The sequence below is a fragment of the Bubalus kerabau genome, chromosome 4 (genome assembly GCF_029407905.1).
Source record: "Bubalus kerabau isolate K-KA32 ecotype Philippines breed swamp buffalo chromosome 4, PCC_UOA_SB_1v2, whole genome shotgun sequence".
NCBI lineage: Eukaryota > Metazoa > Chordata > Mammalia > Artiodactyla > Bovidae > Bubalus > Bubalus kerabau.
In genome coordinates, this window is record NC_073627.1 from 135716968 (window position 1) to 135832477 (window position 115510).

General features: G+C 55.3%; 8 protein-coding genes across 17 annotated transcripts; 3 read left to right on the plus strand and 5 right to left on the minus strand.

The window, feature by feature from the left end:
• Positions 1 to 3744: 3744 nt before the first annotated feature.
• On the plus strand, positions 3745 to 9105 carry FGF17 (fibroblast growth factor 17). The gene is made up of 5 exons (XM_055579726.1): positions 3745 to 3779; positions 3946 to 3982; positions 6920 to 7097; positions 7264 to 7370; positions 8423 to 9105. The coding sequence occupies exons 1-5, from the start codon at positions 3745 to 3747 to the stop codon at positions 8714 to 8716; spliced, it is 651 nt and encodes a 216-aa protein (XP_055435701.1). The 3' UTR covers positions 8717 to 9105.
• An 8698-nt stretch (positions 9106 to 17803) lies between these two features.
• Positions 17804 to 41994, plus strand: DMTN (dematin actin binding protein). Its single transcript, XM_055580258.1, has 15 exons — positions 17804 to 17914; positions 27403 to 27609; positions 27855 to 27929; positions 28667 to 28822; positions 29759 to 29803; positions 30143 to 30242; positions 30645 to 30701; positions 30952 to 31104; positions 31570 to 31694; positions 32782 to 32887; positions 39495 to 39559; positions 39719 to 39767; positions 39943 to 39950; positions 40474 to 40554; positions 40680 to 41994. The coding sequence occupies exons 2-15, from the start codon at positions 27592 to 27594 to the stop codon at positions 40791 to 40793; spliced, it is 1152 nt and encodes a 383-aa protein (XP_055436233.1). The 5' UTR covers positions 17804 to 17914; positions 27403 to 27591; the 3' UTR covers positions 40794 to 41994.
• A 5950-nt stretch (positions 41995 to 47944) lies between these two features.
• On the plus strand, positions 47945 to 65389 carry FHIP2B (FHF complex subunit HOOK interacting protein 2B). Of its 5 annotated transcripts, XR_008713724.1 has the most exons (18): positions 47947 to 48118; positions 54675 to 54753; positions 57430 to 57602; positions 58217 to 58321; positions 58635 to 58757; positions 58971 to 59195; positions 59299 to 59495; positions 60023 to 60131; positions 60356 to 60432; positions 60784 to 60973; positions 61561 to 61706; positions 61818 to 61946; positions 62109 to 62199; positions 62521 to 62664; positions 63002 to 63142; positions 63363 to 63463; positions 63698 to 64772; positions 64958 to 65389. XR_008713724.1 is itself a non-coding variant. In XM_055578689.1 (17 exons), exons 1-17 carry the CDS (start codon positions 48074 to 48076, stop codon positions 63834 to 63836), a joined length of 2214 nt encoding a protein of 737 aa, XP_055434664.1. In that variant the 5' UTR covers positions 47947 to 48073; the 3' UTR covers positions 63837 to 65389. The 5 variants fall into 5 exon arrangements, 4 of the variants coding, with proteins under 4 accessions (XP_055434666.1, XP_055434665.1, XP_055434664.1 ...); XM_055578689.1 differs by having other exon boundaries at positions 63698 to 65389; XM_055578692.1 differs by lacking the exon at positions 47947 to 48118 and adding an exon at positions 48586 to 48680 and having other exon boundaries at positions 63698 to 65389.
• Positions 65390 to 65584: 195 nt separating this feature from the next.
• Positions 65585 to 70199, minus strand: NUDT18 (nudix hydrolase 18). The gene is made up of 3 exons (XM_055578694.1): positions 69646 to 70199; positions 68544 to 68757; positions 65585 to 68174 (listed from the first exon to the last, which is right to left on the minus strand). Exons 1-3 carry the CDS (start codon positions 69805 to 69807, stop codon positions 67579 to 67581), a joined length of 972 nt encoding a protein of 323 aa, XP_055434669.1. The 5' UTR covers positions 69808 to 70199; the 3' UTR covers positions 65585 to 67578.
• A 5593-nt stretch (positions 70200 to 75792) lies between these two features.
• On the minus strand, positions 75793 to 91571 carry HR (HR lysine demethylase and nuclear receptor corepressor). The gene is made up of 19 exons (XM_055580260.1): positions 91398 to 91571; positions 89494 to 90144; positions 87935 to 88715; positions 86547 to 86697; positions 86280 to 86467; positions 84153 to 84317; positions 83211 to 83300; positions 82917 to 83032; positions 81769 to 81850; positions 81070 to 81233; positions 80711 to 80965; positions 80198 to 80363; positions 79921 to 79990; positions 79602 to 79732; positions 79360 to 79479; positions 79145 to 79260; positions 77160 to 77324; positions 76606 to 76734; positions 75793 to 76466 (listed from the first exon to the last, which is right to left on the minus strand). The coding sequence occupies exons 2-19, from the start codon at positions 90103 to 90105 to the stop codon at positions 76404 to 76406; spliced, it is 3564 nt and encodes a 1187-aa protein (XP_055436235.1). The 5' UTR covers positions 90106 to 90144; positions 91398 to 91571; the 3' UTR covers positions 75793 to 76403.
• Positions 91572 to 91695, minus strand: HRURF (HR upstream open reading frame). Its single transcript, XM_055580259.1, has one exon. The coding sequence runs from the start codon at positions 91674 to 91676 to the stop codon at positions 91572 to 91574; it is 105 nt and encodes a 34-aa protein (XP_055436234.1). The 5' UTR covers positions 91677 to 91695.
• Positions 91696 to 98604: 6909 nt separating this feature from the next.
• On the minus strand, positions 98605 to 102653 carry REEP4 (receptor accessory protein 4). Of its 6 annotated transcripts, XM_055580263.1 has the most exons (9): positions 102420 to 102650; positions 102118 to 102301; positions 101228 to 101300; positions 100773 to 100849; positions 100562 to 100682; positions 100031 to 100144; positions 99495 to 99630; positions 99188 to 99342; positions 98879 to 99093 (listed from the first exon to the last, which is right to left on the minus strand). In XM_055580263.1, the coding sequence occupies exons 2-9, from the start codon at positions 102147 to 102149 to the stop codon at positions 99028 to 99030; spliced, it is 774 nt and encodes a 257-aa protein (XP_055436238.1). In that variant the 5' UTR covers positions 102150 to 102301; positions 102420 to 102650; the 3' UTR covers positions 98879 to 99027. The 6 variants fall into 6 exon arrangements, with proteins under 6 accessions (XP_055436241.1, XP_055436238.1, XP_055436237.1 ...); XM_055580262.1 differs by having other exon boundaries at positions 102118 to 102650; XM_055580261.1 differs by lacking the exons at positions 102118 to 102301; positions 102420 to 102650 and adding an exon at positions 101405 to 101663.
• A 6232-nt stretch (positions 102654 to 108885) lies between these two features.
• Positions 108886 to 114683, minus strand: LGI3 (leucine rich repeat LGI family member 3). The gene is made up of 8 exons (XM_055580268.1): positions 114478 to 114683; positions 113548 to 113619; positions 112688 to 112759; positions 112299 to 112370; positions 112123 to 112194; positions 110928 to 111097; positions 110631 to 110795; positions 108886 to 109703 (listed from the first exon to the last, which is right to left on the minus strand). Exons 1-8 carry the CDS (start codon positions 114681 to 114683, stop codon positions 108886 to 108888), a joined length of 1647 nt encoding a protein of 548 aa, XP_055436243.1.
• Positions 114684 to 115510: the final 827 nt, after the last annotated feature.

The following is a 115510-nucleotide window of genomic DNA, read 5'->3' on the forward strand; positions in this document are numbered from 1 at the left end:
AGAGGGAGACATGAAACTTGGAGGGCATTGGGAAGTCTCAAACTGAGAGCAGGGGTTAGCGTTGAGTCCGTGCGTAACTGGAGCCCAGGACGGGCAGCTTCAGAGCTCAGTTATAGCCAAGCCCATGTTCCCCTCAGGGCCTTCTCCCCTGCTCCAGCCTCAGGCAAGCGCCCCTGTTGTTCTCCTTTCCTCTGACTCAGCCACAGGCAGTCAACAGCTAGACTGCTGATACTTGATTTCCACGTGCTGGCTGGTGGTGGGGATCAAATAGCAAAGATGGGGGGATCCGCATTGCTGCAGAGGCCTTTGCCCTTCACCCTTCCTCAGCCCAAGCTCTTCTGTTTGTCAACAGGAAAGGGGTGGGCTGAGGTCGAGCAGGTGGTGACGAGGGGCAGGCCTGCAGGTGGCCGCCTGTCTGCACGCCTGTCTGCACAAGCTGGGCTGCTAGTGGCAGGCGTGAGACGTCCCCGCTGGGGGGTGTTGAACTTGGCACTAGGGGATGGGATTAACCACCAGGGCCCAGGCTACTTCTCACTCCCCTTAGCACCTCCTGCCACCCCCCATAAATGTTAATGAACTCTACCCTTCTGGCCCCTCCCAGCTACCTCGAATCAGGGGAGAAAGTCAAAGTTTAGGTAGACTCAGGCTGGACTACATAAGAGGGTCTCTGCCTCTCTCTCCCTCATTCCTGTAGCCCTTGACCCTTTGCAGGAAGTGTCCTTCCTCTTAGCTGATGTGATGGATGGTAGTTTTGACATCATCGCTTGTGGCCATTTCCTTTTGAAAAATTAGGAAGCTGAGACCAGAGAGGTGAAGGAACTTGCCACAGGTCACACAGCCTGGAAGGACCTGGGCCAGGGAAGAGGGATAAAATTCAGAGGCCAGGCCTGAAAGATTCCTCACTTGGGGCCCATCACTAGGGTTCCCACGGGGTAAAGAAGCAAACAGAGTCAGAAACCAGGCCTGCAGGTGCAGAATAGGAAGGGATGAAGAGCGCAAACAGGCTACCCAGCAGTGCCCCAGAGTCCCTGGCACCAGCCCCCTGGCTGAGCCCCAAGGCCAAGCTTGACAGCGGGCATCTGTTACCATGGAGACCCAGGCTGGGCTGGGGGCTGGCCAGTTAGAGCAGGCCCTTCCCCCACTGACAGGAACCAGGCTCTCTGGCTCAGAGACCTTGGACCTGGATGGAACTCCTCACACCTGGCTCTCCTCACTACCTTCCATTCCCCGAGCTTACCCCACCACCCCAGACCCCAAGTTTAAGCCTCTCCGCTCTTACCTGTGAGTCCTAGGGATTGAGGTCAGAAGAAAGTAGCTCTTAATACTCTTCCAGGGAGTAAGAACAGGTGAGGATGAGGGCATGGCTTCCATAGAGGGAGCCGGCACCAATCACAGTGGAGAGTTAGAATCAGGATGTTGCCGTGGGAGAGACAGAGTTTAAATGGGGCCCCCAGTGATGGTGCCAATGTGGAAAATGGAAATAACCAGGGGGACTATTGGTACCTTGTCCCAACTGCTCTGCTAACTAGCTGGGAGACCCTCTCTGGACCTCGCGGGTGAATGAGGAGGTGGGACCAGATGAAGAATCTCTTAAGATCCCTTCCAGTTTTAACATTCTTTCTGATTGCTTCCGGGGCTTCCCAGGTGGCACAAGTGGTAAACAGCCCACCTCTCAACACAGGAGACTTAAGAGACATGGGTTCCATCCCTGGGTCGGGGGGAAGATCCCCTGGAGGAGGAAATGGCAACCCTCTCCAGTAACCCTCTCCAGCAACCCTCTCCAGCCTGGAGAATCTTACGGACCGAGGAGTTGGGTGGGCTACAGTCCATATGGTCACAAAGAGTTGGACACAACTGAGGTGACTGAGCACGCAAGCACGCATGCGGACTGCTTCCAACCCAGGGCACGTAGTTAGAGACATCAGGGCCGGGGACAACACTGCACCCCCCAGGCCAGCTCAGGCTCAACTCACCCTTGAGCCCCCAGCGGGGCGCCTGGGGTGGAGCTGGGAGTGAGCATGGAGTTGGACCCGAGGTGTCCCTGCTTGTTGGTGGGTGGGGAGGGGTGGCAGACAACTTTGTGGATTGTTCCAGCTCAGGAAGGTGAGAAGGAGGCCTGAAGGTGAGAGTTTCTCCCTCTGCCTCATCTCTTTAGGTAAATAAATCCCCAGCCAGCACTTCCCCTTCTCTTCCCAACCTGGGGGCACTGTGACTTCCAGGGAGCCTAGAGCTGAAGTGTGAGCTTCCCCCAGAGATGCCCCCTAAGCACTAGCCCCCTCCCACAGCCACCATCAGCCAACTTCTGCAGGGAAGGAACCCTGGTGTAGAGTCCCTGCTCATCAGCTTCCAGGACCGGGGATATTGGGTCATCTTGAATGGGTGCTGTGCTGGGCCGGGAGGGCATGGACACAGTAGAAAGAATGCATGTGGAAGAGAAAGAGCAGGGACTTTGGAAACCTGACCACATCATTTGCTAGATGGGTATGTGGACGTGTGTTAGTCGCTCAGTCATGTCTGACTCTGAGACCCCATGAACTGTAGCCCACTGAGCTCCTCTATCCATGGGATTTCCCAAGTAAGAATACTGGAGTGAGTTGCCATTTCCTTCTTCAGGGGATCTTCCCAACCCAGGGATTGAACATGGGTATCCTGCAGTGTAGACAGATTCTTCACCATCTGAGCCACCAGGGACTAGCTGGGTGATCCTGAACAAATGACCTATCCCTGTGCCTCAGTTTTCTCACCTGCAGAATGGGGTGATACTTGGCATGGTACTGGGCAGTGTGGGACCACTGGGAGGTTGCTGGGCACTTTATCCCAGACAGCTGCTGGGGGACGAGAGGAGGAGGCCCCAGGCTCCTCTCAGCTCCCAGAGGCACTAGAGATGGCTTCTGGCCTGGGGGGAATGCCAACTGGGGCCCAGGAAATATATCTCTGGCTTCTGCTTAAGCGTGACCATCCCACTGGGTCCTCTAACATCCCGAGGCATCACTGTGCCTATCTCTCAGAGGAAACTGCGGAGACCCAGAGGCAAGTGGCTGATGCCTGCTTTCCTCCAGGGGATCCACCCAGAGCCCCAGCTGTGCGGTCTCCCTGCCCCTGGCTCCCAAGTTGGAGCACCCCCTATTTGCTGCTAGTCTGGAGAGCCTTAACCCCTCCTTCCCGGTGACCAGACAGCAGATAGGGGGAGCAAGGGGTGACAGAGGCAGTGGAAGCGCCTAGCCAAGCCCACCTCCTGCCCCCTGGAGGGAGGTTCCTCCTTTTAAGGCTGCTCCTGGTAATTTCCACCCAGAGAGCCAGAATCAGCGACCCCAGGCCTGGACTGATTGATACCTGCGGCTCACCCTTGGGGAAGTGGGCCAGGAGGAGGAGAGAGGAGGAGGGGCCCTGCTGTTGAGGTCCTTGAGGGTCTGCAACAACGCAGGAGCCTGTCTTCCTGATCCAGGAGCCCCCATCAGCTCCATCCTCTGTGCTTGGGTAGCCCCCCCAGAGGCTGGCAGCGCCCCACCAGTGGCTGCTTTGCAGAGAAGGTGGATTCCTCACACCTCAGTCTCCCAATTATACCCTCCTCCCCCTCCCCCCTCCGCCCCTCTCTCCTCCTCCCCTCTCTCTCCTCTTCTCCACTGAAAACCTGTGGCTCGAAGAGACCTTGGCTTCTCTGGGACTCTGCCCCTGGGGACTGCCCACATCTGCTCCTGACTTTGGGGGCAGGAGGGCAAACGGCCCCAAGAAATCTCTCCGGCAATGGGAGCCGCCCGCTTGCTGCCCAACCTCACACTGTAAGTGCACTGCTCTCGGACCCCGCTGTCTTGTTGCCATTTCCAGCCTTGGGGGCAGACTTAATGGTCCCGGGACTGCCACGAGGACTGAGGGGTGGGCACCTGGTGTACCCTTGGGCTGGCTGTTTTGGCACCCACAACCAGGTCCACCTTGTCTCCCACACAGGTGCCTGCAGCTGCTGATTCTCTGCTGTCAAACTCAGGTAGGTGGGCATCCCCCCACTACCCCCACCTAGCTTTTTCCCATCTCTCTCACCCTACCAATGCGGGGGTGGGGGTGCAGTCTCCTTTCGGTGGACAGAGGCATATCCTAGCCTCTTCCCGGTGCAGGAGACTCTTGAGGTTTGGGGGGCTGGAATGGCATGGGGTAGGAGATTTGGGGATTGACAGATGTTTTCATTTCAGCCCAGTTCCCCTGGGGTCTCTTCCGCTCCCTGCATCCCTCCACACTGGGTTCCCCCCAAGGCTAAATGCACAGGGGCAGCCAAGCCTGAGGGATGGAGCCTGGGAGTGGTCGGAAGAGGGCAGAGGTGATGGCTCAGGTGAGGCTTGTATCAATACTTGCAAGTTCCCCAGAAAGGACAGGTTTCCATGCAAAACCACCTGTGTGCACCACGCACCCCACCCCACTCCCACCAACACATGTCCTGCCAGTCATAGTCCTGGGGGGCATCTCGTTGGCACTCAGAATGCCCAGCCAGGGCGGGCGACTCCTTACCTATAGGGCAATGAGGTCAAGCCCAGAGGTTTGTATGGCACAAGATTCAAGGGTTTGCTGCTCCACACCCCCAACCCCAAGTCAGCCTCCCCCCAGCCTCAGCCCCCGTGCGAGGCTCGGTCCCTTTTTGTGATCCTCCATAAAAGTGCAGCTATTAAAATGCACTGGTCCAGAACCGCTCTGGGGAGACATCTCTTGGCTTTCCCAGGCCAGAGGCCGGCTTCTCTTCATAGCCAGTGGGGACTTTTTTTGAAGGTAAATGCCTTTTCTCTGAGCGAGGGAAAGGGGCTGCCTTTGAAGCGGTGGGGGGGTGGGAGAGAGAGAGACACCCCCCCTTTTCCTTCCCCCTTTTGCTCTAGCCCCCGTTCCAGGCCTTTTGCTTCACACATCCAGGGAGAGCAAGAAGAAAGCCCCCAGCCCAGCCAGGAGGGGGCTGGGGGTGGGCCCAACCTGTTCAGGAGGGGGAATTAGCACAATGGTGCGGCTGGCCAAGGCGTTTATGGCCTGGCTGAGGCCCCATTCAGGACTCCAGGAAGGTGGCAAAGCTGTCCTTTCCCCCTTGAAGTGCCCCCTCGCCCCCCTTGGTGGGGGGGCCAGCAGGCCGGACCACAGCCATGCTTGAGGAGCCGTCTGACAAGCAGCTGTCTGCGGCAGGGGAAGGGGAGGTCCCCCACACCCCCACCCCGCAGCGGGAACATGAAAGGGACAGGCCAGGTCCCGCGGGGAGAGCGACTTGTGGGCTGTGGGCTGTTGGGGGGGCGTGGGGCTGCTTTTGTGCAGGGCTAGAAGGGGGATGGGGAGAGGAGGGGGTTTTGGGGAGGGGGCCCCCTCTCTGCTCCTGACCTGGAACAGACAGACAGGAGGAGGCTGCCCGCCAAGAGGGGCGGAAGGTCTGAACCTGGGCCAGGAGGCTGGGGCTGGGGACGGGCCGGACCCCCTCCCCCTGGCACGGAGGCAGGTCCCCCACCCCAAATGCTGGCCTCCGGTTTTCTCAGGGCCGTGGAGAAGTGGGATGGGCAGACCCTGCTCCCACGGGCTGGGGTCTTGGCAACACTCCCGGGCTGTGGGGAGCTGGGGTCTGCCCTGGGCAGTGACACACACACATGAAGGGTTAACCCTGCGCAGGTTCCCGAAGGTTCCGCTGTCAGCCTGGAGCTGCTACCTCACCTCCCGCTTCCTCCAAGCTGATACTTCCCACCCCTCCCTCCAGGAGATACAGGCCCCTTACAGATGCGGGGGCTGGGGGGTCTAGCTCTGTCCAGATGGTTGCGATTGAGCTGGGATCAAGGTGGACTCAGGAATCTGGGGCATGGAAAGGCGGTCCCAGCACAGGCCAGCAGGATCCATGTGGAGAAACATTTTAGAGCTAGAGCCAGAGCTGTCAGCTGAGAAATGTCATCCAGGTGTGCACCTTGCCGGAGAGTGAGCAGGCAGGAAGTGGTCTGCTTCTTTCCCATTCAGCGCTGCAGATGGATAAGGAGAGACTATGCTGGAGAAGGCACTTGTCCTGGCTTTGTATGGAGCACAATGCATGGTGGCAACAGCCCCTTTCCCCGCTGGGGAAGCAGTGGGAGGCAGTATCACCCCTGCCTGGCAGACAGCCTCCCAGAACAGCCCCTGGGCCCACACTGATAGTACCTCTCTGCCTTCTTCCACGAAGGAGGCCTCTCAACCCTAGAGCAGGGAGGAATGCTGGATGGGGCAATGGCTTCACCGAGAGCCCTGAGCACCTAGGGGGAGTGGCAGGGGAGATGGGCGTGAGCTCAGGAATTCTTGGTTAGCAGTGTAAAGAGGTGTGAAGAAATGCTTCCAGGGGACCAGCAGGAGCTACAGAGAAGAGTCTTAGTGTCCCCACAATGGTCCGTAGACCAGCTGCTGTGTGTGCACGTACATGTGTGGGAGCGTGCACACATCTATGTGTGTGCATGTGCTAGGCGTGGGCTGTGCAGAGGACTGGGGAGAAATCTGGTCACCCTGGCTAACAGAACCAAGCCCCTGGCATTTTGGAAAAGGGACAAGCTCCCATCCTAGAGCCAGGGCAGGGGTCTGTCACTAACCAGCTGTGTGGCCCCATGCACCTCCTCCCTAGATCATGGAGATCATATAGCACCATCTTGAAGCTTCCTTCCAGCTCCCAGGGTCACCATTCCAGACCTGAACTGTGTCCCCAAGTGTCCCTCGAGCCTGGGCAGCTACCAGTCCTCTGCTTCAGGGCAGATGAGGACCCATGAGGTCATGATGACTGGCTTACACACTGGCCTGGGAAGGTCACGGCCAAGTGCCCCCTTCCCCCACCCCCCCTACTTCACAGGGCAAATGACCTGCCCCCACCACACTCACCTCCGCACCCCTCCCCCGGATGGACCTGCGGTGGTGTCACCCAAAGCAAATTGACACTATTTTTCCCTTGGTAACCGCAAAGGGGGAGAATCACCCGTCTCCTAATTTTAACCAGTACGTGAGGGACCAGGGCGCCATGACTGACCAGCTGAGCCGGCGGCAGATCCGTGAGTACCAGCTCTACAGCCGGACCAGCGGCAAGCACGTGCAGGTTACCGGGCGTCGCATCTCCGCCACCGCCGAGGACGGCAACAAGTTCGGTGAGACCCAGCCCTCCTGGGAGGCCACCCACACCCCTGTCTGGCCTCGCCTGCTCCAAGGGCCTCCCCATGCCCCTCACCCCCACCCAAATTCAGAAGTCAGGCCCCCTGCTGCACCCCTGGGCTGGCAGCCCCAATGGACGGAGGTTTCTCCCCCTCCCCACAGCCAAGCTCATAGTGGAGACGGACACGTTTGGAAGCCGGGTGCGCATCAAGGGGGCTGAGAGTGAGAAATACATCTGTATGAATAAGAGGGGCAAGCTCATCGGAAAGGTGAGGCCTGGGGGACAGGGAGTAACAGATGAGTCTGTCTTCCTGGGGTGAGGGCAGGCCAGGTCCCGCAGCATCCCACCACCCTCTGCCAGGCCCCACCCAGGACTGTGACTTCTGCTCTCATCCCACCATTCAGCCTCTCTCTGATCCCTTTAGTCCCTGTGGGTCTAGAAGCCCTCTGAGAACACTGGCTGATCCATAAGGATCCTTGGCTCTGGTTTATGAGGTAATTTCTCAGTATAGTGAGGAAGAATTTTAGCACCTACATCACGTGCCAGCCCTCGTGTTGAGGGCTAAGGTCTGATCAGTGTTGAGAAGGCCAGAAGTTCCCGTCTTAACCCTCGCCCAAGGTAAGTGGAGTCCACAGGCTCCAAGTGGCAAAATTCATACTAACCACCTACTAGTGTAACCGCTAGTCACTCTCTCTGTAATGGTGGGTCCAGAGTTGTGCAGGGAGAATTCCATTTCCTTTTGCATCAGCCCATCCTGCATTCTGATTCTGGCTGTTCTCAAATATTTGCTTATTTTTGTCAAGTCCCAGTCTTCTCATCTGTAAAATGGGCATAGTGTCAAGATTATCTACAGAGCCAGATGGGTGGATGCCTGGTTCTTGACATAGTTGGTGTTCTACACACGTTTACCCCTTCTTTCCATCACACTGTTGCCTACCCTCCCTCCACCCACCAACACCATTCACCCAGATAGAGGACTGTTCTGCTTTAGGAGTGCCCATTGGGTATGCACTGAACTGCATAGTTACCTTGATCATTACACCCAGCTGGATAAACCAAGGCTCAGTCTGGCTACATACCTTGCTCAAGGTGTACAACTTAAAGGACAAGGTTGTATTTAAGTTCAGATCCGACATCAGCAAAGTTTGTTCCTCCCTCCACCTCTGCCTCTCCATCAAGGGTGCCCACCTCACCACGCAGACATTCTTGGGCTCCCAGTCTCTGTGGTTCCTTCCTTGGTCCTATAACACAGGCCCATAAGGCAGATGCCAGCGAGGGTGGGCAGACAAACTCCCCTTCTCTCCTTCCTACCCCCGGCAGCCCAGCGGGAAGAGTAAAGACTGCGTGTTCACCGAGATCGTGCTGGAGAACAATTACACGGCCTTCCAGAATGCCCGGCACGAGGGCTGGTTCATGGCCTTCACACGGCAGGGTCGGCCCCGTCAGGCCTCCCGCAGCCGCCAGAACCAACGAGAAGCTCACTTCATCAAGCGCCTCTACCAGGGCCAGCTGCCTTTCCCCAACCACGCCGAGAGGCAGAAGCAGTTCGAGTTCGTGGGCTCGGCCCCTACCCGCCGGACCAAGCGCAGGCGGAGGCCACAGCCCCTGACGTAGTGGGGACCCGGGCTACCGCCCCTCACTCTCGGGCTTTCCCATTCCCCTCCCTTCCTAATCCAAAGACTGGGCTGGGGGTGGGGGCCGGGGAGCCAGAGCCCCCAAGGGGGATGCTGAGGACCACCGAGCATCACAGCCACCCCCCCCCACCCCACCCCCGCTGGAAAGGAGCAGGACTGCCACTAACTAGGGCGGCTCCCCGGGGCCCACGCTGGAGTCTCCCCTGAGGGTGGAGCGGGCTCCCGGGAAGCAAAGTAGAAAAGTCAGGCTCCCTGAACCGAATGGGAAAGTCAGCGGATTCAAGGCTCCTCAAATTCTCCTCCCCGCGTCTCCCTCAGTCTGCCCCCAGCCTCCGAATTCCTCCTGGCCAGACGGTAGGAAGAAAAAAAAGAGGGAGAAAAAAAAAAAAAGAGGGCTGGCCATTCTTCACATTCCACTACCCAGGCCTGCACCCCCATCCCTCAACTCCCAGCCCCGGAATAAAACCATTTTCTTGCAAACAGGTTATCTGAAGGGGTGCGGGGGAACGGCAAAACTGAACTGGGGACAAACTGCGACAAACTTCTCTCCGAGAGGAGAGGAGCCGAGCGCACAGGCCCGGGCGTGGTGCGACAGGTGGAGGCCGGCTGGGCCCCACACGTCCCCGCAGGGGCAGGGGACAAGGACAGGGGCAGCCAAGAGGGAGGGATGGCCGGCAGGCCCCGCACCTCCGCCCCGCACCTCCACCCCGCGGGAGGCCGGCGGCCCACGGCGCGCCCCTCCTCCGCGGGCTCGAGTTTCCTGGCTGGCACCGCGCATCCTGTGCGACCTGCTGGGGCGCAGAAACCCCAATCCTGGGGCCGGCCGGAGCCACCGGGGCCTGAGTCCGCTGGCCGGGCAGCCGCGGGCGCTGCAGCCTCCTCGCCGGGCGCCAGATTGCTTTTTTCCGGTGAGGAGGTCAGGTGGGGGAGGAGCGCGGAGGGGCAGAAGGGGAGGGAGGGCGAGCCCGCGTCCCGAGCGCCCAGGTCCCCGTGGGGGGCGGGGCGGGGGCCACACCTAGGGGAAAACGCGATTAGAGGCTGAGGCTAGAGAGGGCGGGGTGTGCCGGGCGGCAGGGGCAATTCACCCCCGCCTTCCTCCCAGCCCGGAGCTCCTCTGGTGGGCTTTCCAGACGCCTCCAGGTGTGCATTTGGGGAGTGGAACTAAGAGGCCATAAAACCCGCCCCTTTCCTCTTTTGCCACGGCTTTTAATCTTGTCAAGGGGGGAGGCCCTTCCTAGCTATGGCCCCTTCTCTGCTCTTCTCTCGGAACACTTCCCTGAGCCTTCCCTTCTGCGTATGGACCCCCCCCCCCCCACCCAGCCTCAATTTCCCTTCCCTTTCTGCGAAAATGTTAAGGGGAGAGGGGGTGTGGATTTTGGAGAGAGAAGAAAGGATGAAAGACATCCCTTTTTCCCCTCTTCCAACAGTGGCCTAAAAATAAGGAAAGAATGGAAAGTGGGTGGGGGATGGGGGCTGGTTTAGTCAAAAGGGGAGGTGAGTGGAGTGTGGTGCAAGTGGATGGGGGTGGAGGGATCAGTCACCTCTCCCTGGGTGAGCACTGGAGCCCAGGCTGACACCCCCAACTCCTGGGGAATTTAGACTGCCATAGCCAAGAGGGAGGTCCCCAAGCCATTCTCCCTCCAGCTTGTCATAATTGCTTTTCACTAGGTTGCTTTTTCCTCTTCCCCCCCAATCACAAAGAGTCTTAATCCTGGCGGGGACTGCGGGAAACGTGTAGGGGTCGTTTTCTGCGGGGGAGAGTAGGGAGGGTGGTCTGGAACTACTGCACATAACAGGCGAGTTCAATGGGATTTTCAGGGAAGGGGCAACGCCCCGCAATTACCTGAGGACAAAGGGTTGGGGCCCCAGGTGTGGAAGACTGGATTTGGGGGGCTAAGGGAGGGGGCTGAGAAGGAGGTGTGCTGGGGAGGGGGAGTTCTTACAATCCCTCTGATTTCCGCAGGAATTTGAGACATTCTTTAAAACTCTGGACCATTTCCCCCCAGCCGGGCTCTCAGGCCCACCCCCACCACTCCCTGGCTGGGGTTAGAGAGAGCTTCAAAGGTGCACGGGGCCCTTTGTCTTGCCTCCCCTTTCTTCTCAGCCTTTCTCCGGCCCCTCCCTCCCTCTCTGTGACCTCCCCAGCTCAGACAGGCCTCTGGGGGCCGGCTCCAGAAAGCCCTCACTGTTTCCTTTCTTGCTTTTTGAGGTGGTGAGACCTGACGGGGAGGGACAGGGAACGGGGAAGGGTGAGAGAGGAAGGCAGCTGGGGAGGCCTGTGCCACCTCAGACAGTGCCCTAGCCCCACCCCCACCCCAAGCCTGGCAGGTCTCGCCCCCACTTGTGGTCATGGGTCCCCGGCTGGGCCCTTGGAGCCATCTCACCCCACCTTTTCGTGCCTCTGCAGAATGCAGGCTCTGTACCCGGCGGTGGAGGGGAGGGGAGGGGGGCTCTTCATGCTCTGTAGAGATACGGAGAGTGCGGAGAAAAAAAGAGTATGTTCAACTCATTCCCTCCTACTTGGCAGTGATTTTCAAGATGCTAAAAGGAAGAAAGCAAAGGAATGGGTCTCTAATAATGGGACCTGGTGTGGGGGCATGGGGAGGGGGTGCAGAGGTGAGATTGAAAGTATCTGTGACTGTGGCAGGAATTAGAAGGAGAATTCCTGTGGACCTCCGACGGCTGCAGGAGCTCTGGTTGCTTCTGGGCGCACTAAGTATTCCAAGCCAGTGTGAGGGTTGGGAATGGACATGGTGGGTTGGAAGACACTTAGGGTGAGTTGAACACATCCGCTTCAGGGAGGGTGTGGCAGGAGGCGGGTGGTGGCAGCTCGCCTCAAATCCTGTGCTCCGTTTAGGATGCCCAAGAACTCTGGCTAAGAATAGCCTACCTATTGATCTCACCTTTTCTGTCCTGTCCTCCAAACAGCCAGCTGAGGCAAGAGGGCAGCTGAGGCAGGAAGTCAGGGCAGAGATCCTCTCACGCTTTAGCCGTCCAAGCTGGTTTCTAACTAATGTCTGTCTGTTCAGTCCCTCTGACTCCCCTGGCTGTGACTTCCCAGTCACCCAGCCCCAGTCTCACTACCCTGGACACCTGGAAGGATCACCTGTCCTGGAAGCTCTTTCCTCCCCGGCCCCCCTAGACCATCCTTCCTTCCTTCTCTCCTTCTCAGACTGTTTCTTTCCTGGCCCTGCTTCATAGAAACGTGCCCTGAGATTTGCGCCACTCTCTTATTCCCCTGTCTCTTTCTGAGAAAACCAGCATGTCAGTCTTGTACCCAGCTGCTTTCTCCACCAAACTCTGCACCTTGGCTGGACTTCCCAAGGTGCAGAGACACTGAGCTCTGTCTCAATGACTGCAATGGCTTTCCACTGGTCTCTCTCCTACACACACATTCCTCAGGACATCACATAGTTTGTTCAACTCTCCTTGCTTTCTCTTACACCACAGCTCTGCCTCTATCACACCATCTCTAGCAGACTCAGCATGGCTTGCAAGCCCCTGCCCAGTCCTGCCCAGGCCCCCCCTTCAGCCCTATCCTTCCAGCTCCCCTTCAAGAATGCTGGCCAAACTACAACCCTTGCCATCCAACAAGCACACTGAGCCTGTCTTTTTTTTGGCCATGTCACGCAGCTTGTGGAATCTTAGTTCTCTGATCAGGGATCAAACCCTTTCCCTCTGCAGTAGAAGCACAGAGTCCCAACCACTGAATTGCCCAGGAATTCCCGCTGGACCCATCTTTGCTCATGAGTTTCCCATTGCCCAGGATACCCTTCACCAGCACGCTGGCGTGTCCAGACCACAGCCATCTCCTCAGCTCTACAGATGCCCTTCACTCCCCCAGGGACAGTGGCCATCTCTGCTGTCCCTGGTTCCTCTGACCATAAACTTGCCCTGGCTTTAGGGCACATATCACGGCTTTTCCAGAACTGTACTTACTATGCTCGTGTCATGGTTCTGCGGGACAACAAGGGACTCCGATGTAGATTTAGTCAGTCTTTGGCTCCCCCATAATACCCAGCACGGTATGTTACACAGAGTATTTATTGAAGAAATAAACCAACTGGAGACCCAGAAAGAAGTCCAGCACCTTGTGGTCCCTGAAGGTGGAGGTGGGATGAAAAGTCAGAATCCTGCCTCTAAGCTCCATCCTTAGGTGGACTTGAGCAGGAGGGGTCCTAAGCAGTTAATCCAAATATTTATGTATTTCCTACAACATACGCTGCCGTGTTAGCCCTTCAGTTACTAAAAAGATGGACAGGACACTGTGTCATCCTCTGTCAAACTCAAGATGCTGAAAATTTAATTGAGGCGGGGGTGGATAAACCTATGGGGCTTCCCAGGTGGCTGGAATGGTAAAGAACCCACCTGCCAATGCAGGAGATGTAAGAGATGTAGGTTCGATCCACGGGTTGGGAAGATCCCCTAGAGGAGGTCATGGCAACCCATTCCAGTATTCTTGCCTGAGAAGTCCCGTGGACAGAGGAGCCTGGCAGGCTACAGTCTACGAGGTCATAGAGTCGGACTCAACTGAAACAACTTAGCACATAGGCTATACCTATAAAAAGACAGTTCTTTTAAGGACTGTGGGAATGTCTCTTACCCCTAATGGATGTACCAAAGATTGCAAAGCGGCATTTGGTACATTCGTGGGAATTCCCTAATGGTTTAGTGATTAAGGATTCGGGCTTCCACTGCAGGGGCGTGGGTTTGATCCCTGGTCAGGGGACTAAGATCTCACATGCCACAGTGTGTTAAAAAAAAAAAAAAAAAAAAGGGTGGTACATCCCCAAAGAGTGAAAGGGGAGGAAGTAAAGACATTGATGGGTACTGAACTCCAGAGATGTGCCAGGCAGCACACAAGGCCAGCTCACATGGAACCGCTCATTTAGTGGGTGAGATTATTCCCATGTCATGTGTGGGTGGGCTCAGACTCCGAGATGTTAACTCACCTACGCCCACAGCCAGGGAGGAGGACAGTCCAGATTCTCTCCTGTCTGTGACGTCTATAGTGCGATGTCCTCCACTCCTTGGCCAGGCACAGTGGCTCCAGGGATGTATACAGGGGGGCGGTGCTGGGAAGGGCTGGGGTTTGCATGATCTTGAAGAATGAACAGGATCTCTGTTAGCAAAGAGGACCCGCAAGGGGGAAATATTGAGAGTGAAAACAGCAGGGGAAGAAGGGCTTCAAGACAGGGAAATGTTCAGATTTGTTACAGGGCAAGGAGGAGCTGTGAGCAGTGAATGGGTTTGTCTGGCACTGAAAGTTTGCATTCAGGAAGCAGCAGGAAAGGATTGAGCCACGTTATGGCGATTAGGTCTCTGCTGTGGCAGGAGGAGATGGTGAGGGGCTTTGAGAAGGGAGGTGACCAGGTGCAATTGTGGGGTAAGGGATTGGAGGAGAGGGGCTGGTCTGGGGCAGCCACTGGGACTAAGATTCTGGGGTCTGACAGTCAGTCCAGTGCTCGGAGATAGGGGATGTATCTTCCAAACTGATGAGAAAGGCTCACTCGGAGGCCCTTGTCTTTCTTTTTGTTCCCGCTGGTCCAGTTCTCTGGCACTGTCCCTTCTTAGCCGCCTAAGGGCCCAGCTAGCCTCTCCAGGAGTTAATGTTTAGACCTCCTCAGCAGGTCATGCAGGGGGCGGGGCAAGGGGTACTGGAGTGAGACCAGAGGAGGGCATAGGCCCCAGGGAAGGGGCAGGCTGCAGGGCCAGCATCCAGTCAGGACAGCTGGCACCAGTGACCTTGCTGGGGAAAGAACCAAGAACTAGGTATCTTGGGCCTGGGACCACCCTCCTGAGAGGGGCAGGAGCCCCCGCCCCCTCCTGTGGACTCCAGCACCCATCCTCAAGGCCTTGAGGCACTGCTGAGCTGAAAGGTAAGCTTGCTCCTCCTGTTAGCAGCCTCCTGGGTGCAGCCCAGCAGTGCCCAGGAATCCTGCCCGGGCCCAGCTCACAAGTAACCTGGTGTTCAGGGGTGCTTGCTTCTGGGATTGAAGCTTTTGCCTCTAGTCTCCTCCCAGCCTGATGGGGTGACCAGCAAGCAAGGGGGAAGACTGGACCATTCTGCTGGCCTTGAGGAGTCTGGGGCCTCCCCAAGAGGAGAGGGCTAGAGGCAGAGCAAGTCTCCCCATAGGGCAAGACCAGAGATGAAGGGAGGCAGGCGAGGGAAGGGTCTTCTGGCCTGGCTGTGCCCTCGCAACACACACACACATACACACACACATACACGCATCAGGATCCCACAGCAAGGAATGACCTTGACAGCTACCAAGCCTTGGGTCGACAGAGGGAGCCCTAACTCCGCAGTCCCCTCGGCTCCAGGGCTGGCCCTCGGGAGAGTTTCACCCATGGTATTGGCCTGCCCCTGGATGGACATTCCTAAGGACTGAGGGACAGTGGGGATGGGCCCTTTGGGAATGAAAGAGCTCTCTTTCTAGTGCCGACCTTCCTCTCAGTCGGGGGAATGAGAGGATCTATGGCTGGAAGGAGGTGCTCAGAGACAGTGGAGGGGTGGCACCGGGAGGCTTCTGAGCCCCGTGGCCTGCGTGCCCAGCCCCAGCCACACCCAGGGCCTCTCCTTCCTGCCAAAAGCCGCCCTCTGACCCTTCAACAGAAGCCATCCCTCCCTTGTTCCTACCGTTCTTCCCAACTCCACGCTGAGCTTTCTCCACTGGGGGATGTTGCCCAGTGCCGACTCCCTCCCCAAGATGGGCCTGTTATCTGGCCCTGAATTAAGGTTCTCCTGAGGCCGCCCCGGAGCCAATCCCAGAGCCTTATGGAAGGAGAGGGAAGGGGAGAGTGGTGGGGCTCCTGAAGCTCTCCCACCCCCACCCCAGCACTGAGGCCCCCTCCATCACCGAAGAGGAGGCAATAGGAGTCACAGCCGCCTCCTCCCCCCTCCCTGCCGCTGCTGCCTCCTCGGCTGAGCTGGCAGGTTGTCTTGGCAACGGGAGGCGGAGAGGAGATGCGCCGAGGGATGGAGGTGTATGTCACAGAGGAAGCCGCTGTGCTCCTGCCCCACGCCCCAGGCCCTTGAAGGTACCAGAGACCCCCCCATCCCTTCCCCCTCCCCCTGCCCTTTCCCCTTGGCACCCCCACTCTCTATCCAGTGTGCTTTTTTCCCTGGGGAATGCTCCACTCCTATCCATTCCTCCTGAGCCACCTCATTCCAGGCCCCTGACCCCAGCTGTCTTTCCTGGCAACAGCTCATTCCAGCCCTACCTCTGGGGACCCTGGTACCGGAAGGCGAATCTCCTGGAATGGGGTCTGGGGGAGGGGGTGGCACATGAAAACAGAGAAGGATCCAAAGTAGTGGGAAAAAATGAAGAATTCTAAAGGGCTATCTGGCGTTTGGTCTCCTGGAGTGGGAGACGGAGGCTGTGCAGGACTAGGGTGGGGCCAGGGCAGTAAGGGTGGGGCTGCAGGGTCAGAAAGCTGAGAGGCCAGGCTGGCTGTCTAGAAAGGCCTGTTCCCCTCTGCTGGGTGTGTGGCCTGCTCCTGCCACATCACGGGTGCACCTCTTCCTGCAGCATCTCCTGGTCTTTTTCTCAAGGTTCCATGGATCCTGTGTTTCTCCCTGTCTTCCCATTCCGGGGTACATCCAACAGCTAAGCCCAGATTCTTTCCACTCTTCCTCAGCCATTCAGTGACCTGTCGTCTTAATTTCTTTCTTTCTGGAGCCCATCCTTCAGGATTCTTTCTTCTCTGTCTCCCACTAACCCAGACACATCTCTCCCTTCCTGTCCCTACCTGTCCTCTCCTGCCCTACTCTCTTTGAGAAAGAAGTCCCAGAGCACACTCTCACCTGTCCCCTCAAGACCCTCCCCCTTGTGATTTTTCCATTCTGTTAACCCAGAGCCCCCTCCCCAGATTCTAGATTTCCCCAAGGACAGCTGATAGCATCAGCTGAACGGCTGTGGGCAGTGGTTACCAGGGCAACGGTAAGGACTGCCTAGGTAGGCAAGTGCACAGAGGTGGAGAGGGGGCAGGGCTGGGGCCAGGGTCAGCTGGCAGGTTTCCCTCACCTGCTCCCAGGGGTCACACGTGAACCAGACTCTGCGCTGAGCCCAGAGGGAACCAAAAGGCCAATGACAGGGTCCCGGAGTTGTGGGTGGTTTTCCCAGTGTCTCTGTTCCCACAGTTCTACACAGGGGCCTGGGCATGCCCTGGCAAGAACTTCTCTTTTGAAGACCCTGCCCTGGAGAGAGAATTGCTTACTTCCCACTAACCACCGCTGTGCTCTATCCCCCAGAGATTTGGGTTATGGAAGGGCCAACCTGGTCTCTTGTCCTGAGGACCTGGTCTCCTGAATCCTCCCATTCTGTCCTCCCCAGGAGAGGGTTAATCCTCGGGTAACCAATTCCGGCATCCAGCCCACACACCCATCCCCTTTGCCATCTATGGGCTTTCACACCCTGGGGGGTGGGGGCGGGGAGGGGGAGGCAGGGACCCCAGAGGCCACGCTGGTGGTGGGTGATGAGTGGGAGAGACAGGTACTTGGAGAAACCAAGTGTCGTCACCCCTTCTGTGATCAGTAAAGCCCCCTCCCCCCGTCCCCCACGCAAACACTGGCTGTTTAGGAGGCTCGAGGGGCTGTGTGTGTGAGCATGAGTGTTGCTGGGCAGGGGGTGGGTGTGGGAAAGGGAAAAAGGCCAGCGGCTGGCCGTGTCTGCTTCCGATTCTGCTTCGTCATGATGCCTGGTTAATGCTCCTCTTGTTTGAAATGGATTGAGCTGCAGCGAGCAAGCGAGGTGGAAGAGCCGACACAGAAACACACACCCGCAGGCCAGCGGCCACACGCTATCAGCTGAAGGTGGGGAGGGTGCAGGAGTGGGGAGCTGCGGCCCGCCCTGCCGCCGCCGTCTGCCTGGCCTGCCCACCCGCGCACACGCCCTCTCGCCTGGCCAGGGATCGAGATCCGGGATCAGCGGAGGAGTAGGGTGGGGGTGAGGGAGTGGGGGCCCAGAGGGTAGGTCCCCTCCTTCACCAGCTCCCCACCCACTCGCCCACCCCAAGCCGGCTTTTATCTGGTTATTTGTACTCCGGGAGAGCACGCTGGGTTCCTGGAAGAGTCTCCTATTACCTGGACTCGGAGCAAAAGCTGCAGCCCCGGATCTGCGTCTGCCCCTGCCGGCTTGGGGCCTCAGAGCATCTGGGCCTCAATGTCTGGGAAGAGGTAGGTGGCAGGAACCCCGACATCCCTCCCATTCCCCTCCCTGCCTCTCTTCTCCTCTGTGGGCATTTTGGCCACAGCACCTGCCTAGAAGTGAGGTTCTGAGTGGGGGTAGGAGTCCCTGGGGAGGGGTCAGCTGTGGCCCCTTGTTCAGTGGGAGAATGGGCTGGACCCCAAGGCTAGCCGGGTTTGGTCTGATCTACCTCCTTCTGATTTGAGGGGCTGGGGTGAGCCACGGTATCACCGAGTAGCCCCCTTCCCCTAGCTATGCTGGCCAGACGTCCCAATGATGGTGGGTTGTAGGGGGTGGGGTATCGCCTGGTTGGGTTGGAGAGCTTTCTGTCTTTGCTGAATGTTGGGAGGGGAGTGGGGGTTGCCGGTCTGCCAGTCTCCTGCCACCTTGCCACAGATGCTCTTGAGAGGGGAGTAGTTCACTCGGAGGCCTGAGTGCCATTGGTGTAGGGCCCGCTCCTTGGGGGAGGGGCCCAGGGAGCCCCCTTCCAGCCCTTAGCTGGCCAGACTAGGTGGCAGGGCGTGGCCACAGGCCTGACTACGGTGCTCTTTCGGTGTGGGCTGTAGAAATGCTTGAAGGGGAGGTGGGTGCGGGGGAGCTGAGCAGATGCAAAGGCACCCAAGGAGGATCAGAAGTACCCCCTTGCTAGCTCTGCCCCTCCCTCTGCCTGGCAGGCCAGGCTCCCTGCCCTTTAGGGGCAGAGTGTTTCCTTCCCAGGGGACTGGGTTGCCAGGATGCGCGAGTCAGGGGAGCAAGGACAGGTATGGGAAAAAGCAGGCAGTCTTGCTTTGGGAAGGAGGGGACATGGGGAGTGCCCACGGGATGGGTAAGTGGGGGCTCTGTGTGCCTTGCCATGCACATGCTTGGGGAGGGGGTGTCAACCCATGGGGCGGGTGACTGTGAGCGTGGAGAACAGCAGACAAGGTGGGGGGTGTGAGCGGGTGTCAGAGGTACCGCATGGCAGCGTGGGGGGGGCCTTGCTGGGAAAGTGGGGGCGTGATCTTGCAAGCAGCATGTGTTTGCTCTGCAACTGTGTTTCAGCGGGGGCTGCCTGTGTAGGTGAAGTGCCTGTGCCCCTAAGGGGGGGTCTGCGCTCCGTGCTGCCAGCCTTGCCATGGCCACATGTCCAACACCTGAGCCAAACTGTCCACCTGGGGGTGCAGGTCTGAGGAATTCCTCCTTTAGAGCTTATGCGTGTATGTAAAGACCAGAATAGGGATGCCCCCAGGATTCAGGAAACTGAATTTGGGAGCCCATCTCCCTTGCATCTCCCCCAGTCCTATCCATCCAGCTGGTTAAAGTGACACCACCACCTGCCAACAGGACCAGCTATAAATAGAGGCCAGAGCAGGAACAAGCTGAGGACCAAGCAAACCTGAAGGGCTGGGGAGCATAGCAAGAGGAGCCTCTTCAGAGCTGGGGGTGTAGATTGAGGATACAGAAACCCAAGAGAGAGCTAAAAGAAACCGGAAGATGAGATGCATATTTAAGGGAGGGGGAGGAAGGGGGAGCCTAGGGCCGGGCCCTGCTATCATCAGAAGTAAGGGGCAGCAGGACCTTGAGCAGATGGGTTCCCAACACGGGACCCAGATTTTGGGCCCTCCTGCCCCTGCGTGATGATGCTTCACCAGAGTGTGAGAGGGTGCTGTTGGGGGTTGGCATTAGTGGAAGCTCAACCCTACTCCTAGCAGATAGAGCAGGGCTTAAAAATAGGGTGGGGAAGAAGGATAAAATAAGAGGAGGGGAGTGGGGACTCCAACAGTCTTAAAAAGGTGCAGGCGCAGGCTTGGCCAGGATGTTTCCATGAACCACCAGCCCAGGGTAGGGGGATTTGAGGGGCGACTGTGGGTGTCCCCCGCTACCCAAACACAGACACAGACCCCAGCCTCAGGGCCTCCCCTGTAGGGCCAGGCTGCTCTGGCCCACCCTTCCCCTCTCCACCCTGGGATGCTGTTTTGGAAACTGGTGACCTAGCTGGATCCTGCCTTTATTTCTGGCATTGAGTTGTTGCCACAGTAACTGCGGGGGTGGGGCCGGGAGGGGGAGAGGGTGAAAGGGAAACAGAGCCAAGGGAAGAAAGATGAAGAAAAGAAAGAAAAAAGGGATGGAAAGCAGAAAGAGCGGGATGGGACTCAGAAATGGGGTGAAGCAGGCAGGGACACTGTAAATGAAATTGGTGAAAAAGGAGAGGAGTAGAATCGTGCCCACCTGACCCCTAACCTACGGGGACAGCCTGCCCATTGCGTAACCCGTTTAGCCGTTTACTGTCTGCACAGCCAGCCTCTAGCCTGGCTTCTCCCTGCCCCAGGGCACAGAGCCCGTAGGCCAACCCCCTCCCCCAACCCCCAGCCTCTCTGCTCCTTGTCCACAGGCCAGTTCAGCGAGCAGGATTTTGGTGGCTCCGCAGTATAAGGTTAGAGCACGGGACCCCAAATCCCAAGTCCATATTAAAGTGGGATCTTTGGGGACCCACGGAAAAGAGCATTCATCGGCTTTGACCCGAGATAGACCTGGGTAGGAATTCCAGCTTGATTTTTATGGGGAGGTGCGGGGGTAGGGGCGGGGGGAGTTGGCAAGTCAATCTCTCAGCCGTATTCTCATCGCCTAATGGGGAGACGTAAGCGTGTGTGAAGCTAGAGAGGATGGGTGCAAGTCCCTGGCCCAGAGCAAGTGGTGGTTGGTTTAGAATGTGGGCGGGGGAAAGCTGACTAGAGGATCCAGACCTCAGGTCGAGCCTCCGTTTCTCAAAGTCCAGGGAGCCGAGGCAGGTTCAGCTCCTACCTGGAACCGGCCCCCGCGAGGATGGGTGGGCGGGCCTTATCACCCAGGCCAAGCGGCTCTAGTTGCTATGGAGACGGGGCGGGCGGTGTGAGGTGGAGCCGGGCTGGGGGCTCAGATAAGGCGCAGTTGCACAGCTTGGGGAGGGTGGGGCAGAGATGGAAGGACTGGGAGCCGCGGACCAGCTGAGATGGCCCTTCCGCCACCTGGGCTGGCCTTCCTCCGCGGCGCTTTCCCTTTCCTCTCATTGCGCCCTCCCTTCCTGCTGCAGCCTGCCCTCTTGGTCTGTACACCGGAGGCAGCCCGGACCTGGGAGTGCACGTGCATAGACGAGGGCTGTGCACCGGTTGGAAGCAGGCGCGGATCGAGCAGGGGCAGCTGGTGCGGACGCGCGAGGAAACTGGCTTTGGGAGGGGCTACGCGTGGGTGGAGTAAGCGGTTCGCGGGCGTAAAACGTGATTTGAGAGAAGCTACGAAAATACTCCCTCCGTCCCTCCCTTCCCCCTCGCCCTTCTCTTCCCCCACGCCCCTACTCCACCCCGAAACATTTTCTCTGCTGGCTTAATATTTCACTAGTAAGACCTTCACTCCTTCAGGTTAGTCCCGAATTAACATGCCAGGTCCCCGAAAGGGTAAGATATTAACAATTGCCGCAGGGTGCTTTCCAACACACCAGGCGCTGTGGAGAAAGAAGGAGGCTCAGAGCAGAAAGCGAAGAGACCCAGCCCAAGGGATGAGGCGGGCGCTGTGCAGAAGGGGCTGGGGCCAGAGCGGGGACATCGTTATTCTGAATCATTTGAGTGGCTGCGCCTGTAGGACCATGTTCATGCAGGGGAGAGTGGGGCGTCTCAGTTCAAGACCTTGTAACCTGTGACCTGGTTCACGGTGGCCCCCTTCCGTCCCTCTTTGGGCAGTGACCACTCTGATGGGCAGTCACTGCCCCACGCTGTAGCCACCCGCAAATGGTGTTCAAGGGAAGGTTGCCTGGGCCACCCCCAGCTTCAGCCTGAGGCTCCAGGACACGTAGAAGGTCTGTTCTCCCAGATGCTCAGCTGTCCACAGGCCCCACCATGACCCTTACAGTCCTTTCTACTCTCTTCAGCCTCTGCCTAACCCACCTGGGCTTCCCTGGTGGCTCAGACGGTAAAGAATCCTCCTGCAGACCAGGGTTGCATCCCTGGGTGGCGAAGATCCCCTGGAGGAGGAATTGACAACCTACTCCAGTATTCTTGCCTGGAGAATCCCATGGACAGAGAAGCCTGCCGGGCTGCAGTCCATGGGGTCACAAAGAGTCTGACGCAACTGAGAGACTAACACAACTGAGAGACTAACCCTTTCACTTTTAACCCACGTGTTGGGTCTGCATATGCCCTTCTCTCGATTTTCTCGGGAAAATAGAAGCCTCCTAATTGGGATGTGCTACTGCTACTGCTAAGTCTCTTCAGTCGTGTCCGACTCTGTGCGACCCCACAGACGGCAGCCCACCAGGCTCCCCCGTCCCTAGGATTCTCCAGGCAAGAACACTGGAGTGGGTTGCCATTTCTTTCTCCAATGCATGAAAGTGAAAAGTGAAAGTGAAGTCACTCAGTCGTGTCTGACTCTTAGTGACCCCATGGACTGCAGCCTACCAGGCTCCTCTGTCCATGGGATTTTCCAGGCAAGAGTACTGGAGTGGGTTGCCATTGCCTTCTCCAATCAGCTCCCTCTAAATGCCCCTAGGTTGCAGTTACCAACTTCCCTTTCTTCTCCTTTCAGAGGAGCCATAATTTCTTTCTCTGTACTCTTCACTCTCCACTGAGAGCCTTTACTCCTCACTCCCCACTGCTTACAAACCTTTTCCTGAAAAACCTTCAACCAGGCTCACCTCCTCCATAGTTACTCTCCTGCCTCCTGCCTGCCTATCACACTTCTCAGAACTGCCCCTCCCTGGCCTATGCCTCCTGGCCACCTGCACCCCTCCACCCTGCACCCCATTACTAACAAGGAGGCTTCACGCTTCCTTTGCGGATGCTCTCAGAGGCTGCCAGGCCTTGACAGCCAAACTGGTGAGCTGTATCTCCTGTACACACATCTTCCCTTCTCTGGGCAATGGACTCTGGGCTTCTCGACATTCTCTCTCTCTCTTAAAAAAAAAAAAAAATATATATATATATATATATATACACACACACACACACACACACACACACTTGGCTGCACTAGGTTTTAGTTGGAGCATGCAGGATCTTTAGCTGTAGAATGTTCCCTGACCAGGAACCCAGCTTTGGGAATATAGAGTCTTAGCCACCAGACCACTTGGGAAGTTCCTTCATGACATTCTTTCTCAACCTCTCTTTCCCTCCCCAAATGCCTTTCTTTCCGGGTGGCACAGTGGTAAAGCATCAGCCTGCAATGCAGGCAACTTGCGAGTCAGGGCTTCCATCCCTGGGTCGGGAAGATCCCCTGGAAAAGGAAACGGCAACCCACTCCAGTATTCTTGTCTGGAAAATTCCATGGACAGAGGAGCCTGGTGGGCTACAGCCCATGGGGTTGCAAAGAGTCGGGCACGACTGAGCACAGCACACACCACCCTTTCTCTCATATTTATTGTACCTTCACTGTTTATTAGGTCCTTTACTGAAAATACAAAGAATCACTAGGTATACCCCCAGCCCTCGTCTTCGCCCTCCCTTTCAGGCCATCTCCAGCTCGTTTTTTCTTCTAGTCCTCTAGGTACTTCCCAGAATGCTATTTTTGATCTTCTTTCTCCATTGGCAACCTCAAGTGCAGACTACCACCTCTAGCTCAAATGGCTCCCAAATTTGTGTTTCCCGCTACTGCCCCCACCTCAATATCAACCTGGCAAGAAGTGAACTCATTGCCTCCCCTTCTCCTGTCACTACCTGCCCCTCCTTCTGTGGGGTTTCCAGATCCAGTTCTGTTTTGCACATTCTGCCTCTTCGGCCCCAGGCCCAAGTCTAGCACCTCACCATCCCCTGCCTGGACTACTGCCATAACTTCTCGGCTGGTCTCTCTGTGGACCTGTCTAATCCATCTCCCAGTCTGCAGCCAGACTCATTTCCCCAAAGCACTGCTTAGATCTATCACTTCTTCATTTTGAAAAAAGTTCCTAAGCCTTCCATAGCCCCAGTTGCCCACAGAATATATTCGGAATCCTCTAGTCTAAACTCAAGGAATCTACAGTCTGGTCCCCAGCCTCCTGCCCTAAAACTGTCTCAGCCTCTTGAGCTCCACAGTTCAGCCGTGTTTGCTGTCCCCAGACAGACATAGCGCTTCCCCGTGTCTCCAGTTTCCATCATGCTGCTATCTCTTCCAAGGATCCCTTTTTGGTTTTTCCAGGATCTCCAATTAGGCACCTTTCAAGGCCTGCCTTAAATACCTCCTCTTCAAAGAAAGGGTTTTCTTTGTGGCTCAGTCAGCAAAGAATCTGCCTGCAATGCATGAGATGCAGGTTCAATCCCTGGGGAGGGAAGATCCCCTGGAGAAGGAAATGGCAACTGACTCCAGTATTCTTGCTTGGAAAATCCCATAGACAGAGGAACCTGGTGGGCTACAGTCCATGGGGTACCAAGAGTCAGATGTGACTTAGCAACTAAAACCACCAACACTTCTAAGAAAATTTTTTTATTCCCCCCTCTTGATACTCCATTAGGAGTGATTCCTCTCTCCTGTGACCTCTCACAGCCCCTTATACCATCTTTTTTTGTTTTGGCTGCACTCCATAGTTTGTGGGATCCTAGTCCCTCAACCAGGGATTGAACCCTGGCCCTCAGCAGTGGGAGTACAGAGCTCTAACCACTGAATCACCCCTTATACTATCTTATCGGCATATGTAACTGTTTGTTTGCAGAGGTATTATCTACACACATGGTCTCATTTCTGGAGGGGCAGCTTAGCTTCTTTGACTCATCATTCTATTCTCCATAAGACCACAGTGGTCTGTGGTCATTGAAGAATAGGTAGATGGGTGGATGGATGGATGGGTAGGTGGGTGGATGGATGAGTGCTTGCCTCTAGGACTAAGTCAAGTGTATGGCTATTTTGATACTGTCTGTTAACAAGGTAAAGATGAAAGAGGAGTGAGAGGGAGCTAATAGCTCTTTGAATATATACTAGAGTTTATTCTGGTCCTCAGACACCTAGTTAAAAGCATTACAAAATAAGTGTTAAGAAAGCAAGAGAAAGATGAAGCTCTGGAATGGAGTCTTTCCATGGGCACCAAATACCTAGTGTAACCCTGATGGTCAGAGTCTCGTCTTAGAAATGCCTGACTCTAAAATTCCAAAAAGACTTACGAAATGTGGCAAATGCTAGCCTGTCCACACCGTGAACCTGACACAGTACTGGGAAGGCACTATGAATCATGCCAGTGCTGAAGACACAGTCATTTTCACCTCCACGATGCTGGAAAAGTTTTTAACCTCTTTGAACCTCTGTTTTCTCATCTGTAAAACAGGTCAACTTTATAGGGTTGTTAGGGGGATGAAACAAAATAATCCTTGTAAAGCGCTTGTCAAAATACCCAGCTTGAGTATTCAAAAAAATAATAGCTATTATTATTGTAGAAATTAGCAGCCATTCTAGTTGGCAAAAATACATGTCAGGCAACATATAATCAAGGACTGAGTTACATGGTCTCTTTTTAAGTTCCACTGGAATTCAGAGTAGAGTTTATCAGTGAGGACTAGAATAACTGGGAAGGTCTCCTAGAGGAGAAGTGTTAAGGATGACCCTTGAAGGATGGGTGGGATCTGAGAGAAGAGAATAGTTCAAGGGCATGCACAAAAGCAGGGGAGTGGGAGTGAGCTGCCTGTGCTCCAGGAGGCAGTTTGGTGGTGGAGAGACAGTGAGAAATAGAATGGCCTGATACAGAGTAACAGATAAGACTGGGAGCACTAATGACCTGTCTTTCATGACCTTCTGTGGCAGAATGGCTATGAAAAAGCCATCTAAATTCATCAGTCTTCAGGGAGATGGACATCATGCTGCTGCTGCTAAGTCGCTTCAGTCATGTCCGACTCTGTGCGACCCCATAGGCAGCAGCCCACCAGACTCCCCCATCCCTGGGATTCTCCAGGCAAGAACACTGGAGTGGGTTGCCATTTCCTTCTCCAATGCATGAAAGTGAAAAGTGAAAGTGAAGTCGCTCAGTTGTGTCCAACCCTCAGCGACCCCATGGACTGCAGCCTTCCAGGCTCCTCCATCCATGGGATTTTCCAAGGCAAGAGTACTGGAGTTGGGTGCCATTGCCTTCTCCAATAGACATCATAATAGTTAACATTTTACATAGAATTTATATTTCAAACACTTCACATGTTATAACTTGCCTAATAATCAGAGCAACCCTATAACACAGATATTGTAACCATCTTCCAGTTTACAGATGAGAATATGAGTCACAGAGAGGGTAAGTAACTTGCTCAAGGTCACACAGCTTCTGAGTAGCCGAGTCTCCTCTCCCCAGTCATTCCAGGCCAGAGCCCACACTCTTAACCACTACGTGATTGCTGCCTCTTCCCTGTACCTTTTGTGGCCATCAGCTTTCTCATTCTGTGGCTTACTGCCAGCAGCGGGAAGACAGTCTCACTGTCACCATCACACTGGAAACTCAGCCAGGCCTTAAATGAATGGTTATTATGTGTTTGGTCCAGGGGTGTGCAGGGAGGATGGGAAGATTGCTAAGAGAGTTACTGAGGAAGCAGATCTGGGCTGTGCCCCCAGGGGAACTCCTAATCTTTGCAGCAGATAGGACCCAGCTCCCCAGGATCCAGCCCAGAGGCCTTCCTGCTGAACCAGGGGGCCCTGGCTTGCAGCAAAGTAGTACCTCAGAGGGCAGCCTCAACTCAGGCATTCCAAGATGGTAGGCAACTGGGATGTGGCCTTGGTCCCCAGGGTGCTTTACCAAATGCCTGCAAGTGAGATTTTCTGCTGTACGGGGACAGGCACAGGGGGCTGTGGCTCCCCTCCCTTCTCCACTGGTTAGGGATCCTACCCAGGGCAGAGAGACAGTTCCCAGTCAGTGACCTGATTGCTTCCCATCAAGTTGCCTTGGCTCTGTCCTTCCCGCCTGCTGTAGCCACCTCATAGTATTACTAAGACCTTCTGTGTTAAAGCTTTCTGGGGTGGCAGGGGACTTCCCTGTCAGTCCATGGAAAGTTAAGCCTCTGTGCTTCCAACACTCGGGGGCATGGGTTCCATCCCCTAGTGGGAGAACTAAGATACTATATGCCATAATGTGGGGCAAAAAAATAAAAACAAAAAAACCACCACACCTTTCTGGGCTATGAGAGGGTGTGGTACCTTGGACAGTAGGTTAAGAGGGAGAGGGGCAACGGCCCAAGAACAGAGCCAAGGAAAGGCCATGGCAAAGGAGTGAGACCCTGGGCCTGAAACTGACCACAGGCCGGGCAGGGCAGGTGTGAGGAAGAAGGGATGTGGAGACTGCCTTGGGAAGGGCTGACCCCTGCCGTCATTTCCTTTCCAACCAGAGAACAATGGCTTAAAAACAAGTGCAGCCCGTCCGCTTTCCCGTCTCGCCGAGGGCGACGGGCGGCTGGATGTCCCCGCGGGCTGAGCAAATGAGAAAGCCGAAGCCCTGCTCCCCGGAGATAGGCTGGGCCAGAGGGGGCTGTCCTCGCCCCCGCTCTCGGAGATTACGGGTCCAACAGACCCGGCTGGCACGTTCTCCCTCCCCTTCCAGGCCCTGCACTCGGCCAGCAGCCTGGACAGTCACCGAGGGATGAGGGCGCCACAGCCCGGGGGAGCGCCCTCTCTGCTCTCGCGGCCCCGAGCGCGCAGCACCCAGGAGCCGGACAGAGCCTGACGCCTGCGTCGTCTCCCCTCGCGCACAGGATCCCGAGAGTGATCCGGCCGTCTACATCCTTGCTGCATGGAACGACTGCAGAAGGTGCGCGGGGCTGCACCCACGCAGGGGCAGTGGGATGCTGGAGACAGAGGGGCACGCGGTGGGGGCCCGGCTCCCTGCAGAGGGTCAGGTCCGGGAGTCAAGGGTGCCACCTGGTGGTTGCCCGTGGCACCGCACCCCGGGGCCCCGAGGCCTAGGGAAACCCTCCCCTTCCCCAGCCCGCTTGCTCCAGCCCGGCCCTGGCACCCACGCACATTCCCACCTGCTTGCCTTCTCGCTCTCCCCAGCAACCACTTACCTCCCCTGGGAGCGTCAGCTCCTCCCGAGACTCCAGTGTTCCCGGCTCTCCCTCCAGCATCGTGGTGAGTACCCGTTAGCCACCAGCGTCCTCAGGCTGGGAGGAGGGAGGAGTCGGGGACAGGCTGTGTGCTGGGCAGCTTCACTCAGACGACGATGGTCCTGCCAGGATGGCAAGCAGAGAAAGCCCCAGATCCAGAGAAGATTCCGTGTACCCCCTCCTGCTGGTCTGGTCCTGTCTCCTTGTACCCAAAGTGCTAGGTGAAGGACTATCATTGTTTTAAGATCACTCTAGCGTCACCGACTAAATGGACGAGTTTGAGTAAACTCTGGGAGTTGGTGATGGACAGGGAGGCCTGGCATGCTGCAGTCCATGGAGTCGCAAAGAGTTGGACACGACTGAGCGACTGAACTGAAAACCCCTTAGGGGCTGCCCTGGTGGCCCAGTTGGTAAAGAATTCGCCTGCAATGCAGGAGACCCAGGTTCGACTCCTGGGTTAGGAAGATCCCCTGGAGAAGGGAATGGCAACTCACTCCAGTATTCTTGCCTGGAGAATCCCACGGACAGAGGAGCCTGGTGGGCTTCAATCCATGGGGTCACAAAGAGTCGGACACGATTGAGTGACTAATATTTTCACTTTAAACCCTTAGAATGAAAACAATAGAAATGTTAACTTATAGGAGCTGATCTCTATCATGGCTGCCCATCTTCTTCCTAATAAATTGCAAATCGGGCTTATAAGGTCAGTATTCTAGATGAGGCTTTTGGCTCCTCTGTTCCATGGGTACCATTTCCCTTCAGGCCAAGATGGACAATCAAGTGCTGGGCTATAAGGACTTGGCTGCCATCCCCAAGGACAAGGCCATCCTGGACATCGAGAGGCCTGACCTCATGATCTATGAGCCCCACTTTACCTATTCTCTGCTGGAACACGTGGAGCTGCCCAGAAGCCGGGAGGTAAAGGGTGGGAGGGTCCTCTTGGACGGGACTCGGGGCAAGGACTCCCCCAGTCGCACTGGGTGGGGGACAGAATCCCTCTCACACTTTCTTTCCTGGAGGCCAGATGCCAAAACAAGAAAGAGAACCTGTGCACGGGAATCACCAGTCAGCTGGTGACTGAGTGTTTGTACTACAAAGCAGGCAGAGATGGACTGGCCTCCAGCTGGTTCCAGGTAGAGAGCAGGAGAAGCCGTGTTTGAATGGTAGCAGCACGGAGTGGGGTCATGTAGGAATGGGGTGCGAGTGGGCAGAAAGTGAGCACATTTGTGGAAAGCATGCAGAAGCCAGCAGCTCAGAGGCCGAGTTTAGCAGCCTGAACTTGGAGGCCGGAAGTCCTAGCTGAGTGTGACCTGTGTGATGGTGTGGTCTCAGTTTCCCCTCCTCCAAAATAGAAGTGGTACCTTTGCCGGTCCACCTCACCAGGTAGTCAATGCACGAGATAACTCGGGACAGGTACTTTGCAAACTGTATTGGAGAAGGGGACTGTGTCATGGCTGAGCAAAGAGAGAAGGCCAGGCTATGGGGAGACTTAAATGCCTGGTGAGGGGCCCTGACTCCATCCTGGATACTATGGGCCTTGTCCCTTCCCGTCGTTGCTCAGCTCTGGGATCAGGGCCAGAGCCACCTTCAGAGCACACGGACACTGATCCAGAATCCTCAGCTTCTTCTGCTTCTTCATGGATCCTCAGGAAAGTTTTAGGACCCTCTTCAGGAAAGAGAGGGTGGAGGGCCAGCCCTGAGAGCTGCCAAGGACTGAGAGAGAAGAGGTGGCCCAGAAATCAGCGGAGCAATTGCAGGATTGGGCGAGGGGGAAGAAGTAGCCCACGTGGGGTCCTAGGGACGAGGGTTTAATCCCACCCTTGTGGCTCTGACCAGCCTCCTCTCCATTCACAGCGCTCGCTGTCACCCAAATCCACATCCCCCCCACCATCCCCAGAGGTGAGTCTGCCCCTCGCCTGACACTGGTCCAGCCCTGCTCTGATGGAGCTAACCCCTGCCCCACACACATCCAGGCTGGGCTCGGCAGAACCTAGGGGGTGATGGAATCAGTGGACCTTGTCCTGTCACTGGCCAGCTCTGGGTCCATCTGTGTCTGACCCAAGATCTCACTTAATCCTTTCTTCTGGATCAGGCACCATTAGTAGATCAAGTCCTTGGACAGCCCTCCTCTGCCCTGGGGTTGGGGGCATGTGGGCTGCTAGGGTGGGAACACCAAGATAGTGGAAGGGGTGGGGTGGGGGCCCGGGAGCTGCAGTGAACCACACTTCTGCTCTGCAGGTGTGGGCAGAGAGCCGGTCTCCTGGAACCATCACTCAGGCTTCAGCCCCGAGAACTGCTGGGACCCCCCGGACCAGCCTGCCCCATTTCCACCATCCTGGTAGGTTTTACTATCAGCGTGGCTACATCCTTGCCCTAAGACCTCTTTTTTTCCTTCAGAAACCCAATTGCCTTACTCTTGGTCCCCTATTCTCTGGAATATATGCACACCACCAGAACTGGCTAATGCTGGAACCCAGGCAGAGCTCCCAGAGAGGGTGGACCTGTTGCATTTTCCCTCCCACCCAGACAGAAAAGTGTGAAACGTCCCAATCCCTGAGGGAGAGACAGTTCTAGGATCTCCAGTTCTGTCTTGGCTCTTGGAAGGCCCCTGAGAACTTCCTACCTCCTCCCAATCCATGTCTCCATTCCCTTCTCTGACCCAGCCTTCCCGTCATCATCACTGTCATCCCTCCCCATTATCACCGCCTCCTTCTCATCCACTGTTGCTCCCTCTCCACAGAGACCACTCGCCCAGATTCCAATATCTACAAGAAGCCCCCCATCTACAAGCAGAGAGGTGAGGGTTCCCCTGACGGACCAGCACCCCCTTTCCCACCACCTGCTGGGAGGCTGCACTGAGGGTGGGAGGACCATAGAAGCGGAGATGTTCATAACATGCCCTGTGCTCTTCCTCATGTATTGCTATTGTATCCACCATCTTACAGATGTGAAGAGGGAGACATGAGCGAGTGGGGAGCTGGGGTGGGACGTGGCCTGCTGGGCGGGGTATGCCCGGTCTGACCTTGACCTCCCCCTCACCCCAGCAGAGTCCACAGGAGGCAGCCCTCAGAGCAAGCACCCCATTGAGGACCTCATCATCGAGTCCTCCAAGTTCCCCGCAGCCCAGCCTCCCGACCCCAACCAGCCAGCCAAGATCGAAACGGACTACTGGCCGTGCCCCCCATCACTGGCTGTTGTGGGTAGGAGAAACTGCTGGAGAGGGGAGGGAGGCCCAGACACTGCCTCATAGGCCCGGCTGAAGCCCCAGGAACCCACTCCCATCTCCTACATGAGCCCTCCTGGCTCCTGCTCCCCCATCCCCAGCATTCCCATCCCTCTCGGTGTAAATGACCCTGCTTGTTAGTCATTCATTCACTTTCCGTTCATTTCTTTCACTGCTTAACAGATATTTGTTGAATTTCTACTGCGTCCCAGGCTCTGTGATGAGAGCTCTGGAAAGAGAAAGAGAAATGAGACGAGGTCTTGGTCCCCAGTGACTTTTAAGTCTCGTGGGCATGTGTGGCCTACCCAGCTTCACTACAAGACTAGAAAACATTGCTTTTGTTTTAATGATTTGCAGTGTTCCCTTCAAGGTGCAGCCCTAGGGAGAGGCAAGTTGAGTGTGTGTTGATTGACTGATGTGCCTGTTTGCCTGTGCTCCTCAGAGACAGAATGGAGGAAGCGGAAGGCCTCGAGGAGGGGGGCCGAGGAGGAGGAGGAGGAAGAGGATGACGACTCCGGGGAGGAGATGAAGGCTCTCAGGGAGCGGCAGAGAGAGGAACTCAGTAAGGTAGTGTCTGGAGACCCCTGCCCGCCTCCCTGTGTCATCCTGGGCTTCCTTCCAACATGGTGGCTGGAGAGGAGCGAGGCAATCTGAGAACCCAAAACTGGAAGCTACCAGCCCTCTCAGAGCCTGGCCTCAGAAGCCACGGGGCATCCTTCCAGTGTCTTCCGTTCTGATCTGAGTGACTTCATGTCTGAAGAGTATGGTGGTCAGAACATGTGAGGAGCTCCCCTTCTTTGCCAGGATGTCAGGCTATGCTTTGACAGGGACATGGGGATTGCATGTCACTGTGGGGGACGCCACTTATGATTAGGACCAAAAGCACAGAAAAGGGTGGCGTGGACAGTGCCTGGCTTCAGCAGCCACAGTAGTTCATGGGACGAGGAGAAAGGAGTGAGCAGACTGCTGGCCTCCAAGCAGAGAGAGGGGGTCCAGGGAGTCACAGAAAGACCACTGTTGGTGACATGGGCTTGTGCTCTGGGCATTGTGGCCTGGGATGCAGAGGCCCCTGGGGCAGAGTTAACACCAAGCAGCTCTGACTCCTTGCTCGCAAGGGTGACCAGACCCAATGTGGCAGAGCTTCCCACAAGAAGGACAGGCTCCATGGGCTCCAGGCTACCACCCAGCCCCTCAGGAACTCTGTCCCCACTCCTGCCTGTGCTATCAGATCAGATCAGTCGCTCAGTCGTGTCCGACTCTTTGCGACCCCATGAATCGCAGCACGCCAGGCCTCCCTGTCCATCACCAACTCCCAGAGTTCACTCAGACTCATGTCCCTCAAGTCAGTGATGCCATCCAGCCATCTCATCCTCTGTCGTCCCCTTCTCCTCTTGCCCCCAATCCCTCCCAGCATCAGAGTCTTTTCCAATGACCCAGCTCCAAACCTTTTGGAGATGAGAAACAAGTATCAGGACTTCCCTGGCAGTCCAGTGGTTAAGACTTCATGCTTCCAATGCAAGCATGGAGTCTCAAGTGAATCCTTGGTCAGTGAACTAAGATCCCAGATGCCATGCAATGCAGTCAAAAAAGTTAAAAACAAAAAGAAACAAGTACTGATGCCGCCTTGGATCCATCTTCCTCTCTCCTTCCCCAGGTTACTTCCAACTTGGGAAAGATGATCTTGAAAGAAGAGATGGAAAAGTCATTGCCTATTCGGAGGAAAACCCGCTCTCTGCCCGACCGGACACCCTTCCATACCTGTGAGTGTCATCGATGGGGCTCAGAATCACCTGGCTAGACCCTGAATCAAATACTACGCTGAGTCTGTCACATGCCCAGTCCTGTGCTACTGTGGGTATACGAGATGGAGAAGATTCCGGTGCTGGCCCAGGGTGCTCACACCCTCCTTAGGGCAAGAGCACCAGCTATGGAACAAAATTAGATGACAAAAAATGGCATCAGTTAAAACAGAATTAGCATATTTAATTTAATTCAACAAGCATTTATTGGGTGTCTACCATGTTCTTAGGGCTTCCCTGGTGGCTCAGAATGTAAAGAATCTGCTTGTAATACAGGAGACGCAGGAGATGCTGGTTCTATCCCGGGGTTGGGAAGATCCCCTGGAGAAAGGAATGGCAACCCACTCCAGTATTCTTGCCTGGGAAGTCCCATGGATAGAGGAGCCTTGTGGCCTACAGTCCATGGCGTCACAAAGCATCGGACACAACTGATTGAGCAACTCACGCTTCACCATATTCTTGATCCCTGGGGATATAAAGAGTAAAACACTATAGTGCTGCCTTCTGGTAGCTTCAGGGCATGGGGAGAAGTAACATGGAAACTGGGGTTTTAGCACAGCATAGCAGGTGCTGGGAGATGAGAGCTACATTTGAAGTGCTTTGAAAGGATGCTGACAGGGCCTGGGTTCCAGAGTTGGAGTCTTGCAGAATGAGACACAGTGAGTGGGGGAGAAGGGCAGTGAAGATCCTAGGGATGGTGTGGGAGCAAAGGCCAGGAGCAGCAAACATCCAGTCAGTGGAGAGGGCCTCTGGAAATCTGGAATTACAGAGCACAGAGCCTGTGGTAGAGTGGCCAGGGCTTTGGTGCCACACTGCTCATCACCAAGGCTAGCCTGGGCTTCCTTCCAACATGGTGGCTGGAGAGGAGGGGGGCAGATCTGAGAACCCCAAACTGGAAGCTTGAGGCCTCTCACTGCCTGGCCTTGGAAGCTGTAGGGCATCCTTCCAGTGCCTTCTGGTCAGAGCAGGTCATCAGGCCCCCCAGACACAAGGGAGAGGAAAGAGATTCTGCTTCTTGATGAGAGGAACCACCCAAGGGCACACAGGCTCAGAGATGATGTTGCAAGCCATCTTTGGAGACAATCTGCCACCCTTTCCAGTTGTCTGGTTAAAGGCTAAAGATAGTCATAGGCCAGGGAAGAGGGAATGAGTTTGAGAATTGTACAGACACAGTCTGTATAGTAATAACCCAGAACTTAAAATTTTTCAATTTTACAATGGTGCAAAAGCAATATGCACTCAGGAGAAACTAACTGTATGTCCAGTTTTGAATGTTGACCTTTTCCCAGGCTAGTGATGTGCAGTATGATGCTCTCTTGACTTTTTTTTTTTTTTTGGCCACATTGTGCAAAAATGGAGATCAAACCCGCACCTGTGCCCTCAAGAAGCCCAGAATCTTAGCCACTGGATCACCAGGGAAGTCCCATGGTGCTTTCCTGAGATGCTGGGCAGCATCCGTGAGCCATAGCTCCCAGTCAGTCACACCATCAAGACAGGAGACAACCCGTACACTTAACAACCATTCTGTACCCAGGGAGCTGTTCTGTTTCTCACTTTCAGTACAGTATGCAGTAAACTACATGAGAGGTTCAACACTGTATTGTCAAATAGACTTTGTGTTAGAGGATTTTGCCCAGCAGTAGGCACCCCACTCCAGTACTCCTGCCTGGAAAATCCCATGGATGGAGGAGACTGGAAGGCTGTAGTCCATGGGGTCGTTGAGTGTCGGACACGACTGAGTGACTTCACTTTCACTTTTCACTTTCATGCATTGGAGAAGGAAATGGCAACCCACTCCAGTGTTCTTGCCTGGAGAATCCCAGGGACAGGGGAGCCTGGTGGACTGCCGTCTATGGGGTCACGCAGTGTCGGACACGACTGAAGTGAGTTAGCAGCAGCAGCAGGCTCCTGTAAGTGTTCTGAGCACGTTTAAGGTTGACTGGACTAAGCTCTGATGTTTGGTGGGTTCAGTGTATTAAATGCTTTTTTTTTTTTTTTTAATTTTTGACTGTGATGGGTCTTCATTGCCATGCAGGCTTTCTCTAGTTGCAGCGAGCTTGGGCTAATCTACTTGTGGTGGAAGGGCCTCTCATTGAAGTGGCTTTTCTTATTGTGGAGCACAGGCTCTAGGGTGTGTGGGCTTCAGTAGTTGTGGCACATGGGCTCAGTAGTTGAGGCTCATGGGCTCATTAGTTGTGGCCCATGAGCTCAGTTGCCCCGTAGCATGTGGGAATCTTCCCAGACCAGGGATCGAACCGGAATACCTTGCATTGCAAAGTGTATTCCTAACCACTGGACCACCAGCAAAGCCCTGTTAAATGCATTTTGACTTACGATGGTGTATGGGCTCGTGACTCCATCATAAGCCGAGGAAGATCTGTAGAGGAGTTGGAATCAACAGGACTGAGTGGCTGATTGGATTTGGGCAGTGAGGGCGAGATGAGCGGGGGTTTTGCCTTGGGTTCTGGGTAATGACAGACCTGGGGCAGGTGTCAGGGGAAAGGTGAGGACGCTGTTTGGGATATGTTGGGTCTTAAGTGTGTGTAGGTGGGATGCTGAGTTTGACTGAGTTGGAAGCTTGAGGGGTGAGTCAGGGCTCAGGTAGAATCTTCAGCTTATATGTGATAATGGGACCATGAGAAAAAATCCCATTGTGTCGAGATAGAGGAGAGAAGGACAAGGCACCGAGGGCTTAACAAGGTTCACCGAGGGCTTAAGTGCTTGAGGAGCACTTAACTATGATCCCCTGGGAGCCCTGGCTGGGAAGAAGTGGGGAAAGAGACCCAGTCTTAGGATGCAGGAGGCTGACCTTGAAAGGGTCTGGGACTTGGACCTGAGAGCAGGCCACATGAGAAATTGGGCAAAGAATACGCCTGCAATGCGGAAGACCCGGGTTTGATCCCTGGGTTGGGAAGATCCCCTGGAGAAGGGAATGGCAGACTGCTCCAGTATTCCTGCCTGGAGAATCCCCATGGACTGAGGAGCCTGGCAGGCTACGGTCCATTGAGTCGCAAAGAGTCAGACACGACTGAAGCGACTTAGCCCACACGCATGCTGAGCTCAGGGTGAGGCTCAGTGAGAGTGGTGAAGGTTCAGAACAGTTTCTGCTGGGAATGGGGACTGGGTAGAGTGTTTGGGGTCTGTAGTGATCCTCACCCACACAGGGTGGTGCTTCCCATAGCCTGTGGGCTGAAGGGGAGCACAAGGTTGTTGCAGATTAGAGTTTTTTGTTTGTTTGTGTTTTAACAAGAGGAGTTTTTTCTTCATATTAAATTTTTAAAGTATTTAATTTATTTATTTGGCTGTGCTGGGTTTTAGCAGCAGCAGGCAGGATCTTCGATTTTCATTGTGGCATGCAGGATCTTTAGTTGCAGCATGTGGGATCTAGTTCCCTGACCAGGGATCGAACCCGGGACCCTTGCATTCGGAGCATGAAGTCTTAGCCACTGGCCACCAGGGAAGTCCCAGGGTTAGAGTTTTGTAAGGCAGGTGCTGAGGGACTAAGTGGCCAGAGGAGCTGCTAAGGAAGTGTTAGTCTCTCAGTCGTATCCGACTCCTTGGGATCCCATGCACTGTAGCCCACCAGGCTCCTCTGTCCATGGGATTCTCTAGACAAGAATACCAGAGTGGGTTGTCATTCCCTTCTATAAGGGATCTTCCCAGCCCAGGGATCGAACCTGGGTCTCCTGCATTGCTGGTAGAGTCTTTACCATCTGAGTCACCAGGAAAATCCAAAATACTCAAGGTTATATGCCCAGTCCGGAGAAGGCGATGGCACCCCACTCCAGTACTCTTGCCTGGAAAATCCTATGGATGGAGGAGCCTGGTAGGCTGCAGTCCATGGGGTCGCAAAGAGTCGGACACGACTGAGCGACTTCACTTTCACTTTCATGCATTGGAGAAGGAAATGGCAACCCACTCCAGTGTTCTTGCCTGGAGAATCCCAGGGACGGGGGAGCCTGGTGGGCTGCCGTCTATGGGGTCGCACAGAGTCAGACAAGACTGAAGCGACTTAGCAGCAGCAGCAGCATATGCCCAGTCACAGGTTGAAGGTCAGGGGAGAGTGGGGGATGCAGATGCTGGAGGCCCCATGGGACTGACCAGCAGATGTGCCAGGCATGTGGCTGATGGAAAACTTCAAACAAAGAAAGGCGCTGTGACCCCAAAGTGGGATACCCAGGCTTCAATGTCAAGGTGAAGCCGCTATGGACAACAGGATCCAGGAGCTGACCATTGGAAGGGGTTGCCTGCTGTGGAGCAGAAGTGAAGGTCACTGGGTTGGGGGACTCAAGGAACTGTTAAGGCTCATAGATGGCTGGGACATCCACCTGGTCATCAAAGTGATATTTCAGCTGGATGATATTTCAGTGTGGGTGGGAAGAGTTATGGTAGGCTTTTTTAGAGAATGTAGAAAAAATAGTTAAGGCCTGAAGAATGAAGCAGAAAGAGAGAAATGTCCCGGAGGTTGGATTCAGCCCTCATGCTCCACCAGGATTAACTAGTCAGGCAAAATTAGCTCTTTAATGTGCATTCGGCCTTGCAGAGTTGAGTAGTGAAACGCCTGCGTCAGCATCATTGTTGGCATCCCTGAACTTGTATGGGACCAATGGTCACATGATTGAGTAGGTTACGAGCATAGCTGATCAGCCTTGACAGTTGCAGAATTACGAACAGGCTTGTCATTCTGACTTAATGGTGACATTGAAATTAATGGTCACTTTCAAACATAATCTATCTAGAAGTAATTAGGAGTGAAAACCTTATACTTGAAATTCTACTAGTCCATCAAGGAAGAAGTGCATACTTAGTATCACAAAGGTGAAGTACTTCAGTAATGAATGAAGGACTTCTCTGGTGGTCCAGTGGCTAGGACTCCACACTCCCAATGTAGGGGCCCCAGGTTTGATCCCTGGTCGGGGAACCAGATCACACAGGCCATAACTAAAGCCTGGCACAGCTAAATAAATAAATATTATTTAAAAATAATTAATGAGGGTTGTCGGAGAAGGCAATGGCACCCCACTCCAGTACTCTTGCCTGGAAAATCCCATGGATGGAGGAGCCTGGTGGGCTGCAGTCCATGGGGTCACTAAGAGTCGGACACGACTGAGCGACTTCACTTTCACTTCTCACTTTCATGCATTGGAGAAGGAAATGGCAACCCACTCCAGTGTTCTTGCCTGGAGAATCCCAGGGACGGGGGAGCCTGGTGAGCTGCCGTCTATGGGGTCGCACAGAGTCGGACACGACTGAAGCGACTTAGCAGCAGCAGCAGCAGCAGCAATGAGGGTTGTGAAAACAGACAGTTCTCTATATAAAAGTAAGAAGTATCAAGAGGAAAAAAACGAGGTTGCCCTAAATGCATTTTATTCTCACAAATTTCCAAATAACATATCCTGTAAGAATGTTTGAAGAAAACAATTATTCCTCACAGTTTTGAGTCTACCCAGGCTAAACTTTCATGCACACAAAAAAAATTCTGGTCAAAACAATTGCTATAGAATGCCAGCAATGTCTAGCCTCTGGAGATGAAGGAATTTTGAGATTAGCCCAAACAAAGAAGCTTTCTAAGAAACCTGTTACTGAAAACCAATTTTCCTGAATTATAAGCTGTAGTTCTTGAAAGCTTAGTGATGTTGAAAGTGAAAGTTGCTCAGTCATGTCCCACTCTTTGTGACCCCACAGACTGTAGCCTGCCAGGCTCCTCTGTCCATAGCATTTTCCAGGCAAGAATACTGGAGTGGGTAGCCGTTCCCTTCTTTAGGGCATCTTCCCAACCCAGGGATCAAACCCAGGTCTCCAGCATTGCAGGAGGATTCTTTACCATTTGAGCCACCAGGGAAGCCCTTAGTGATACTATTAGAGGTCTAATTGCAAGTGACATCTGACTTGGGAATGTCAAGCCTAAGCAACTGGGGTGCCATCTAGCAGCTGACAGTGCTGGGAGAATGACTGCTTCTGTTTTATGACATAAGGCATTTGAAATTTGATTACTAACATTGCTAAACATAAAACTGTAATAATTTGATTCTTTTGACTTATTTTAGACTTATTTTTGTATCCCAGAGGTTCATTGTATGATGGTGAGCCTCATCACCTGGGGCTTCCCAGGTGGCGCTAGTGGTAAAGAACCTGTCTGCCAATGCAGGAGAGATGTGGGTTTGATGCCTGTATTGGGAAGATCCCTTGGAGAAGGGAATGGGAATCCATTCCAGTATTCTTGCCTGGAGAATCCCATGGACAGAGGAGCCTGGCAGGCTACATTTCACAGGGTCACAAAGAGTCAGACGTGACTTAGCTCATCATCTGACTCTGAATTTGAACACTTGGGCCTTTGACCCAAATGTCTATTTTGCGCACGTCCGTTAAAGAGAGGGGAGGCGTCAAGGGCAGTTCAGAACTGCAGCAGGCTGTCACCTGCTGCAGGTAACAGGCAGGAGCTGGAAACCGAAAGAGGTCCACTGGGTTCCCCTGAGTCCCCTCTCCATGGCCCTGCCCCTGGCAGGGGAGGCCAAGGAATGACTGCCAGGCCAAAGGGACTGAATCAGGGCCTCCTACTCTCTTCCAGCCTTGCACGCAGGAACGTCTAAATCTTCTTCCCTCCCCGCCTATGGCAGGACCACCCTGAGCCGGGTAAGGTCCCAGCACCGAACTCACAGATTGCTAGGGAAGAGTGGGCATGTGGGGCCTGTGAGGGACGGGGTACTTGGGCAGGCGGGGCAGTGGGCAGGGGGTGAAGGGGAACGATGCAGTATACTCCCATCTCCTCTGATCCTTTTGTATCCTTTCCAGCTCCAGTCTACAGACTTCAGCCCATCTGGGAGTGAGGCTGAAAGCCCAGGTGAGAGACAGGGCTGACTTGATGCTGGGCAAGGGGCTTGAGCAGGCCTCAGGGGCAGCCTGTGCGTGCAATGTGGGCAGGGCTCTGTGGCTGGAGGTGGGGGAGGCTGAACTCGCAGGTTGGAGGCCTGCTGACCTCAGAGCCACCTCTGAACAGTGCCTCTTCTCTTCTGCAGGCCTGCAGGTGAGTGCCCTCCGGAGGGGAACATGTGGACCACGGAAGCCATGGATGGATGGGGAGACGGCAGTGCTGGGGGAGGGGGTTGTGGGGCCACAGAGTCACCTGGTGAGGCCGCAAGAAGCACATGAAAAGGCTGGGGAGGTCTCCTTGCCGCACTCTGGCTCACTGCGGCTTTGGTCTCCCCAGAATGGAGAGGGCCAGAGGGGGAGGATGGACCGGGGGAACTCCCTGCCCTGTGTGCTGGAGCAGAAGGTGAGGGGCAGGGGCAGAGGCAGGGGGTGGCGGGCAGGGGACAGAACCGTCTCTAGCGGGGGAGGGCCAGCTTGGGGAGAAGCCAGAGAAGTGAATGCACTGAGGGGTCCTCTGGGCTGATGTTGGGAGGGGCAGCACGGAAATTGAATGGCAAGATGGCATGAGCCCCCACGGCCCCTTCAGGCTGATAAGGGGGCCTGGGGAACAGCAGGGGTAAGGTTGACAGGCACCTCTGTGAACCTAATACTGCCCCCCTCTCCTCCCCAACCCCCAGATCTATCCTTATGAAATGCTGGTGGTGACCAATAGGGGGCGAACCAAGTTGCCTCCAGGTGTGGATCGGATGAGGCTGGAGGTATGCAGGGACAATGTGCAGGGTGGGTGAGGGGCTTCCTGCTGGGGAGGACCACCTCCTGGTCACTCGGCCCAGCCCCACCTATGCCTCCTCCCCCTAAACTGCCACCATGTGTCCCCTCGCAGAGGCACCTGTCAGCAGAAGACTTCTCTAGGGTCTTCTCCATGTCTCCTGAAGAGTTTGGCAAGCTGGCTCTGTGGAAGCGGAACGAACTCAAGAAAAAGGCCTCTCTCTTCTGATGGCCCTCACCCACTCCGTGACTGACCCTCATCCCTGCCGCTTCAGGGCCCTGAAGCTGGGGTCCCAAGACCCCAAAGCATCATCTCTTGGTGGGGGGAGCAGGGAGGTGGCACAGGGGTGGGGTTGGCTCCATCATCCAAGTTGAGAGGGAGCAAGAAAGACCTCTGCCGTGTTGGGGTTGTAGGATGTGGACTTTCTTTCCCATAATGAGCCAGGACAGGGGAGGGGGGTCTCCTTCTCTCATCCCTGGTCCTCACAGTACAGGGCAAGTGCATGGACTCCAGCACACACAGAGTTAATGTTTGCATCCTCTCCCTGCCCCATGCCCACATGAATGTCCCAGAAGAGAGTGATGAGAAATGAACATGGCACTTAGTGGTCAGGCCTGTCTGCTGGGTGGGGAGATCTCTTGGGCCTGGTAGGAGGTCCCGTGAGGGTGGGGAGCAGCCAGGTAGGCAGAGAGCACCCCAGTACCCCATGTGTACCCAAGCACTCCTCTGCAGCTCACCTGGGACAGGTTCCCCTGCACCTGGGCCTCCCGCCTCTCAGCCTCCAGCAGGGAGGCCACCTGGTTTCCAGCTCGCGCCCTACCCTGCCCTTGTGACCCCCAAGCTTTGAAGCCTCTTGCTCTAGCCCCGTGGTTTCCCCAGAAGCCTGCGGCATAGAGTGGAGATGTCGCCTATACAGACCCCCAGCCCACCATCAGCCTGCAGGCGCGGTTGGCTAGAATGCTGCCTTCTAGCATCCAGGTCTTGGGTGGAACTCATCTCCTTCGATGGGATGAGGAGCCAGGCTGAGAGTCCTGGCCATCGCTTCTGCCCATGCCCGTGCACGCCCCACCACGCTCTCTAAAGAATGTAATTTATTGGGGCACCCCCAGCTGCTTTCCTCATCTTACTTTCCGCCCTACCCTAATCACGCTCCCAGCTTTTCTTCTCTCCAAATACACATGTGTATATAATTATATATATATTTTTGCCCGGGTCTGGGTTTTGTTCCTGCCCAGACCCTGAGATCCCTTTCTGCAGTGTGTGTGTGTGTGTGTGTGTGTGTGTGTGTGCGCGCGCGCGTGTGATCATGCTGAGGGAGGGGGACTCTGCTTGGAATTAAAAGGTTGCATTGGGGCCCCAAATCTATTTGTTCTTTATGAGCTTCCACATCTAGGTAGGAGGGACAAGTGAGGCCAGGCTGAGAAAAGCCATGGAGCAAGGTTTCAAATGGGGGAAGGGGGGAGGCAGAGCTGGAGGAGGGAGAGAGATGGCACACATACTACCCGCCCCCTATCCTGCCCCAGGAAAGCCGGGGCAGGCTAGCAGTTCCTGTCTGCCTCCTCTCCTTCAGGGGCTGAGCGATGGTGGCATGGACAAGGGGCCAGAAAGTCACACTCTGGAGGGTGAAATAGAGCCAGCTGGGAAAAAAGGCTCTGCCCTCCACTGAAGCCCTAAGTGTAGCCTTTGCCAGTCAAGCTCATCAATAGTCAACATGGTTGTACCCTTCCAGGCCTGTGACACCCACAGTTTAATGGGGGGGGCAAACACCCAGGAAAGGTCAGCGGTATGTGAGTGGGAAGTGAGCTGACTGTCAAGGGTCAGGAGGGAAGAACTGGGGGGTGTTGTATTTAGTTGTGTCCAACTCTTTGTGGCTCCATGGACTGTAGCCCGCCAGGCTCTTGTGTCCATGCTGGGATTCTCCAGGCAAGAATACTGGGGTGGGTTGCCATTTCCTCCTCCAGGGGATCTTCCCAACCCGGGGATTGAACCCACAAGTCTTGCATCTCCTGCACTGGCAGGCGGATTCTTTACCACTAGTGCCACCTGGGTAGCTGGGTGAAGAAATGATGGGTGAAATCTAGCAGGAACAAGGGTCAAGTGGAGGCTGAAGGAGCAGGGGTAACTTGGTTGACTTGGCAGGACCGCCCAAGGCAACTGGGCAGGGAACAGGCCTGTTTGAGTGGGTGGGGGGGTGAAGACTGCACTGGAAGAATAGAAAAAGGACTTTGGCTGTGGGTGCTGGGGGGGGCAGGCCCAGATCACCCAGCAGGATCAGACCTGGGTTTGGGCACCTGAAGAGGTATGCAGTCTAGAGGACCTGGTGAGTTGGAGGAGGGCCTGAGTGTGAACCCAAGGCTGTACCTGATACCTGAATCAACTCTTCTGCCCCCCTGAGTTTCTAGGCCCTTCAGCTGCAAAAAATCAAAGTGGATAACAGTCGCTCAAATGGGAATGATTACTTCTTTATTTTAACTTTTATTTTGTAGAGTATTTATTTATATTTATTTCTTTTTAGCTGCACCATGCGGCATCAAGATCTTGGTTCCCAGACCAGGATGACCAGGGATCAAACCCCAGCCCCCTGCATTGGGGATGTGGAGTTTTAACCACTAGACCACCAGGGAAGTCCCTGAGTGATTCCTTTAAATGGTAGGAGTTCTGTGACATCCAAAACGTTGTTTGATCCTCTTAACAAACTCGTGAGGTCAACAACACACACAGGTTGTTTTCATCCTTTTCCAGAATGAGAGAATTGTGGAATAGAGACATTTCACGTGAAGTTTTCGCTAGAGGCTACAAGCAACTAATGAATGCAGACTGGAGACACACATCCCAGTTTCTTCACCACTAAGCTGGGACCTTCCCAGTACAGACAGTTGTCTCTCCAAGGGCAGCAGAGAGAGGAATGGGTATTTAGTGAATGTTTGGAAGGCTTACTGTGTTCTAGCATGATGGACAGGAGCTCCCAGGATGCTTTGCACCAAGGGGTGGGAGGAATGTTTGATCCCAGGGCACTCTGGGAAATGTTTGTGGTAGGGCTCAACTGGACTTGATGTCCTAAAGGATTTGAAGTTCCCAAGAAATTTAGAGCAGCTCAAAGTGGAATGTGTTAGCTCAGAGCCTCAGTCATTTCCAACTCTTTGCAATCCCACTGACTATAGCCCGCCAGGCTCTTCTGTCCATGGGATTCTCCAGGCAAGAATACTGGAGTGTGGTGCCATGCCCTCCTCCAAGGGATCTTCCCAACCCAGGGATTGAACCCAAGTCTCTTATACCTTCTGCATTGGCAGGCTGATTCTTTACCACCAGCACCACCTGGGAAGCCCTCAAAGTAGGGATCTAAAATAAAACCTAAAATAAAACCTTGGTGATTATATAGTCCAGTGGTTTCCAAACCTTTTTAGTAGCCAGTCTTTTTTTTTTTTTATTAGATCTTACTACTAGTAATTAGAATACATTTATAAGTGAATTTTATAGTCAATTATTATGAAATCAATCAATGAGAATAAGGAAGCTATTTGATGGGTATAAAAATTTTAAGCCAGGGATTATATATGACCACTGCCCTTTCAACAAGTGCAGGACCTAAATTACTCTTGTTTTTGGTTGCAAAGTATCAACAAAATCCTGATTCACATAGATTCAGATAAGGAGCTCAGTCGTGTCCAACTCGTTTGAGATCCTGTGCACTGTAGCCTGCCAGGTTCCTCTGTCCACGGGATTTCCCAGGCAAGAATACTGGAGTGGATTGCCCTTTCCTTCTTCAGTTTACATAGATAAGTAGTTACAAAATTTCAGTGGTTTAAAAATGCACACAAGAGACTTCCCTGGTGGTCCAATGGTTAAGAATCTGCCTTGAAATGCAGGGGACTCCCAGTTAGGGAACTAAGATCACACATGCCCCAGGTGACTAAGCCCAGTGAAAGATCCTGCATGACACAAGGAATACCCATCATGCTACAACCAAGACCCAGTGCAGCGAAATACATAAATAAATATTTTAAAATAATGACACACACAGATGCGAACAGCCACATTCCTAGTGTTGAGAGACAGCAGCTAAGTCCCTTCTCTTGAATCTGGGCTTAGTGACTTGCTCTTTCAAGCTGTTTCTTCTGCAACAGCCTTCTACCTTCATTTACATTGACAGAAGGGGAGGTTTATTCAAACCTCTTCTCAGTAAGGTAAACTGGCAGCAGAAGTTAGCTGTATCAGTAGGCTCTAGTACATACACAAGAGTGTCCACTGACTTTTATTAGGGCTTTTAAAATTAAAATTTTTAAATTAAACCAAATAAAATATTATGAAGTTCTTATACACTTCCCCTATATCCTACATTTCCTTGAAATATCTTGAAGGAAAAAAAGTGGATTTAACCTATCCAGCCTGCTTCCTTTACCTATGAGGAAGAAGACCCTGGACTACACTCTAGATTACTTCTGTTTTGTTTTAATTTTTTTTAATTTACTTATTTTGGTGGGATCCAAATACTAGCCCAGCCCGGGCTTGGCCGAACTCTAGCCTCTGCATTGCTGCACAGGCCTTTCTCTAGTTGTGGCGAGGGGAAGCTACTCTCTAGTTATAATGTGAGGGCTTCTCGCTCCGGTGGCTTCTCTTGTTGCTGCAGAGCACAGGCTCTAGGGTGCATGGGCTGCAGCAGTATCAGTTCCTGGGCTCTAGAGCACAGGCTCAGTAGTTATGGGGCATGGTCTTAGTTACTCTGACATATGTGGTATCTTCCTGGACCAGCGACCGAACCCTGGTCCGAAAATACTAAAGATGATCTTATTTGCAAAGCAGAAATAAAGAGACAGAGAACAAATGACTGGATACCAAGGGGGGAAAATGGGGGTGGATGGTTTGGGAGGTTGTGACTGACATCTATACAATACTACGTATAAAACAGATAACTAATGAGAACCTGCTGTATTTAGCACATAGAACTCTACTCAGTGCTCTGTGGTGACCTAAATGGGAAGGAATTCCAAAAAAGGACATTCCAAAAATGTCTCATGCATTGTTGTTGTTGTTCAGTCGCCAAGTTGTGTCTGACTCTTCGTGACCCCAAGGACTGCAACACGCCAGGCTTCCCTGTCCCTCACCATCTCCCAGAGGTTGCCCAAGTTCATGTCCATTGAATTGGTGATGCCATCCAGCCATCTCATCCTCTCCTGCATTGGGAGGCAGATTCTTTACCAATGAGCCACCAGGGAAGCCCTAGATTGCTTCTTAATACACAATACAGGCTTGTTTCTTGTCTTTGTTCTTATATTTTATACTTTTTAGCTTAAAAAGCCTCCTCTCATTTCCCACAGGCTTCTCACCAGGGACCAATTGTAGATGAACTGTTTGAAACATCTATTTTTCCCCAAGAGCTGCCGGAGAACTGAGATCCAAATACTAGTGCAGCCTGGGCTCAGGGGAACCCCGGCCTCCCCATGACTTAGTCTGGACTTCAGGCTCCACTCACAGCACACAGCCACCTCTGGGCAGGTGCTGCCTCTGGGGCCTCAGTCTCACTGGTGAATGGGGCCCCCAGGGCATGGCTGGAACAGTGAGGCTCCAGAACCCCACAGCTCTAGGTCCTCAGATCTGTGACAGGGGCTACCCCCTTCCTTCACAGAACCCCTGGTGCCTTACCTTCTCATCAGATGGTGTCAGGGGTCAGCAGGAATACATTCTGAACAGACATCAGCCCTGTAGTCGTGAAGAATATCTTTCCATTCTGGGGAGGTGGAGGGGTGAGGTGGGGGAATGGGCTTTGACCCGGCAGAGCTGGCTGCTAGAAAGCCTCCTTCTTAAGGGCCCAGCTTTGGACATTATGGGAAAGTCTATTCCTGTTGAAGGTTCTGCCTGTGTGACTCTGGGGTGTACTTTTCCAGTGTGGCCCCCACTTTTCCGGGAGACCCACCATCTGTATCTTTCCTTGGTCTGTCTACAAGGGCAAAATGGGGCCAGTGTGACTTCCTTGACAGGAAATATGGACCAGCACTGTAGCCACTTAAAGTAACAAGCAACAATGAAATTAATTTTTATAATATACTTTGGTTAATTCAATTTACCTAACTGATTGCATTTGAACTTGCAATCAACCTAAAACATCATTGTGTGTGTGTATGTGCCAAGTCACTTCAGTTGTGTCCAAATTTTTGCGACCCTATGAATTAACTGTAGCCCTCCAGGCTCCTCTGTCCATGGGATTCTCCAGACAAGAATACTGGAGTGGGTTGCCATGCCCTCCTTCAGAGGATCTTCCCCACCCAGGAATAGAACCTGTGCCTCATATGTCTCCTATATTGGCAAGCAGGTTCTTTACCACTAGTGCCACTCGGGAAGCCCAAAATATCCTGTGACTATTTTTTAATTGAAAAAAATTTTTATTTATTTACGGCTGCATTAAATCTTCGATGCTGAGAGGGCTTTTCTCCAGTTGCAGCAAGCGGGGGCAACTCTGTAGTTGCAGTGTGAGGGCTTATCATTGCAGTGGTTTCAGTGCTGCCGAGCACGGGCTCCAGGGCATGCAGCAGGTGGGCTCAGTAGTTGCGGCACATCGGCTCAGTTGCTCTGTGGTATGTGGGATCTTCCCATACCAGGCATCAAACCCACGTCTCCTGCATTGGCAGGCGGATTCTTTACCCCGAGCCACCAGGGAAGCCCCGTTAGTGACTATTTTACATTCTTTCCTTTGTCCAACATGTCTTCAGCATGTGTCAGTTAGGAGTAACATTTTTCAGCTCCATAGCCACAAGTGGCCAGTGGCTACTGTGCTGGACCGGGATGGGGGGAAGAAGTCACACTGGCTTGGTTCTGCCCTTCTGGACTCAATAGGTGGAGAAACAGTGTCTAACTTGGGGAAGGGGATAGCACACTGAGAAAATCAAGGCCAAGGATTACATAGGCAGAACCTTGAACGTTCAAAGTTGGGCCCTTTGGCAGGGTGCCTTCCAGCAGCCAGCTCTGCCAGTTCAAAGCCCATTCCCCATCTTCCCCTACAGCCCCCCGCCCCAGCCCCCCAGGAATGGAAAGAGATTCTTCATCACAAGGCAGTCAACCGTTCAAAATGTATGTCTGCTGATCCCTGACATCGTTACGATGCGGGGGCGGGGGGGCGGGGAGGTAGGCATAATGGGATCCCATGAGGGACATCTAGAGACTTCCAGACCCACGGGTACCTTCTCATCCCTCATGGGAAAAACGTGCTTGGTCCCACGCGCCCTTCCCTAAGGGTCGTTCGCTCGCTGCCTCCTGGCTTCCCCAGGGGCCCCGGAGGACTTGACCTTGTCTTTCTGCTGCCGCGGCGAGCGGCGGGCACCCCCAGCCTCGGGGCCCCTCCTCGCTGCCCGGCCGGGCCACGTCGGCTGCCGGCCTCCTCTCCGACCCAGCTCTGGGCCGGGCGGGGGCTGCGGGGCGGGGCGGCCGGGGCCCCGCCTCCCTCGCTGCGCCTCCGGGTCGCCGCCTGCGCCCGGGAGCTCCGCCGCTGCCCCGGAACCGGGAACCGGGCCGCCGTCATGCTGAGCCGGCTCGGGGCGCTGCTGCAGGAGGCCGTGGGGGCGGTGAGGCCGGAGGGGGGCCGGAAGGGCGGACTCGGGGCCGGGAGAGGAGCCGGCGGGCGCGCGGGCGGGCGGAGGGCGCAGGCCGCCTCGGGGAAGGGACCCCTACCCGGGCCGCGCGGAGCCCCGTCCCGGGCCTCTTCGCTCCCCCACCGCGCCCCCTCCCGGACCCCTCCCTCTTCCCGTTTCCAGTGGCTTCTTTCTTGATCGTCCCTCTTCCTAGCTTTTCTCCAGGTCGCTCCAGCCCCTAACCCTTCTCCCCGAATTGCTTCCTGTTTATTTTCCCTGCTCCCGGAGTCTCCCAATTCCCAAACTCCTCCGTGCCGAGCGCTCCCCTGTCACCCAATAATTTCTTCCCAAAATTCCCCCTAAGTCCCCTCCCCCAGCCTGTGGGCCTTCCTCTTCCCCCGCGCTCCTCCCTTCCTGGTCACCTGGCCTTAAAAAATAGCTGCCCCTTCCTCTGGTTCCTTGCCCTCCGACGCCTCCAAGACCTCATTCGCGCGGTCGGCCCTCTCACCTTCGACTTGGGAAGTGCAGGCCCCATCTGCCCAAGTCCCCAGGAAGGGTACAGATACAGTCCAAGTGTGTGTGTGTGTGTGTGTGTGTGCCGGGGGGACCGGGATATTTGGGGGGAGGGGTGGGCCTAGCCCAGGAAACAGTCTTATTCTGGGTACAAGTGCCGTTTCCAGAATGTTATCTCAATCCCAGGCCACCGCAAGCCCCGTTGACCTTGAGTCCGGAGAGGCCAGCTCTGGTGGTGCCTGGGGTGGCCAGGGGGCCAAGGAATTTGTGTTTCTGCCATTTTCTGTTGGGTTTGAAGGCTGGTCAGAGGCGCCCACAGTTCACTCAGCAAGATAAAAGTGTGGGTTTAGATAGGGTAGGCAGGATGCCTTCCAGTCAAAGTAACCCTGCCAAGAATCTGCCTGTGAAGTTAACAATTCTTTTGTCCATAGTCTAAACTCTCCTAATTGATCAGTTGAGTGTATCAAATGTTCTCAGGAGAAACAGCCTTGGTTTCTATCCTTTTCCTTCGCAATGCATGCCTGGGTGCTCAAGCTCTCAGTCCAGTCATTTCCTACTCTTTGCGACCCCATGGACTGTAGTCAGCCAGGCTCCTCTCTCTGTGGGATTTCCCAGGCAAGAAGATTGGAGTGGGTTGCCATTTCCCTCTCTAGGGGTTCCTGGACCAGGGACCAAACCCACATCTCCTGCATTGGCAGGGAGTTTCTTTACTGATGAACCACCAGGGAAGCCCCACCTCCCCAACACACAGCCCAGATCAGGGCTTATGAATGAGAACAGTCTCAGCCTTAAGCAAACTTGTGAAGAAAGTGAAAAGTTCCTGCTTTCTCAACTCTTTCACCTGCCCCAGCCCTGCCCTTGCAGGCACCTCGGGTCGTCCTGCCTCCGGAGGGGGTTCCAGATTGATCTCTCCTCCCCTCCTCTCTGTCCCCAGTCAAAATAGCTGTCATGTTAGAACATAATCTGACACTCCTTCATACCTGTCTGGGAAAGCTCCAGACACAAGGTGGGTGAACAGGACAGACAGGACCCTAGCCCTGAGGAGTGAATTTCTAATGCTTCCTCTGTAGAAATTTTAGTGTCTGGCTGGAGGCGAGTTGGTGGTCACGGGAGATATTTTTAGGCAGGTGTCCTTAGGCCCCTCAGTATACAATATATAGTTGATGCCCTAGAAATTTGACTGGTCCCATGTGACCACCAAGGGAGATGGTCCCCTCTCCCTCCTCAACCCCAAGCTTGAGTACAGATCTTCCCAGGGCTGGGTCACCAGGTTAAAACCCCTAGCAAGTGTTAAGGAGAAAGAGTGCTCTTTCCTGCCCTCTTCTGACAAAATAGAATAGCAATCTTTACAGTTATTTGTAAAAAAAAAAAAAAAATATATATATATATATATTATCTTTAAAAAGAAATCATTTGGTGCAGTTTCTTTTTTCTGGAGTTACAGTAGCTAACAATATATTCAGGTAAAGATTATCTAATGGGTTTTTTTTTTAGCTCTAACGGTCTGTTTTGGCTAACTTTTGTTCTGTTTCTCCTTTTTTTTTTTTCCTGGGTTGTTCTTTTTTTTTTTTTTTTCTTTTTTTAATATATTTTATTTTATTTTAACTTTACGATATTGTATTGGTTTTGCCATATGTCAAAATGAATCCGCCACAGATACACATGTGTTCCCCATCCCCCTCCCTCCTCCCTCCCCATTCCATCCCTCTGGGTCATCACAGCACACCAGCCCCAAGCATCCAGTATCGTGCATCGAACCTGGACTGGCGACTTGTTTCATGTATTATATTATACTATATGTTTCAATGCCATTCTCCCAAATCATCCCACCCTCTCCCTCTCCCAAAGAGTCCAAAAGACTGTTCTGTACATCAGTGTCTCTTTTGCTGTCTCGTATACAGGGTTATTGTTATCATCTTTCTAAATTCCATATATATGCATTAGTATACTATATTGGTGTTTTTCTTTCTGGCTTACTTCACTCTGTATAATAGGCTCCAGTTTCATCCACCTCATTAGAACTGATTCAAATGTATTCTTTTTAATGGCTGAGTAATACTCCATTGTGTATATGTACCACAGCTTTCTCATCCATTCATCTGCTGATGGACATCTAGGTTGCTTCCATGTCCTGGCTATTATAAACAGTGCTGCGATGAACATTGGGGTACACGTGTCTCTTTCCCTTCTGGTTTCCTCAGTGTGTATGCCCAGCAGTGGGATTGCTGGATCATAAGGCAGTTCTATTTCCAGTTTTTTAAGGAATCTCCACACTGTTCTCCATAGTGGCTGTACTAGTTTGCATTCCCACCAACAGTGTAAGAGGGTTCCCTTTTCTCCACACCCTCTCCAGCATTTATTGCTTGTAGACTTTTGGATCGCAGCCATTCTGACTGGCGTGAAATGGTACCTCATAGTAGTTTTGATTTGCATTTCTCTGATAATGAGTGATGTTGAGCATCTTTTCATGTGTTTGTTAGCCATCTGTATGTCTTCTTTGGAGAAATGTCTATTTAGTTCTTTGGCCCATTTTTTGATTGGGTCATTTATTTTTCTGGAATTGAGCTGTAGGAGTTGCTTGATATTTTTGAGATTAGTTATTTGTCAAGTGCTTCATTTGCTATTATTTTCTCCCCTTCTGAAGGCTGTCTTTTCACCTTGCTTATAGTTTCCTTTGTTGTGCAGAAGCTTTTAAGTTTAATTAGGTCCCATTTGTTTATTTTTGCTCTTATTTCCAATATTCTGGGAGGTGGGTCATAGAGGATCCTGCTGTGACGTATGTCGGAGAGTGTTTTGCCTATGTTCTCCTCTAGGAGTTTTATAGTTTCTGGTCTTACATTGAGATCTTTAATCCATTTTGAGTTTATTTTTGTGTATGGTGTTAGAAAGTGTTCTAGTTTCATTCTTTTACAAGTGGTTGACCAGTTTTCCCAGCACCACTTGTTAAAGAGATTGTCTTTAATCCATTGTATATTCTTGCCTCCTTTGTCAAAGATAAGGTGTCCATGTGTGTGTGGATTTATCTCTGGGCTTTCTATTTTGTTCCATGGGTTGTTCTTTTTTCGTTTAAGTCAAGCTTAAAGCTTTAGGAGACTATGAGTGAATTTTAGGGTTAGATGAGACCCCATCACAGGCTTGTGAGACGATCATAGTGTGGTTAAGGGTCAGAGGGTTTTCCCAAAACAAGGAACTGTGGGCAGGGCTTAAGGAGGTTTTTTTTTTTTAGGATGTATTCACTTGTTATTTATTTATTTTTATTTTGGGCTGCACTGTGTCTTCGCTGCTGCTGGTGGGCTTTCTCTAGCTTCGGCAGGTGGGCCTGTTCTTTGCTGCAGTGCTCAGGCTGCTCATCGCCGTGGCTTCTCTTGTGGAGCGCCGGCCCTAGGTGCTCATGGAGCGCTGGCTCTAGGTGCACGTGCTTCAGTAGCTGCAGCACTTGGCTCAGTAGTTGCGGCTCTCGGGCTCTTAGGTGCATGGGCTCAACAGTTTTGACGCTACGGGTTTAGTTGCTCCACGTATGGGATCTTCCTGGACCAGGGATCGAACCTGTGTCCCCTGCATTGGCAGGCAAATTCTTAACCACTAGACCACCAGGGAAGTCCAGGTTTAAGGAGTTTGCTGAGATATTTTAGTAAGTATCAATGAGTAGTCACTCTGTGCAGAGCCCTTTAGGGACTCTCAGAGATAGAAACACAGAACCCTGGCTTTGAAGGAGCTCACAGTCTCCTACAGAGATGATTGTTCACCCAACAATAATAGCACCATGTAGACCGTGGTAAGATACAGTCACTCCATATGGCCCGTGCGTTTGGAATGACTGTGGGAGGTGCCACTTCCATGAAGGTCATGGCCCCCACAGTAACTCTGAAAGAAGACTGCCCAGGCCGCCAGGGCAAGGGGCAGTATCTCTGATTCAGTGTCATTTCTTCCTCCTCTTGTCGTAATGGCGTGCTAAACCTTCATTCTGCATTTGTCTCCTACACACCCACCAGATAACTCTTCTTCAGGAGCTCAGAAGATGTCACTGACCTGCACCCAACTACCTGCAAAGGAAAAAAAAGGGACTTTTTGGTTTTGCCAAGAAGTTCAATGCCCCACACACTCATCCATCCATCCTTGTGCTGGACACACTTTGCAAAGATCCTTCTGCAAGAAACGTCTCTCCTGCGTCCCTTATTGTTAAAATCAGACCCAGCTCTTCGAGTTTTAGTTCCCGCATGACCTCAGCATAGCCTCTTCATTTCACTTATTGGAACTGACCCTTCTTCGCCCAAAGGTCACTGTCCACCTCTCCTGTGTTCTCACACTACTACTACTTCTTTTCTTTTATTTGACTGCCCTGGGTCTTAGCTGCCACATGCAGGATCTTTGATTTTCATTGTTGCATGTGGCATCTTCTGTTTGTGACATGGGGCATCTAGTTCTGGTCCAGGGATCAAACCCAGGCCCCATGCATTAGGAGCAGGGAGTCTTAGCTACTGTACCAGCCACTATCTCACACTTTGCTGTAGTTGAGTGCATTTTCAGTGCATTTTATATTCTCTTCAGTGCATTTTATATTCTCTTCTCCTCCATGGCACGTTTCTAGAGGACTGGCTCTTAGACATCCTTGTGTGGCTCATAGCATCAGGCATGGTGTTTTGTACACGGTGGGCATCAGTAGATACCTGTTGAGGGAGTTATGGAAGAAGAAGACACCCCATCCTGTGGTGCAGTAAAGCATGAAGTTAGAGAGAGGTGCGTCCAGGGACCCTGGAGACAGCTTTGTGGAGGTGGTAGCTTTGAGCTGGACCTCACTGGGGACTGCTAGGACCTAAACAGGTGTAGGAGGATATATAATGTCTCCAAGGCAGAGGAGCGGCTAGAGGAAAGACCATAAGGTAGGGATGTGGGTAGGGACTACTGGAATATGCATTTTTCCCCTGGGAACATTTACTCTGCAAGAAAAGAGAAGAAATGCCCTTTTTGGAGAAGTTTTCAGAGATAGTGGTTGTTACCAGTTCAAGGTTAGTTCCAGCTGGGGCATGGGAATGGAGAGGTTGCTTTAGGAGAACGGGAAGGTTCGAGCGCTGCTCATGGAAGATCAGAATTCCTTGGGGTAATCAAAGGAGCTGGAAGTGTGGACAGGAGCAGAACTGAGAGAAGATAGGGGTGCACACCCTGCACTGTTAACAAAAGATGGCAACACGTTATAAGGTGGGCCTCCCAGGTGGCACAGTGGTAAAGAACCTGCCTGCCAATGTGGGAGACCTGGGTTCAATCCTGGGTCGGGAAGATCCCCTGGAGAAGGAAATAGCAACCCACTCCAGTATGCTTGCCTAGGAAATACCATGGACAGAGGAGCCTGTCAGGCTATGGTCCATGGGTCAGCAGAGTCGGACATGACTTAGTAACTAAACCACCACCATAAGTTAGGTACTTTTTGGTGGGTGCAAGCCACATGGCACGTGGGATCCTAGTTCCTGATCAGGGATCCAGCTGGCGCCCCCTGCATTGGAAGCACAGAATCTTAACCACTGGACGCCCAGGGAAATCCCACTTGCTTCATATTCTAACATTACCCACCTAGCTGAACTGAGTTGTGGTGGCCTTCAACCCAAATTTTCAGACTCTCAAAGTGAAACGGACCTGAATGCTTTGTCTCTGCCACATTTTCCATTTAAATTTTGTTTTTTGGGGGGTGCTTTCCTGTTTTCCTCTACATCTATTGTAGCATAACCACGTTGTACAGAAATGATCTGTTTCTGTGCCTGTTTTCCCCACCAACAGTCTTAGCTACTCTGGGATGGGGGACAATCATGACATGTTTCAGGACCACAACATCTCAAGGAGGGAGGGGGTGTCTGGGGAGAGGACACAGGAGATTATTGGCAGATATGAAGACAATGTGGCGATGTCCTGGAGAAAATGTGTTACTAATTCAGTTTGAGAACCCAGGATCCCAAGTGCCTCCTCCAGGGCCCAGCAGCCATCCAACACTTAGCAGATGGTAGAATGTCGTAGTGGCAGCCACTTAGGTTGTCTGCTCTCTCCACAGCGGGAGCCCAGCATTGACCTGCTGGAGGCCTTCGTGGAACACTGGAAGGGCATCACGAACTACTACATCGAAAGCACAGGTGGGGCCTGGTCTCCTTCCCTGCAGGGATCCCTGGAGGGTTTGGGGAGCGAGGGGTGGGTGGGGGTCACCCCACAGCTCAGAGATGCAGGTGTCCTGGGGAAGGTGACATCCACTGCCCACTTCAGAGTAGGGGCTGCCCCACCCTGACCTTCCAGGGAGGGATCTGTGTGAGTAGGAGTAGGGACAAGGAGGCTGGGTCTCACTGGCCTGACTCTGCATCCCAGATGTTGAACTCCACTTGCCCTTAGCTGGGCAGAGTGTCCAGGCCTTCAGTCCCCAGGTACCTGTGCCCAGGGCTTACTGACTAAAGAAAAGAAGTGGAATAAATTCCTCTTTTCCTTGCGCCAATTTAGAGGGCATTTCCCTTGCAGATACCTAGCACAGCAGGAGAAAAAACCAAGGCACATAGCGTGCCTGGTCCTTCTCCCTCAGCTGACACTCTAGCTCTGGTTCATCTGGGCCCATCAGGATCCCTCACTGAGGGGGCCGCGTCTCATTGGCTGCTTGGTAATCAGTATGCTGGGCTTGGTGGCGATGCACTGGTTGCTAGGTAACCCCTGCATTCCTAGCCTTCCACCTCCTAGAGCTCAGACTGGGGATTGACTCCAGTCTTGTTGTTCAGTTGCTCAGTCCTGTCCTGTCTGACTCTTCGTGACCCCATGGACTGTAGCCTGCCAGACTCCTCTAGAGTTTGCCAAATTCATGTCCATTGAGTCGGTGATGCTGTCTAACCATCTCATCTACTATTGCACCTGCCACCTGCCTACACCTTTCCTAAAGGCTTTACTTGCAGCCTGAGCCAGCCCAAAAAATTAAAAGTGGCCTTAGGACACTCTGAGGGACCCTCTGAGTGTTCTGCTAGACCAAGGTCCCCAGCCTTGGCGCTGGTGACATCTGGACTGGACCGTTCTTTGTTTAGGGGGTTGGGGGGTACACTGTATGTTTAGCAGCAACTCTGACCTCTACCCACTAGACGCCAGTAGCACCCCTCCCCATTGTGATAAGCATAAATGTCTCTCCAAACATTGCCAGATATCCTGGGGAGCAGGGGCGAAATTGCCCCCAGTTAAGAATAATTGCTTTAGGTGGTGCAGTGGCTAAGAGTCCTTGCTTCCATAGCAGGGAGCAGGGGTTCAATCCCTGGTTAGGGAGATAAGATCCTCATGCTGCACAGCAGCAAAAAATAAAATCCTGATCCATACCAATAGGTCATTTTATGGGATTAATATAAATGTAAAAGATATAATATTTTATATATTAATATATAATATTTATATAATCTAAAATAACAAGCAATGTTTTTAAAAACGAATGCTTTAGACTAACAATCTCTTTTTTTAAATTGAGATATAATTGACATATAGCATTATGTTAGTTTCAGGTGTACAACATACTGATTCAATTCATGGATATGTTGTGAAATGATCATCACAATAAGGTCTAGTTAACATCTGTCACCACCCATAGCTACAATTTGTTTTTCCTGTGATGAGAAATTTTAAGAGCTTCTCTGTTAGCAACTTTCAAATATACAATATTATCAACTCTAGTCTCCATGCTGTACATTACATTAATCCCCAGGACTCATTTTACATCTTAAATTTTGCACCTTTTTAGACTGAAGACCTCTTCTCATGGAGTCACAAGCAGAAAACTAGGAAAAGTTCTAGAACTGCCTCAGGTCCACTTGGGGCTTCCCCTGGCCCAATCCGTTAACTACCAGATGGTCCCTGGACCAGAGGTGCAGGGATGGGTGAGGTGAGCTGCCTTGCTCAAGAGCTTGTGCTTTCAAGAAAAGCTAGGGGGTGCTGCAAGGCCAGTCCCAAAGTACCAGAACCTTCTTTATAAAAATCCACTCTGTGAGACTGACTAAGAGAACTCCACTAACCAGCAGGACCTGGGCATCAGGCAGTGAGTTTGAGTCTGAACCCATGGTCATAAGTGGATTTTTTTTTTCAGCCTTTTTTTTTTTTAAAAGAAAATAGAGTACTGCCTTCCGTGAGTATAAAAGAGACATAAATAGACCCCTGGAAGTTATCTGTTAGGAAGCTGAAGACAGCTTCTAAGTTATAACAGAGACCCCTGAGCCCATAACTTCTTACTCAGGCCCAGAGCTGGCTGGCAGCCCACCAACTGTCCTTCCCCAGGGTTCAGAGAAAAAAATGCTGCTTGCTTTTCTCTAATAAAGTGCTGGGACCTGTACACATGCCCTGTCAGATAGCTATATCCTGAGCTTCATCTAAAAGGTCTTTAGTCTTTTTAGCTAGCACGTGCTAAATAAGTTCAGTCATGTCTGACTCTTTTGCAACCCCATGGACTATAGCCAGCCAAGCTACTCTGTCCATGGGATTTTTCAGGCAAGAATACTGGAGTGGGTTGCTATGCTCTCCTCCAGGGGATCTTCCCCACCCAGGGATCCAACCTATGTCTCAGTCTCCTGCATTGGCAGGCAGGTTCTTTACCACTAGCACCACCTGGGAAGGGTTAGCTAGAGAGGTATCAACTGTAAACCTCCCTTTGCTCTAGTCTTTAAAGAAAACTGTTAACCTGGCCTTCTCCAGGTTGTTCTCTGTCTACCCCCCCCCCACTTCCCCTAGACCCTGTGGCTTGACCCTTTAAGCCACATTGTTCCTGGACTTCACCCCATTCACCTTGTTTCCTGGATCTCTGTTAGATGAAAACACCCCCGCCAAGAAAACAGATATTCCCTGGCGGCTGAAGCAGATGCTGGATATCCTGGTGTACGAGGAGAAGCAGCAGGCAGCGGCTGGCGAGACGGGGCCCTGCCTGGAGTACCTGCTGCAGCACAAGATCCTGGAGACCCTGTGCACACTGGGCAAGGCCGAGGTGGGCCGGACCTTGGGTGCCTTTGGAACCTTCCACCTGAGCTGGGGCCCCAGGGATCCAGGTCTTTATACCTGTGCTCCGCCTAGTGCCCACCCTGGGGCGGGGGGTGGGGGTGGGATTGGGGTGGGGTGGGGTGCAGTGTGAGCTTGGTGGGGACGGGATCACTTGGGATGGCTCAGAACAGCCACCACCTTCCCCAGGCTTCAGGCCCTCACTGCTTTGCTTTGGTGGCGTGTTCTCGCTGTCTTTGGGTTGAGGACATGCTCCCTTTCGTTCAGTCCGCATTCGTTCATCAGTGATGTACTGAGGACCAACCATGTACCGGCCGTGGCCTAGGCGCTGGGGACCCGACAGTGATTGAAACAGGCGAAAATTCTAGTCAGGCGCATCAAAGGAGCCCACGGATAGTATGTTCAATAACAATAAGGTTAGGGACAAAAATTAAGCGAAAAGGGGGCTGGGCAGCAGCAGGAGGCCAGTTTCCTAGAGTGAGAGGAGGAGGCGCTGGTGGGTGGAGAAGGCACCAGCCCTCCCGCGCAGTGAGAGGAGGAGCGGTCCAGGCGGGGGCGTTGCCTCGCCGACTGACTGACAGGCGCTCTGTCCCCGCCCCTCAGTACCCACCTGGCATGCGGCAGCAGGTGCTCCAGTTCTTCAGCAAGGTTCTGGCCCAAGTGCAACACCCGCTCCTGCATTACCTCAACGTCCACAGACCCGTGCAGGTGAGGGGCTCAGAAGCTAAGGGGTGTCTGGAGGTGAGGCCTGTGCTTTCAAGCAAAGCTGGTGGGGGTTGGGGTGGGGTTGCTCCAAGGCCAGGCCCAAAGCACCAAAACTTTCTTGACAAAACACTCCACTTTCTGGGACTCTAAAAGAGCGCCCCCCGCCCCAGCTTCTCCATCAGGCCCTGGGCACCGTGCCGCAGGACTTGAGTTTGAACCCATGGTCGTGCACAGATTCTGTTCCCTGCTGCTGCATTCTTCCATCTCTTCCCCGCCACCCCACCCCCCTCTTGTCTCTGTCCTGCTCCCCTTCTAGAAACTTCTCCGACTTGGTGGGACAGTTCCTGGATCCCTCACAGAAAAGGAGGAGGTGCAGTTCACCACTGTCCTCTGCTCGAAGATCCAGCAGGACCCAGCGCTGCTCACCTACATCCTAGAAGTGAGCGCCTCTGGGGAGCAGGAGGGGGAGGGCCCAGACCCTGGGGCAAGCCCCCCGTGGCCCTGCTGAGGGGGCAGAAAGATGGAACAGTACTGGGGAGGCACTTGGCAGGCTCCCCTCCAGCTCTACACTGAGGCCCCCTTTGGACTCCCACGGGGCTGTCATGGAGAATGGTCTGCACCGCGGCCTGGCCTTACCTATCCTCCCTTGCAGGGTAAAAAGACTATTGGTAGGAAGGCATCCAGAGAAGCCACCGCCCCTCTGAGAGAGGCAGCCAGTGTCAGGGACAAGGACCGCCCGCACATCAAGGCTCCCGACAAGGGTACCTGCGGGGCCTGGGCCTCAAGCGCCCAGCTGCCTGCTGAGACCGAGGAGCCAGATGGAGCGATTGGGGAGAGCAGCCTCATTACCACCCTGATTGGCTTGTGCAAGAGCAAGGTGCTGGCAGCCTCCAAGACGCAGGGGGCGGGGATGGGGTGGGTGAGTTGCTGGAAGGTGGGGATCAGCCACAGGTCTCTGAAGTCCTACCCTTATCCCCTAGAAAGGTCGGGTGGCCCTGAAGGCCCGGGAGAACCTGCTGCTCCTGGTAAGCGTGGCGTCCCAGGCGGCCGCTGCCTACCTGGTACAGAGCAGCCCTTGTTGTCCTGCCATCGTCGAGTACCTCTGCCAGCTGTACCAGTCTCTACCCAGCTCCCTGGACCCTGCAGACATTGCTGCTTTAGAGGGCATCAGCTGGAGGTAGGCGCTTAGCCAGGGAAGGCAGGTCTACATTTTCAGCGGCTGGAAGCCCTACCTGGCATCTTCCTGGTAGCCTCTCTTGTTTTCCAAGGGGGATGGGGACCCCTGCTGGCCACCCTCCTCCTGAGGTTATAGCCCATGCCAGGGGCCTTCTCACCCTCCAGGAAAGCATCACTCTGGTTTCTGCCCTCAGGGAGAGTGTTAAGTTGCTTCAGTTGTATCCAACTCTTTGCAACCCCATGGACTATAGCCTGCCAGGCTCCTCTGTCCATGGGATTCTCCAGGCAAAAATACTGGAGTAGGTTGCCATTTCCTTCTCCAGGAGGTCTTTCCCACCCAGGGATTGAACCCAGGTCTTCTGAACTGCAGGCAGATTCTTTACCTGCTGGTCTGAGCCACCCATCTGTCCTCAGAGCCCCCAGTAGAGCGGCCCTCCGGCAATGGAGGTTCCAAGGCAAAGGGTGAAAGAGCCCACTTCCTGGCTATACCTGAAGCAGGCCTCACACACCTCCCTCACTCTCGTGCAGGTTACCCAGCGCCCCGTCTGATGAGGCTTCCTTCCCCGGCAAGGAGGCCTTGGCTGCGTTTTTGGGCTGGTTTGACTACTGTGACCACCTCATCACAGAGGCACACACGGTGAGCAGAGTGGGTGCTCCACGCCCCCTCCAGCTTCATGCTGCTCTGTGCTGTCTCTACCTGGAGGACCCAGGGGGCTCTCTTGGGAGCTGGGCGAGGCCCAGGATCAGCAGACTCCCCTCTACTTGTTACGTTAGGCTCTGTGCAAGGACACAGCTATTTCTCAGTGGAAAATTGTTGGTGGTCGGTAAGACGCATTTTAAGACGTGCTCTTTGGCACCCAGGTGGTTTCGGATGCCTTGGCAAAGGCTGTGGCTGAGAAGTTATTTGTGGAAATTCTGCAGCCCCAGCTCCTACACGTGTAAGTTCTATCTAGTTCCCTCCAGGTGTGGCTATGCTCCAGGCGAAATGCTCACCCCACCAAGCCCCTTCCTGTGCTTGAGGCCAGGGACCTCCTTGGCCAGTCATGGAGTCAGTGGGCTCCATTGGTTGGTGTTCCCCTTCACACACTTATGGCCCAGAGCCATGTGGGCTAACCAAGGCCTCCCACCCTCAGACTCCAGGACCTCAGGTGGAACAGGGAATGAGCAGAGAAATACCAGCAGAAGATGCAAGAGAACCAGGAAGGGGTTCTGCGCCTCTACACCCTGTCCCTCTCCGCTTCTCCTCTGCTGTCCCCTGCCTGGCATGGCTCAGTGCACTCTCCCTATAGGTCCGAACAGAGTGTCCTGATGTCCACTGCCCTGCTCACAGTCATGCTGCGCCAGCTCCGCTCCCCGGCGCTGCTGCGGGAGGCTGTGGCCTTCCTCCTGGGCATGGACCAGCAGCCTGCAGCCCCTGAGGACAGCCCCCGCACCCTGTGCGCCCACCTCATCAGGCACTGTGACCACCTCTCTGATGAGGTGAGGCGGGCGGCCCTCCTCTCTATTCACCTGCCCCCACCTTGCCCACGGGATTTTCAGAAGCTTCTTCCCATTTTCATTAGCTTTCAAGGTGGTTCTACCTGTGAGGCATTGAAACCCAGCTCCCTCTCCCCTCCAAGCAAAGAAAAAGACAGTGACCCAGTGACTGGTAGCAAAACTGTTTTGTCCCGCAGTAATTTTCTGTGATTACATACTTACGATGACACTTTTTATTTTTACAAAGTGCTTTTCTTACATTATTTGGCTTGTTGGAGGCTGACAGCCGCTCTGTGAGGTAGGCGAGGCCGGTATTCCATTTTTCAGACATGGAAACTTAAGGTGCAGAGGAGCCAACTGGCTTGCCCGATACCACACCTCAAATTAGTTAATGGAACCAAGACCAGCCAGACTTGTGGTTCTTGGGCCAGCACCCATTTGCTCCCCTTGAAACCTGCCACCTGAGCCCCCGGCCAGAAGGGGCAAACCCCCATCCTAGGGGGCCTCTTCTCACCTGGGTGAGCAGTTTCCAGGCACCCCTAGAGGCCCGCATGGGGAAGGGGTGTCCCGCTGATTCCTTCTTGCCCCAGATCAGCATCGCCACACTGCGGCTGTTTGAGGAGCTACTGCAGAAGCCCCATGAGCACATTGTCCGGAGCCTGATCCTGTGCCACCTGGAGGGCCGTTCTTACGTGGCCCGTGGCTCGCCTGAGCCCGAGAGCTATGAGGACACCCTGTAAGTGAAACCTGGTGCCTTGGAGGAGGCCTTGGGCCACTCGGAATCCCCTCCCCTGGCCCTCTGCTGGTTCCTGTGTTCACTGGTGCTGCGCTTTTCTGCCCGGCACAGAGATCTAGAGGAAGATCCCTACTTCACTGACAGCTTCCTCGACTCTGGCTTTCAGCCCTCCGTGAAGCCTCCCCCGGCCCCTGCCACCAACCCCGATGGCAAGACAGCGGTGACTGAGATTGTCAACAGGTAGGGACCCATCAGGAAGTCCAAGCCACCTGAGCCTTGTTCTGTCTTTGGCCACAGCCCTGATGGGGCACAGGCTAGGATGGAGTGCTCCCGGAGGCTGGAAATGGAGCAGGGCAGCCCAGGCTGGGCCCTCCTCCCCACATCTAGGGTCCTGTCTCTCAGTTTCCTCTGCCTCGTTCCTGAGGAAGCCAAGACATCGGCCTTCCTGGAGGAGACGGGATATGACACTTACGTCCACGATGCTTATGGACTGGTGAGTGTCGAGGCCTCTGCCAGTGCTTGGTCCTTGCCACTCAGAGTGTGGGGTTAATGCACTCTGCCCCTGTGATCTCCAGCCCAGTGCTCCCAGCTCTGGCCAAGTGCCTGAGCCCCGTCTGCCTGTGTGGCTCTCCCAGTCTGCTGGCACCCCTGACTGCTGGTGTGTGTTAGTCACTCAGTTGTGTCCGACTCTTTGTAACCCCATGGACTGTAGCCTGCCAGGCTCCTCTGTCCATGGGATTCTCTGGGCAAAAATACTGGAGTGTGTTGCCATTTCCTCCTCGGCCCATGTCCTTAACTCTCCCACCTCTTTTAGTTCCAGGAATGCAGCTCCCGAGTGACACCCTGGGGCTGGCCACTGGCTCCCCCACCCCTGGACCCCCATGAACCTGAACGGCCTTTCTTTGAGGGTCCCTTCCTCCAAATGCTGTTTGACCGCATGTCCCGGATTTTAGAACAGGTAGACAGCAGGGCTGGGCCCTAGCCATGGGGTGAGGTCTCTGGAGTCCTTCGGGAGAGCAGAGCCCAGCCCTGGGGGTCCAGTCATCTTCCCTTTTCTGGCTCCATGACCCCCCTCAATCCCCACCTCTCTCCAGCTGGGAAGCCCCGTCTCACCTCTGCTTCACACGCCCTAACATGTCCTTAGCCCCAGGGAACCCATGACACATACATCACGTGCGCCTCCAACCCCCGCACACGTTCACACTGGCCAGGCACAATGCTGGGGTGGAGAGGGGCAGGGGTAGAAATGCTCAGCACCTCTGCCAACCCTTGCTTGTCCACTGCGCTCCCTGCAGCCATACAGCCTGAACCTGCAGGTGACCTCAGTCCTGTCCCGGCTCGCCCTCTTCCCCCACCCCCTTATCCATGAGTACCTCCTGGATCCCTACACCAACTTGGCCCCTGGCTGCCGAAGCCTGTTCTCTGTGCTCGTCAGGGTAAGGGCGCCCGGGCCGGGCCAGAGGAAGCATGCCAGTGCTGGGGGCAGGAAGGGAGGGCAATGGGACGGGGGCGGGCTGGGGGCTGTAGGTGTGGGCACCCTTGCCAGCACCAAGGGAGAACACGGGTACCACCCACGCTCCCATGGTATGACCAGGCCAGGGACCCCACGGCAGGGTCTCTGGTCTCTTTGTCAGTCCCCTCTTGTTCCCACTCCAGGTGATCGGGGACTTGATGCAGAGAATTCAGAGGGTGCCCCAGTTCCCAGGCAAACTGCTCCTGGTGCGCAGGCAGCTGATGGGCCAAGTCCCTGGGGAGCAGTAAGTACCCAAGGGAAGTGGGCGCCCAAGGAAGAGCCCTGGGGTGGCATGGTGAGGGCTTCCGGGTGTGGGAGGCACCAGGCCAGGGGCAGAGGAGGGCTCGTTGCTGAGGCCTGTGGTCCCTCATAGACCCTCAGAGGTGGCTGTCCCTGGGTAGTCCCTCAGATACTGGGATGTCCCTCTGGGCACACTCCTCACGCTTCCCAGCTGTGGCCCCTGTGCTGTCTCCCTCAGGCTGGACCACCAGACCTTCCTCCAGGGCGTGGTCGTCCTGGAGGAATTCTGCAAGGAGCTGGCTGCCATTGCTTTCGTCAAGTTCCCCCCACACGGTCCTCACCTGCACCCCTCCAAACCTCCGGAAGGGCATGTCTGAGTCAGGAGGGGAGACTCTTGTTCACGCCTCTGCCCAAGAGCTGCCCCCTGCCTGGCAGTGGTGCTGCCACTGTCCTGGAGCAGGAGCCCGGGGGCTGGCCTTGGCTCCATCTCCTTTATATCCCAGGGACTTCTACCTGTGTGGAGGTCTGGCCTTCCACTCTTGGGTTGACTCAAGACCGCCTTGGCCTGTTGGCTGCACCACACTGGATTTCAAGGAGTGGGTCTCTGAGGTACCAGGAACCAAGGAGCCAAGGAGGTGGCTTCCTGGGCAGCATGGTGTCCTTGGGGCCCTCTCTGGGGACTTGGGTGACAGCCAGGTGAGCCCCCAGACCCAGAGCCTCGTTTGCTCTGTGCCTGTCACCTGTGTCCACGGGTCTTCTCTGGCCAGAGCCAAGACCTGAGACTCAATTACAGGGGCACAGTGCGGAGTAAGTCAGTGGCTCTAAGGCTGGTCACGCCCCTAGGGCAGAGAGATGGGGGCACGGCCCTGTCTCTGTCCCACTAGGTACCACAGATGCTGCTGACACTTGGTGTTTTTTCTCCTGCCTTCTCGGTTTAACCCTTGGGGAAGGGGCCGTGGATGGCAGGGGAAGCCCCTCTTCCAGCTCACCCTCCTAGAGACTGTTGCAAAATTCCCAGCAGCCTCGTGGCAAATGCCCAAAGCATGTTCCGCAGCCAGGCGGGGGCAGCTGCTGATGAAAGCTTGATGCAACTGCAGCCAGGGCGGGAGAGGGCCTGGGGAGCTGGGGGGCTGGATGCCAGGCTCTGGCTCCAGCTGGTTTCTTGCTGGCGCCTTCTGAACCCGTCTCAGCAGGTCCACAGCACCTGGGCAGAGGGGCTCAGAGACCCAGGGAGGCCAGGCCTCACCCCAAGCATTCGGCTGGGGTTCTCCACAGAACACTGTTCCCAGCAGAGCCGGAAGGTCCAGGTCCAGGTGAGGCCAGGGTGCCCACCGGACCGCAGCCTGCCCCCACGCCCCTCCCTGCCCCCCGCCCCGACCCCAAGGCCTGGCAGGGTGGGGCTGGGGCACAGGCAGTCCTTTGCGGTGCCGTTCTCCCAGCGTGCCCTCTGCGGCTGGGGCTGCAACCCCACCCGGCCCAAATCTGTCTCGACCTGCAGGAACACACAGGCGGCGCCAGGCATTACCTCACAGCAAACTGCAGTTGCTGGCTTGACTCCTGGGCAAGGAGGAGCAGGCCAGAGCCCCTTTCGCTTCCTTTTCCTGCCCATGCCGCTTCTAGAAGCCGGCCACAGGTTGCCAGGAGGTGACATGAAAGCAGAGGAAACTCAGTGACCTCTACCTCTCTTGCATTTCTCCAAGCTGGGGAGGATTTAACTGCTGTTCCCGAGGACACCGTGCAAGTCCCTGCATGTGTGTGCCCACACATGGGTGTTAGCATGGGATGAGGGGGTGAACTGGGTCTGGACTCTTCAATTCAGAAAGAACGTTCGAGCATCCAGGAGTCAGACCCTCCCCTCCTTGATGCACTTGGGCATTTGCATAGCGTCTCCCCAGACAGCATGGCAATAAATGGTGTGGTTGCGTGGTCACGGCTGCCCCATTCTTCTCTGCCCTCCCCGTGTCCTTCTGCCTAGGGCTCCACTGCTCATTCAGGCACATCTTCCTCCCTGAGGAGGACAAATTCAGTTCCTCTCCCAGCACAGGAGCAGAGGGAGGGGAGTGTGTGTGTGGTTGGGGCTGGTGGTAAACAGGGGCAGGCTCTGGCAGCGCAAATGTGATGTTCCCCCAGCGCCTGCCAGGAACCGGGAAACCGGCCTCTCTTGGGCAGGGAGCTCTATTTCTGCTTGGCCTGCCTACAGCTGAGAGCCAGCAGCTCCAGAGATACTCTAGGGAATGGGCCACCTGGGGCATCCGTGCACAAGTCTTCTTTGCAGGGTTTGTGTTGTGAAAGGTAACTGCTTTAGTGGTGAACAGTGGGCCTGATTTTTATTTTTTGCAGCACTGTGCAGTGTGTGGGATTTAGTTCCCTGACCGGGGATGAAACCCGTGCCCCCTGCATTAGGTGTGGACGCCAGGGAAGTCCTGGGCCTCATATTTAAAAGAATCTAGTCCCTGAGTGCGTGGAGATCCTCTGGGGAGGAGGGTCACCAAGAGTCCTCCAGGCAAGGCAAGAGGGAGGGCTGATCAGTGGCTTTCACCTCCTGGCATGTTCCAGTCACTTGGGCTGCTTTTAAAAATACTGATGCCCCAGTCCCACCCTCCATCAGTTAATCAGATCTCTGAGGGCGCACCCACAGTTGTTCTTTTAAGGCTCTCCAGGTGATTCTAGTGGGCACCTGGGGTTGAAAGTGCAAGAGTTAGGTGCTCAGTCGTGTCCGACTCTTTCTGACCCCATGGACTGTACCCCGTCAGGCTCCTCTGTCCATGGGATTCTCCAGGCAAGAATACTGGAGTGGATTGCCATTCCCTTCTCCAAGAGATCTTCCTGACCCAGGGATCGAATCCAGGTTTCCTGCATTGCAAGTGGATTCTTTACTGTCTGAGCCACCAGGGAAGGGTTGAAAACTACTATTAATAATAGGCTAAATAATGGAAGTAAAGGTCACTGTCCAGTGTGCTTACAGACCGGTGGGTCCCTCAGACACTAAGAGAAGGGATCCAGAATAAAAGGGTTTGATTCCTTCATTTGGAAGACAGTCTTTAGAGGGAACAAGGGTTCCTAGCACAGCTCCAGAGGTCAGAAAAACAAGATGGCAGCCCAGAGAGGCAGGGCAGGGGGCCTCTGAGGTTGTCCTGGTCCTTGGGCATCAGAGTGGAGTTACTTCAGAAGGGAAACCCAGCCAAGTATTTTCCCTGCTCAGAACCAAAACTACATCCAGTGATGCTTGTATAGCAGTCAGTACATATTTCTTCATTTCCTTTGGTTTTCCCTTAAACTTCAGTAAAGTTCTTTAAAAAAAAAAATTCCTACCATGATTCAGCTGAGCTAAGGGGAATGAAGAGAGGGTTTTGGTCTGGCTTTGGGCTGGAGTTGTACCAGGGCAGAGGCAGGAATGAGCCTGGAGGCGGAGCGACACTGATCCCTCAGAGAAGCTCAAGGAGAAAAGAGACGGGCAGCTCTCACAGCTCCTCGCCCACCTGAAGCTTCTGGGCATCTCACTGCTCAGACTCTGGAGGGGATGTGCCCACATCCCACCTGGCAGGCCTGAGCCAAGCTGTGGTGGACAAAGGAAGTCTGCCAGCCGGTCACCTGCTGTCTGGGAAGGCCTGTGTGGTTTACATGGGATAAGCGGAGGAGCTTCTCTTGATAGCAGCTCCCCCTTCCAGCTCACGTCTGACCCACAGAAACATAGGTGGGAATGCAAAGTTAGTAACACCTATTTACTCAGCCAGGGACCCACTCCCTTGGAATGACCTCCCCCACATCCATTCCATGTTCTAAGTGCCTAGCATCTGGCAAGGGCACAGAAAATGAGGAGATGCCACCTCAGGTCCCGAAGGTCCTCACGTCCCCTTAGGGAGTCCTGCCCTCATCGGAACTTCAGGGCAACTGGGTCCCCAAGCTCTGGACTCCTTGTTCAGTTGAAGGCATTGTCGCTTTGGGTACTGTGCAGGGACCTGCTCCGCAGTGATAAGAGAGGGCAGTTCCCCTGGAAACCAGGAGAACTGCCCAGGTCCCCATGCAAGATCTCTGACTGCCACGCCCCTGCCCCGCTCCAAAGCAAAAACTTCCTCCGAAGCAGGAATTCCCCGCTCCTGGCCCACTGACGGCCTCCTCCTATCTGTTGATTGGGACGACAGACGAGTCCCGAAGCCGCTGTAAAAGCTGGTTTTGCAGGTCTTCCTCCACCACCTTCCACCAAAAGAAGTTCTCACCCCGAACCTTTGGGGGCTCGTTTTGGAGGCCTGGATTCCGAAAAGCCACGGTGACCAGCACGTTCATGCAGACGCCATCCGTTAGGCCTTTGCCCAGATGTTGCAGTCCAAGCAGCCCCTTGGTCTCTACTGCCAAGTGGTGCAGGCTCAGACACTCCTGTAGCAGCCGCAGGACGGCCATCTTGATGCCGCCCCTCTGCTCCATGGGAGCAAAGCCACAGGCGGTGACGGGCAAGTGAGGCGTCCCCACTGTGCCTGCCAACACCCACACTGTCTGGATGCTGGTGAAGGTGGCCACGAGCCGCTGGCAGACCAGACTGCAGGGAAGCTCTTGGGGAAGGAGGAGAGGGTGCCTGGCTCGCTGGCGATACTGGGCAGCGAGGTCGACCAGATGAAGAATGTCCTGGGCCCGCAGTGGGGTAGGCAGTGAGGTTCGTGGGTACCAGCCAGCCTGTAGGGACTCTGCATCTGCTTCCTTGGAAGTCTTGAGAATTCCACCTGGGGGAGATGCAGGGGATGTGCTCAGTTGTGTCCAACTCTGCAACCCCACAGACTGTAGCCCACCAGGCTCCTCTGTCCATGGGATTTCCCAAACAAGAATACTGGAGTGGGTTGCCATTTCCTTCTCCAGGGGACAGGGAGGGAGAAAAGGTCTATGTTGAATGAAGTGCTGGGCCTGGTAGAATAAAAGGGCCACCCAGGGTTCCAGCTGTGACCCAGGGGGGAGGCCCAGGATCAAGTGTTCAGTCTGGAATCTGGAGATGCCAGGGTTATACTAGCCAGACTAGGGGCTCATCTCACCTGAGGACAAGCCGGGGTACCGGTGTCTACTGCCCTCAGCCCACGCTGCCACCTGCTGGGCCATACCTGTGGGGCGGGTGAGGAATGCGAAGCGGATCCAGGAGGGGCCCCGCTCCTCCACAGACAGCAACGTCAGAGGCTCACACTGCAGCCCGGCCTCCTCCTTCACCTCCCGCTGCAGCGCCTCCACAATGGTCTCCCCAGGCTCCATCCGCCCCGCAGGAAGGTACCACGACCCACGGCACTCCTTCTTGGCCTCCTGGACCAGTAGCACCTCATCCTGAGGGGGAGAGAAAGGGTCCTCGCCCACCACAGCTGGGATGGGAGCTCCAGGGGGGCAGCAGAGCCAGCAGCCTTCACTTGCTCTGGGTTCAGCTCCAATCTCAGATATAATTGCTCAATACCCACATCCCAGGGGCCACCCTGAAATTGCTGAGTTCTCCAGGGGACTGTCCCTGGGTTTGGGGACTGCAGCGGTCTCTGCAGTTCATCTTTCTCTGCATTCAAGTTTCCATTTCAGAAAAGGGTTAAGAATCCTGGGAGCTGCTTCAGGGGCTGGAGATTAGGCCTCCAGGAAGGGTTACACTGATTCACATCTGCACAAGTCACAATATATCTCTCACCTCCCCTCATGGTTTATAAACTCCTTGTGGCCTGTCTAGGCTTTGAAACACACCCCAAACAACTCCTACCTATGGCTCTGACCCCTTCTAGCTGTTGTTACCGTATCATGTACAGGGATCGACACCAATCAGAGCAACAAACTGGGGGTCAGAGGCCTGGGTGTAAGCAAAAGTTGTGCACTTACTGCCCATGGGGCCCAGGGGAGGCCTCTGAAGCACTGGACAGGTTTTTAAGCCCACTCTGTGGTGGGCACCGCTCTAGCTTCCGGGGAGAATGGAAGAAGAGTAAGACAGCCTCCCCTCAAGAAACTGAGGCCTGATGGGGTTAAACAGGTTCGTGAACCTCAGTTTCCTCCCATGCACGTTGGGAGGATCGCAGGGCTGCGCTGCGCAAGGCTCAGATGTTAAGTGTGAAAGTGCTTTGCAAAACTGGGAAGAGCCACACACCAGGAGGCTGTGGCTGTTGCCGGTACGTCCTCTGTTCCCTACCGGGGCTGGCTGCGAGCCCGAGACCTGGGCGGTGGGCCCGACGGGCGGACGCTCACCTGCTCGTTGAGAAACACGGCCAGCACCACGTAGCAGACATTCTTCCGCAGCCGCACCGGCGCCGGCGGCTCCCCAGCCGGTCCCGAATCATAGTTCTGCACGAGCAGCCCCCGGCCCCCCAACACGGCCGTCAGCGCCCCTCTCAGGCCTTCCGAAGCCATAAGGTCTTCCGAGAAGCGGCGGGCCGGGAACCGCAGATCGGCCGGGCCGGGTGGGATGTACGTGGGTGACGGTGGGGCCCGTCGGCCTCGCCCCCTCCCCCTGAGGACTCGGCGGGTGCACTCGCGAACACGGAAGAGCCCGGCGTGTTGTGGACGCTGATAGGCTGCGCGTCACCGCGGCCGGCTCGGATTGGCTGGCGCGCAAAGGTCACGGCGGGGGCGGAGCCAGTCCATAAGGGGGCTAGGCGCCCAGCCCTGGCGGTGCGGACGCCACACCGCATCTGCGGTTGCATCGGTTCCTCCCCTTTCCCGGCATCTCAGGCCGCCAGCATAGCTAATTCCTCCAGCGCGTACTTGTCTGCACGGGTTCCGACGGTGACGTCACCTTCCCGCAGGCTGCGGAGTGGCGCAGCAGCCAGCGACGGTGACATCACAAACCCGAAGACGTCACCGGGCCCGCGGCGTGGACCCAGTGCCCAGCACTTGTAAACAAACCACGGCATTGCCCTAAATGACACTTCCCAAATAACCTTATTTCTCTACTGAGAAAGTACTGGCTGTCACGTGGCAGGGAGGACAAGAGCTCCTGCCTTGGAGGAGATTCTGATGTAGTTGGAAAGATGGACGTAGACAAATAATGGAAAGCCAGCTGACTTATAAGGCGAGTTACAAGATTGGTTCAAAAAATTGGTTCGGGCTTGAGATGCTGCAGGCGCTCAGAGGAGGGAGGTTGCAGAGCTGGGATGGTCAAGGTGTGCCTGGCCATGGGAGGCAGAACTTGGGGCAGAGATCAGTGCGCGTAGCCGTCATCAACCTTGTCCCGGTCCCCAGTACGCCGCATGTCCTAGGCAGAGTCAGGGCCCTCTCCCCTTCAGGGGATGGATACTGCTCCTTCAACTTTGTTGTTACCGCCCCCTACCCCGCCACCACCACGTTGGTGGGGTTCTGGTGTGTTGAGAGTAGGGTGTGGGTTGATTTCAGGAGCTCCTTCTCCCCCAGCCTGACCTTTCCTCCTTCCTTTAACCTCTTCTCAGGACAGGAAGGCAAAAGCTGAAACCAGACAAGTCTGAGCTCCTCAGTCCCAGCGAGGGCTCCTTTTTTCCTCCTCCTGGCTTTGGTTATGTCTCTTTTTGTGGGGACAGTAGCTTGGTGGAGCTAAGCATTGGACTTGGAGTTGGATGCCCAGCCATTGCTCCCTGGTTGACTCTGTGCCCTAATAGTGTCAGGGACTTGTTTGTGGGTCCGTTTTGTGGGCCTGTTTCCTTATCTTTCTTGTTGTCATTCAGTTGCTAAGTCATGTTCGACTCTTTGTGAGGCACGGACTACAGCACACCAGGCTTCCCTGTCCTTTACCATCTCCCAGAGTTTGCTCAAACTCATGTCCATTGAGTTGGTGATGCCATCCAACCATCTCATCCTGTCGTCCCCTCCTTCTGTCCTCAATCTTTCCTAAAATCAGGGTCTTTTCCAGTGAGTTATCTCTTCACATCAGGTGGCCAAAGTATTGGAGTTTCAGCTTCAGCATCAGTCCTTTCAATAAATGTTCAGTGTTGATTTCCTTTAGGATTGACTGGTTTGATCTCCTTGCTGTCCAAGGGATTTTCAGAAGTCCTCCAATACCACAATTTGAAAGCATCAGTTCTTTGGCGTTCAGCTTTTTTTATGGTCTCTCACATCCATACATGACTACTGGAAAAACCATAGATTTGACTATATGGACCTTTGTTGGCAAAATGATGTCTCTGTTGTTTTCTACAATAAGCTGCTAACAGCTCTTCCTCCCAGGACTGCCGGGAAGGTGAGCCATCATGAGAGGAGCTCTGTGGACTGTCCAGCATGGGTCACCACCACTTAGCAGCCCAGCAACACTCCAGGCTGGGCTCTCCTGGCCACAGCATTTGTGGCTACCAAACAAAGGCTCACTTTTATGAAATGTGCCTACAGGGCCACCATGAAATAGACCTTAGTCTAGGGAATTCCAGCCACACCAGATAAGCCTCCTTAGGCCCTTCTCAAATACTAAACTGACTGCAAGGTCCCTGGAGGCAGGGCACTGGATTAAGCTATGGGTTATCCCTGGGGGAGCTGCAATCTTGTTAGGCACTTGTGAACGCTGCCACCCCCACCCCATCCAAGACCTCAAACGTTCCAAACAACTGAATTCACAGGGCTGAAATCAGGCTCCCAGGACTGCAAAGCAACTTTTCCATGTATTTGCCCGGCACACATGCATGTATGTGTGTGTGTTTAGACCTTTATTTTCACATCTGTGAAATGGGGACAGCATTCATCCCAGACTCCCTTCTGCCTCCCAGGGATGATTTGAGAGAGAGTGAGATCATGTCTGGGCAGGGCTCTGAAAGCCTCAGAGGCGGCCTAAGATAAACACCAGACAGCCTAACTGCCTGGAAGAGCAAAGGCTGTGGCAAACCGCGGCTCCACTCTCCCCATTATCACTGGGCAAAGCGTTCCTCGCCAGTTGAGTGGACATAATCACCCCTGTGATGGGAAGCACATGAGAGAAACTTGAAAACCAGCTGTAAACAGTGAAGGGCCCCATGGGTGGAAGGCCCTAGAGGGGGTTGTGCTGTGCCATGCTAAGCCACGTCAGTCATGTCCGACTCTTTTTGCGACTCCATGGACTGTAACCCGCCAGGCTCCTCTGTCCATGGGATTCTCCAGATAAGAATACTGGAGTGTGTTGCCATGTCCTCCAGCAGGGGATCTTCCTGACCCAGGGATAGAACCCGCCTCTCTTATGTCTCCTGCATTGGCAGGAGGGTTCTTTACCAGGCCTTCAGAGATGCTGAGAAGGACAACAGAAAGTGACTCTCCAGGTGTCAGAGGGCACACACCAGATGGAGACAGGAGAGGCCCCAAGGCAGAACTGGAAAAGCTGAGGGAGGGAGAGGGGTTGAGATAGAAACCTCTAGAACCTGAAACCAAGGTAGGGCTCCATCAAGTGTGCTCTGTGTCCTCCATTCCCACAGAGGCTAGAGCACTGGCTTGTGTGGGTGGCTGCATGCAGCCCAGTGGACAGAAGTGGCTGAACTGGTTGGCCCTGCGGTGCAGTGCTTCCAGTGCCCACAGGAGCCAGGCTTGGGCCAGCCATTTCAGGGCCTGTGGACACGCATGTGCATGTGAGCACGTGTGCAGAAAGACAGTGTAGGCAACCTCAGAGTTGGGCGGGGCAAGCAAGGTGGGGTAAGGGTGTCTGTAAAGTTAGTTCTTTTAAGGAGCAGCAGCCCTGGCCCTGGACAAAGCAGGAAGGGTGAGGAGGGTAGCAGGCCAGGGCACTGGCAGGAGGAGGCCCAGCTTCAACCTGTGCCTTGCCACTAGCTTCCCGAGTGACCTCGAGGGAGCCACATCTACCCTCCAGGCCACCTGTAAGGAAGATGGGTGGATCCTCAAACAGAAAATTGGTGAAAGCCCAATAAAGTCTGTTGCTTAGTTAATAGAGTTGTATCAGTATCAATTTCTTATATTTTGATCACTGTACCGTGGTTACATGGGCTTCCCAGGTGGTGCTAGTGGTAAAGAACCCACCTGCCAATGTAGGAGATGTTAAGAGACAAGGGTTCGATCCCTGGGTTGGGAAGAATCCCTGGAGGAGGACATGGCAACCCACTCCAGTATTATGCCTAGAGAGAGGAGCCTGGCGGGCTACCATTCGTAGGGTTGCAAAGAGGTGGACACGACTGAAGCAATTTAGTACCACCACCACCATGGTTATTTAAGATGTTACCATGAGAGGAAGCTAGATGACGGCTAACTGGGAACTTTCTGTAGTATCTCTGTGACTCAACTGGAAACCTCAAATCATTTCAAAATTAAAAGTCTAAAAGGAAAAAAAAAGGAGACTTATCACCTTCACTGCCTAGGGCTTGGCTTCCGTCGTTGTTGGTGATCTAAGATCCCACAAGCCACAGAGTACAGCCCCCACCCCCTCAAAAAAAAAAAGCCTAAAAAATGTATTTGATAAGACAAGAGAAAGGCAGAGTTGGATATGTACATTCTGACGTCACTTCCAGCTCTGAGGTTATGAGATCTGGGCCAGTGAGCAGGACTAGAGCAGGCAGACCACAGGATGCTGGGAGAAACAAAGGCCCAAAGGACAGGGCTGGACTGAGGGTGGCCCACTGAGCCTCCTTGAGGAAGAGGGCCACCAAGGGCCCCAAGTTGTTTCAGGGTCAGTCCCCACCTGGACTGGCTTCATTCCCAGGTGAGTCCTGGAACATTTGGTCCACCTTCTGTTCGCTAGGAGCCCGACCCAATATGCCCTCAAGGCTGCTACAACCCGCCACGAAAAGGGAGGTGGCAGAGAGGTCTGGAGAGGGGAGGGGCCCTGTCACGAGGCCTTCCCCGTCTTCCCACAGGAAGGACCCTGTGTAGGGGGTTCTGGGGTGACGTTGGGACATGGCATTGCAAGGTGAGATATAGGTAAGGACAGCTCACCCTGTGCCACTTGGAACACGAGCGGCTGTGAAGTGCCTGTCTGTACTGGAAGGAAGAGGACAGAGGAGACAGCAGCAAGGCCATCTGCAAAGTCCATTAAGTCTGAAGACTAATATAAATGAGGTAGCTCGAGTCAGGAAACTTGGCTCCAGTCCCAATGCTGCCAATAAAATTGCTGTGTGACCTTGGGTGATGCTGTGTGACCTTGGGCGTGACTTAACCCCTATTTCCTCTTCTGTAAAATAGAATTAAATAATATCGACCCCAAGTTATGATAAAGGGTTTCAATGAGATCAGTTAAAACACTGACACATCAAACGCAGTAGTTCCTTAATTTTCTCTTCTTTTCCTATCCCAGGAAAACAAATGAAAATAGCCTAGCTTTGCATACAAAGAAGAAATCTAATTTTTTTAAAAATGGGCGATGTTTATGTAAATCACTGCCAAGCCTAAGACAATATAAGCGACCATTTAAAATAAATTGGCTTCCCTGGTGGCTCAGATGGTAAAGAATCTGGAAGCAATGCAGGAGACTGGGGTTTGATGCCTGGGTCAGAAAGATCTGCTGGAGAACGGAATGGCAACTCACTCCAGTATTCTTGCTTGGAGAATCCTATGGACAGAGGAGCCTGTGGGCTACAGTGCATAGGGTCGCAAAGAGTCGGACACGACTGGGTGACTAACACATTCTTAAAATAAAGGTTAGAGAGCAACCCAGAAAATGATGATGATCAGTGTTAAAGAAAGAAACCTAATGCAAAACACCCCCAATTCAACCATGTGTAAAACAGATCCCTGGAGAAAAAAAAACTATAGGAAATACACCAACATAAGAGTGGTTGGATTGAAGGTGAGTGGAGGTAAATAGTATACAGGTTTCTTTTTCTTATTTTCTAAAAGTTCTGAAAGTATATTAAATTTATAATAAAAAATTTTATTTCATAAAAAAAAAAAACAACATTCCCAGAACCACCACAGGAACAACGGTAACCAGAGTAGAGCGTGTTGGGGGTGAGAAATACAAGGCCGGGGGTGGGGGGGCTGGAGCCACACCAGAGGGCCCTGGGCGTGGGGAGGGGCTGTCAACTGTCTCCAGCACCAGCCAGTGGGCATGGGGCTGGCCATGGGCACTGATGGCAAAAGGCTGGTCAGGGGCTTTCTGGGCCCAGACTCCCAGAGCTCCAGTTCAGACAGGAGAGATGGAGTGGCCTTAAGTTTGCAAGGAGAGTTAGGGATTCTGGGTCTCTAGTGTCACATAGGGAGATGCCATGCTGCTGTGACCGAGACCTCCTCCTTGCCTGCTGTCAGAAGCATCCTCAAGGTCAGCCCCCCTTTGCTCCTCTGTGGGAGGGAGGGACACAGTGCCCCCCGCACCCTAAGAGGAGCAGGCAGGGGTGTCTGAGGTCCCTGTCACCACTGCTTCAGCCCCCTCCTACCCTGCTCCAGTTCCAGGTGTCCCCCTCCCTCCCCGTCCACATGGCCTGCAGGAGCAGGGCCAACCACAAGGCAGCATTCACAAAACAACAGCCTTTAATGGAAATCCAGAAGGAAGGAGGTAGAGGAGGGAGCAAGGATGGGGCCTCGCCCATATCGGCCCCCTCCGGCCAAGCCTAGATGGTGACCTGAGGCCGTCCCCTCCCCACACTTCACAGCTCTGTGGCAGGAAGGCGGGATGTCAGTGACCCCTTGTCTAGCACACCTGCAGGGCAAAGGGCCTCTGGGAGCCCGGGAAGATGGGGGTGGTATGAGCAGAGCTCAGGCACAGGAGACAGCAGGAGGTGAAGCAGCAACAGAAGGTGTCGCTTAAGCCAGAATGATGCCTGAGGTCCCCCAGGGAAGGGCTGTTTGTCTGCTGGGTTGGGGGCAGGGGTTAGAAGGAGACAATCACCCCCTAGTCTGGGTCTGGTACCTTGGAGAAGGGCTCAGGGGCAGAGCAGGTGCCAGTATGCAAAGGGCAGGTGTAAGCTTCAGTGGCACTGTGGTTGTTGGCATCAGGGCTCAGGTCAGGGGCAGGGAACGTGGTGCCTGCTTGTGTCCAGAGTGCGGAATTGACCCAAAGTCCCCAAGTTCCCCAGTGCCATTCTCTGCTGAAGCCGTGCCTGCCCCTGACCTCCACCGCAGACACCTGGGACCTCCCACCCCTATTTAGCCTCTTGCAATGTTCCCACAGCCACCTTCACTGCTTGGAACACAGCCCAGTCCATCTAGGAGAAAGAGAGAGGAAAAGGAGTTTACAGTCATGCCCCTGGGCTCTCCCTGCCAAGAAGGCCCTCCCTGGACCCAGCTCTGCTTGATGGGGAAATCGAGCAGCACACCCAGGCTCCTGGCCAGTGTCCCACTCACCTGAGCATAAAGCAGGCGGTGGTCAGTGGGCAGGCTGGGCCCCTGGTGGCAGAGCTGAGCAGAGAGGGCAGAGGTCTCAGGGGACAGGAAGTGCTGAGTGACGCTCACTGTGCTTACCAGGCCCTGCACCTGTGCCGGGGAGGAGACAGGTGAGGGGGGCGGTCAACGGAGACTCAGGGTGACATATCCTGCCCCTCTGATCCCTGAGCTCTACTCCTCGTTAATGAGCCCCACCCAACCAGCTCTCAGAGAGCGGACGCCCTGGATCCAGCAAGGGGCACCACAAAGGATGTGGCCAAAAGCAGGCCAAGGGGATGCCAGAGATGGCGCAGGCAGAGCAGACATCGAGGGACAAGCTTGATGCCCGGTAAGCTTGATGCCCAGTCAGCTTGATGACTTCAAGACCACAGGATTCTCCTCTTCCCTCCAGTGGAGGCGTGACTTTCTGTTCTGCCTAGCTCCGCAGGAGGAACAGAGGGTGTAACAGCCTGGGGACTGCTTCTGATACTCTGAGCTCTCTGCAGAGCCCCCACTAGCATACGCTGGGGAAGCACCTGGTGGGGAGCCCCCGCGGGCACCAGCACGGCTTCTCCGGGGGCCTGTAGCAGGGTCCAGCAGCTCACACCCCACTCCTCCCGCAGGCGCCGCCGCAGCCCTGCGTCCAGGTAGCACCTGCCAGGGGTACCAGGCTCCAAGTTTCCTGCCCCAGTGGGGCACACCTCAAAGAAGAGAAGGAGGGATGAGCAAGTGGAGTAGGGGAGAGGCTAGGGTAGGCTGCAGGAAGATGGGGCGTGGGCTTCCCAAAGGCCAGAGACACAGGTAGGAGCTGTAGAATCTTGAAGGGCAGGTGGGGGAGGACGTAGGGGTGGGTGGGACAGGACCCGGCTACTGGGGGCTGGGGCCGCTTAGGCCGGCAATCTGGCTGGAAGAAAATCAGAAGGAAGGGTTACGAGGCAGAGGGTCCGAATCTCCGCTTTTCCTGGGGCTAGATGGCTTGAATAGCCTCTGTGTCTCTGGCTCTGGGCTCTCTGCTCCCTCCTCCAAAGGTACTCCTTTCTCCAAAACCCAGGAAGACATCCTGCAGAATTGCAACTCATAAACCATCTATGCCAGGAGCTCTTAACTTGGTGGAGTCCCGGGACATTCTGAACTGCATGCTAAATTGTGGGTCAGTAGGTAGCCATATGTCCCTAGGGAGACAATTTGAAGCTTTCGTCAGATTCTCCTAAGATCTCAGATCCAGACTCAGAAGTTCTGACTCTCAGTGGATGAACCTAGACTGTCTAGGCTGAGGCCTCTGAAGCAGGCAAAGCTCTGGGGGGCCTTCACCTCCCCTCCCCTCTCCAACCAGAGCAGGGAGCTTCTTGTGCAGACGGGGGCTCATGGAAGCCACGGGCCAGGGGAACCCAGCCTTGTGCTCCAGGTGCCCACCAGCTCCTTCCAAGCCCTTCAGTTAGGACCTCAGCCATTATCTCTGGGCTCAGGGTTCAAGCCCCCAAGACCAGGCTGATGAGTCAGGCTGGACCGAAGGCTGGACTATAGGGTAATCCCAGGCAGGTGCCAAGCAAGTCCGACCTGGAATCTGAGCAGTGTTACCCAGGCCTCTCAGTGAGGCTATGCCCCTCCGACCCTCCCCATGAATCATTGGGTTTGGCCATGCAGGACTGCCCACATCCGGCCACACCCAGCCCAGACAAGGCCATGTGTGTGTGAAGGCTACTGTGGTCTGCTCCGCTCTGTGTGTTCCAGCTCATGTGAGTCCACCCACCCTTCTGCGCGTGTAGGTAGGGGGGTGGTGATGGACAGCTGCGCTGACACCTGCGTATGTGTGTGCGTGTGTGCCTGAGCAGGGGTGACCCTTGGCGGGTGTCCCTTCCCTAGGACAATCAGGGCTCCGCTGGACTTTTGGAACCACAGGGCCTCTGCCACCTCCTGCTCAACCACTCCTCTTCTTCCCTGCCCCTTCTCTAGGTCCCATCTCTCCCTCTGCCTACTATGGCTGCCCCCCCTCAGCTGTTCCTTGCTAGCACCCCAAAGGGCACCTCTTCATAAAGTGTGTGGGTTAGTCGCTCAATCCTGTCTGACTCTTTGCAATCCCATGGATTGTAGCCTGCCAGGCTCCTCTGTCCAGGTAATTCTCCAGGCAAGAAGACTGGAGTGGGTTGCCATTCCCTTCTCCAGGGAATCTTCCTGACCCAGGGATTGAACCCCGGGTTTCCTGCATTGCAGGCAGACCCTACCATCCTGAGCCACCAGGGAAGCCCTATCGAATGTGGTATCTGTGACAATTAATGAAGATGATAGACCCAGGGCCCAGCCTGTGGCAGCTCTTTCCTCGTTTCATCACTAGGTCCTGCCTCAACCCCCCACTCTCTGTGCACCCCACCACACACCTCTCCCAAGGGCCCCGTCTGCCTTCTCTGCACCTGTCGAGTCCAGCTCACCTGAGGCAAGGGAGCGAGCACACGGGGTACACACACAGAGGGAGAGCTCCTGGGGCTGGGAGGGGAAGGGGAGGGTTCCCCAGCTCCCTCCTCACCATCTGGAGAAAGCGGCGGATGCGCTGAGCGTCCTGTGCCCGGAACACATGCCACACGGTGCTGACCTGGCTGCCTGGGGACCACAGCCCCTCCCCGTCCAGGCCTGAGAGGAAATCTGGGAAAGAAAGATAGCTCAGGAGGATCCCGGGGCCAGCAGAGACACCACTTCGCCTCAGAAGCTCGTGCCCACCCCTGCTTCCAGTTGAGGACGCACCTTTCTGTGTCCGGCGCCAGGCGGGCAGGGGGGCTTCAGCACGTACCAGGACACTGACCAGGTCGGTCACCTCCACACAGAGGTTCTTGGTCCCCAGGTGCCCACGGTGTGGGCTCACACCTGTGTGGAGGTGGAGAAAGGCTAGTTGGGAATGGGCCCCAGGACCTTGGCACAGACTCATGGGTTCTCGGGGATGATAGGTAGAGGGGTAGGGACTGGGCAGGAGTGGAGTGGACACTCACCATAGGCTGCCCACAGCTGGGGCTCCAGTGGACGCAGGACAGGGCCCGGAGGGAGGTAGGAAGCCAGGTTGAGTTTCCCATGGTGGGCACAGTACTCTGGGAGGGGCAGGCTGGCAGCCAGGTTCTCTATCCTGTGTGTGTGTGGGGGGGGGCAGGGGGAAGGGTAATGTCATGCCCAACAGACTCAACTCAGGCACCAGGGACCCCATCACAGTTCCTGAGACTAGGGTAACACCCCCAAGGCAAGCACAGAGCACTGAGGATCCCAAGGCCAAACAGGAGATGCAGGGAGGCCCGGGCAGCCCTTGGCACCACATACCTGCTGGTGTCCTCATCCCCCAGAGCTCTGTGCAGTAGGAACACCGAGCCCTCATCTGACTTCGGGCGACCTAGTGGGGAGACAGAACAGCTATTGGCCCAGGGAGAAACCTCATTGGCCCAGAGGGCCCTGCTCCCATGGTGGTGACAGAGTCTAGTTTCTGCAGGGGACTCTGCTTCTAGCTGCCCCCAGGTCCACTCTGAGACTCCACAGCCTTGCCCACTGCCACGCCCCAGGCTCAGGCTCCCTCCTCCTCCTCCTCTTCTGGGATACTCACTCTCAGGCCGGGAGAATCCCTCCCAGAATGTTGCGCTGCCCAGGCTGGTGGGCTGGGGAGGCCCAAGGGGGGTCAGTGCCTGCACCTGGCCTCCAAGCGCCCCGAGAGCTTCTGACCCCCACAGGTGGGCCTGAAGTGTCTTCTGAATTCCTGACACCAGCACAGGCTGCAGTGGAGAAAGAAAGGGGAACATGGGGAGAATGGAGGGGGTACCCAATGGGACCAGACTGTAGCATGTTTTTGGGCACCAGAACGGCATGGGGACCAGCCTTGTTCCCTCTGAGTGACTGACCAGGTCTGCCTTGGCCTCAAGATCAAAGGCCCTGTGTGTATTCGGAGGGGGGTGGTCATGCCCAACAGACTCAACCCAGACACCAGGGACCCCGTCACAGCCCCCAAGACTAGGGTAACCCCTCAAGGCAAGCACAGAGCACTGAGGATCACGGGGCCAAAGAGAGGGAGGCAGCCTCCCTCAGGCCTCTCAGGCAAGGCCATGAGAGCTGGGAGCCTCACCTGGCCCTGCCTCCAGTGCTCCTGGAAGAGGTGGAAGCCTCGCTGAGGCCTGGGCTCCTGCAGCCACAGCAGAGCTCCAGGGGGAGGCAGCCGGGGCCGAACGGGGGAGAGGGGCAGGCCCAGGCCCTTGCGCAGGCCTGGCCCGGCCCGTAGCCCTGGCCCAGCCCGCAGGCCCGGCCCCAGGGCTTTCTCCTGGATCTTCCGCTCCACAACCTGAGCGATGATGCTGTCCAGGATGTTGGTGATGCGGTCATCCTGCGGGGAGGGAGGGAGTACTCAGGACCCACCTGAGCCTACAGGGGAGGCCAGCCCAGCTTGGGTCCCAGGCCCCCAGCCCTTCCCTTCATGCCCTTGCTCACGCTGGGCAGGGCCGGAGTGACAGGGGCAAAGGCCATGTGTATCCGTTCATGCCCCAGGCAGAGTTTGACAGCGGTGGAGGCAAGCAGTTCACACAGAGAGGGACAAGGCAGGGGCCCTCGGCTGGCACGGTCTTCTGCTGGGGTCTCTGTGGAGTCTGGGGTCTCTGTGAAGGAGGAGAGGGGTGCGGGGCTTCACCTTTCTGTAGAGGTTCCATTGCCCACAACGTGATTCCCTCATCTCCTGGCTGTGCCTGCTCAGCCTTTGCTGGCCTTGCCCATCTCAACTCTGCCCTAGATGTACTCGCCTCCCACCAGCTTTCCTGGCAGGGTCTCTAGGACCTCTCCAAACGAGGGACTCAGATCAGGGGCTTGGATGGAGAAGAGCTAGAAGTCTTGTCCTAGATTCTACTGAGATTGATTTTCTTTAGATGGAGGAGGGCATGGCAACCCACTCCAATATTCTTGCCTGGAGAATCCCATGGACAGAGGAGCCTGGTGGGCTACAGTCCATGGGGTCTCAAAGAGTCAGACATGACTGAAGTGACTTCACACACACACACCACACTTTCTTTAGGATGACTTGAGGACAGAAATGGTGATGGGGTAGGGATGGCTAAAGCAATTCCAATCTCTCCTGGGGATTCCAACCTGACTCAGCTTCCCCGACACAGTCTGAGTGAGGGACAGGGGGCTGCTCACCCTCTTTAATGTCCTTGGTCCTGTTGGTTTCCCCGTTGCAGGAAGGTTGTGGAGTTGGGGGAGTTTTCTCCGTCAGCTCCTTCTGTTAAACCCAGTCACCACCCGCCCCCCCAATCCAATCAGAAATGTAAAAACGGCAAATGCAACTCAATCCAATTCAACCCCCAAGTATTCACAGTGGACCCCTGTAAGTCCTAAAATGATGTTTACAAGGAGCAGAATGTCATATGATAGATCATTAGGTGGAGAAAAGTTGCCCATGGACCCATGCATGCAGCCGGATCCAAAGTCTATGTAAGAGAGGCTGGAGTACACATGGAGGCAAGTGATTGGAAAGAAATATGTCAAAACGACAATGGTGACATTATAAGCCATTGCTGTGTTCTTATCTATATTTTCCACATTTTCCACAGCTGGAATGTATAGAGTATCTGACAGACAAAAACCGTTCTCTAAACTATTTATTGAATATATGACTTTTATAGTAAGTACATGAACTTCGTTAAAAAAACAAACAAACAAACAACTGAAATGCATATTGAGCACCTGCTCTGTATTAGGTGCAGGGAATACTAAGAAGAGGACTTCCCAGATGGCGCTAGTGACAAAGAACGCATCTGTCAATGCAGGAGACATAAAAGACGTGGTTTGATCCCTGGGTTGGGAAGATCCCCTGGAGAAGGGTGGCAACCCACTCCAGTAATCTTGCCTGGAGAATCCCATGGACAGAGGAGCCTGGCGGGCTACAGTCCATGGACTCGCAAAGAGTCAGACACAACGGAAACAAGAGAAAACGCATGCGCGTACTGAGAAGCTGGGTGGACACTCTGCCTGCAGGCGCGTGCTCCCAGGAGCGGAGAGAAGAAACTCTAGCAGTTACAGAAAGAACACACACAAAGAAGGCGGGAGCTCCGGGCAGGCAGAAAGTGAGGACTTCTGGGGCCTGGGTGGGGGTTAGATACTCGAGCTCACTCCAGGGATCTTGGTCCCCAGGGGAAGAAGACAAGTGTCCCAACTTCACCCAGCTTCCATGTCCCTCTTCATTCCCACCGAAGGACCAAACCCTGCCGAGGTCAGGGATTTGAAGACACACTGCCTTATCCTGGGCCCCACAGGCTAGCGCCCTGTCCCATGCCCTGCTTTCTTACCTGCGGGGTCCCATCCCCAGCGGTCCACAGTCGGGCATCAGCTTGGCAGGGGCAGTGCCCCCGGATGTCAAACTTGACCCAGACCTGGTGCATTGCAGCGCTTAATTCTGCCAAAGCTGTAAGGGGTAGAGGGGAGATGGAACTTGCCAGTGATGGCAGACAGGGGGCCACTCCCACACTGCTTGGCCTCACTCACCAGGAGGACATAGGATAGGGCTGAGGGACACCCACACAGGAAGCTGGTCTCCCCCTGGACCTGCCCTCTGTCCACCCCACCCCTCCAAGACAGCTCACCCTGACTGGAGACAAACTGGGTGAGCATCAAGGAACCGGCACTGTGCCCAACTTCCTGGCCACACTTCTCCGTGGACTGTCCCTGAGAGCCTGTTGGGGTGGGAAGGCAGAAGCTGTGGGTCAGGAAATCAAGGTAACCCCAGGTTAAGGTCAGGGAGGAAGGGCAAGGGCATGATATTTCAATCAGGGACCTTGACAATCTATAAAACATGGGCCTTCTGGGAAACTTGGGTTCCATAGTGACACAAGATCCTCTGCTTGCAGAACACAGAGCCTTTAATATGCTGAGTGCATTGCAAGATGATCATGTAGAATACGGTGTTCCGAAAGGTTTCTGACCCTGGAACTCTTTTTGGCCATGTCTGTTGGAACACTGGGAAACTTTAAGTGTTGAGGTGGCCGAGTTGAGCCAAGGGAGAGAAAGCTGAGAACCATGAAGATAGCAGGACTTGGAATCAGAAGACCTGACTTTAAATCCTGGATCTAACACTTACTTGTTGTGTGACCTTGGGCAAGTCACTTAACGTGAGTTTTTCTTACTATCTGGAACGTGGAGGCAATAATACCCACCTCACAGTGTTGTAAGGTTTAAAAAGGTACAAGCTGAGCAAAGTGAGGGGCAGAGAGTAGGCATGTGACTTCTTTCAAGGGTGGGCTAGAACACAGGCATGGCCCTCTGATCTGGAGAGGAGACTGTCTGGTCCAAGGGGCATTGAGCAGGCTGGGGAGGAAGACTCTTGGGGAGACTCAGCCAAGAAATGGCCTTGAACTCTTTTTTTTTGGCCCATGCCTTGAGGCATGTAGGATTTTAGTTCCCTGACTGGGGATTGAACCCGTGCTCCCTGTAGTGGATGCACAGAGTCTTAACCACTGGACCACCAGGGAAGTCCCTGACCATAAACTCTAAAGCAGCCCTTCCGAGGCCCCTGGCTCCTTTCCTACCTGCTTTCTCCCTGATCCTCCCAGCACCTGCCATGCGACCACAGGCCACACACAGCCGGTGGCTGCAGCGAGGGCATCGCCAGTGGGTATTGAACAGTCCATGGTGGCAGTGGCTGCAGCAGCGTGGAAGGCTTGGGTCGTCCTCAGTCCCGACTGGTGCCTGGCCTGCTAACCACAGGAGAGAACAGGGTCAGAGGGGCCTCAAGCCAGTGGCCCCTTTGAGGACCTCATGTGGGAGGGATGCACAGACAGGGGCAGTTTCCACTGAGGGGCTACCCCCAAAGGGAGACAGGCCTCTTGCAGTCACCCTGGATTACTCAACAGCCCCGCTACCGCACCACCATCTGCAACCAAGGACAGCTTGGACAGCTCAGGAGAGCTCAGTCACTGTGCCCCTTCAACGCCTGTCCCAGGGCTTCCAGATCCACCCCATACAACCTTTCATCCCCTCATCCTCCAGAGCAGTGGGGTCTTCTCAGGGGCATGCGTGCTAAGTCACTCAGTCATGTTCAACTCTTTGCAACCTCATGGACTGTAGCCCACCAGGCTCCTCTGTCCATGGGATTCTGGAGTGGGTTGGCAACGATACTGGAGTGGGTTGCCATGCCCTCCTCCAGGGGATCTTCCCAGCCCAGGGATTGAAGCTGCATCTACTCCATCTCCTGCATTGGCAGGCAGGTTCTTTACCACTAGTGCCACCTGGGAAGCCCATTTCCTCAGGGACTCCTCTATATCTCAGAAGAGGAAATCTTACTCCCTGTCTCACCCAGAGTTTCAAATTAAGCACTTGCTGGCAGGTGGGAGATTGCTGGTGAGCAGATGTTCATTTACCCATTAGACACACACTTGTCCCATCTCGGACTGGGTGCTGGTAGTTCAAAGCTGGTCAGAACCTGGTGCCTGGCCTCCCAGTACTCACATCACAAGGCGAGAGATGAGCCCACAAACACAGCAGTGATCATGGCATCACAGGATGGCTGCTAGATTATGAGTGGGACGGAAGGATGAGGGTGGGGACAGCTGCCCAAACGGGCCCTGAGTGATGAGTAAGTTTTCATTCACCAGGTAGGAAGGGAGGAGAAGGGCATTCCAGACGAGGGAACTGAGGGTGCCAAGGCCCGAGGGAGCAGACAAGCTCGAGTGAGCTGCGCAGACAGTGATGCGGTGTGCTGGGAATCCAGGCGGAGGGAGTGGTAGGGTGGACAGGAGCTGGCTGTGAGAGGGGAAGGGGCTGGACTTTCTAGGTAGGAGGGAGCCACCACTGCCTGGTTGGGGGGAAGTTTGAGGGAGAGTGGATACATGTATATGTGTGGCTGAGTCCCTTTGCTGTCCACCTGAAACTATCACAACATTGTTACTTGGCTATACCCCAGTACAAAATTAAAAAAAGAGGGAACCACCTGTGGCCTCATCCAGGGAGTGGCAAGGCCGAGGGTGTGTGTTTCCCAGGATCCCATGGAAGGGAGCCTGGAAAAGACCCTGATGCTGGGAAAGATTGAGGGCAGGAGAAGGGGCGACAGAGGATAAGCTGGTTGGATGGCGTCACTGACTCAATGGACATGAGTTTGAGCGAACTCGGGAGATGGTGAAGGACAGGGAAGCCTAGTGTGCTGCAGTTCATGGGGTCGCAAAGAGTCAGACATGATTTGGTGACTGAACAACAACAAACAGGAGGGAGAGGCTGGAGCCAGAGGCACTAGCTGAACACCTCGCACTCTGCTCACCTCTAACCTTGGCCCCAGTCCTACCAGCCTCCCAGGGCCTGACAGCTGGCCGCCCGGAAGCCTTCCCTCCATGCAAAGCCACAGGGAGCTCCCCCGCCACCTCCCGGAGCTCTTACAAACACTTGGCATTCGATCTTGTTTCCCTAGCAAGCCCAAAGCTCTAGAAGGGTTGGGCCAGACCAGGTTTTACACCTTCCCAACATCCTCCACCCAGGCCAGAAACTTCAGAATACAAGTTGACTCAGAGCCTGAGCTGGAAATATGGGCACAGCAAGGCAGGAGCTCCTGAGCTGAGCTGGGGGCAGGACGGGCAGGCAGTACTGGGAGGGAAGGAGGCCCCACGAAAAAGCACTGACTGCAGGATCAGGCCCTCGCAGGGTGAATGCCCCATGGGCACACTCACCTTCCTGGTGCACCCAGGCCAGGGCCTCCCGCTCCCTCCTCAGAACACGGCACAGGCGGTCTCCCAGTGCGCTGAGCAGGTGCTTGGCGAGGCCCACACTAAGCCCAGCCTCCAGGCCAGACCCTCCTCCCTCCTCGGAGCTGGCTCCCAAGTCTTCCTCCTGTGGCTGCTCCTCTCCCAGAGGCAATCTGGAGACAGGGTGGAGGCAGGTGAGCGGGGAGGCCCCACTGGGAGGGTGCTGGGGGCAGCCAGGGGCAACAGGCTCACCTGGACAGTGGCTGGGAGTAGTAGGCTGGCCCACCTGTCTCACCAGCTGCCTGGGCACAGCCTTGGCACTGAGTGATGCCTGCCACAGGAGCCACGCGAGGTGTTTCCTGGAGCCCCAGGGCCTGCAGGCTGGCCCCATCATCCCGGGTTCCTGAGGAGACATTGCAGCAGGTCGGGCATCTGGGTCTCCTGGGCTTTGGTGAGCCCCAGGTCCTGCCTTAGCACCCAGCCCGCCCCCATGTGGGGCCAGCACAGCTCCTAGGCCCAGGCCTATGAGGCCTGATTCGGAGCAATGGAAGCAGGCCTCCAAAAACTTCAAAAGAGCTGAGCCCTGACATGGACTGATGGGCCACGAGGTGGGCTCTACGATACTAGGGTAGCTGGGGCTCCGGATACAGTCGGTGTAGACTTGGGATGGCTCTGCCTCAGGCTCAGTGATGCCACTGGCTGTGTGACAGCGTGAAGAGGCAATCCCAACGTGGACGGAGGGCGCTGGAAGGTGAGAAGGCCGCAGAGTTTCAACACAGGCCACAGGTGCAGCAACCCAAGAAGGCGGCGGAGGGGCCAAGAGCTTCCCACCGCAGGCAGAGGTCTGGGAGAGTGCAGGCAGACCCGTGCCAGGCGCAGGGGTGCAAGGCCAGCGAAAGAGTCCTGATCCAGGCCCAGCTTCCAGGAGGCCGAGAAACTGAGGTGGTCCCAAAGAACCAAGGCTGGGTCAGCAGTGCCAGCCTCTGTGAAGGGCACTGCGTGACACAGGGGTCCGAGACGTCCCCAAGTCCTGACACCAGCAATGTTCACGCTGACTTTCCATAATCCAGCTAGCCTAGAGAGTGGGCATTTGTTCCTGGGGCAGGACAAGGGGTCCTTCAGGAGAGGCAATTCTCCAATTGGGTTTGTAGCCCAGATGATCACAGAGATGCCTGTTCATGGGGTGCTTACTTAGTGTCCTTCATGTGAATGATATGGTTTCATCTCTGCAGCAGTCTTTATGAGGTAGGTGCTGTCTTTATCCCCATTTTATAGATGAAGAAACTGAGGTCCAGAGAGGTGAAGTAACTAGCCTAAGGTCACACGGCACTGATCAGTCAAGTCAGGACCCAGGTCCTTTGACCCCACGCGCTGAACCCTGTCATTATATTCTCACTAGTATGCCATGACTTGGGAGGAGGCACATGAAAATAGGAACCACTTGCTGGAAGGCTCTGGCCTGTAGATGCTAAGGGACTCCCAGTGAGCTACCCCATCGAGGTGGACAATGGGGCAGCTGGGTGTAACCCACTCATAAAGGACTACTGACCCCACCTCCCTGGAAAGCCCCTGTTCCGGTGGCGCCCTCCCAAGTAGGGCCCCCAGCAGTCCCCACTTCCACCCCACCTCGGTCCCCTTACCTCTGTGGTCACCACGCTGTTCTGTCTCCGCCTTGTTCCCAAATAATGAGTCCAGCACTTCCTGCCGGCCTCTGGCCCCCTGCCCCACACTGCCCGGGAAAGGACCGGTCGGGCGCTTGGCAGCTGGGCTGCTCGCTGTTCCCTGGACCTCGGGGCTGCTTGACCTCTTGCGGGCTCGCAGCTGGGCTGCCGGGCTCTCCTCCTCCCCAGGGCAGCTGTCTGGGCACCCAAACTGCTCAGAGTGTCGAGTGAGCCACGTCTTCTTCAGCTTGGTGTGATAGCTGGGCGGGCAGGCCCTGGGACCGGGAGTCTTGCAGGCTTCCTCGCTGGATTCACTGGGCTCACTGGTGGCCCCCTCCAGGTCTTCCTGGCACTGCCCACAAGGGTCATCTCTAGCTGGTGGGTGAGATGAGCAATAGCCTGCCTGGGTGGTAGGAGGTCCAGGAGACGGGCACCTTGTTGTGGCTGATGGCCCCAGCTGGTACCCAAGGCTCCCACCTCCGGGGACAGCCCAGACATTGCCAAGAGTATGAACCAAGCCTGGGGAACAAGTGGGCCATGGGGTCCGGGGCACAGTGTCTGGATGTCCCAGGAGAAGGGGGCAAAGTTTCGGATGCCTGCCAACTCCTGTCTCTCCATCCCTCTGGTGGAGAGAAGGGTGTTCCACCTCCCCAGTTCTCTGGAGATGTCCACCAGGGGCTGAGCCCAGCAACCCAGGTTCCACAGTTGCCAATGGGTCCTTTGCCAGCCTGAGTATGCTTGGATCCTTGTGGTAAAAGCCCTAAAGAGAGGAGAAGGGATTAAGGACAAGAACAGGTGTGTGCCTGTGTGGCTTTAAGAGTTGTGAAAATACGGAATAATGTACTGGTTAATAGGCACTGGATCTCTAAACGCCTGCTCCACAGCCTCATAGCCTTGGATATCCCGGATCCTTCCCCAGGATTTCTCAGGTCTACCCATAATCCAGCAACTAAAGGGTTAATGCCATGCACAGTCAAAGGGCTTTCAGGATCTATTCAGATGGTGTGATGCCCTGTACCATACTGGATTCAAAATATTTTACTCTCATCCCCAAGATGACCCTGGAGGCCACTTGGGGGAGAGGTGCCATAGGTACAGGCCATAGGACCACCAGCACATCCCAGAGGGCCTTGTCTGCCCCTCCTCCCAGAACAAGACTACACATTCTGAGGCCCCAGTTCCCGGGTCTCCTTCTGGGTGGACAGTGGGTGAGTCAATTCCTGAAATGGCCCAAAGGCCACAGGGTCACTCTTGGGATGGCCACCCTTATGCTCAGGAATCAGGGAGCTGTAGTGAGGTGGGAAGAATGCCAGCGGATGGGTAAACATCACCTAATGAGAAGGCTATGCTCAGAAAAGGAATTGCTTGTTGTTGACTCTGTCTGAGCTGATAGCCTCCTCCCCGACCTGGGTACCACCTTATATTTTCATCAGAATGGATTGACAGAGTGGTTTGACCCTGCCAGTGTTGCCCCCGGGGCCTGCTGAGCCCCCATGTGTGGCCTGAGCCCCAGGTACCCTTTCTGCTCCAACACTCACCTTGCTGCCTAAGCTGAAGGTGGAGGGCACTTTGGGCTGGCCCCCAGAGTACACCCAGGGGTGTGGGGCCAAGGGCCAGTCACATGGATGCTCTGGGGGCAGGCTGGACACTAGGTAGGGTGGCAAGCAGGTGGGCATCCAGAAAGGAGCTCGCTCCAGGATCTTGGTCTCCAGAAGGAAGGGGCAGTGCAAGGGCCGGAAGGCCACAGGGTCACTCTTGGGATGGCCACCATTATGCTCAGGAACCAGGGGGCTGTAGCGAGGCGGGCACGGTGACCCACAGAATGCCAGTGGATGGGTAAGCATCGCCTCCTTCCAGCGCAGCCCGTCCTTGCTGCTTGGCCAGCCAGCCTTCCTCTCTCCATTCCGGGGACCTTCACCCTCCACCAGTGGGAGCGTGTCCTTGGGGCTCTGCGGGAAGCCAGGGGGCAGCCAGGAGCCTGGGGTGCTCAGGACACCCCTCCAGAAGGGAGCGGGCTCTCCCAGGCACATTGCCACAGGGCGCAGGCCATCTTGCGGTGGGGTGTCTAGCTCCCGTCCTGCGATCCCGTTCTCAGGGGCTGTCTTCTCCCAGGCTGGGCTGTCCTTCAGGAAGCTGGGCGGACCCTCCATCACTCTCCTGCCCTCATGGGGCTCTCCCAGAGGGGGTCCCTGGAGCAGAACCATGAAGGCATGAGTTGCTTAGAAACATGCTTCAAGCACCCCAGTTCCTGGCACCGCCCTGGCAGCACCAAGGCACCCCAAACCAGTAAGGCAAGTGGCAACCTACAGCTAGGTTCCATGCTACCTGCCCATATGAGACTCGAAGGACCTGCCTGGGTGGGATGCCCCAGTAGGGGGAGGTTACCCTTTCCCCCAAGTGCCTGGAACCTGACAGCCCACCTGGGCCAGAGCCCCTAGTCAGAGACTACCATTTCTAGGATGACATGTCCTGCCCTCGTTGAGCCTGGAACCGGTCATGAGCCATGGGGGAGGACAGAGGGTGAGAACCCAAAAGATGAGCTCTGTAGAAGGCCCTGCCCTGGGAGACAAGAAGGTTGGATCCTGGCCCTGATCCAGTCCCCTGCTGTGTGACCTTGGGCAAGTCAGTTCACTCCTCTGGGCCTCGGTGTGCCCTTGTGTCAAACATGGTTGGGAGATGCACGGTTTCAGAAGCCTCTTCCTGTGCTGCATCTTTGGTTCCTGGGGTGCTGCCAGGCCACCCCAAGCCCCACCTGGGCTTGTTTGGGTGGGCAGTGCAGGCAGGGCAGGCTGGAGTCGTCGGGACGAACAGGGCTGCTGGCCCGAATCTGTCTCTACACAGGAGCAGCCTCTTAGCAGTGCTTTACAGTTTCTGGGCTTCTGAGGTAGAGCCCAGGACAACTGCTGGGGGCTGGGGTCCCCACCGCTGCCCCAAGGGAAGGAGTGAGCCAATCTGGGAGAAGGGAGTTAGAGGCCTCAGGCCAGATGGGTCTAGATACCCCTGTCTAGCCCGCAGTGTGAGGGCGGCTGTGGACGCTGGTAACTGCAGCCTGGCCGGGGGGAGGGAAGGAGGCGGGGAAAACAGGCTGGGCCCCAGAGAGAGGCAAAGGAGGGAAAATTGAACGTGCGTGCAAAGGACCAGGATGACAGGTGGCACCGGAGCTGCTGCACTCTCCCAGCAAGGCGGCATGGCCCACTGGGGGAAGCCCCAGGAAGGAGGCAAGGGAACCCAAGGGGAGCCGTGATATAGGGCGCTTGGGTTTTCTGGGGCCACTGCTCCGACACGGTCCAGCCCTGTCGGGCATCCTAACTTTCAGAGTTGTGTGGCCCAGCCCAGAGGAGCAAGCAGAGCTCACTCCCTGCTTGTGGCCGGCTCGGTTCGGAAATGCCCGGCTATGGGCGTCCCCAGAAGGCGCGAGTCTGGCGCCCGTCTCTGCGCTTACCTGGGCTTCACGGGCCCGGCGCGGCGCGGGCGGCGGCGGTCGCGGTGGCCGACACCGGGCGTCCTCTCCCCATAGGCCGGCTCCGGGGCCTCCTGGCGGGCGGGCGAGGACTCTTTCTCCCGCTCTCTGCTCAGCGCGCTCGCGCTCTCTTTCCCCCGGGGCGGCGGGGGCGCTCTAGGGCCGCAGGTTGGAGGGGTCGGACTCCGGGATCTGCAGGATGCGGCACACGGCGCGAATCGGCCGCACCAGCTTCTGGGCCGAGGCCGTGGGTTGCGCCATGGGACGCCGAGACTCCGTGCTGCGCCGCGGGGAGGACCGGGCCGGGGCTAGGGAGCGGGTGCCCCCGGAGGGAGAGAGGGAGCCGGGCCGGGGGGAACACGCGCCCCGGGTCGCAGATGGCGGAGCTGGGGGGAAAGGCCGGGGGGCCGGGGGGAGGGGGTCGTGCCTGGAAGGGGGGCCGATCCCGCGACCCAGGAGAGAGGCACCAGCGAGGGCGCAGCGCGCAGCGGCGCGGCTAATGGAGGGAGAGCCCAGCGGAGAGGGCAGCAGGACCTCTGATCGCCATCGCCAGACGCGCAACTGAGAGTGGGGAAGCTGCTCCGCCGGTTTCCTCCTCCAGCACCCTGCGGGAAACAGGAGCCCGTGATTCGGCGGCCCCGCCTGGGCCTGCCCCCTCCCGGGCCCCGGGGGCTTCCGCCAACGCCCCGGCGATGCCACCGGCTGCGCACGGGGAGAATGAGCCCTTTGTTCCCCCCTCCCCCCGCGGCACCCGGGCGCCTGCCGAGAGAGGCTCCCCCGGGGCAGCGTGCCAGCTTCCCAGCCGCCCCACCCTCCCGTGGGCCCGGCCTCGGAGCCTGGCAGGCGGGCAGTACCCCCACTATAGGTGCCAAGCCCGGGAACTGGAGCAAAGGGCGGGAGGGGCCGGACCAGGCCACCGATGGGGCGGGGTGCCCCCAGGGGTGCCAGGGCAGGGCTGCTGGGAGGGGTCAGTGCCAGAGCTGGCAGGGGCAGTCGAGTTCTCACGGGTCAGTGATGGGCGCTCTGACCCACGCCAGTCACCCCGTGCCTGCTGGACCACTGGCTCCTGGTCGTCTCCAGCTCTGGCACACGGGCACACTCGCTGGCCCCACTCTGCCTAGCCTGGTCCTCATCTGGCCAAGCTGCTGTCCACCGTTCCAGACCCAAGCCCCCTTCCAAGGCAGTGTCCTGCACTAGCCGTGCTAGAAGGGTCTAGACTCTATTCTGTTCTTGGTTTAAGGGTCCCGGTTTCACCAATTACCCAAAGAAGAAGTGGGACCAGATGCCCTCCCACCCTGTGTTCTGGGGGTCTGCCCCTGGCCTGGGATCCCAGTGTCTCCAGGCCCAGCACTGGAGAGGAGCCCATGGGAGTGGCTCCTGGGAGGGAGCAGAGAGAAGGAGAGGAAATGGGAACGCAAGGCACCCTCCACCCGAGGAAGCATCCCAGCTCCTCTGCGGGGGTGGTTCCAGAGCACAGACACAAACAGACAGATTCAAACACACACAGACAGATTCAGACACACACAGAAACCCACACGCCCAACGGGCGCTTCCCTTCCCCTGGGGCACCCACCACCCACCCCGCACAACTCCCCTGCCTCCTTGTGGAAGCCATCCTTGCCCTGCCTTTACCCAGCCTGGGACATGGGCAGTGCCACCCCACCCACCCCCGTTCCATCGAAGGGATGAGTTCACAGATGTGGCCAGCCTTGTCCCGGGTCACCGCACCATTCCTGAAGAAGGGCGCCATGAAAGACCTGAAGGGAGCCTTCCTTGAGAGGCCAGAGGGGAGGCAGGGATCCTTGGACCAGCTGAGAAGAGGAGGGGTCCTGAGGAGAGGAGGCTTGAAGGGGTCAGCACCTGCACGACTTAGGTCATGTTGGTATAGATTCTCCGGACTTTTGCCTCCCCCCAGAGGCTGGCTTTGTAGCAGGGCAGGCTGGTAGGGGTTGTTTACATGACTGAGTTATTAACACTCCCTTCCTCTCCTGGCTCCCCTGAGGGGTGGCCTGGACCTGAGTGTGCCTGGGGAACTGATCATGGAGGGTCTAACCCAGATTGCAGTCCCGAGGCCCCCGAGCCCCATCCTCCCGTTCCTAGGCTGGTTCCGGGATGCGGATGGGGGCCGGGGTGTGCCCGCAGTCCCCCATTTGTGTCCTCTGGCAGCCGAAGCTTGTGGAAGAGTCCAGGGGGAGATTCCTGCGGCTCGAGGCCTAGAAGAGGCTGGGCAGGCCAGGGTGGGAGTCTGGGCTGTCCCGGGCCCCAAGGGCCAGTCACTATCATGCCCCAAGGGGATGGGGACTGTCCCAGGGGAGTGGAACAGACACCCATCCCACCCCATTTGCCAGTCTCTCAGGTCACTGGACTAGACCAGGACTCTCAGGAAAGGCTCCTAAAAATGCCCAGGGGGTCGTGGGGGGGTAGTGGGACGGGGTAGTGGGGTGGGGAGAAGGAGCCCCTTTCCACCCTCACCAATTTTCCATCCTGCTCCATAGCCCATGCCACAGGCCCAGAGCCCTTGTAGCCGGCTGTTTTGAGCCTGAGGACAGAGCAGGTCTGAGGAGACACACAAAGACACAAACACAGAGGGAAAGCCACGCAACGTGGGGACACAACGCCGGCTCTGGCTCCGTGGACAAAGGCGAGCTGACCAACACCCTCCCCCCCACGCGCAGGCCGCTCCTGCCCCGCGCCGACCCCTGGAGAGCACTTACACACACACACACACACACACACACACACACACACTGAGACACACGTTCCCGTTGACACGCGCAGCAGCACTCACAAGCCAGCTGACCTCACGCTGTCCCCAGAGCCCCTTACCTGGGCAAGCACAAGTGCCCCTCGGGCGGAGCAGCCCCCTGCCCAGGGGAGGGCAGCAGGCGGGGGCGGGGGAAGGAGCCCCGGAGAGTCAGGCCAAGCTGCCACTAATCCGGGCGGGGAGAGGGGGGGCACCCACGTCAGAGCGGGGACTGCCGGGTGGAGGGCATCTCAGGACATCCCCTCCCACACACGCGGCCGTCTGGGCACCTAGCCCTGCTTCCCCAGCCCCTCCATCCTTCAGACAGCTGAGGCCGGCCTCCCCCCCAACCCCCCACCCTTGTGGCAACGCCTGGGGCGGGGGCAGGGGGGAGGGGGAATACCGGGGAGATTTCTCCCAGGACGCTGGGGGAGGGGCGGAGGAAGGGAAGTGTGGAGATGCTTTGGGAGCCAGGAGGAAGCTCTGCGGCTGATGCCCCCTCCCCTCTGACCCACCCACCCACCCACATCTCTACCTATTTCCTCTTCTACCTCCCCAGTGCCCCTCCCCCGCAACCTTCCTTCCCCTGCAGTCTAGCCACCCCATAGAGAAAGCCACCTCATGCTGCCCCAGACTCACTCAGGACCTTCTGCCTAGCAACCCAGCTCTGGTCCCCCACCCCGGGGATTTCCCCAGCAGGGCATCATCCTCTTGCCCAGGCTTCTGCCCCTACCCAGCTACGGGGCATCCCTGATACTGGGCGGTGGGGGGGGATGGGGACAAGGGATGAGTGCCTGAGAGTTGTCTCCTCAACCCTCTCAAGGGTGGGGCCGTGTCAGCCAGGACTCCCCAACTCAGCCTGGGCCCGGGCTGTGTTGAAACAAGAGGCTAACCACGCTGCTGCCGCCCAGAGTAGCACTGAAAAATGCAACAGTGAGGCCAGGGCACCTGGAGGCCAGAGGTGGGGAAGGGGGACCAGGATCCAGAGGGGCCAAAGAGGCAGGGAGAGAAAGGAGCTGCTGGAAAGGTCCAAGGGACTGTGGGGGCGGGAGGGGGGGTGCTGTAGGGAGGAGGGAGTAGGAAGACCTGAGAATGAAGGACCACCTGCACTCGGGAACTTGGAAGCATTGGGGGGCATCCCTCAGAAGCAGGCAAGGTGGATGGGGAGGCCGGAGTGAGCTCAAACCAAACAGAGCTGGTACCTGGGCCAAGCAGAGGTGTGTGCTTCCAAGGGGACTGGCCTAGGCTCTTTATCTCTGTACCGATGCCCGCAGCAGCAGAACCTGGCCCATCTGTGCTCCAGGCCAGTTGGAACTCTGGCCAGCTCTGATTCTGCCTGGGGAGGCAGTGGGCACGCTGGTGGGTAATGGGGATGGGGGTGTGGGCAGGCCAGGGCACAGCCCAACCTTCCCCTAGGGGCCAGGCCAGAGAGGTGGCAGGTTGGGACAGGAACCCCATGCAGAGGGAGAGGGTGCCAGGCAGGTGTCTCTGTGATTCTCAGAGGGAAGCCCAGTCTGCATCCAGTGCTGCAGTATCAGTATCCCATGTGCTGGTCCAGAACTTGGATTTCTCCTTGCCCCTTCCCCTCTGGCCCCAGGAGGTCTTGGAACCCATACAACTGCAGCAGACATTCACCAAACATGTATTACAGAGACTCGGGCATTTTCAAGGCTCTGTGATGGGCACCCAGGAGATTCATGATACAAAAATGAACATACAAGGTCATCCCCGGCGTCGAGGAGCTTCTGCTCCCTTGATGTGTGTTCTTTTACCAGCAAACATTTGCTGAAGACTCATAGGTGTCAGGCCCTATGCTGGGTGCTGTGGGTGAAGACTGGGGTCAGGCATGTTAACAGACTATTAAGGTGTTTCTGGTCCCAGGCTGGGAAAGTCAGGGGAATGTCACAGAGGGGGCGATGCTGAGCTCAGAAATGAGAGAACAAGTACTTCACCATGAACCACGATATGTCACCTGCTCTAACCACCATTTGCTCCGGGACAGGATACAAAAGTAAGATGTAGATCTGTTCATTATGAAGCCACAGTGCAGTGTGGGAGGTGGTCTGGATGAGCAATCAACCCCAAGAGGGCATGGGGAAGACTCACGGAGGGCTTCCTGGAGGAAGTGATTTTTGAGTAAAGTTCAAAGGGTACATAGGAATAGGACAGAGCACAGGGGGCTGGGGGGAGCGTGTAGAGGGGGACAGGAAAAGAGCCTGGAGTCATGAGTCCAGATTGATAAGGTGCTATTGGCATCTAGTTGGGCAGGAAGCAGAGCGGGCGATGAGCATGCAAGCACAGCCCAGAACAGGGTGAACTGGCCAGAGATCAGGAGCTTCACAAGGGGCTAGAGTCAAGGAAGGCTTTTAGGTGACATCTGATCATGAAGAAACGCTGTGACAGCCTGGAAGGAAGACCATAGGAAGCACAGGAGATTCATACAGCAGAGCAAAGGCCCAGAGGCTGATGCTGGAATGAAAGAGATGCTTCCAGAGACAGAAATAGATAGAAGCAGTGGGGGCAGCCAGGCTAATGGGAAGGCTGGGGCTAAGGTGGCCATCAGGGACCATCTCTAATTCAGCCCCGGGGCCCTAGTGACTCTGCCACTCACTGTAAGGTACCATCCGAGGAACGAGGGCAGGTGAAGCCCCACAGCTCCCAGGAAAGCTCCCTTACTGGCACACACTGTCAGCCTTCTGCAGCTGCTCCCTGCTTTTGAGTTTTTATTTCATTTTGACAATTTATCACATGCTCCTCTGTTTTGTTCTTTCGGTACAGGGCTGTGGATCCTGCCATTCCACCCCTACCAAAGCAACCTCTGGGCAGACTTGCCTCAGGAGACAGTGCTCTGACCCAGGGGCAGCACAATCGTGGAAAATTGCTTTATTTTTCCAAGTCTCATCTTTCCATCTGTAAAATGGCTATAACTCCCACCTGACAGTCTTGTCAGGAAGATTTGAGGAAATCACCTCTTTAAAATGTACAAGGTCCAGGACACAATGTTTCATCTCTGCTAGTTTCCTTCTCCTTTTCTCCCTGGCAAGAAACTTTCTCATTTACTGTAGTTCTGCACAGTGGTTAAGAATCCTGACTCTGGAGTCAGACTACCTGGTTTTCAAGCCCAATTCTGCCACTTACTAGCTGTGTGACCTCAGGCAAATAACTTGCCCTCTCGGTCCCTGTTTTCTCTTTTGTGAAATGGAGATTATAATAATAGTAAGTGCTTTGTAAAGGTTGTTGTGAGGAATAAATTAATACACGTTGGGGGCTCAGAGCAGCCCCTGCTGGGGCAGCCATAGTCTAGATGCTAGCTATCAGTAGACTTTGCACCCCAAGTTTCTTGACACATGCCTGGTACCTGGCAGATGCTCAATAAAGATTTTTTGAATGAATAAATGAAGAGATAAGGCAACCCCATGATGCAAGGGAACACCAAGATAGGAAATCACTGAACACCAATCTGTGAGGAGCTAAGCCACCCAGCAGATTAAGTACCTCTCCCGAATAAACCCGGATAATCCCCACACCAAGAGTTAATCCACATGCCTCAGGTCACTCTGGGTGACTACCCCATATCCCCTCTTCCCACCTGACACTCTCCCCCATCTCTCAACTTAATCAAAGGTGGGAAAGGACAGCAGGCATATGGGTGGGAGAGGGGAGAAGCCCTAGAATACTACAATAAGACCAGGGCAGGAGAGGGCAGGGCTGGGCACTGGCTGCCCCAGGGATTAAAGGATGAAGTGGGGCCAGCAGACAGCCTGGGTCTCAGAAGAGATTCGAGGATGGGGCAGGCTGCGGACCAGTGACCGCAAGCAGCAGGGAGGGCCTTTGGAGGCAGGGCCAGGGTTCTTGTATCATCCCTCCAGCCAGCCAGCAGCCAGGCCCCTGCAGGGGCAAGGCTCTGCTCAGCCTCCAAGCCCCGCCCTCCTTGACCTGGAAGCTGAGGGCAAACCAGATTCTGGCAGCTGCTGCCCTCTCGTGGCCACTCCATAGAGGTGCAATGCTCCAACCGTCAACCTGAAGGTTTGCAGACCCAGACACCCCTGGAGGTGCCCAGAGGCCTGGCAGGCCCTTGGAGGAAATCGGCCTCCCCAGGCCTAATCTGCGCATAGCTCAAGCTAATCCCCTGTGAGATTATCGTGCTACCTGAGGTCCCTCCACACCTTCACTCCCACTGGTTACTACTTCCCGTGAAGGCCTGCTTCCATCTCCTCCTGACTGCTTTGTTAGACTGTCCCCTTCCAGGGCTGTCCCCCAACTCTCCTATCTCTGAGGTCTCCAGGAGCTTTCCGTGACAGTATTTTCCACACTACAACTATCTGTCAATGGCCATCTGGCCCTGTGGTCTCAGGCCTTTCAGCACTGGTCCTAGGCCCTGACTGGCCTGTGGCGGGCTGTTTAATAATGTGTGCTGTGAGGACAAGGACTACAAACCAGAAGAGATGGAGCACTTTTATGAATTTATTTATCAAAACTTCCACAAACCCAGCCTCATTCACCAACACAAACCGTACAATCAGCAACCCCTCCAACCCCCCCAACACACAAGCCTTGGAAAAGGCTGTCAAGTACTTTAAAGGACAGGAAGGAAGGAACACAGCTGGGTGACCTTTGGGTTTCATTTTCCAGGGGTCTGGGGAGGGCTCTGATCCCACATCTGGGAAGGTAGAGGAGCGAGGAAGGTAATAAATAGAACCGTAAGCCCAGTCTGCTTTGGTACATCGTGGGTGCGGCCTTGCACGCGGCCACGAACCGTCAGCAAGAGCCAGGAGGGCCAGGAGGGCTGCTGGTACAGCCAGAGGTCCCTAGGAAGGGCCCCAGCGCCCCGCAGGGCAGGAGGTAAGACCCGGCCTGGCTCCGCAGACCCTAGCTGTCCATGTCTGAGGGTGCGGTCTTTTTCCTTGTCCGAACCTTCAGGGAGCGCGAGGTGCCCTGTTGGGGGAGAGAAGGCAGGCACATTGTGAATAGTCGGGGCTGCGCGGCAGTAAGGACAGCCCCCCTCCCTCGTGCCTGCCTCACCACCAACCTCCCGGGCCAGAGGCTTCCTCTTGATCACACGCAGGCTCTGGCTGCGGCCCAGCGGCTTCTCTCGGGGCCGGGCTGGTGGCTGGGGGACCACTTCGGTGTCGGACCAACACTCATTATCGGTGTCACTGTCTCGCAGGCCCCCTGCCCGGTACCCTGTGTGGAGGAGAAGGAGCCGGGAGGCAAAGCTAGGCATTGACACAGTCTGAGGGCTGGGGGCAGGCTGAGCCAGGCTTTCCTCCGGGCCCAGGGGAGGAAGCCATTCCTCTCTCTGGGGGGCACAGTTTCAGGTCCCTCTGCCCACTCACCGATAGGTGGCCTGCGGCAGGGTACCTGGTCCTCCAGGTAGAGGGGATCCTGGTAGGTGGGGGCGGGGCCATCGGGGATGGTGCGCAGGTCCTGCATGGAGAAGCTCCGCAGCCTCCCGGCCAGTGCACCCTGACTCTGCAAGGGAGCAGGAGCCGCTGCACCACCTGATGGAGGGGGCAGGGCTTCGGGCAGAAGGGGCCTCAGGCAGAGGAGTTGCCCAGGGAAATCAAGGCTGACCTGCAAGCAATCCCTGGGGCACAGGCCCAAAGTCAATATGGCAACCCTTCAAGTCCTGTGCCGGGGTGCCAACAGCAAGGTAGGGCACAGAGACAAGGAGCAGCGGCTACAGTCAATGTAGAGTAAGAAAGTCTGAACTTCAGCTCCATGCTCTCGCCAACACCCCAACCTGTCACCTCTCACCTGGCTCCCTGGCATGGACAGCTGCTATCCCTTGGCTCCCTGACTGAGAGCTGGACCCGCCCAAAGGGCCCTGGGGGTGGGGGTAGAGCTGTTGGAAGGCTGGGGCCCAGGGCACCTTGGTAGCAGCCTGCACAGCAGCAGAGGCGGCAATGTTGAGGCCCCGCTTCCCAAAGCTGAGCACCGTCTCGTAGCTGCGCTCCTTGGCTTGCACAATGTAGGTGTCAATTTCCTGCAGATGATATGTTGGGGAGGAAAGCTCAGGCAGACCGCCTGGGTCACTCCTGTATGGACCCAGAGAAACCACTGGGAGTCACGCCTCCTGGTCCACCCCATCCACAGAGCAAAGGGCTCCCCACCCACTCACCCATTCCTCCACCTCAATGATCCGCCATGCTCCAGGCTCCCCACACCATCCCCAAACCAGCCTCCAGCTGGTGTTTTACACCCTCCAAAGATCATTCACCTGTGCACCCATTTGATTAGTCCAGAAGAGGAAGAAGGCAAGGCTCTGTCAAGGTCCCACAGTTCAACAGCAGCAGAACTGGGATTAGAGCTCAGATGTCCCCCAGTGTCTCAAGCCCCAAATCCAGGGCTCCTCCCCTCGCACCCACCCCTACGCTGCCCACCCTGCCTCCCCCTGGGGTACCTTCTCATGGCGAGACAAGGATGGGTGGACAAACTTTCGGTAAAGCATGCTGGCCCCCCTGGTGTAGGGCGAAAGCAGCCACAGCACAAACGCCATCTTGATCTCGTAGTAGAAAGGGAACCTGTGAGAGCAGAGGAGCAAGGTCCACCAGGGAGCCAGGCCAGGGACAGCCAGCCCCTCCCCGCAGCCCACAGAACCCCGGTGCCCGTACCAGGAAATAAAGATGTCCGTGAAGGTCTCCACCGCCATGAAGAGTGCAAAGACAATCCAGTACATCATCCATCGGACCTGGATAGGGTGGGGTGGGGGGAGAGGTCAGAAGCCAGAAGCTGAACTGGCAATACCAACTCCCCTGTCCTGGGCTGACCCAGTCCATAGATTCCAGAAAGCCCTTCCCACTGCATTCCCCTGGCACTTGGCTGGCCTTACAGAATTGCCTCTGAGAAACTGCCACTCATTCCTGTACCCACCCTCAATCAGCTTCACCCACAAGATCTTACAAAGAACCCCAACAGCCCACCCTCCATCCACGCCCATGCTGCTTCAGGATATACCACCAGATTATACCCCTGAAAAAGAGGAGCCCAGCCTGGACCCCACACACCTCACCAAATCCTACCACACCCCCCACCTGAGCTGAGCCCTCCTGCCCAACCCCACACTCACATATTCACGAATGTTCTTGGTCTTCACAGCCTTGTAGGAAGCATAAGCTGGGTACAGCATCCCAAACACCAGCCTGAAGAGCAGCCCCCAAAACAGAGGAGAAGTGTGAGGGGCACCATTCCCCACCCCTCTGCCAGGTGGCCGCCTCCCCCCCACCCAGGTTCAAGGCAGCAGTACCTGCCCTGTTCTTCCCGCTTGGCTTGCACAACCTGTGCCTGAGTCAGTGCCCTGGAGGCCACCTCCCTACCCTGCTGTTTACAAACACCCCAAGCCTGCTCAGGCCTGCAAAAGTGGCCCATGGGTGCATGATGCAGGGAGAGCACAAGGTGGGTGGGAAGCAGGCTTCGGAGCTGTGAGAACACCAGGCTGATTCCTCCCTTGGACGTGCCATCAGGCTCAGGGCCATCAGATCCGGCAGTGCCAGGTGGCAGACAGAAATATTTCAGCCAGGTGCTGGAGTACCGAAAGGTGACAAGTAGGACTGAGTGGAGAGGCTGAGGCCAGGGTGGTGAGTCACGTGAATGACTACTCAGTTGGGAAGCGCCCACAACGTGCCACATCTTGTGTCTGCCAAGGGGCTGCTGGCCGGCCTGTGGTCCTCTCTCTCCCACGCACCTACCTGCAATGCCTGTCTGACTGCAAGGGGTTTCGCCTGGCCGTCAGGCAAGTAGGCTTGAGGGTGGGGGTACCAGCACGCGCTCCCCCCCCCCCGCCCCCCGCATGCCTTGTGCAGGTCCACAAATCCGTTAACCCTTGCAGTGAATGTTGGAAGGAGGGGAAAGGTGTAAGGGAGCTCAGAAAGCCCCCTTTCCACCTGACATTCCCAGTTTCCGCCCCAGGGGCAGGTTGAAACCCAGGGACAGAGGGAGTATTAGAACGACCATACTCACACCACCAGGCGACAGATCATCCACGACACCATTCTGCAGCCTTGGGAAGGAAGGGAGATCCCTCCAGGAAGACGCCCAGAGGGACGCTCACGCCACGGTGGAGGTGTAGGAACCACAGGGGCGCTAGGCTTGCCCCTTTGTGGAGGCGGAGCCCGCCGCTCACTAACTCCGCGGTGCGGAAAGCCTGAGGAAAGGGGAGATGAGCGGGCCGGGGCAGGCAGGACCGACTCGGGAGCCGGTACCCGCCAGCGCGCTCTTCCGCCCCGCCGCGCCGCTCTGACAGTTACAGCTCTGACCCGCACTTCCTGCTCCGGAGAACGAAGCGTTCGGCCCTTGCCAAGGGCGCTGCGGGTCCCGGGCCAGGGGTGGCTGGTCGCAGCCTGCGCTCGTGCGGGTCCCCGGGACCTCAGTGCGCCGGGCCACCGGCACCGGCTTCGGGGCGGAGTTTGCAACTCACTTGAAAGTTGCACGGAACTGGGCGCTGCCCAACCCCAGGTCTCCGGCGCGGGGCGCAGGCGCAGAGAGGCTCCGGAGGGGGCGGGGCGAGGTCAGGGAGGCGAGAGGCCTGCCCCTTAAAGTGGCGATGCTCAGCCGTCTCACGGCTGGGGCCCATAGGTTGGCTGCTAAGTCACTTCAGTCGTGTCCGACTCTGTGCGACCCCATAGACGGCAGCCCACCAGGCTCCCCCGTCCTTGGGATTCTCCAGGCAAGAACACTGGAGTGGGTTGCCATTTCCTTCTCCAATGCATGAAAGTGAGAAGTGAAAGTGAAGTCGCTCAGTCGTGTCCGACTCTTAGCGACCCCATGGACTGCAGCCCACCAGGCTCCTCCATCCATGGGATTTTCCAGGCAAGAGTACTGGAGTGGGGTGCCATTGCCTTCTCCACTATAGGTTGGAGTAGCCGTCGAAATGGGAAATGTGGAGGTGGGAAGCGGAAACAAAAAGGTGGGGCCGGGGGAGGAAGAAACGAAGGAAATTCGGAGACTTGACTTTTCGGGGTTCCTTATTGGCTCCCCTCTTTTTCCTCGTTTTCCCGCCCTCTGTAAGATGGGAATGGGAGTGAGATGGGTGGAGGTCCCGGGTTAGAGGCTCCATGGAGAACTAAAGGAGGTTTGGCTGAGAGCCAGCAAATCTGGCTCTTACAAGCACTAGGTCAGGAGATGAGTAAGTGCTTCAAAGATGCTGAGGTGACCTAGATGGAAAGCGGAGAGGACTCGGAGGAGAGGGAATCTGAGGGACTCATCACCTCCATCCCAACTCATCCTGGAGGGTGGGCTGCAGGAGCTGACTTCTCCCACGTCCCTGGGCAGGCAGATTTGAGAGATTCTGGGTGAAGTCCTCAGTCCATCTTCCCCCAAAGTTTGAAATGCCACCTATTTTTGTGAGTCAAGAGCACAGATATCCCTGAGAGCTTTAGTATTAAGAATCGCCACTTTGTAGTGCATTTTTGAGCTCAAGGCTTGAACTTTACAAGACCCCTTTTTACCATTTAGGAAGTAGGCTCAATGGTGGAAAGTAACTTGCTCAAGGGCACCTGATGGTGTTTGCTGGTGGACTATAAAGGAATGTTTGGCTCAGCCTTCTTTTGAGGGCAGCTCTAAGAAGGGACAGGTAATGGGAAAGCTCCTCTAGGAGGAAGTTATGTATCTGGAAGAAGGTGGGAGGCTAAAAGAGAAAATTTGCAACATTGTAACATATATATTAGTACATATGTCACTTGACTGAGTGATTGAGAGAGATAGATAGATAGATATATATATATATATATATATATATATATGAAAGTGGTAGTCACTCAGTCATGTCCCCTTCTTTGTGACCCCATGGACTGTAGCCACCAGGCTCCTCTGTCCGTGGAATTCTCCAGGAAAGAATACTGGAGTGGGTAGCCATTCTCTTCTCCAGGGGATCTTCCTTATCAAGGGATTGAACCCAGGTCTCCCTCATTGCCAGCAGATTCTTTACCATCTGAGCCACCAGGGAAGCCATATATCTATTTCAATAAAAATTATTTTTGAAAAAACAAAAAGCAATCTTTGCTGCTTCTACAGCGTTGCAGGTGGGGTTACATTCTTGGTACCTCTTCTACTAGGTGCCCCATTCCTCCTCCTGGACATGGGGAGCACGTCACCCACCCCCGACCCAGTATGGCCTCTTCACTGCCTCACAGAGCTAAAGTGAGGGTGACAGCGGAAGCTGCCCAGAGCTGTGGGAGCAGGAAGCTTGGGCAGTTACTACTTTTTATTACAGCCATAGTCAACCCTCACCATCTATCAGAAGGACGGAGTAGCTAATGATGGAGGCCAGGGAAAGGAGGCTTCTTGGGAATAAATAAACACTCAGTGATTATACAGTCATAATTATAATCATCAGTTTTATTGGTACTGTTGAGTGGGAAAGCTTGCAGTGAAACTGGCCCACAGGAGAAACTCCCCCCAAGGCCCTGATGCCTCCTTCTCTCCGCCCCCACCTGCTCACACTGTTTGGAGCTCCCACCTAGACTGGAGGAACAAGAACCATCCAGGGCTAAGGTGCTGGCAAGAAGGTCCTGACCACCATGCAACATTGTAACAAAGGTGAAAAATATCCTTGTCTTCTTGGGGTAGAAGGATGTGATTGATCCTCTGGACAGCCAGGAGGAGCAGGTTGCGGAAGTGCACAAAAGGGAAAGGACATCGATTCTTCTGGAAATAAAGTTGCCTGGGCTGACTATGTGCATGTGAACCTCCAGCAGCCTTCAGTACTTGCTGCAGATCTGCCTCTCCTCCCCTACCCTAGATGCCTTCCAGAGTCACCTGACCTCAGCATCACAGGCCTCGCTTTACCCCCATTCACTGGAGAGGAGCTCCCCTGTGCCCACTCTAAGCCAACCCAACTGGGACCATCTCTCAAAGGGAGACTCTTGGTCCCCATGACTGTGCTTGGAAAATGTAAGAGACAATATGCCAGAGGTCTGTGGCTGAAAGCAGAGCTCAGCAGGGAGGGGTGTGAGGCTGACAGCTGAGGGGGGTTACCCTCCTGGGCTTTGGCAGAGTGAGTGGACTCTGCCTCTCATGCCCTTTGGTCCTGAGCTGTTGACACAGTCACCTGGTTACACTGGGTTGCTAAGCAGCTCTCTGGACATACAGATGACCTGCCCTTGGCAGGTGACCATGCAGGCATACGGTGGGTTCCAGCCCTGCCTTGTGCAAAAAGCTGGTCATTCAGGAGGGGGAGTGTCTCTCATCCCCAGGAGGTGCCCTGGTGTGGGGTGGGGAGCGACAGTCAGAGTGATGTTTATCTTTCTGCTACTGCTGCTGCTGCTAAGTCGCTTCAGTCGTGTCCGACTCTGTGCGACCCCATAGACGGCAGCCCACCAGGCTCCCCCGTCCCTGGGATTCTCCAGGCAAGAACACTGGAGTGGGTTGCCATTTCCTTCTCCAATGCATGAAAGTGAAAAAATAAAGTGAAGTCGCTCGGTCGTGTCCGACTCCTAGCGACCCTATGGACTGCAGCCCACCAGGCCCCTCCATCCATGGGATTTTCCAGGTGACAGTACTAGAGTGGGGTGCCATTCCCTTCTCCAGTTTATCTTTCTACTGGATGACAAAATGCCAACATGTCTAGAAGACTCAACCCACTTTCCCTGGCAACCTCTCCCCTGCACAGGTTGAGACCCCATTTGAAAAAGTAGGACAGGCATTCCCAGGACAGTGTGGCTGGGGGACGCGAGAGGTCCCTGCTAAGCCAAGAGCACGTGAATGCGGTTTCAGAAGGTGGAAACCCAGACATATCACCTATGAGGTTCCCTGTTGTGAGAAGTGGGCATCTGAGGCTAACGGTAAGATGTAGGGTACAGGGGCTCTGTGAAGATAGAGAAGGACAGGGAAGCCTGGCGTGCTGCAGTCCATGGGGTCACAAAGAGTCGGGCATGACCTAGTGACTAAACAACAACAGGGGCTCTGAGACTGAAGATGGCTAGAATCCTAATCCATAGAAAGCAGGTCTCCTCAAAGATCAGCCTTCTCCCTGCCATTAAACAGTCTTCTGTGAGACACTTGGGTATCTCAGAGTCCTACAACCAAAAAAGTCTTAGCTTTGTGCCAGACACACGATTCTAAGGGTCATACATACATTGTTGTTCAGTAGCTCAGTTGTGTCCGACTCTTTGCGACCCCATAGACTGCAGCATGCCAGGCTTCTCTGTCCTTCACCATCTCCCAGAGTTTGCTCAAACTCATATCCATTGAGTCACTGATGCAATCCAACCATCTCATCCTCTGCCGCCCTCTTCTCCATTTGCCTTTGATCTTTCCCAGCATCAGGGTCTTTTCCAATGAGTTGGCTCTTCACATCAGGTGGCCAAAGTATTGGAGCTTCAGCTTCAACATCAGCCCTTTCAATGAATATTCAGGGTTGATTTCCTTTAGGATTGACTGGTTTGATCTCCTTGCTGCCCAAGGGACTCTCAAGAGTCTTCTCCAGCACCACAATTCAAAAGCATCAATTCTTTGTTGCTTAACTTTATGGTCCAACTCTCACATCGGTACAAGACTACTGGAAAAACCATCGTTTTGACTATATGGACCTTTGTCAGCAAAGTGATACCTCTGCTTTTTAATACGCTGTCTAGGTTGGTCATAGCTTTCCTTCCAAGGAACAAGCATCTTTTAATTTCATGGCTGCAGTCACCATCCACAGTGATTTTGGAGCCCAAGAAAATAAAATCTGTCACTGTTTCCATACATACATCAACATATTACAAATCTAATGCATTCAAATCTCACACTAACCCTGTCAGGTAGGTAGCATGGTTAGCCACATTTTTTAGATGAGGAAACTGAGATTCAGATAGGTGAAGGAACATGCTTGAGACCTCCCAGCTAGTAAGTGGCACAATCAGGATCGGGCAAAGTAGGTTTTATTATCTACTTTACAGAAAGAGACGCTCAGCTGGGGGAAATCAGTCCACTTGCTTGAAATCTCATACCAGGTCCGAGGGTGGCAGCCATGATGCATGTTTGTCCGGCAGAGGGGGATGGAGAGCTTCTCACAACAGCTCACAACACTGAGCTGGTCCTTAGCCCTGTTGGTTGGACTTGACCTGACCGAGGGACAGACAATGGGCCCCAAGACTGTGATCTCCAGGAAGGAACACTTGGTCGTGAGTCAGCCCCAGGTGATCAAGATTAGTCACACTGGCCCAGCAGCTGAGTGTCATCAGCGTGAACTCCTGACCCCAGCACCAGCTGACCTTGGGATGCTTACTCCTTCCTTAGAGGGAGGGGAGCAGGGAGGAAGGGGGTCTGACATCTGATGCTGGCCCCCTCTAAGCATCAGGGACAGAAAACACAGCTTTGTTCTTAAGGAAATAGGAGCTGCAGATCATCGCCACTGATACCTGAGAGCCGTCAGTGGGGTGGGATTTTTATTTGAAACAAGTGAATCAGATCATTGCCCCCAAGTGCCTCTGGGAATCTTGCTACCTGGGAGCCCTCACACCATCTGGGCACAGGGAAGAGCCTCCCCACCCTGTGCCTCCCCCACCAGTTCTGCATGTCAGAGCCTTCTATTTCCAGTGTACAGCAGAGGGCAGCAGAAGCTTGGCTGTCAGGGGCCGCTTCCTCTGGACCCTCCTTCCCTCTCTCCCCGCTCTGAGACTCAGCTTGCACTGAAAGGCAGTGCTCTTGGGGTGTGTCTCTGTGGTTCAGAGGGGTGCCAGGGCCCCCAGGGTGCTCTCCACTCCTGGCACCTGCCCAGATACCTCAGGTGCTTGGCCAGCCCTTGGACACACCCAAAGGAGCCCACACAGCACAGGGTCCATGTCCCAAAGGTAGGGCTGAACCCAGAGGGTGGTCAGAGGCAGGAGCAGCTACAGGAAAGAAAAGCAGAAGGCCTTTACCTGGGTGGTCTCCTGTCCCCCAGTGAACCAGATTCAGGGTGAGAGAAGGAAACTCCAGTGGGAACAGAGACAGCGCTGGGAAGAAGTCAGGGTCAACTGTTGTTGTTATTGCTTCAGGCGGAGGGGTTTTGCCCCCTAGGAAGTCCGGCTGGTACCCAGAGGCCGGTACCACCATTCCCATCATTATCAGCCATGGGGTGGGCACACCAGGGGGTGAGTGGAGGGGGACCGGTACTATGTGCCCCTCCAGGAAGAGAGGCAAGGTCACGGAGGAGACCCCCTTCAGGCAGCACTGAAGCGGTACATGTGCACACAGAGATGGGCGTGTAGACAGATGTGTGTGCATGTCACTGAAGGAGTGTGTCCAAGTCCACATGTGCCTGCGGAGGGCGCGTGGCGTGGGAGAGTGTGCCCGGCAGCAGGAAGGATGTGGCCACGGGCTGCAATGCGGAGCGTGAACAGCTAAACAGACACCTGGAGCACCAAGAGGAAAGACCGGAGGGTCCGAAGGATAAGCGGAAGAGCAGGAGGAGCAGTTCAGTCCCCCTCCCTCCATCCCAGGACCCCTCCCCAGGCCAGAGCACGTGGAAGGCAGCAGAGCAAGGGCAGCTGCGGGCGGGGTCAACAGGCGTCCATACGTGGGAGGGCACTGGGCGCAGGGTTGCCAGGTGCGCATACAAGTCTTCATGCTGATTCCAGTGAAGATGAAGGGGCATCCCTGGGCTATAGTTCATGGTGCGGCCCATGCTCACTGGGGTGTGTACACGTGAGAGCACGTGTCGTGGATGGGCTATGTGTGTGTTCCCACAAGCGCATATGTGGCTCACCTGGAGGCTCCCACCCAGCCTCCTGCGTTGCCCGAGGAACCCCGAGGCCCCACAGCCCCCTAGGCACTGAGGTCCACCACCACATGTCGGTACACCAGCGTCTGTCCCTTGAAGCTGGGCGCCAGGAGCAGCTGGGCATCCCCAGCTGGCATGTAGCAGAAAGCCCGGGGGGCCTGCACTGCCAGCTCTTGGAACCGCACAAACTTCTGCCGTCCCTCATCCCACTGGTAGATCTGCGTGAAGGAGAAGTCGCTGCCTAGTGCCAGGTAGCGGCGGCCGCCCACCAGGAAGGGTTGCAGGGCCAGCGAGCCCCGGGAGGGCAGGGCCTGCACCTCGGAGAAGCGGGCACCCTCCCAGCGCAGGATCTTGGAGTCACCGATGTAACGGCTGAGGCACAAGTAGCTATCGCGGCCTGCACGGAAGTGTTTCACTGCCTGGGCATCAGGCACCTGGGTCACCTCACCCTGAGCCACAAACTGCTTCTGGGTGCGACTCCACTGATAGATGACAGGAGCCTGCGAACTGCTGGACACGATCAGACGTGGCTTTCCCTCACCATCCACGAATTCCAGGTCGGTGTCACGGTGCCAGGGGTGCAGGGCCTGGTGGGAGTAGAAGCCGTTCTGGTGCCAGCGGTAGAGGCTGGTGGCACCCGCCTTGGAGCTGTCGGCCACAGCGAAGTACCAGTCGCCGTCGATGCGGAAGGCCTCAAGGTCGTTGGGCTTGCGCACACGCTGAGGGTCAATGTCCTGCAGCTTGGTGAAGCGTGTGGTGTTGGGGTCCCAGTGGTAAATGTAAGAGCCCCCAAACAGCTGGGCCACCACCACATACAGCTGGCTGTCCACCACCATTGGCTTGCAGTGCACCGCAGAGGGGGCTGCGGGTGGAGGGGAGTGGTGTTAGGGGCCCCCCACGCCACACCCTCAGAAAAGAGGGTTGGGCCCCTCCGAATAAGGCTCTCTGCTACAGCATTCTCTCCCTGCTGAATGTCCATCGTGTGCTCAATGCTTTCTAATTGTCTCCCAGCTAAGAATCCATCTCACCATCACCCTCCCTTTGCCTTTGACCCCAGAGTTCCAATATAAGCTTACACTGAGCACAAAATAGGTGTTGATAGATATTGACCAACTGAATAACCATCACGTCAGTTTATTGTGTACAAAGGCTCAGTGGTAAAGAATCACCTGCCAATGCAGGAGACACAGGTTCTATCTTTAATCCAGGAAGATCCCACAGGCTTCGGAGCAACTAACCTAGTGCACCACAGCTATTAAGCCTGTGCTCTAGAGCCTGGGAGCCGCAACTACTGAGCCTACCCGTGCTGAGCCCATCTGTGCCACACTTGCTGAAGTCTGCATGCTCTAGAGCCTGTGCTCCACAGTAAGAGAAGCCGCTGCATTGAGAAGCCCATGCAGCAACGAAGACCCAGCACAGCCAAAATTAAAATAAATAAATAAGTAAATATATATATATATATATATATATATATATATATGATTCAGCTTAGGCATCCCCTCTACCAGGAAACTTTCCCTGATTGCCCAGGGTAGGCCTCTCCTTTGGCCCCCAGAGCATTGTGGTCATATCTTTCTCCTAGCACCTATGTATTATGTGGATGTTATCTGTGTATGTATCAACCATCCCTCCCACCCCCCCACCCCGCCCCCGCCAAAAACTAGAAAAGTTCCTCTTGTGGACAGAGACCATGTCTCATCTATCCTTCTACCTGTAGGAACTCAAGGAAGAGGAACAACAGAGCCCACCCCACCCTCAGGGCTACCACAGCCAGGCCAGGCCTAGATACCTGGGATTCTATCATAGTCTCGAAGCTGCCTTTCAACATAGTCCCACTTGAGGATGGTGCAAGCACTGGCTCCTGGCTGGGCCAGAGCCAGATAGAGATCGCTGGAGTAGAGAAAGGGCTCGGCTGACACCGCTGGGAAGGACAGCGTCTGGTACAACACGAAATCTGCAGGGATGAGGGGTTAGGGGTTAGGGTTAGGTTAGGGAGAAGGGTTAGGGCTACTTGACTGGCAAGGCAGGGCACAGGGAGCATCCCAGGGGAGACCCAGCCTGATGGCCAAGGTGGGGCATCTCCTACCTGTGGTGATGCAGTCGAACTCACGCAGCGGTAGATCCTGCACCTTGTGCTCTTGGAAACGGGGTGGGCTGGCGCAGTAGATGGGCGCCACCGTGGTGTTGGTGTGTGCCAGCCACTCCACCAGCCACTTCACCTTGCAGTCACAATTGAGCGAGTTGCCCCGCAGGTCCCTGGATCATGAGGGTGATGGAGGAGGCACAGAGAGGGGCAGGCTCTCAGCTGCTCTGCCCACCCAGGCCCTCTAGGTTTTCAGTAGATGTTGGCAAGGCTGCTGCTGGTTGCTCATGTGGCATCTTTGTGCCGGTCAGAGAAAGGTCCCCCACGGGGTGGGCTCAGCCCCGTAGACATGTGCTTGACCAGGAGAGTACAGGCTGAGTTTCAGCCCCTACTTGCCTCCTTGGCCAGGTACCGTTTCCTGTGTAAGACTTCCACATCTATCTGTTTCATCCCCGTTCCTCCAAACCTTCCTCAGTCTGGGGCTTTTGTTTTCTTGTAGAAATACTGATCAATGACTGTGGCTATGCTACTGGACTTTAACACAGATTCAAATCAAACATATGTTCTAAAAGCACATATTCAAAAAGTACATCGTAGGAAGGAGGCTTAAGACGGAGAAGACATACGTATACTGATTGGTTTCCCAGGGGGCACTAGTGGTAAAGAACCCGTCTGCCTATGCAGAAGAGGTAAGAGATGAGGGTTTGATCCCTGGGTGGGGAAGATACACTGGAGGAGGGCATGGCAACCCACTCCAGCATTCTTGCTCGGAGAATCCTATGGACAGAGGAGCATGGCGGGCTACAATTCATAGGGTGGCAAAGAGTCAGACACGACTGAAGCAACTTGGCATGCACAGAGCTGATTCACGTTGTACAGCAGAAACCAACACAACATTTCAAAGAAATTATCCTCCATTTAAAAATAGATTAAAAAATAAAATACTTCCCAAATTGGAAAAAATATACACATAATGTCTTGCATGCATTTTAAGAGGGTCCACAAATGTCTTGAAGAACCTCAACTTGAAAGGCTACCAATCTCTGTATAAATCAACCTAGCCTTCTCCCCCGCCCAAACCTAAACCCTCCCAGCCTGTCAAGACCTTATGGTCTTCCAATTCTGGCTCCCACACTGCTCCCTCCAGGGCCACGCCCCTCTGTGCCATTGTCAACAAAAGGTAGCACTCAGGCCTTACAAGTCACTCAGGATGTCCAGGGGCCGAAAGATGTCTCTAGGCAGTGTCTGCAGGTTATTGTTGGCCAGTGAGCTGAAAGAGAGACCTCTGGGTCACCTACCTGAAGGTCATGCCCAAGACCAAAGGCCACAGGAGACAGGGGGCTTTGGGCCAGTGTATGAGTGTGATGTACTCACAGGTGTGTCAAAGACTTGAGTCCTCGGAAGGTAAACTTGGATAATGCCCAGATGTCATTGTTCTCAATGAAGCTGGAGAAAACAAGAACTTATTTCAGCTGCCATTCAGCATCCCAGACCAGTTCCCCCAACCCCAGCTGCTTCCCTATGGCCCTTCTAGATTCCAGCCCATGACCCTAAGGCAGGCTTTCATTCTGAATCTGGACATGAAGCCTGTGGTGACAGGCATTCAGGTGGGATGGTTTACGCAGAGGGATGGATGAAACGACCTTCTGCTCGGGCCCTGCAGTCAGAGGATTCAAGGGCTCTCTTCCCACCTCACCCCCAGCCCTCCTCTCTCCATCTCTGTTCTCAGCCCTCCTCCCAATTCCCCTTTCCTTCCCACGCACAGGTACTGCAGGTGTGACAGTCCTGTGAAGGCATTGTCTCCAATCAGTGTAAACTTGTTGGAATTGAGTAACCTGCAGAGACAAAGGCGGGTTAGCGTTTCCAAGGGCACGCCTGCTGTGCCAGCTCCCAGCCAGTTGCCTCACCCCCAAGCCATGCCTCCCACCCTGGGGACCCTAGCGGAGAGTCCCGGAGCAGCCTGGGTGGCAAGTCCAGGCGGGAATCTGCTCTGGTCCCAGAAGCTCCCAGGGCCCCCATTTGCTCCTAGGGCGTATCTCTCCTGTCAAGTTGGGTCCTTCCCCACAGCTCTGCCTCCCACCCTCACCCAGCTCACTCCAGTTCCTCTCAGACCAATGGCAACTTTGAGGATAACCACGTTTATCTTTTCTTGTGACTGGGGCTTCAAGCATAAATAGCTCCCTTTGGAATTCCAGACCCTCCTGTCTTCCCTCCCTTTCAGCTCCAGGCTCTCTCTTCAAACCCTGATCCTTGGGGTCACTTGTCTCTAAGGTGACCTCTCTCACCTGCACTGTCCACCCTCTGGCTCCAGCCCAAACTATCGCACCCAGTTCTTTGGGGTCTCCAGAGGACACAAGTCCATTCCTAACTGGGCCTCAAATATCCTCGTTCTTTGCTTTTGCATGCAACCTGGACCTTCCTCCCCCAAACTGCTGCTCTCTGCGCCCCTCTGGACTCTGCACTGCTTCACTGTTTGTGGCTTTCCCATTGGAGCGAGAGTAAGGGACACCTGCACCTTGACCTCCACAGGCAACTTAGGATCACTCTCCTCTCCCCTCCCCCTAGTCTGAGATCCTTCCCTTCCCCTGCCCGACCCTGCCCTTCAGCGAGGCCCTGTCCATACAGGAACTGCAGCAGTGGCAGGTGGGAAAACGCTCCATCCTGGATCTCCGAGAAGGCAGCATTCACCAGCGTCCTGCAGGGGACATCTGAGGGTCAGTAACCAAGGGGAGAATACAGGACTGTGCTGGGATGGCATTAAGTGGACAGGGCAATGTCTTCTGTATACACTCGCCTTGGAAAGTCCCCATGTCACCTGGCTCCACCCCCCCCCCCAACCTGAGGCTATCTTTCCCTTCTCACAAGCTCATTATCATCCTCCACTACTGACTCCCTGAGCACCAAGGACTTCGGCCAAAAGAAGGTTCCTTTACCCATACCTGCTTCATCATCCAAACACCCACAGTGTGCTGGGTGCTGTTGAGGGATGGAGCACTGGGATGGGGCGGTGGATTAGCATCTTGCCCTCAGGGACCAACCACACAGCCTATCTAGTCCCTGAGGCTGCTTGCTGCAAGTGATAGGCTGGCTGGCCCCGTGCAGAGTGCTGGCGAGACCAGTGGCAGGCGTCCACCAGTGCCAGGGCACGGTAGGGGTGTATCTCCCTTCCATCCTTCCCCCTGCTGCCACCTTCCCCCTCCAAGAGGCCTTCTGTCCTTGGTATGACATCACAGGCAGGGGCCCCCATACTCATGTAAACAACCCCCTCCCTCCAAGTCCAGTGCCCGCACACAGTAGGTCTCATTAATGCTGATGGTGGTGATGATTCATTCTTGGCCATAAACACTCGCTTTTCCAGCCATGGCTGCTTTCCCCAGCATGACTGCAGAACTCCCAGCCAGGCTGCTGCCTCGAATCTCCAGTTCCTGAGGACCCCTGGAGCCCTCCTGGTCCTCACTCTCTGTAGAGAGGGAGCAGGGGTTCTCCCCAGAGCAGGGTTTTTGCCTTCTTTCCAGCTCCCCCACCCAACCGCACCCCAGTCCAGAGCACTCACAGAGAGATGACCTCGGAGGGCAGGTTCCTGGGCACTGCCTTAGAGTCCACGCAGAAGGCAGTGTCCCTAGTGCAGGAGCAACTCGGGGGACAGGGGGGCGTCTTGGGGGGTCTCTTGGCGCCGACTTGCAGCATTAGGCAGAGGCCCAGGGTAGACAGCGCCAGGAGCCGGAGCCCTGAGACCCGCCTGGCCTGCAGCCCCGCCATGCTGCCTGCGAGCTCACGGCCCCCGCCCCACCGCTCCCGGCCACCCCGCGCGGGCGCTCCCGGGCAGCCGCTGTGACAGCTAGGGTCCCCCTGGCTGTCCTCTGCAGAGCTACTCCTCCGGCCCTCGGGCGCCGGCGGCCGTCCCCGCCCCTGCTCGCTCCCGCGAGCCGAGCACTCGGAGAGATGCAGAGATGCGCGGATCCGGGGGCCGAGCCAAGGGCTGACAGGTTGGGAGGACGCGGACTGCGGCGGGCGGCGGGGGCGCGCAGGGCGGAGCGGGGGAGTCCCCGGTGTGGGGAGGGGAGTAGCCACAGAAAGGAGTGGTTGCGCCCCGGTCGGCCGCTGCGCGCCCTGCAGGCGGTCTCCGGGGCCATCTGCTCACCCGCCTGGCACCCAAAGCGGCTGGGCGCGAGGATGTGTGTGTGTGTGCGTGCGCGCGCGCGCAAGATCTCCTTGTGCAACCTTCACGCGTGCACACTCGTCTCTGCACGGACATATATTTCCCCGGGGCAGGCATTGCTACGCTTTGGATCTTTGTGCCTCTGTGCTTCTATCTTGGCCCTCAGCGGCCTGTGAGCAGAGTTCGTGGCATGCCATGTGTCATAAGTGACTTGCATGTATCTGTTCACATCTCCGAAGGCTAGTCAACAGAATGTGCCTTTGTGTCTGTGCGAACCTAAAGGGGAAATATCACTGGAGTTGGAATGGGAATGTGTGGAAATCCAGAACATTCCTCATGAGGCACAGTCTGTGGTTGAGGGTACTGGGAACAGCCTTGGGCATTTCCAGTCCAGCCCTTGGTTTAACAAAGGAGGAAACTAAAGCCC

Coding starts and splice junctions, on each gene's coding strand:
- FGF17 (XM_055579726.1), top strand. CDS start 3,745: ATGGGAGCCGCCCGCTTGCTGCCCAACCTCACACT. Junction 3,983..6,919: donor TTCTCTGCTGTCAAACTCAG/GTAGGTGGGCAT, acceptor GTAACCGCAAAG/GGGGAGAATCACCCGTCTCC. Junction 7,371..8,422: donor GGGGCAAGCTCATCGGAAAG/GTGAGGCCTGGG, acceptor TACCCCCGGCAG/CCCAGCGGGAAGAGTAAAGA.
- DMTN (XM_055580258.1), top strand. Junction 28,823..29,758: donor AGCTGCCCAGAAGCCGGGAG/GTAAAGGGTGGG, acceptor CTCCATTCACAG/CGCTCGCTGTCACCCAAATC. Junction 29,804..30,142: donor CCCCCCCACCATCCCCAGAG/GTGAGTCTGCCC, acceptor TCTGCTCTGCAG/GTGTGGGCAGAGAGCCGGTC.
- FHIP2B (XM_055578689.1), top strand. CDS start 48,074: ATGCTGAGCCGGCTCGGGGCGCTGCTGCAGGAGGCCGTGGGGGCG. Junction 59,196..59,298: donor TTGGCTTGTGCAAGAGCAAG/GTGCTGGCAGCC, acceptor CTTATCCCCTAG/AAAGGTCGGGTGGCCCTGAA. Junction 60,433..60,783: donor CAGCCCCAGCTCCTACACGT/GTAAGTTCTATC, acceptor CTCTCCCTATAG/GTCCGAACAGAGTGTCCTGA.
- NUDT18 (XM_055578694.1), bottom strand. CDS start 69,807: ATGGCTTCGGAAGGCCTGAGAGGGGCGCTGACGGCCGTGTTGGGGGGC. Junction 68,758..69,645: donor CCGTGTTTCTCAACGAGCAG/GTGAGCGTCCGC, acceptor TCTCCCCCTCAG/GATGAGGTGCTACTGGTCCA. Junction 68,175..68,543: donor ATTCCTCACCCGCCCCACAG/GTATGGCCCAGC, acceptor CATCTCCCCCAG/GTGGAATTCTCAAGACTTCC.
- HR (XM_055580260.1), bottom strand. CDS start 90,105: ATGGAGGGTCCGCCCAGCTTCCTGAAGGACAGCCCAGCCTGGGAGAAG. Junction 86,468..86,546: donor TACTCCCAGCCACTGTCCAG/GTGAGCCTGTTG, acceptor CCCTGTCTCCAG/ATTGCCTCTGGGAGAGGAGC. Junction 83,301..84,152: donor GAGGATCAGGGAGAAAGCAG/GTAGGAAAGGAG, acceptor CCACCCCAACAG/GCTCTCAGGGACAGTCCACG.
- HRURF (XM_055580259.1), bottom strand. CDS start 91,676: ATGGCGCAACCCACGGCCTCGGCCCAGAAGCTGGTGCGGCCGATTCGC.
- REEP4 (XM_055580266.1), bottom strand. CDS start 102,149: ATGGTGTCGTGGATGATCTGTCGCCTGGTGGT. Junction 101,301..102,117: donor ATGATCTGTCGCCTGGTGGT/GTGAGTATGGTC, acceptor GCTGCTCTTCAG/GCTGGTGTTTGGGATGCTGT. Junction 100,683..100,772: donor ACGGACATCTTTATTTCCTG/GTACGGGCACCG, acceptor CTGCTCTCACAG/GTTCCCTTTCTACTACGAGA.
- LGI3 (XM_055580268.1), bottom strand. CDS start 114,683: ATGGCGGGGCTGCAGGCCAGGCGGGTCTCAGGGCTCCGGCTCCTGGCG. Junction 113,620..114,477: donor CCCTCCGAGGTCATCTCTCT/GTGAGTGCTCTG, acceptor TGTCCCCTGCAG/GACGCTGGTGAATGCTGCCT. Junction 111,098..112,122: donor CTGGACATCCTGAGTGACTT/GTAAGGCCTGAG, acceptor CTCATGATCCAG/GGACCTGCGGGGCAACTCGC.